Source organism: Rosa chinensis, chromosome 4 (genome assembly GCF_002994745.2).
Source record: "Rosa chinensis cultivar Old Blush chromosome 4, RchiOBHm-V2, whole genome shotgun sequence".
Lineage (NCBI taxonomy): Eukaryota > Viridiplantae > Streptophyta > Magnoliopsida > Rosales > Rosaceae > Rosa > Rosa chinensis.
This window is the reverse complement of record NC_037091.1, coordinates 46,576,563-46,719,381: the sequence shown is the minus strand read 5'-3', so window position 1 is coordinate 46,719,381 and position 142,819 is coordinate 46,576,563. Positions and strand designations below refer to the sequence as shown.

The 142,819-nt window shown below is 37.1% G+C and overlaps 10 protein-coding genes, 3 long non-coding RNA genes, 1 other non-coding gene and 2 pseudogenes across 26 annotated transcripts in view; 9 read left to right on the top strand and 7 right to left on the bottom strand.

The window, feature by feature from the left end:
* Window positions 1-4,798: 4,798 nt before the first annotated feature.
* On the top strand, window positions 4,799-5,785 carry LOC112199423. The gene has a single exon (XM_024340445.1). It carries the CDS (start codon window positions 4,799-4,801, stop codon window positions 5,783-5,785), a length of 987 nt encoding a protein of 328 aa, XP_024196213.1.
* Window positions 5,786-6,334: 549 nt separating this feature from the next.
* On the top strand, window positions 6,335-7,400 carry LOC112196338 (annotated as a pseudogene).
* A 4,703-nt stretch (window positions 7,401-12,103) lies between these two features.
* LOC121052558 lies at window positions 12,104-13,728 on the bottom strand. Its single transcript, XR_005809461.1, has 2 exons — window positions 13,667-13,728; window positions 12,104-12,586 (listed from the first exon to the last, which is right to left on the bottom strand). It is a non-coding gene; the product is annotated as an uncharacterized LOC121052558 (long non-coding RNA).
* A 4,197-nt stretch (window positions 13,729-17,925) lies between these two features.
* Window positions 17,926-21,770, bottom strand: LOC112196677 (annotated as a pseudogene).
* Window positions 21,771-27,037: 5,267 nt separating this feature from the next.
* LOC112196675 lies at window positions 27,038-30,097 on the top strand. 2 transcript variants are annotated; one of them, XM_040518142.1, is made up of 5 exons: window positions 27,038-27,483; window positions 28,387-28,419; window positions 28,536-28,667; window positions 28,848-28,898; window positions 28,988-30,097. In XM_040518142.1, exons 1-5 carry the CDS (start codon window positions 27,441-27,443, stop codon window positions 29,056-29,058), a joined length of 330 nt encoding a protein of 109 aa, XP_040374076.1. In that variant the 5' UTR covers window positions 27,038-27,440; the 3' UTR covers window positions 29,059-30,097. The 2 variants fall into 2 exon arrangements, with proteins under 2 accessions (XP_040374076.1, XP_024192847.1); XM_024337079.2 differs by having other exon boundaries at window positions 27,287-27,483; window positions 28,536-28,691.
* Window positions 30,098-37,113: 7,016 nt separating this feature from the next.
* Window positions 37,114-39,108, top strand: LOC112196676. Its single transcript, XR_002935314.2, has 6 exons — window positions 37,114-37,442; window positions 37,780-37,846; window positions 37,960-38,336; window positions 38,622-38,710; window positions 38,798-38,911; window positions 39,013-39,108. It is a non-coding gene; the product is annotated as an uncharacterized LOC112196676 (long non-coding RNA).
* Window positions 39,109-40,109: 1,001 nt separating this feature from the next.
* Window positions 40,110-43,373, bottom strand: LOC112196674. Of its 2 annotated transcripts, none has more exons than XM_040517478.1 (9): window positions 43,030-43,373; window positions 42,829-42,920; window positions 42,556-42,728; window positions 42,316-42,409; window positions 42,005-42,115; window positions 41,823-41,912; window positions 41,429-41,514; window positions 41,084-41,148; window positions 40,110-40,627 (listed from the first exon to the last, which is right to left on the bottom strand). In XM_040517478.1, the coding sequence occupies exons 1-9, from the start codon at window positions 43,232-43,234 to the stop codon at window positions 40,521-40,523; spliced, it is 1,023 nt and encodes a 340-aa protein (XP_040373412.1). In that variant the 5' UTR covers window positions 43,235-43,373; the 3' UTR covers window positions 40,110-40,520. The 2 variants fall into 2 exon arrangements, with proteins under 2 accessions (XP_040373412.1, XP_024192845.1); XM_024337077.2 differs by having other exon boundaries at window positions 42,829-42,932; window positions 43,030-43,364.
* A 10,742-nt stretch (window positions 43,374-54,115) lies between these two features.
* Window positions 54,116-58,443, top strand: LOC112200747 (probable serine/threonine-protein kinase At1g54610). Its single transcript, XM_024341754.2, has 7 exons — window positions 54,116-54,762; window positions 55,086-55,370; window positions 55,490-55,807; window positions 56,007-56,234; window positions 56,403-56,503; window positions 56,919-57,036; window positions 57,846-58,443. Exons 1-7 carry the CDS (start codon window positions 54,415-54,417, stop codon window positions 58,140-58,142), a joined length of 1,695 nt encoding a protein of 564 aa, XP_024197522.1. The 5' UTR covers window positions 54,116-54,414; the 3' UTR covers window positions 58,143-58,443.
* Window positions 58,444-60,592: 2,149 nt separating this feature from the next.
* LOC121052943 lies at window positions 60,593-62,887 on the bottom strand. Of its 2 annotated transcripts, XR_005810327.1 has the most exons (3): window positions 62,292-62,887; window positions 61,436-61,754; window positions 60,593-61,306 (listed from the first exon to the last, which is right to left on the bottom strand). It is a non-coding gene; the product is annotated as an uncharacterized LOC121052943 (long non-coding RNA). The 2 variants fall into 2 exon arrangements; XR_005810326.1 differs by having other exon boundaries at window positions 61,436-62,877.
* LOC112201226 lies at window positions 62,417-62,511 on the top strand. Its single transcript, XR_002936680.1, has one exon. It is a non-coding gene; the product is annotated as a U11 spliceosomal RNA (small nuclear RNA).
* A 1,186-nt stretch (window positions 62,888-64,073) lies between the features above and the next one.
* Window positions 64,074-66,539, top strand: LOC112200763 (inactive beta-amylase 9). Its single transcript, XM_024341772.2, has 3 exons — window positions 64,074-64,445; window positions 64,905-65,387; window positions 65,490-66,539. Exons 1-3 carry the CDS (start codon window positions 64,221-64,223, stop codon window positions 66,372-66,374), a joined length of 1,593 nt encoding a protein of 530 aa, XP_024197540.1. The 5' UTR covers window positions 64,074-64,220; the 3' UTR covers window positions 66,375-66,539.
* A 1,804-nt stretch (window positions 66,540-68,343) lies between these two features.
* On the bottom strand, window positions 68,344-71,375 carry LOC112200764 (tubby-like F-box protein 3). Of its 3 annotated transcripts, none has more exons than XM_024341775.2 (6): window positions 70,887-71,375; window positions 70,251-70,338; window positions 69,891-70,020; window positions 69,629-69,808; window positions 68,954-69,450; window positions 68,344-68,701 (listed from the first exon to the last, which is right to left on the bottom strand). In XM_024341775.2, the coding sequence occupies exons 1-5, from the start codon at window positions 71,193-71,195 to the stop codon at window positions 68,967-68,969; spliced, it is 1,191 nt and encodes a 396-aa protein (XP_024197543.1). In that variant the 5' UTR covers window positions 71,196-71,375; the 3' UTR covers window positions 68,344-68,701; window positions 68,954-68,966. The 3 variants fall into 3 exon arrangements, with proteins under 3 accessions (XP_024197543.1, XP_024197542.1, XP_024197544.1); XM_024341774.2 differs by having other exon boundaries at window positions 68,344-68,707; window positions 70,887-71,374; XM_024341776.2 differs by having other exon boundaries at window positions 68,344-68,707; window positions 68,954-69,435; window positions 70,887-71,373.
* An 8,786-nt stretch (window positions 71,376-80,161) lies between these two features.
* On the top strand, window positions 80,162-81,428 carry LOC112199422. The gene is made up of 2 exons (XM_024340444.1): window positions 80,162-81,303; window positions 81,365-81,428. Exons 1-2 carry the CDS (start codon window positions 80,162-80,164, stop codon window positions 81,426-81,428), a joined length of 1,206 nt encoding a protein of 401 aa, XP_024196212.1.
* Window positions 81,429-87,667: 6,239 nt separating this feature from the next.
* On the bottom strand, window positions 87,668-94,110 carry LOC112201017. Of its 5 annotated transcripts, none has more exons than XM_040519266.1 (12): window positions 93,806-94,110; window positions 93,358-93,574; window positions 93,104-93,190; window positions 92,753-92,799; window positions 92,375-92,432; window positions 91,421-91,534; window positions 91,021-91,140; window positions 89,858-89,969; window positions 89,367-89,455; window positions 88,410-88,531; window positions 88,103-88,316; window positions 87,668-87,963 (listed from the first exon to the last, which is right to left on the bottom strand). In XM_040519266.1, the coding sequence occupies exons 2-12, from the start codon at window positions 93,437-93,439 to the stop codon at window positions 87,911-87,913; spliced, it is 1,098 nt and encodes a 365-aa protein (XP_040375200.1). In that variant the 5' UTR covers window positions 93,440-93,574; window positions 93,806-94,110; the 3' UTR covers window positions 87,668-87,910. The 5 variants fall into 5 exon arrangements, with proteins under 5 accessions (XP_040375200.1, XP_024197796.1, XP_024197795.1 ...); XM_024342028.2 differs by having other exon boundaries at window positions 91,036-91,140; window positions 93,358-93,505; XM_024342027.2 differs by having other exon boundaries at window positions 93,358-93,505; window positions 93,806-94,109.
* Window positions 94,111-133,247: 39,137 nt separating this feature from the next.
* On the top strand, window positions 133,248-138,700 carry LOC112198552 (sodium/hydrogen exchanger 2). 3 transcript variants are annotated; one of them, XM_024339699.2, is made up of 15 exons: window positions 133,248-133,680; window positions 133,977-134,252; window positions 134,350-134,468; window positions 134,692-134,789; window positions 135,573-135,632; window positions 135,744-135,790; window positions 135,868-136,062; window positions 136,185-136,231; window positions 136,723-136,789; window positions 136,884-136,984; window positions 137,083-137,184; window positions 137,323-137,461; window positions 137,537-137,599; window positions 137,937-138,020; window positions 138,114-138,443. In XM_024339699.2, the coding sequence occupies exons 2-15, from the start codon at window positions 134,076-134,078 to the stop codon at window positions 138,441-138,443; spliced, it is 1,629 nt and encodes a 542-aa protein (XP_024195467.1). In that variant the 5' UTR covers window positions 133,248-133,680; window positions 133,977-134,075. The 3 variants fall into 3 exon arrangements, with proteins under 3 accessions (XP_024195467.1, XP_024195468.1, XP_024195470.1); XM_024339700.2 differs by having other exon boundaries at window positions 133,963-134,252; XM_024339702.2 differs by lacking the exon at window positions 133,248-133,680 and having other exon boundaries at window positions 134,076-134,252; window positions 138,114-138,700.
* A 2,843-nt stretch (window positions 138,701-141,543) lies between these two features.
* LOC112196246 (vesicle-associated protein 2-2) overlaps window positions 141,544-142,819 on the bottom strand; it is a 4,997-nt gene continuing 3,721 nt past the window's right edge. For both annotated transcript variants that reach the window (XM_024336565.2, XM_024336566.2), the window contains 2 exons: window positions 142,000-142,077; window positions 141,544-141,862 (listed from right to left, as the gene is read on the bottom strand). In XM_024336565.2, coding sequence (XP_024192333.1) covers window positions 141,749-141,862; window positions 142,000-142,077 — 192 coding nt within the window. In that variant the 3' untranslated portion in view covers window positions 141,544-141,748. The remainder of the gene's footprint in view (window positions 141,863-141,999; window positions 142,078-142,819) is intronic.

The window sequence follows — 142,819 nt, the reverse complement described above, 5'->3', positions numbered from 1 at the left end:
ATTTTATTTGTTACTTTTCCAATGTGGGATCTTTCCTCTCCAACATAATACGCACCAACAATCATCGAACCTTGCTCAATTCTGCAAATATCCCTCTGAATCTGGAATATACGAGGAGCATTCCCCAAAGAGAACCTTTCACGCAAATCTTCCCAAATGGCATAAGGAGTATTGCATGAAAGAACAGAGTCGGCCAACTCTGGTTCAAGTGAGTTGAGGATCCAAGAGTGTTCCATGTTGTTACAACATTGCCAGAGGGCATGCTCATCAAGCTTCAAAGATGCATCAGGTTCCTTATTCTGTAGGTAATGAAACCTGTCTTGTTCTTGGCACTCAGAGAGATTCTCATGGCACGACACCAAGACTGATAATTATTGCCATTCAATCTTTTTGAAACAAGCAGACCAGGGTGGTCTGAATGATGAAGGAACAATGGATTGGCAGAAGCATCAGAAGAAGTTCCACCAGAACTGGAGGAAATAATTTCGTCGTTCTCAGTCATGGTGTTGAAAGAGGACGAAGAAGAAAAAAGAAAGAACTAGGATCTTCATCCCGCTCTGATACCATATAGAGAGAATAATCTAGGCGGAATAAGTAATTGTATTAATTTGTATGACTTATATACAGAGCACCTACGTACCAACTTGTACAACTAAGGTTCTCCAACAAATCAGGGGACCAATAAGGAATGACAACTAATACAATTACAATTGAATGTAAATTGATACAGAACATCTCAACAGATCAATCCTAATTATATACCAAGAGACACTATCAATCTAATTGAATGTCAAGATATACTTTCCAACAGTGAGAATTGATGTTTGAAGTCATCCCATACCTGATGTGCGGTTTTTGCATGAATAACTTGGCTAGATCTGGTTCCACTGAGTTAGCAAGCCATGACAAAATCATACTATTGCATTGATTCTAGAGAATATATTCAGCTGGTTGTTCTGTTTCTGAAGGAGGCTTAATAGAACCATTGATGGAGCCAACTTTATTCTTGACTGTGAGGGCATGAAGTACGGATTTACTCTGGTCTGAATAAGTGGCACCGTTTAGTTTTGATGGAACGAGTACATGGCCAGGGTGATCTGATGGATGAATGTAATATGGATTTGATGTATTCATGATGTTGCTGCTTGAAGGTTTGTCTTTTTCTGGCACGTTGGTGTTGTCTTTACTTGTCATGGTAGTTGCGTTGAGGGCTTGCTAGGTTTCGAGAAAATAAGGAATCATGCACCAGGATGGTGCTATGATACCATGTAAAGAAATGGCTGAATAAAGGTTTGGGAAAAAAATATAAACAGTACTCCAACTATAGCCCATTTTAAATTTTCATACCTAACTTTTCAAAACTATCATATTGGTACCCCAAATAGCCAGCCCGACCCAACATTCGTATCTTCCGTCCATGACGGCGTTAACTATCATGGCACGTGCTAATTTTAGATGGGTATTTTGGTCATTTCCTTATCTATCTCCTCCACCAAAGTAGAGTTGCAGATCCCATTTCCCTCCTCCGTCGCCTCTTTCATCTCCTATTCTCTCTCTTTCATTCCACAAGGTCATCAGCCTCCGAGCTGCAACCAAAATTGCTTCCAACAATGGCATTTGCAAGCTCAAGCCCAACGCCAAAGCCACCAAAGAGGAATACAATTTCGAAAAAATGGAGGATCTCAAAGCCAAGAACAGAGCTTTCATGGAGGCTTTTACTAGCCAAGCTCTTCACCGGAATCAATTCCATTAAAGCAGCTTATGTGGAGCTCCAAATGGCACAAGACCCATAAATTGAAGCTTTACTAATTAATGTACCCATCTCTCCCCTTAACATGTGCATGCGTCTTCATCTTGATCATCAAATCCTAACTAGATGGCCCCAGATTCTACCTAGCTATTCCCTTCACAATCAAGAACCCCACTTCTTAATTGTAGGAATCAAATCACTAAAATCCTGCAAAATTGAAAGCAAAACAAGATTTCAACAACCCAAACCAACATCATTCATTCCCACAGCATAATGAACCTAACGTAAGCTATGTTTTTATCCAATTTTTGAATAAAAGATTTGGGAAAGAACTCATAACAATCCAACTGAAGAACCCACTTGGATTTGCATGTCCACAAGTCTAAAGGGAAGAAGAGCAGGACTCCAATTGCATTTACCATTCTACCAGATTTCTTTGACCAACAAAAAAATCAACCAGATTTCATGAATATGGTCACCGGGAAATCAAGCTACCCAGATCATTGCAGCAGCTGAAGGCCTTCGATGACTCCGAAGCTGGTGTCAAAGGCGTGTTGAGGTGATCGACCAAGTCCGGAGGCCACAGAGAGCTATGGGTTCTTCCAGGTGGTGAAACATGGGATGCCCAAGAGAATGATAGAGGGCGGCTTCCAGCTTCAAGGGTAGCAGCTTCAACATGTTCAAGAGCAAACCTTCTCAATACAAAGGGACGGTTTTACCCATCCAAATATGCCACGTGTCATGATAGTTAACGTTGTCATGGACGGCAGGTACGAATGTTAGGTCGGGCTGGCTATTTTAGGTATTAATGTGATAGTTTTGAAAAGTTGGGTATGAAAATTTAGAATGGGTCATAGTTGGAGTACTGTTTATATTTTTTTCTCTAAAGGTTTTGATATGTATTCAACGTTAATCTATGGGGAGTGAAATTTGCAATCCCCTTTTTGTAAACCACACTCCCTTTTTCTCTATTCCAAAAATAACCCTTAACTCTCTCTCTCTCTCTCTCTCTCTCTCTCAACTTGAGCTATCCACACCTGAAATAGTTGCTGGCCGTGCAGAAGATAGATTGCAGATGATGTAAACAGCGGCGTCGAAACTGGAAAGGGACACAAGAAATCATGATGATAACAACCAATTGAAACAACGATTTCCTCACTAATTCCATTTCATATTGGGGATGCTGGAATATAGCCCGTCTTCGGTCTCAATTTGACTGCAGGGAAGATCGCCGTGCACAGATCCAGAAGCACTCGTCCCAATTGAAGCTGAAAACGATGAATTATACTTGGATTTGAATCTGCTCGCGGATGTGTCTTCGAAAATGGCCCGCCCGAAGAAGGTTGAAACAACGTCGCTGAAGAAAGAGGTCAGAGATTTCGATTGGGCGGTCAACGAATTGAAGGTGCTGGTTGTAGAATCGGGCAAGGAAGCTGTGAATCTCAACTTATCCAAAGAAGAAGAAGAGGAACTTAAGCTAACTTGGCCACCAGAAATCAAGAATCTCAGAAGCCTCAATGTTCAAGCTTATCTATCATTGTCTTTTCTTTTCTTTTTTGGTTACAACTTATCTATCATCGATTTTCTCTTTATGTATTCCATTTCTAATAAAAACTTGAATAATTTCAAGTGGGTTTTGCTCAATTTCATCTGGGTTCTGTGATCTTTTACAACTCTTATTTTGGTTGTAATCAGCTAAGAGCTTTCAGCTATGGCATCTAGCTTAGGAGGCTTTCATACAAAATATAGCAAATCTTAGTATTATCATAGTAGAGAATCCGAGTTCTTAAAGATGATCTGGGAAGAGAGAGAAGATGATAGAGAAAGAGGAGCTCTAGTTGTCCTGTGAAAGTGAGTGTGAAGAGCAATGGGTCACAAGGAAAATATAAGAAGAGCATAGGGGCAATTTGGGAAGTTTAACAAACAAAACAGAAAATGGGAGTGTAGTTTACAAAAAGGTTCTATACAGCATATATACAAGTGCAGCATTCAATTGAATTGCTCCTACATCTGAGGACTGAGGCCTTAAAGCCGTGATCCACTTTTAGTGGGATTCTATCAAATCTAACTAAAAAGAAGATAAAGCACAGTTACAAAATAATTCTCAATAGTTGAAGGGGCTTACATACAATGAGTGCTTTTTGTAGGGTGATGAGGTTCATTAGAGCAAGTTCACCCGTAGTCAAGAAATGTCAAGGTCGAAAAGTCAAGAATTCGACCAGTCAAGTTACTGTTCACTGCCATTAGACATGGGTTTCCACCTGTTTTTTTTCTTGACCAGTCAAGACTATTCATTATTTTATTTTTTCTCTTACCGTTACAACCCTATATATACATTTAATTGCACCACCGTTGGATCTGAACATTAATTGAAAACAACGGCCCAGATTAAAGGACCGTTGATTTCAAATTTCTGCTCCCCCACCGGCTACCTTCCACGCATCCTATCTTCTGTCCCACTGCTGGCGCTACGCGACAAACGAGTCAGTCCACGCAGTACCCATTTTTGCGGCGCTCCCTCATTCGTGCGTCGCCTCAAGGCTGCCTCCTGAGGCAGCCGCCTCAGGCCACCGGCTCCCGGGGGCCTCTGGAGTTTGGAATTTCTGTATATAAGTTAAAGATAATATATATATTACAGTTTGTTGCCATAAGCATGTGGCTGCGTGTTGCTCCAGCGAAAGGGAAGTAAGGCTCTATCCTTGGCCACCAAGGTTCGAGTCATGTGCTGCTCCACTTCTCTCTTGAATTTTTTTCAATCAATTAAGGGAATTAAGTGGCAGTGTGGGGCCCAGCAGGCAGCAGCTTCCCTTTCAGGTTTTTTTTTTTTTTCATTCAATCCCTTAAGCTTGGACCCGTGGCCCAGCCTCATTTTTTATTTTTTATTTTTCCTTTCCTTTTCCATATAAACTTTTCCTTTCCTTCTTCTATATGAATAACTATTCTTTTCCTTCTCCTTATGGAAAACTAACCCAAATTAAACCCTATATATTGATTGTGTATGCATAGAAAATTTCCCACATCAAACAAGATCGATTATTTATTGTTAAGATGCTTCCCATTAGAAAACACAAGTCTGGAGCTCAGAAGAGAAAAGAAAAGGAACGACAAGAAGCATTAACTCAATCTCTAGCTGGATTACTTGATAAGTATTTTGGGGGAAACAAAAAAGCAGAAACGTCAGTTCAAAATGTGGTGAATGATCAGGAAGATGAGCATAATAATGAACAACATGATGAACCCATGAATGCTCATGAGAATCATGGTGAAGAAGAAAGAGAGCATATGATTGACACTGAGAATGAAGATCAACTCATGGATGAGGAAGGTAATGATAGTATGGATCAAGATGTCCCAAATGCAGATTTCAATGAGCAAATTAACTTTCCTTTGAATGTTGATGACCCAGGTAATTGGGATAAGATTGACTACAATATCAGAGACTTTTTGGTTGAAAGAGGTCCTCAAAGAGACCATGATTACAATTTTCCCAAAGATAGTAGAGGCAGACATTTTTCTTCAGAACATTTCTTTCGATATTTACCAAATGGCGAGAAGCAAGACCGAAATTGGCTAGTGTATTCAGAGTCTCTAGATAGAATATTTTGCTTTTGTTGCAAGTTGTTTAAGAAGGATGAGCAGAAAATTAATTTGGGCAACATAGCTGGTGTAGGATACAAAGATTGGAAGAACCTTGGTCGCAGGCTTAAGGGTCATGAAACAAGTAATGTGCATGCTTATTGTATGAGTAGATGGATTGAATTGAAAAAGAGACTACAAAAGAATCAGACAATTGATAAAAGCTGGCAAGAACAGATTACGAAAGAGAAAGAGCATTGGAGACAAGTATTACTCAGGATAATTGCTGTTGTCAAAAGACTTGCAAAAAATAATTTGGCATTTCGTGGAGATAGTGAGAAGCTTTATGTGGAGAATAATGGAATTTTTTTGCAAATGATTGAGATGCTTGCTGAATTTGATCTAACAATGCAAGAGCATGTTCGACGCATTCAAAGTCATGAGACACACTACCATTAACTCAGTCACAGAATTCAAAATGAAATGATACAAATGTTAGCAAGTGAGATAAAACAATCAATTGTTACAAGTATCAAAGAAGCAAAATACTTTTCCATTATTGTGGATTGCACTCCCGATGTAAGTCATGAAGAGCAAATGTCTCTTATAGTACGGTGTGTGGATGTTTCTTCAAAGCCTATAGTGGTAGAAGAGTTCTGGCTAGAATTCTTGAAAGTAGATGATACATCAGGTCTTGGCCTTTTTACTGAGATTATAAATGCATTGAGCACTCTTCAACTTGATATTGATGATATAAGAGGACAAGGATATGACAATGGAGCTAATATGAAAGGAAAACACAAAGGTGTTCAAAAAAGGCTACTTGAAGTAAATCCTAAGGCATTCTACACTCCATGTGGTTGTCATAGTCTCAATCTTGCACTTTGTGATATGGCAAATTGTTGTCCCAAAGCTATGTCTTTTTTTGGAGTGATTCAAAGGATATATTCATTGTTTTCATCATCTGCAAAGCGATGGCAAGTTTTCAAAGATTTCGTGGATGGTCTTACAGTTAAGCCGTTGTCACAAACACGTTGGGAGAGTCATGTTGAAAGTGTTAAACCCATAAGATTTCAAGCTCGTAAAATAAGAGATGCTTTAATTCATTTGGCAAAAGTTAGTGAAGATCCGAAGACAAAGAGTGAAGCCGAGTCGTTAGCAATATTTGAAATGGAGAACTTTGAATTCTTGCTTGGCATGGTTATTTGGTACAAGTTATTATTTGCTATCAATACTGTTAGCAAAATTCTTCAAACTGAAGACATGCATATTGATTTTGCCATCATAGAACTAAAGAAACTTATTTCTTCTCTTGAGAATTTTAGAGAAATTGGGTTTGATGAGGCCATGATTGACGCTAAGAAGATTGCGAATGAAATGGAGATTGAAGCTGTATTTCGTGAAAAGCGAGTCATTCGGAGAAAGAGACAATTTGATGAGAGTGCTAGTGAAGAAGTGACACAATCAGCTGAAGAATCATTCCGAGTTAATTACTTCACATATATAGTTGATCAAGCTCTTTCTTCACTTAGAACTCGGTTTGAACAGTTTCAGAAATATGAAGAACTTTTTGGGTTCTTATTCAATGTAGAGAAGTTGAAGTGTTCAGATAATGATAGCTTGAAGAAGTATTGTGCTAATCTTAAAACTTCTTTGACACATGGCGGGATCTCTGACATTAATGGGGAAGAACTATATTTAGAATTGAAACATCTAAAAGACACTTTACCAGAGGAGGCAAAAAGGGCAATTGAAGTGTTGAATTATTTAAAAGAGATGGAGAGTTGTTATCCAAATGCCTGGATTGCTTATAGAATTTTGTTGACTATACCGGTCACAGTTGCTTCTGCAGAAAGAAGTTTCTCAAAGTTGAAATTGATCAAATCTTATCTTCGGTCAACCATGTCACAAGAAAGATTAAACGGTTTATCTATGCTATCTATTGAAAAAAATATGGGAGATAAACTTGATTATGACAACATTATTTGTACTTTCGCAGCTAAAAATGCGAGAAGAGCAAGGTTTTAGTGATGCTTTGTAAATTTAAAGGCGTGATGGCCTAGCCTCCCACTGGGTTCCAGCCATCAAAAACAAAATTTATATTTAACTAATTTTGTAATTCGGAATTTTATGCAAGATGTATTGTTATTGATTTCATATTTACTTTTATTCAAAATACATGATTTTATACTGTTATTTGGCACAATATATATATATATATATATATATATATATATTGACACCCACACACACAATAGGAGGCCACATTTTAATTCTTCGCCTCAGGCCGTTAGAATCTCAGGACCGGCCCTGCGTCGCCTGCACGCAAGCCTTATCCGCATCTCTCTCTTTAATTCGCCGTTGACGTCACCCATGTGGCCTGCTGGGCCTTGCTGGCAGCTGGGCAAGAAATTTCAAAAAATTAGTCAAGCCCTTGCCCTTTTTTTTGTCCTTGGTCAAGCAAAGCCAAACTTTGGCTGGTCAGAGTTGGGCTGGTGGAAGATGAAAATTCCTTCAACTGGGCAACACATCATCAATTCTGAGCTGGTGCCCAGTCAAGTAGAGACCGGTGGACTTGCTCTTAGTGAATGAGGTACTGACTGACTGGGATGGCATGAGAAATCTTCTCGATTTTCGGTTTTAATGCGTCATTTTTTTTTTTTTTTTTTGAGAATGTTAATCCACCATTTTTTACTTTCCGACCAAATGTTTAAATCTTGCATTAAGGTGAAATTTAATGCTGTAACCATGATGGTATTATGTTGATGAGTGTCCCAGTTGAAATGCAACACCAAAATGCTTCATCCAATGATTCATGCAAGATATTACTACTATTGCATGGTGTTGATTAGTGCCCCAGCAGTGAGACGCATACTATATATTCTCGCTTCACCTCATTCAGTGTATGGATGTTAAGGTTCAAAAGATTTCAGAATCTGAAAATGTACTTGGCTAGCTTTAAAGGAGAGGATGAGTTGAACTAAGGAACAAGGATACGGAAATTTATAATTTAAGCATAAGAAGAAACACAAAGTGAGCAGGATGATGAGAATGATGCTGGTCCATTGTTCAGTTCTAAGGTTTCTATATATGTTAGAGTCAATCGTTGTCATTAGCAAAAATAATGCGGGCATTTCTCCATAAGCTCTCAAGCAATAAAGGAGGCATTTCTTCATGAGTAGTAACTTATAATGATCCCAGATGCAGATATAAGATCACACTACCATGGATGTGAAATTGTGAATGTACATTTTTAGTGCTGTGTGGTTAACTATTGAAGTGTCCTTGGTTCAACACTTCAACCTACAGATATAAGAACTATAACTAATTAGTTTGCCTTAGCAACTTATCCCATATATTTTCAGAAAGTATCATGTGACGTATCCTCATGCTTCATACTTTGTATGTTATCAAGTATTAGGATTAGATTGTATGCGCAACAGTTGCTTGCAGAATAAGTACTCAGATCCATGTGTATAGATCCATGTATCTGCTTCTTTGCTCAATCAGTAGATCCTGTTATTTTCACCGTGACTCTTGCGTGACTAGTCTAGTTAGTGGCCTCTGATGAACCAAACTAAGTAGTATGAGCTTTTAATCTAAAGTAAATTGGTAAATTCAAAAAGCATCATTCAGGCCTGGTCCAAGTTCTAGTAATTCTGATTAAGCTAATTTCCTGTCACTCATCATTGTTATGTAGTAAGTCATTTTTTTAGGTGTTGGTCTGCTTATTAACTGATTGATCTCATTGTATTATTGTGTCATATTATAGGAACTTGAAGTGGACTGTTTCATTTGAGTTGTGGATTCAGTAACAAAATGCCATGGCGGTGACGATGCTGTTGGTGATGATGATATGAAATCCGCTGATATATTGGTTTCTACATTTAGACTATATTGTAGTGCGAAAATGTATCTATTAATTCCTCCAAATGTTAGTTTTACCTGCCAATTAATCATGTATTTGTAGCGAGTAATGTGTGACAGATGCTGCATGCTTGTATGTTAACTAATTTTCGGAATAAATTGTATGACTAAATTTGCTTGCAAAACTATATGTGAATATTGAGCCATGTAACTCTATCTTGGCTCAATCCTCAGAAGTTGTACTTAGCCTCATCCATGTTTTTGGTGACCAGAATTTTCTAGCTGATTCTCTTGCGGGTATAGGATCTAGATTCTACTATGATTGTATGCACTCATTCTCGTGGGCTGCTCGTATTCAAGTTCTAGAAACCAAACTGACCATACAGCTGGGGGAGTTAAATTTTTATTCTGTCTAATTAGTATGGTCAGTTGGGTTTCCGGGATTTTAGCCCTCATCTGCATGTACCAAAAGAAAGAGAGTTCAGTGATTGGTTTTGTTCTATCTTACTTTTCCTTATTTGCTGGTGTTGATACTTGGAAATGGCTTTTCTTCAGGCAGTTCTCATACTTTGGGTAGTCATTCATAGCAAGATTCCTACTGATGTCACAACTGATCCAATTGCCCTCACTGCAAACTTCACATCGAGTCCCTTGATAACTTTTTCAGGAGGTGCATGTGCTACTTGTTTCAAAATATGGAACTCTATGGGGTGTGACTTCTCCTTAATTCAATCTTTGTCTTATCTTCAAAGATTGATTACTAACAAAGACAGCCAGTTGTAATGGTACTATCTGTGCTGGGGCTGTAATTACAGATTCTAATGGGCCCTGGTTCAAATGATTTATAGCAAATAGTGGGATAAAATTGGTTTGGATCCTGAGCTTTGGGGACTCTTCTTGAATTGGAGTTTTATTCAAATGGATTAGTTTACTTAATTCTTTCTAAGGTTTGTAATAGGCATCCCTTTTGTTGTATTCTGAATTCTTGCAAGCTTCCAAGGGATGTATTTCGAAGTTGTAGCATGGTCCATGTATTTTGTGGGTAGCGTTCTGATTCTCTTGCTGGTATAGGATCTACCCTGGCCATGTGTATAGAAGCAAGTTTTAGAGATTATGGCTCTCATATTTAAGTTTTAGAAATTATGGCTGCTTATGCCCCTGGTATGGTACCAGTTAAATTGTACGTGTTCTTTCCTACTGTAGTCATAGTTGGTTTTCTGGACTTTTTATCCTCATCAGTACCAAAAGAGAGTTCATGGATTGGCATATTCAATTCGAATAGTCCACCGTCTCTGGGATCTGGTGTTCAAGTGTGAACTTCATTAAGCATGTGGATTAGTTGGTTCTTTTTTTTTTTCTTTTTTCTTTTTTTGAGGGGAATGAATAAACTTCATTGAGGGGATTAGTTGGTTCTTAATATATTGGTCTGGAAGCAATGTAAGGTGTCATTATCATGTAGAGAAGACCAGGAACATCATATACAAGCTATAAGGTAAGTATTAAACATAAAGATTTACAAACAGATTTACAAGGAACTAAACGTAGCTAGCCAGTAGACTTTTCCTCCAAGATTAGAATCAAATAGAAGATTTGGACTTGATCTGCAAGGCACGAAGATTCTGTTCATCATGTCATGCTTGACGCCAGGTTTAGCCCGTCAACTAAGCCAGAAAAGTTTGTCATGCTTTTGAAAGCCAAGTTTAGCCCATCAACTAAGAAAAGTTGAATACAAATATTAGTTGAAGCAAGTTTTTGAAGACCAAGAAAGTTCAAACTTGAGGGGCAAACCTCTTGGTTCCCGCAGGATCAACCATTTTAGATTTAAGATTTACTAATATTACCATGGAAGGGGTTTCCTCAATAGATGTTATCTCTAATCTGGAGTTCACATCCAAAATTAATTGGCCAGCAATGGATGGAGTGACCCAAACCCTTATAAACTACAATGTTACATTTTTCCCATGTGGGATTTATACTCTCAACACGCGCCCGCACATGTAGCGAATTTTCAAGCGATACATATGTTTATATTGGGTGACGTGGAGCCCAGGAGTGGCCCAAATTCTTATAAACTCATACTCTCAACATACGATTGGTTCTCTTAGTTTTTTTTTTTTTTTTTTTTTTTGAGGAGAAAAGGAATTGCAACAAGAAACCCCTTGGACAACCAAGGTTAACAGAATCTAGAAGCAGGGTAGACGAGGCCGCATCTGGAATGGAACCGAACCAAATCTTGGGATTAGAAAGATTATGACCCATCGAAGTGATGGCATCTGCAATGAAATTGGCCTCGAGGAAGATATGGGAGAAGGAAATGACCTCAAATTTCGTAGCAAGCCAGATTATGTCAGAGATCAAAGATCTGATTCTCCAAGGCGTGGCACAAGCTCGGTTAATACAGTTGATGATAAGAAGTGAGTCACCCTCAACTTGAATTCTTTTGATGTTTTGACAAAGAGCCTGGATGAGACCATCTTTAGGCTACGTTTGGTATGGCTGTATTTTTCAGAAAAGCTGGCTTCTGCTTATTTCTGAGAATAAGTGGTTGAAAAGCAAAGCAGCTGAGTGTTTGGTAAACTGGCTTCTTATAAGTGCTGTCAATGGCAAAAGTAGTGGCAAAGTGTTTGGTAAACTCAAATTGGCTTGTGCTTTTTGTTTGTGGGATGACCAATTTGGACATGAAAAATTATATTGCCTTGATTGTTTGGTAATATGTAGTTCAAGTTTAATTAAATAGAAAGTTATTTTGAGGATCTTACTCTTTTGAATACCTCAAGTCTTGCTAAATCTCATTATTCTTATGAACTGATGAAACACAATATCTATGAAATATACTCTGCCAGTAACTATGTACTCAAATCTATTTCTGCAATCTGCATCATGTAATCAAATCTATCAGACTATCAGTCATACTAAGCTCATTTCTATCTATGAATGGGAGCTCAGTAGAGCTTTTACAAACATAATTTCTCAACATTTACTTGCAGAATTGCAATATCCACTTGAATTACAACAGACACACCTATACTTCTCAAATCAACTAATTGGTCACCATATAGTTATGATGGCCAAAAACAAGTTTACCCAGGCCACGAATTTCTCAAATCAACTCATTGACAATCTTTACCCATGTACTAGCCCAGCCAACATCAATGCTCCACATGATTGTTTTGGAATTGTATGTACAATGATCGGAATGAAGTGAAAGTTATCAAACAAGGAGATCTGAATGTATAAAATATGGTAATTGGCTCCTTACTTCTTAGCTGAGTTATTGAGGTTCCAACTGATGAGTAGCATTGCAAAATACATGGCCTCCAAGGAAAATAATAGATGGAAGAATCCATACTTGTAAGGGATGTCATCTTCATGTTGAACTTCATTATGCCGAAACTGCATACCATAGGAAGAACTTTTTAGTATTTGTTATGTAACAGGAATCAAAATTGAGTCTCTTTTTTAGCATTCAGTAATGAAAATCCTTGAATATTCTAGACTCACTCTCATGTCCACAAGTAGTTTCTACTTCTTCTTTTTTGTTTCATATCTTCTTTTGGGTCTAACAGTATTGAAGAATCACATAAACCAAGCCATACTGAACCAAATACTAAACTTGGTGACAGGAAAATTATGTTTGTCAATGGAATTTGAGCATGGTGAACGAATGTGAAGGTACAAACTAGGAAGATTCAAAATCAGTCCAATCTCTTCCAATCAACCAAACTAGGAAGGAAGGTATAAAAACAGAGAAAAAAAATGAATTTTTACTGTTATGGCATTTCAAATACCAACTGCAGCAGCTCCTATTGGTATTCCAGTTCCAAGAACTCCAATTGATTTTCCTAACAACACAAATTTGAATAGCAAAAGGCACATGCACTACTGACTCATATGATAAGCTTTTCCAGTCCCTCATTCAAAGTAATAATGCAACCAAAATAAGCAAGTCAAACAAAATATATTTAACTCCGTAAAATCTAGCATGAACAAGTTAGTAAAGCACCACTTAGAATAATCTTCACTACATCATTGAACTACAAATTGAATACAGACAAACGCACACAGAGATATTAGCAGATAGCCTAACATGTGTATGGAACAGTAGGAATGCACATTTGATCCTAAACCCTAAACAGAGTTGCCTCATTCCAAGTTCCGAAGAGAGCATGCAACAGAAATCAAAATTAATTCTACTTAAAAATGCAAAATCATGAAACTTGACTAAAATTACATCTACTCATTTCCAATTACATACTGAAATATCAATACTATCTCCAACATATAGCATTATCCACCACACCACTTACTGAGCAACAATCAATCAACTATAGCATAAAAGATTTTAAATACCAGAGTTTACCCAGATTGCAAACCAAAGCTTGCCCAGATTTTAAATTCGTCTTCATTCTTCACATAAAGAAATCTAAAGTAAAACATACAATCCTAAATCAGAAAGTAGCATAACTAGCTTACCCAAATTGCAAACCAATCCAATCTCTTCCAAGCAACCAAAGTCGGAAACATTGCAAACCTGAAAGGGCGCGCAGGAAGAGAAAAAGGAAACCCTGAGATTCAAAATCAGTCCAATCTCTACCAAGCAACCAAACTAGGAAAGAAGCTACAAAAACAGAGAAAAAGACAATTGCTAAACTGCAAATCAAATCATGATTGGTCATTCATCCTGAATATATGGTATTGAAGCTAAATAGAGAAAATAAAACTTTCACTGCTGTCGTAAAATTCAGCTAGTTCATGAACAAACCCAAACCCAATTAGCTAAATACAGAAAAATCAAACTAGCAGTTAGCTCATGAACAAGCCCAATTGGTCCCAACCCAAACCCAAAACACCAGCAGCGAGCTATACAGCCGACCAGAAATTGGAGGCCGGCCTTGGAGGCAAATTTGGTGGCTTTGGATTGCCTCTGCAATTAGATTTGAAGAGGTCTGCGATCGCGAGGACCTGGACCGAAGGCCGTCTGTAATTTCTTCAAGAATGCACATGAAAATAATTTCTTATTACTAAAGTATGTCTCTTATTACACAAGAAAAATTCATCACAACTCCGAGACCTTGTAACATACTTATTACATGATTTACATCAAATTCAAACCATACTAAAAGTATGAAACAATAGAGCATCAAATTCAAATTAGCAGTTAGCTCAGAAAAATGCCTGGATCAATAGCAGCGACATATAGCAACAACTCCACGTCGCGGTTGGGGGGAAAACAAAGTCACAACCACAAGAGCTACAACAATCACCACGAGCACAGTAGCGAGGTTAAGAAGACCTTCGTCATTGCCTCCCGAACAGCATATCTTCCCCATTAGTATGTCACCAACACAAGCTTGAAGTTGAATATGAACTATGAAGTCAAATTGCAAAAGCTTCAAGCTTTGTGCAAGTATGAGATCCAAAATTCAGAATTGCTAGTTATATACACTGCAATTACAAAGTCAACTTGACTTTAATTCAAATACTTAATTTTTATTGGAGTACTGACTTGCCTCTGATAAAAGTCCACACTGGTCCCGGCTAAAGTCGTATAAAAACTTGACTGCTACAGAAAGTGAGAAAATTGTCTTTCCTCAACTTTCCCTGTTTTTACAACATAAGAAGACCTAAAGATCGTAAATCAACATTTCTTGTAATAAAAACAATCTCTGCTCCTTCATATGTAAGAATGTTGAACTAAAAATTCTTTTTACTGGGAAAAAGAAAAGGGCTATTAGCAAGTGGTAAATAATAAAATCAAAGAAAAAGAGCGTTCATTCAAACTTAAATGGATGATTAAAGAAAAACTAGTACAAGATACTTGAGTTAAATCTCAAAACCCTTGTTCACCTGGACTCATAGAATACCAAAAAACACAATATTTCACCTAAGAGAATTTTCCTCTTTAACACTTTTCTCTCTGTCGCTCTCACTGTCAATCTGTCATGCACAAACCACAAGCTCTTTCTATGCTTGTCAGATGCTTGGTGGAAGCTTCCCATCTTGTGAATAATGTGGACTAGCAAACAAAGACCAAACTAGTCTTCATGAAATTAAAAGAATACCCCACTATTTAAATTTCTTGTCAACTACTACATATTTTGTGGACATCATCCTCTCTGACCAAACAAGATGGGAAGCTTCCCATCTTGTGAATAACGTGGAGTAGCAAACAAAGACCAAACTAGTCTTCATGAAATTAAAAGAATACCCCAATATTTAAATTTTTCATCAACTGTGAATTGCATTTTCTAGTAGCAGCTACATATTTTGTGGACATCATCCTCTCCAAAGAACATGATGTCTATATATAAAGTTTAAATCATTTATAACCATAAAAACTAATGTCTACTAAGAGAAATACATCAGCTCCAAAATGAAAATCAATGTCCCATTAAACGGAACCAAGCGTGGGGCTGAGCCTCCCAGCTTAGCTGGGTTCCAAACCCTTTAAAAAAAAAAATTTAAAAAAAAAAAAAAAAAAAAAAAAACAGGACATTGAATTACTATATATGTTGGAATCAATGTGCCACAAACTAGTGGACATCGCGTTTTAGATAGAGATCGATGTCCAGTATAAGTATTGTCATAGATGAAGACAAGAAAACCGATGTTACGAAAATCCACGGACATCGTTTTTTTTCATGATTCGATAATAATACTAGGTACTGGACATCATTATTTTACCCGAACTGATGTACTATAGATAATTGACATCGTTTTTTCTCGAGAATCTAATGTTAATGTAAGTAAATATATCGGTTCATACAATATTAAACTATGTATACTGATTCTAAAATCATGGGATATGAGGCAAGTTACAGGTCAAAATCATGAACAACAAGAAAATTTCATGGGAACCATTGTGCGAAACAGTATCAGTCATCATTTCTTAAATGAATAACGATGTTAAAATGTATGGATGTGCTGTAGGATCTATATTTCTTTAAGCATTAAAGGCAATAAAATGAGGGTTTAACAATAGTTAAACATACAAGTTTGTTATAATTTAAATGCATTTACATCGATTTATAATGGGTAACCGATGTCTATACTGATACTGAACATCGGCTAAAAACCGATGTCTGGATTTTTTGTATCTTTCTCATCACCCACAATGACATCAGTCGTGATTTTGTTTCTGATCGGTTTTTAGCCGATTTCTGATGGCATTATACTTGTAGTGTGATCATTCAACATGCTACCACCATTATTAGCCTACAAGAATTAAAACATTCACATACATATTTCACCTTGCCAATTTACTCATGTATGCACTGCATGAAATATGCAATTTTCTACACCATGTCAATTGTTAAACATAATTGCCACATTAATACTTGTGAGTCATTACTTCTTTTTGCATAAGAATGAACACTAATCTCAATGAGTATAGTTTTTATTTTGCCTATTTGCTACCATAGCTTATAGGCTCGTTTTTATTAAGTGAGTATTGAATGTATAATGAGTGGTCTATACCTATGTACCATCGTGGTACCCCCACATCCTCTTGTCTATACAATGGCAGTGAAGGGGTATGTAATAGTCATTCTAGCCTGAATATTGACAATCATTGGATTGATTTTCTGTGATCGATCTCACCAAATCTTGAAGCATTCATATGTTGGACAGTCCAATATTGTTTCAATTATCTATATCAACCATGAGATTCTGAATCAACGATTCTGTGTTCTCATAATAGGTATGAACTTGTCAGCCAACAGGTTGATACATATATATGTTGCTTAATATCATAACCTTGCTCATCCAAAGCCTACAAATGGGATAAGTAGGGTCGTTATACCTGTACAGTTTATCATCTGTCTTTAGGCCGGGCTTGTTTCGGGTTGTTTCTTAAAGACCTAAAAACGCTATTCAAATTTGAACAAAACTCTTTCGTAGTAGAAATTGCCTAAGCATTCAGAATATGTAGGACATTAGTGTTTATCAGCAATAGATTTCCTTTCTGATTCATTTTGGACGAATTGATGCTAGTAACTGAAGTTTTATCGAGTGTTGATGATGTCATACAAGTCCATATAACTAAATTCCAATCATTCTGCAGGTGTCATTTGATGCATATTATAACAAAGTTCTGTATGAAGTTAAAAAAAAAATTAATAATAATAATAATAATGTGAACTGTCTCTTTAAAGATATACAGCAGAAAATCTTTCTTTTTTTCTTTGATTGAAAATGAAGTTGTGGACTTGTTTGCAAGGGTGGCCAATCAAAGCATCTAGCTCACTGTAGAGTGTAGACTAAATTCAATTGGCAAAAAACAAATGTTTTGCAGGTTTGGTAATTTGATAGAATAAACAACTTTATGGAGTTGATCCTGATGAAGAACCACATATTTCTCGGAACCATGGATTCTGTATCAAATGTATAGAGTACATCTACCAGACTACGTATAATATATATCTACCTAGACTACTTCTTTGACATCATTCCTTAGCTCTACTTCGGATCCAATATTTAAGAATTCGTCTTACCTGTTAGGAGAAATCAACAAATTTAGATAGGGTAATTTTGTATCAAAGGTATTGATTGGAAAAACCAGACCTGAATCCAAGGATGATTTTGTAAACAAATTGGTTCTCTATAGACAGAAAAGTCACCAAAAAGAGTTAAACCCTAGATAACATGTCATGCATCAACTAAAATCGTGTTCAAAATTTTCTTTAGTGGTGGTGATGAGTCTTTGGCAGTGATCACTTTGATGGAATTTGAGTATAAATTTCCCTGCATATTGAAAAGAACAAGCACGTCCTACTGTGCGAGAATGTTGGAGAGATAAGTTGGCTAGCAAATTTCTCTAAAACCAAAGGAAAAGAGCGTTCGTTCAAACTTAAATGATACAAGTACGAGAAATCTTTATATCACCACCTTCAAGAAAGGATCATGTCTACACTGAACTGCAACTTGCATTGAATAATGGTTATTTTATAAAGATTCCCAAAATCTCCGTCAACTCAGAATCCACTATTAATCATTTTAGAACGTGGAACATAATTTCTGCATAAAGCAGGTGGGATACATCTTATGTGACAGCAAAGTAAACACAGAAAGAGAAAAAGGAAAGAATCACTCATGGGGGAGAGAGAATTTGAGACCAAAGATATGTAAGCTGCCAGTACAAAGATACATGAAGTTAAATGTTCAAACCAGCCACTCAGTTTCCGTGGAGGCTGGTTGAAGAGGTTCAGAATTGTCAGTTCTCTACAGAAGTCCAGACCATTGCAGCAAGTATCTCCAAAATATGCAAACAAACTTTACATGCTCATCTCCATCACCAATATTCCTTGGGATATCTTAACCAATACTTCCCGCACAATGCAGATAGAGGTTACCATCTGTTCAGAGACTCTCAAGGAATTGAGAGAAACTGGGGTATTTTGGTTCCCACCCTATTTCTGCACAAGTTGTTGAGTTGTTTAATCGCTTACCCAATGGATCAGTAGTTCCTGCATAAACAACATCACCATGTATGAGTTTCAAACTATTGCATAGTTGGAACTCAGAAAAATTAAGTACTAAAGAACTTCAAACTTTTGTAGTCTTGAGAAAAAGTATTGGCACTGATTATAAAGCTAAGTTTCGCATATATAAACAAACAGTGTGGGTGGGTAGACAAAAATTGAGGGAAGATAAGTGAAATGGAGTTCGAAAGTTCCTCCTTTATAGAGGGAAATGGAAAGAAGAGACACTTTGGACCCTTGGTTTGTCTTCTAACCCACTTTTATTTTATCTCCATTTGATGACCTTATTTAAATTTGTTCTCTGTCCATGTTAAGCGAAAGTCTAAAAATGCTTTCTTTTCTTCCATATCTTTTCTCTTCTGTCCTTCTCAAACTAAGATTGCTTAATAAGCTGGAAAGAATTGAATCTCCTTCAAATATCTATATGGAATACTACTAAGAAGCTTACCTGTAAAGCTCTCAAACATTTTGGTAAATTTCCCACTTTTATTAACCAAGTCCATCACTTCTTTCCTGCAAAGACATTGAAAAGGCCACAGATACTTTAGGTTATCAAATGGATGAGTGTAAATAAGAATCACAGTGTCAATATCAGGGCTATACATATACATACGGGCACACAACCAAAATGCAGAACAAACACAAAAGAAATCTTCTGAAGAGTTCTAAAATCATATCCCTCTACATGTACACACAGGCACACAAGCATATGCTTATCATGTTCACAGTATGCTTAAGTCAAAACGACCAACAGTTTTGAAGGGCATCGAATAATGTAAAGACTAGAACCTGGACAATGGAATAATGGATGATTGTCACAACCCAAGAGAATCCGGTTACGTAATCGCTTCCTTAAGATTGCAACAGATAGGGAAGCTGCATCCTGTCCAAAAGGATGTAAGTTTTTAATCAGCCACATTAATAATACAGATACAGAGACACTGAAACAATAAATATATAACTGACAATGTCGAGATATAAAGCCATCTAGATCAAACAGAAAAGTTATTCCAAATATTAAGAAAAAAGAAAAGCCAAACTGAACAGATTAATATTCAAGCCAATAATCTAGAAATGTATTATAAAACATGAGAGAAAATATATACTAGAAATGTATTATAAAACATGAGAGAAAATAATACATTTTAGTAAAACTAGATTGAATAATCTATCAGAAGCAAAAGTACAACAGGATGATATTATCACCTCATAATGTATGGGATTCAGAACGTGATCTGGATTTGCTTCTACAGTCCCCTTCAATAACCAATAAACATGGGCACCTCTATCTGCTTTGTAGACATAGTTAAGGTCACGTTCAAATAGAACAAGTAATATTCCAGTAATGTATAAATATTCTTTCAAAATTCATCTTCTATAAAGGATATGTAAAGCCCTGCCAATCTAAGAACAACACCACCAAACTCCAGCACTACTTTTTATGCATTAAGGACGTCGACGTCCTGGGGCTCCTTCCTTTTGGCACTACTGGAGTGTCCTGCAAAGAAAGAATGTGGACACTATGATAAACAAAACAATTCTTAACCAAAGGCAGATAACCATTCTCCATATCACTAGAGCAACTTGGCGACATTAATTTAAAAGATAAAACCCAAAGGACGTGTGCACAAGGAAGGCTCTCTAAGTCATTATAAAGAGAAAAAAACGAGTTGGTACCTGCAAAAATATGTGTCTACCTCATCACATGGACTGTTGTCATTGCAATCATACGGTGCAGAGCTTGATGTAAACAAGAAAGAACCTTCACCATTCCAGTTCAATGCAGCCACTCTACTTATTCAAAAATCCACAAACAACCATTATCACCATCACAAGTTAACCTACCATACACAGTCCAGATGATTAACTAACAAACAACCATTACAAACCATCAGCTCCAAGGATACATTTCAATTCAATTAACTCGAAAAACAATTCACAGACTCACCGAACATCATCGGGATAATCGGAGGTTCTAGATGGTGGGAGCACGGAAAATGACATTAGGAAACTTATGGTCCATTTTGATTCCCTTTAAACATGGATTAATACCCACCTTGATCAACTCCTCATGGTGATCAACGGTCACTGTTTACCCGTATATTTCACAACCCGGATGCTCCTGTCAAAACTCGATTGCTTAACCACTACAAAATTGAACTACTTTGTCACTAACACTAATCAAAATGTAGACAAAGATAAGTACAATACCTGCCGCCATTTCTCTGCAACTAATCGCCCAAGTACTCCCGGCCCAACAATCAACAGGTCATTGGCTCCCACCATTCCAGCAAAGCCTGCACCTTTCTTGGATTGGGGTGGTGGCCATGGAAGGAGAGAAGGTGGTTCTGAATTGGGAATATTTGAAGGGAAGAGAGAATTGGGAAATGCCCAGAAAGTCCTAGAAGACAAGTTCAATACACTGCAATTAAGTTGAAGCAAGTTCTTGAAGACCAAGAAAGTTATATACACTGCAATTACAAAGTCAACCTGACTTCAATTCCAATACTTAATCTGTATTATAGTACTGCAGACTTGCCTCTGATAGGGTCATACCCTGGTCACTGCTAAAGTAATATAAAAACTTGACAAGTTGACTACTGCAGAACTGTCTTTCCTCAACTTTCCCTGTTCTTTCCCACGTTAGTGGAATGATGTACTGACTGACTGGGGTGGCATGAGATTTATTGCTCCATTTTTTACTTTGCAACCAAAGGTTTAAATCTTGTTGAGGTGAAATTTAATGCGGTAACCATGATAGTTTGATTTCGATGAGTGCCCAGTTGAAATTCAACACCAAAGGTCCAAAATGCTTCACCCAATGATTCATGTTAGATGTTCATACTATTGCATGGTGTTGCGGAGTGCCCCAGTGAGCTAGACGCATACTTTATATTCTCGCTTTACCACATTCAGTGTGTGGATGTTAAGAGTTTTATGTTAGATTCAATCGTTGTCATCAGCAAAAGGAATGCAGGCATTTCTCCATAGGGTCTCAAGCAACAAATTAAGGAGGCATTTCTTCATGAGTTGTAACTTATAATGATCCCAGACACAGATATAAGATCACACTACGTACCATGGATGTGAATGTACATTTTTAGCGCTGGTGGTTAAATATTATTGAAGTGTCCTTGGTTCAACCCTTCAACTTACAGATATAAGAACTCCAACTAATTAGTTTGCCCTAGCAACTTATCATATATATGTTTGCAGAAAGTATGGTGTGACGTATCCTCATGCTTCATACTTTGTATGTTAACAAGTATTAATTAGGATTCGATTGTATGGGCAACAGTTGCACGCAGAAGTACTCAGATCCGTGTAACTGCTTCTCTGCTCAATCAGTAGATCCTGTTATTTTCGCCCTGACTCTTGCGTGACTAGTCTAGTTAGCGGCCTCGGATGAACCAAACTAAATAGTTGTGAGCTTGAATCTATAGTAATGGCTTTCCGCCAATGTTCATTGCAAGAAAATATGCTATGGTCAATTAAAATGGTGTTCAGTCCTTGTGTACACATGCTAGTTTATATGGAGGAAGAAGCTGATTTTGATGATGATTTCCATTTTCCTTTCAATCCTAGTAAAATGATTATTAATGCTGTCAAGAAATGCTGGTCTTCCAATTTTCTCATGGTGGATCAGTCTAGAAAGGTCACTCTTAGTTGGTGCTGGAGTAAGCCTTCTGAAAATTTCTACAAACTAAATGTTGATGGTGCTGGTGGAGTGTTGAGGGATCATACTGGCACCTGGGTTTCTGGTTTCATTGCAAACTAGGATGTGGTTCTGTACTGCAAGCAGAAGCTTGGTGTTTTCTCATAGGCCTGGAAATGCCTAACTCTAACCATCGTCATCACATTTTGGTTGGAAGTGACTGAGGTTTTAGTTACTTTAATCATCCAGGTGTGGATGACTTGCATACCTCACAAACTATATATCATCAACTATTGCCTGTTTTTTCAAAGGTAATTTCTGAGTTGTGAGATCAAGCATGTGTATGGAGAAGTCAACCAGGTCGCTGATGTTCTCTACGTCTGGTTGGGATGCTGAGTTTGGAGTGGAACAACCTCCTCCACAAGTTGTCACTGGTGTGTTGAATGACTTGTGTGAAAGTCCTAGGTTTAGGACTGTAATTTCTGAGATGTAATTGTGTTTTCTTGTTTTGGGCATCCATATACCCAAAAAATAGAAAATCTGCTGATTGATTATTCTTTGTACAGAGTCTTGCCAAACCACATCCTGTATGCATAACAGCATAAGTAACTTCGATTTCAAGCTATATGGCTTTTGCATGAAAATGTAAGTGGCTTTGTCTCCAGTAGTTGGGGGCATCTTGACTAAAGGTGCTGAGTTTACTACTGATATGAAACTTATAAAAGGGAAGTGTTTGCAAGCATTTTTAAGAGGAGTCTTGCAAGATTTTGAGGAATCGAGAAGTCTCTCTGCAAGCGTTAGTCTTTTCTTAAATAATTTGGAGATTGAATTGACTGCTCAATATAACATTGCCCTGCAACAGGAAAAGCTTTTATGGTTGCAGAGAAGAATGCTACAGAAATAGTGAAATACAAAGGTCCTTTCACCTTTCAGGTCCCAACCACTGCAAGGAGAATGAGGAATAAGCTTGAAGGCCTTAATGATGAGAATCAGATTTGATGTACTGATAAGAATAATGAAGAACGTTGATGTCTCTGACCTTTAGCAGCTGATCTCTGGAGGTGTGGGAACTAGCCTATGCGACACTCTCCCTAATCAATAGAGCTTTCTGGAAGAAGTATATTTGGAAATACTTATTGCAAGCATGCATGGCTTCAGTCAAGTACAAAGTTATTCTTAATGGTGAGAAACTTGTTCGTATTTCTGAAGAGGGGCCTTCTGTGTCACACTTGTTCTTTACAGATGTTCTATTGAGCAAGCTTCTATCATGAGGTCTGCTGTCAATTCATATTATCAAGCGCTGATGGATAATTTCAGTTGTACTTAGCCTCATCCATGTTTTTGGTGAGCAGAATTTTTATAGCAGATTCTGTTGCTGGTATAGGATCTAGATTCTACTATATCTGTATGTACTCATTCTCTTCAGGATGTTCATATTCAACTTCTAAAAACCCAACTGACCATACAGCTGGGAGAGTTTAGTTTCATTCCATCTTAGTATGGTCAGTTGCATTTCTGGGAATTTAGCCCTCATCTGCATGTACCAAATGAAAGCGAGTTTAGTGATTGATTTTCTTCTATCTTACTCTTCCTTATTTGCTGGTGTTGATACTTGGAAATGGCACTTTTTCAGGCAATTCTCATACCTACTTTGGGTAGTCATGGCAAGATTCCTACTGATGTCACAGAAGAAGGCTTACAACTGATCCTATATGCCCTCACTGCAAACTTCATATTGAGTGTCCCTTGATCACTTTTTCAGATGGTGCATGTGCTACTTGTTTAAAAATATGGAAATCTATGGGGTGTGACTTCACCTTAATCTCAATCTGTCTTAACTTCAAAGACTGGTTAAAGTCCAAGGAACTCTACTGGCTAAATCTTTGCACCCCATGGTTTCTTATTTTCTCTGTCACTCCTTGGTTTATTTGGGAATGGCATTGCAAGGAGGTGTTTTGTTCTCATTTTAACCTTCCTCAGTTTGCATTTGGCATTGATGGTTTAATGAAAATTCTGCCGCCTTCTTTAAACTGCAAATAACTCTCTTCTGTTTATATTGGCATTGCATCCTGCTGCGCGGTTGGTGTTTTTGAGCCCACTATCGAAGGCAGCCGCATGTAATGGTTACTATCTGTGCCGGGGCTGTAATTATAGATTCTATTGGGGACTGATTCAAATGATTTACAGCAATTAGTGGGATAATATTGGTTTTGGATCCTGAGCTATGGGGGACTCTTCTAGAATTGGAGTGTTATTCAAATGGATTAGTTGACTTGATTCTTTTGAGGTTTGTGATAGGCCTCCCTCTTATTGTTTTCTGAATTCTTGCAAGCTTCTGATGGATATATTTTGAAGTTGTAGCATGGACCAAGTATTTTGTGAGCACAATTGCTTAACGTACTGATTCTCTTGCTGGCCATATGTATAGAAGCAAGTTTTAGAGATTATGGCTCTCATATTTAAGTTTTAGAAATTATGGCTGCTTATGCTAGTGTAGTCAGTCGGTTTTCTGGACTTTTTATCCTCATCAGTACTAAAAGAAAGCGAGTTCATGGATTGGTATATCCAATTCGAATAGTCCACCATCTCTGGTCTCTGGTGTTCAAGTGGGAACTATTAAGCATGTGGGTTAGTTGGTACTTATTATATTGGTCTTGAATACTGACTCTTAATGTCATGTCCTTTCTGTTAGGTGTCATTATCATGTAGAGAAGACCAGGAACAATGAATGACTTATGAGACTAGAGATATGTTTTTCGCTTTTCCTAATAACAAATTGAGCATCCAGACTTGTCATGCTTTTGAAAGCTAAGTTCTGCCTGTCAACTAAGAAAATTACAATACAATTATTAGTTGAAGCAAGTTTTTGAAGACCAAGAAAGTTCAAACTTGAGGGGCAAACTTCTTGGTTCCCACAGGATCAACTGAGATTTAAGATATACTAATCCCATGGAAACTTGGAAAGGGCACCCTCAACAGATCTTTTGTCTTTTGCACCCCCTCTCTTTTCCAGCAATTAACATCTCAGATTCATGAAGAACCATTGAAACCACTTATTATGGAATAATATCACATGACATTACTTGTATGTTTTCGGTTTACGATTGGTTCTCCTAGTTTGCCAATCCATTTGTTCACTAAGAAAACCAAAATTTACTGAGATCGGTGAAGGGGTTGGAATGTTGGATAGTAAGGAAAGAAACTTCAGAATGCACTTGAAAACAATTTCTTATAAGAGTCTCTTATTACATAAGAAAAAAAACATCACAACTCCGAGACCTTGTAAATTGAACATATTACATGATTTACATCAAATTCAAACAAAAAAAAAAAAAAATACTAAAGTATGAAATAATAGGGCAACGGTGTTGATGTTTAAAGAAAAATGCCTGGATCAATAGCAGCGATATATAGCAACAACTCCTCCACGTCGCGGCTGAGGGGAAAATACAGTCATAACAACAAGAGCTATGACAATCATCACAAGCACAGCCGTGAGGTTAAGACCGCCTTCATCATCGTCTCCCGAACAGCACAACTTCCCCATTAGTATGTCACCAACACAAGCTTGAAGTTGTATATGAACTATGAAGTCAAATAGCAGAAGCTGCAAGCTTTGTGCAAGTATGAGATCCAAGATTCAGAATTGCCTAGTTATATACACTGCAATTACAAAGTCAACTTGACTTCAATTCCAATACCTAATTTACTATATACTAAAGATGAGTTCACTGTTCATAAGGCAACAGTGCGGAACAGTGCCTGGGGCTAGAAAAGACGGTTCTGCCCTCCTTTGAGATAGTGAATTCAGTTGGACTATTGTATCATGGCCGCTATTATTGATGGTAGTGCCACTCAGAGCCTTGCCATGTGATAAGAGGCTCTTCCCTTTTTTGTGCTGCCTTTCTACTTGGGATTCTATTAGGAATTGTTTGATTATTGGAGCACAAAATTTCATTTTTTCAATTATAATTTTTTTCCCTTCTTTTCTGGTATTGATTTATTAATGTGCCTTTCTACTATTAGGAACTGTTTGAAATTGTTGTTTAGTTTGTATGAGTTGTTTAAAATCATGGTTTTGATTGAGTTTTGTGTTTCTAAATTTGGTCTATTTTGTATATTACCATGTAGGTCAAAGTAATTTGGGTTGCGTTTGAATTAGTATCTATATATTTGTATGGATGTGTTCTATGGAATGAGTTTCTATATATTTGTGTTATGTTGTGTATATATATCTATTTAGCAATCTGCAAGTAATGATTTGATTGTTTGCAGATTGTTCCTATTTGGTATTGGTTTTTTTCTAATATTAAGATGATATAGCTTTTTATGCCTTGAGTTGATTTTGTAGTTTTGAAATAAAATTTGTGTTGTGATGCATATGTCAGTAAGGAGAAGAAATATTGGTTTTGAGGTCTTGCATATAATTTGATTCACAGCTGAAGGGTTTTATGGGAAGTTGCTAGAGATTAAAGACGTGGCTTCTTAATAGGTGTAAAATTTGCAATAGTTGGTTTTCATGAATTGATCATTACGTACAGAACTATGCATAATTTTTTTTTTTTTTGCCCCCCCTTTTTGTTCTTGCTATATAAACTTTGTGTTTAGATTAATTTTATAAGTTTTATTTGTTCCTCTTTTGCAGGTTCTATGCAAAAAAGTGTTGCTGTCATTTTTTTGCCACTGTTTGTTTGTCTATTAATCAATACTGCCTCAGTCTACTATTGTTATTCAGGTAGAAAATCTAAAGTTTATTGGATAATATTGAATAACTGTGGTAATATTGAATTTTCTGACTACTGTTGTTTTCTTATGTAGACTCTACGAACAGTTTGGCGTTTAATTTTTCAAGTGGTTTCAGTTCAAGTATGTAATTTGAAAAAAGCGTCAATGTTTGTTTGTCATTTTGTAAATTATCTTTAAACATTATTTATTTGTTCAGTTTGTGTTTCATTGTACTAAAACTGTGGGTCATTTGAATGCAGTAATGGCAGCAAAGAGTGGAAAAACAAAAATGAGGAGAGTTTTATGAGATGATGATGCAGAACGTCAGTATGCTCGGGAACAGACAGAGAAAATACCTAATGATCAAGCTTTCACTGCTGTTTCTCATATGGACACTGATTGTGAAATTATATCTATAAAGCGAAGACAGGGTAAGTAAAAGTGTATTGATAAGAAATTTTAGTTTTGTTGTATTATTAATTTATTATAAAGTAAATTTTAGTCATGAGAGCATTAGTAAGTTTGGTTTATTTTGCATTTCAATTGCACAGTTGTCATTACCTTTTGATTCTTGCTGCTTTCTCTTGAGGTGTCAAATTAATTACTTACATTGCATTTCATGGTGCATTATGTTTGGTTAATTGATTATGTTTTGTACATTGAGTTTTGTTTTTTTTTTAATAGGAATATAAAATGGAAATAAAGTTGAGAAAACTAACTGCTCTATTGTACTTTATTTTCAGATTTTTAAGTTAGTTCTATAGGTGATGTCTCATTTTGCTCCTGTTGAACAAATCTTATTATCAGAATGATCTGCCTCTTTTGGTTCTAATTATATAGAGTTTCTACTTAAGCTATCGATTTTCTGTACAGAATAACAGAAACTTGGGATCTATGTTGTTGAGAGCCAATTAGTTTTTAACATATAACTGTAATTTGGTAAAATGCAATCAATATCTGTTTCATGGAAAAAAGGTTATTCATTTCTTTAATATCCGTTTCATTGTATGAAAACAGTAGCTTCTTTACTCTTTATTATGATTTTGCTTTGATGCGCATAAAAATTATATTTTCATTTTGCTTTTTATTTTTTTATTTTTTTCAGTCACATTCTGTTCTTGATCAATAAGACTGAAAAACTGTTGTAACTCAGTTAAGGTTATTGTATCTTCTTCTTATAACATGTATGCTTGCTGTTTGGTTGCTTTTGTGTAGCAAGTGTATTGTTCAGAAAGTTTTCTCATCATTTTGTTTTATAGAATATGAGTATTTTCAGTTTTTTTTATTATTGATTAATGATAAAAGTTTTGCTGTTGTTTCTGATTTAAACACAGATTGTCAAAGAAGATCGAAAAGATTGAAAGGGGGTAAGTGTATGTTATCAGCTTTATAATATTGATACAAATGACTAATTTTTGTGAAATATGTTTTCTACTTATAGATTTAAAAATAGTTGACAATGTTGCTGAAATTATATTTACAGCTTCTCAGCCTGTGATCATAGAACAAAACCAGAGTTTGCAGAGCAATGATGAGAACGTCAATACATTTGACTATGATCAAGGAGATCCTAGCATGATTGTAAATGAGACTCTATTTACTCATCGAAGCTCAAGTACTGACAATACAACTACAATGGTTAATTAACTAGGATTATATTGAATTGTTCTTCTTGATAATAGTACCTTTTTTTTTTAATTTGTAAAAATTCCTGAAACTAAAAATATTACTATTTTTATATAATAGTTGTATAATTGTTTTGCTAATGAATAATTTGATTTATTTTGAACAACAGGTGAATGTTCACATTCAATTGGTCAAGCATCGTATCAAATAACTAAACAAGGTTATTTTTTTAACTTTATTTATTATGTTTTAATAATTACTAATTTCGGCAATCATTTGACAAAGCAAAAAAAAAAATTATGTTGACAGGATTGATTGTCAAATATGAAGATTCAGAAGATAATACTTACAAATGTGATTGTTGCGGTGCATATTTCTAGATTGGAGAAGCGATAAAACAATCGTCTGCAAATGCACAATTGATATATACAAATTGTTGTAAAAAAGGACAAGTAAAGCTTCCGCAACCTAGACCAACTCCTAATTTTTTGAAAACATTATTAGAAAGCAAAGTTTTTAAAGAAAATATCAGAGTTTATAATTCAATGTTTTCTTTTACGTCAATGGGAGCAACAATTGATCGAAAAATAAATGTTGGATCAGGTCCTTACATATTCAAAATTAGTGGTCAAGTACATCATTTAATGGGTTCCATATTACCTTCTGAAGGTGAATCTCCTAAATATGCTCAATTATATACATACGATACAAAAAATGAGATTTCAAATCGTATTAATGCTATTGATCCTACTCATATTAATCAAAATATTAAGCTAGAAATTGTTGAAGGACTTATTAAAATGTTTGATGAAATTAATGAATTAGTAAAAGAATTTCGCACAATGAGAGATAAATTTGAAAATCAATCGATCTTTGCCTTCGTTTAGTATGGATATACTTAATTGTCAATCTACTGATGGTAAACAATATGAGAAACCAATTAGCGAAGATATTGGTGGTTTAATTGTTGGTGACATTGGGGAACACAACTCAAACAAAGATATAATCATTGAATCAAATGATGGATCTTTACGACGAGTTTCTAAAATACATCCAAAATATATGTCACTACAGTATCCAATTCTTTTTCCATATGGTGAAGACGGATATACACCAAATTTACGGATGGAACAAATTGGAACAAATCATAAACAAAAAAGAGAAAAGATGTCAATGCGAAGTTATATTGCTTATCAAATTCAAGATAGAAATTATGAAGCAAATACTTTATTGCAGAGTGGACGATTATTTCAACAATATTTAGTAGATTCTTACGCAACTGTTGAGGAAGATCGTTTAGATTGGATTAGAAGAAATCAAAAAAATATTAGAAGTGAAATTTGCAAAGACATTTGTACTGCAGTTTTAGCTTGAATTAATAAAGGTCATGAGTTAGGACAAAAAATTATTTTGCCAAGCTCTCATACTGGAAGCCCTAGAAATATGATTAATAATTATCAAGATGCTATGGCAATCTATAGACAATATGACAATCCTGATTTATTCATAACTTTTACCTGCAATGTGAAGTGGGTGGAAATATTAAGATATTTTGAAAAAAAATCCCAACTGTAAAGCTGAAGATAGACCTGATATAATTTCACGAATTTTTAAAATAAAATTGCAAAGTATGATTGCTTATATCAAATCTGGAGAACCTTTTGGACAAATTGAAGCAAATGTTTGCACAATAGAATTTCAAAAAAGAGGACTCCCTCATGCCCATATGTTATTTTGGTTGAAAAGAAATTACAAATGTTATACAGCAACTGATATAGATTCTATTATCTTAGCAGAATTGCCAGACAAGAATACGAATCCAGAATTTTTTGAAATCGCTAGTCAATTTATGATTCATGGGCCTTGCGGACAAATAAACTCGAAATCTCCTTGCATGCGAGATGGAAAATGTTCCAAATTTTTTCCAAAACCATATAATACAAATACTATGTGTGAAGTAAATTCACCTCCAACTTACAGACGTCATGATGACCATAGAAAATTTGTGATTAAAAACGGTATACATATTGGTAATAATTTTGTTGTGCCTTATAATTCAAATTTATTATTAAAGTATAATGCTCATATTAATGTTGAATCATGCTCTCAACCTATGTTAATTAAATATTTATTTAAATATATCAATAAAGGACCAGATCGAGCTCGAATTTTATTCAATGATGAAATTCAAACTTATCTTAATTGTCGTTATTTAACTCCTCATGAATCTGTATGGAGATTATTTGAATATCCAATTCATCATCGACATCCTGTTGTTCAACATTTAAAGATTCACCTACCTTCAGAACAAAATATTATTTTTAACGAGTTTGAATCTCTTGAATCAGTTATCAAATATAGAGGTACAGAATATACTATGTTTACTGGATGGTTTAAAGCAAATGAAACTTATCCTAAAGCACGTCAATTAACTTACACAGAATTTCCAACTAAATTTGTTTGGCATAATGACAAAAAAATTGGGCACCAAGAAAACAATATCAAACTATTGGTCGACTAAGATATATACCTCCTGCATCAGGTGAATTATATTTTATGAGATTGTTATTAAATGTTCAAAAAGGTTGTCGAAATTTTGATTCAATAAAAATAATTAATGGTATTGTACACTCTTCTTATCAAGAAGCATGTCAATCTTTAGGTTTATTGGGTGATGATAAAGAATGGATTGAAGTATTAATAGATTCCTCATACGTAGCAACAGCTTCTGAAATACGACAACTTTTTGTTACAATAATCTTATTATGTGATGTTGCAAATCCTCAAATGATATTCGATTTATATTGGATAAGTATGTCTGATGATATCTTACATAGAGCTAGAAATGAAATTGGAAATCCAAATTTAATGTTACCTGACCCAGAATTAAAAAATAGGCTGCTATTTGAACTAGAACAAATATTCAATCTATCATCAACTTCTTTAAAAGATCATCAACTACCAATGCCTGATACAAATAGAATGTTACAATTAGATAATAGATTATTAAGAGAAGAGTTAGATTATAATTGTTTTGAATTAAAACATCAGCATGCAAATATGGTCGCTCAATTGAATACATGTCAAAAAATTGTCTACAATGAAGTGATCAAAGCAATTGAAGAAAAAACAAGCAATACTTTTTTTGTTCATGGTCATGGAGGAACTGGCAAAACTTTTTTATGGCATGCAATAATAAGCAAATTAAGATCCGAAGGAAAAATTGTTTTGGTTGTTGCTTCATCTGGAATCGCTTCAATATTACTTCCAAATGGTAGAACTGCACATTCTAGATTTAAAATATCTCTTACAGTAAATAATTTGTCAATATGTCCAATAAAACAAGGTACTCACCTTGCAAAATTAAATTATAAAACAGAATTAATTGTTTGGAACGAAGCTCCAATGTGCCACAAATATTGTTTTGAAGCATTAGATAAATCTTTACGTGATATTCTATCTGATACAAACAATACACAAGCTGATAAACCATTTGGCGGTAAACCTATTTTATTGGGAGGCGATTTTAGACAAATTTTACCTGTTATATCAAGAGAAACTAAAGAGCAAATAATTGAAGCCTCATTAAACCACTCATATTTGTGGCAATCATTTAAAATATTTCATTTAACAGAAAATATGAGATTATCAAGACCAAATCTTACTGATCAAGATAAAGAAAATATTTCAGATTTTGCAAACTGGTTATTACAAATCGGAGAGGGTAAAATACATTCAATTAATTATGAAAATGATAGAGATACATCTTGGATTGAAATTCCAAATGATATACTTATTTGTTCTTATACAAATCCAATAGAAGCAATTTTTTTGACAACTTATTCAAATTTTAACACAAATTACAATAAATTTGATTATTTAAAAGAACGAGCAATAATAACACCACGAAATACTGTAGTACGTGATATAAATGATTATGCTATAAATCTATTACCAGGTAACGTAACAACTTATCTTAGTTCAAACACTATTTCATCAAATTCTAAAAGCAATGAAAATATTGATCTTTTGTATCCCATAGAATTTTTGAATAAACTTGAATTCACCAGATTACCATCCCATAAATTGACATTAAAAATCGGAATGTCAATCATGTTGTTAAGAAATTTAAATCAAGTATCTGGTTTATGTAATGGTACAAGATTGATAGTGACAAATTTATTTGATCGATTAATAGAGGCTAAAATATTAACAGGAAATAATACAGGTAAAAAAAAATTTATACCTAGAATTGTTCTTACAGCAACTAAAAATAAATGGCCATTTATTTTTCAAAGACGTCAATTTCCAGTTAGACCATGTTATGCTATGACAATTAATAAAAACCAACGTCAATCATTAAATCAAGTCAGTATATATTTGCCTAAACCCGTTTTTACTCACGGACAGTTTTATGTTGCGCTTTCAAGAGTTACATCAATAAATGGTTTAAAAATTTTGATAAACAATAGCAATGATATACCAAACAAATATACCAAAAATATAGTGTACAAAGATGTTTTGCAAGGTTTAGACATTTGAACATATATTGTATTATATATTGATGGAAGTATGAATAATTTTGTTACTATAGTTTTTTACTTGAAATACAAAAAACAAATATTTTTGTACACTTATAAATATTTGAAAGTGGTCACTAAAATAAATATTTGAAAATATATGTGAAGTTCTATCAGTTTCAATCGATCTAAATGTGGACCCAATGCATATGAAACAAATGATTGCAACTAGAAGAAGATGATGATTGCATTTGGAAGAAGATGAAAGCATAGTGAATTTGCAGTTGACCAAAAGCTTAATGTAAGTAACGTTGTTTACTTCAGATAGAATAGTTCAAATTTGAGGGAATGAGTGAATGACCTTTAGAATTACAACCTTGCACTCATCGTTTGCCGATTTACACGTTGCCATTGATTGTGATATATAAGGAAAGTGGTTGATTCTTTCCATCTTCGAGAAGCCACTATCACCATCTTCGGTGAAGAATCAATAATCGATTCAAGGCCGGTGTTCGACCTCTCCAATCTCCGACTGTTTCGTCTCTTCTTCTTTGGAACGGAGGAAGAAGCCGTGAAGAAATCAAGTAATTGATTGTTGGTGAATACTTCCAATACTCAGGTAAGCTATCTCAATTTCCTGATAATTGATTGTTGAGGTTCTTCAAAAGTGAATCTTTAATTTCCCAACTGGCACTACTAGAAAATTGGCTACTAGCCACCCCCTTATTAGACACACTTTTGTAACAGTATCATTTGACAGAGCAAATGACACCCTTTGTTATTTTCTGTTTCATTTGTCTAATGGATACACGTAACCGTAACAAATCAAAATATTGGGACTTATTAGATACTAAATATCAGTATGTATCTAAGAAAAGATAATAGTAAATGAAATAAAAATATATAAAATTAATAGACCACACCCTTATCTGTATGTTTTGTTTGCACACTGTTATTATAACGGTGACTTTCAATTTCTCCCACTGAAATCCGTATCAATATTTTTATCTAATATACATTTTTTTATTAGAAACATATTTATTATGCTGTTATTTACTTTAAATAGGTAAATATATTTTATTTGACCAAAAAAAAAGAAGATAAATATATTCTATCTAAATCCAAAAGATATATATCAGAGACATTTTTGATCGTGTAAGTCCTTTGGTTGGCCCTTATACACTTTAAAAGCAGGGCATATATTGTTTACTTCGAAATGGTTTCAATCAACGGATGGTGTTCCCCTCTTTTAAGAATTTCAAATAATAGTTAGTTTTCCCTGATAAGTTTGGTACGAAAGTTTCCTGGCTTCATGGAGAGGAGCAACTACAGATTAATTTTTAGGTCTGATGAATTCTGGGCAATTGCCTCCTAAAAATCAATTCAGTTATGTTGTATATGTGGGCCATAGAAAGATATATGAAAGAATGAGCCGCATCTCATGCAATCATATATATATATATATATATATATATATATATATATATATATATATATATATAAGAAATATTTATCAAAGATATTTTCTGTATAAATGAAAAAAAGAAGAAGAGAGAGATGTATAATTGTTTTAGGTTTCTTACTCTAGATAAGGATAGTGGGTTTTTGGTTTCTCAACTCGAGATAAGGATATTGGGTTATTTAATCTCTTTCTTTTGCACGAATTTTCTCTCTACAATTAGGGTTCTTCTCTCAAGCACTCAATGAGCTATCTGTGATTACTCTTGAAGTTGAATTGGAAAGTCTAATTTGCTGCAATCTTCTTCATCACCAGGTATTAGAACCATTTAAATCCAATCTTGATTCTTTTGAGATATAAGCAATACTCCTAATTGATCTTGACCGAATTATTTTCTACAGATTAGACTGAGCTTTAGCAGCATCAAATCGGCATGTGTGGTCATCCATGGTTGATTGGCTTCTTTGTGATTATGATTTCCTACTTTCTTTTCTATTTCATACTTTGTGACCTTATGAGTTGGTCGACTTCTTTCTCATTTTGATCTTTTTCTATAGGCCATGACAATGGGTGGATAGTTGAGCAAGAAAATGGCTGGAAAAAGAGAAAGAGAGATGCAAACATAAATGGAGAAAGAAAGAATTGCCGGAAAAAGAGAGGATTTTGTCGCCGGAATCGGGCAGTTGAATATGACCATAATTAAGTAAAAAAGAAATAATTGACTTAAAAAAATAATAATAATATTAAGTAAAAAAGAAATAATTGACTTCGAAAGAAAGAAAAAAGAAATAAAAATTAATACTGTATAAATGAAAATATATAGATAATAAAAAATATTTTATATTTTGATAAATATACAAATAAAAAAATAAAAACATTAAAAAAAAAGTACAAATGAGGAGTGAAAAAAAAATTAACGCAAAATAATAAAATAGAAAAAAAAAGAGATACTGAAGTCCTAAGCGTGACTTTTGGTTAGTGGAACCTGCTATAGAGAATACTCATTTTCATTCCGTGGCTGCACCGTACCTAATGAGTTTTAGATACCCTTATTCGTATTATTTAAAGCAAAAGATACAGAAAAAATTCTGTATTCTATGAGGCCTTTTCTAGTAGTGTGGTCTATAAAAATTTCATGGTTTCTGAAGTAGTCGTGGTGGTTTCTGAATTTCAGTGTTGAATTGATGTGTGTATACATATATGGATTTAATCATGATTATATAGAAATAATGAAATTGCATTTTCTCTTTCTGTTTTGTCGTGAAGAGGTTTTTATTGTCAATGGTAAATCTAGGATGGTCTTGGTCGACTGGGTTTTCTAGATAGCTAAATTAAAAGTCTGTTGTCTTTATAATTAGGAAAGGTCTGGATTTGTCGAATTTGCTACTTGGGAATTCGTTGATTGCCATGTTTGGAAAGATTGGTTCGTTGGAATATGCTTTTCGGAGTGTTTTTGACTATGAAGGAGGCGGATGTCATTTCTTGAAACACTTTGATTTGGGGTTGTCATAGATCAGGGTATGAAGAATTGGCCATACATCAGTTTGTTATTATGAGAGGCACTGAGCATTCCGCTGAAGATTTACAATATCAATTGTGATGAATGTTTGTTGTAAGTTGCTTGATTTGGAAAGGGCTAAGCAAATTATTGCTTTCAGCTTCAAGGTGGGATTTTTTTCTAATAGCATTGTATCAAGTGCTGCTATTGACATGTTTTCCAAATGCAACTGATTGGAGGATACGGTCCGGCTTTTTTCAGAACTAAACTAGTGGGATTCAGCTATTTGCAATTCCATGATTTTGTGCTATGCAAGGCATAATTGTGTGGAGAATACTGTGCTGCTTTTTGTGTTGACCTTGACAAAGAATCTCAGACCAACTAAGTTTACTCTTAGCAGTGTACTGAGCAGTATGTCCACTTTTCTTCCAGTTGAGCAGGGTTTTCAAATCCAATCTTGGGTTTTAAAGTTAGGCTTCAAGTAAGATGCTATTGTCCATTGTTCACTCAATCTGTGCACAAAGGGTAGATAATTTTGGAGCTTCTGCAAATTGAAAGAGGAAAAACACAATATTACAACAAATTGATAGAGGTACAAACCTGTGTTTTCTTTTGCCTTTTACAACTAGGTAATCGCTGCATGATAGCCATTGTGTTTCTTATTCTTCTGTCTGCTGTTGTTAAAGGTTGAAAGTAAAGAGCTAGGTTGCTTCTCACTGGTTAGTTAGTACGTCGTTCCTTGCTTATCATGGATGGTGGACGAACCAATTTTAAGTGTGTTCTTTATATACACATACACATACCTATACTAACTGTTTCTCTATTTTAACTGCAACCTGCACGGCAAGGCACTGGCTATACTTGAAAAAGATCAGTGTATCAAATAAGTTAAACAAAACCATGGTATAAACTTAGATCTACAAAAAAGAAGAAGAGAGATTTAGATACTAAACAACATTTCTTTACAATGTTTATAGCTGTATTTTTGCTATTCCTTTGTGGACCATTTCTTTGTTCTAAGTTCACAATATGTTTTCGACTTTAAATAACATACATAGGCTTAATGGTGAATTTATCTACTTCGGATGTTTTCTGAAATCAACTTTACTATGCTGAATTTATAGGCTCTAATTTGCTGGTTTTCTCTTAGGTTGCTAATAAGTTGCTTCATCATGCAGAGCTACTGTTTATGAACTTAAGCTCCTGATCACATCAATTTGCTGTAGAAAACTACCTTCCAAAAGCCTTACTTGAAATCAAGAGTGTGGATGTGTTTTAATTATCATTGTGAGTACCTTGCTTCTGTGTACGTATCTCCAACCTATACAAGGTTTAATTATTATTCAAATTGCATGAATGCAGAGTATTGCTTTTTGATAAGAAAGTCTTTATTGATTCTTAATATTGAATACATCCATCTGCCTCACATGAAGAATCTGTGGGACTATGACTTTCCATTTTGTTCATATATATGTAACTTAAATTTGGTCAAAGTCATGTATAGATTGAATTTGTGGGACTTTAGCTGCTTCGTTGTTTTTTTTCAAAACCTCATTTGCTGTAATATTCTGTCTCTTTTTAAGTCAATGAATTGTAATATTTATTAGTTTTTTGCTGGTTATAGGTACATGAATTCCTGCAGGAAGCACTGTGTTCTACATAATGTTACAATTCTCTCTGTTCTCTTCAAGGTTAGCGATGATTGTTATCCAAAATTTTCTTTTGAATGATACATCCTTATATTTGTTGCAATACAGTCGATAAGTAGATTATCATTCTGATTGAAAGAAGTAAGATTTTTCAGAATTGGAAACCAAGTGGTATTACTCATTTCTGCAATTGAAGTCCTTGAATCACATCTCAATTGTCTGCAGGTTACCCAAAAAAGCCCTCGATTATCTACCAAAATGTTATTGACTGCTTTCCCATGGGAGGCCTGACTTCCTAGAATTCAATGGTGCATAGATGATAGTTAGCATTCCCATTCTTTCAAGCTATTAATAATTATGGTTTATTCTTTCATCTTGATGTAATATCTAAGTTCTTGGCTTTGTCAACCACATGTATGTAGGTTGTTTAACTATGGCATCGGCATTCATTTCCTTCACGCTAGAGACCCTGAGAAGCTGCCCCAGATCAACTACATTAACCCCAAAGATAACCACATGCATTTCTTTCCAGGTCTCTCTTTTGTTTTCCTTTAAAATACTTTGGAATTGTTTTAGTACTTTTATCTGCATAGTTGTCTAAGAATACTAAATGATAAGATTTGAATTTCTATAAGTATGTTGTACAATTTGGGAGTGTTGCTGGTTCAAATAGTTCAACCCTTTCTATGATGGTTTGGATTTATTGAACATGGAATTTGGATTAATACCTATTAGTTTTGGCAAGAGTAATTTTCTCTTTTTTGATTTCTAAGAAATTCTCATTAATACCTATGTGATTGGTTTTATGCCTTTGCAGCATTGTTCTTTTACATGGGCCTCCAGGCACTTGAAAAACTTCTTTATGTAAAGCATTGCCTCATAAGCAACCATCTGATTCAACCCCAGGTTTGAAGATGTATCACTTTTGTCTCTGTTAAAATGATCTGTCAGTATATTTGTGGACTGCCAGACTCATTGTTTTATGCTTTTCAGGTGCCCAAGTCCTAATTGCTTGCACTCAATGCATATTCTCTATTCAGCAAATCTTTCTATTTTGAAACACATATTTGACAAAGAACTCTAAGAATTGCAGCTTTTGGCTTTGCGGTTAGTTGGTTTGGACGTTTGATGTCACTTGATATGTATATTCTATCTACAAATGGACGAACTTCTAACCTTTCCCTTATTGTTGTATGATTCTGTTACAGATTTCAAGCATATCTGCCATTCCGATAATCACCGTCGGCCTCAATTCCAAAATAACATCAACTTTTGTAATATGTAAATAACTAAATGATTATTGTTCCCTACACTATGATTATTGTATAGCGTGGGAAGATTGTAATTTGTTTACAGGATTGTGCATTCGTTTGTTTTGTAGATTTCTGTTCTAACCAACATCTCAATTGTAATTTCAATACCCAATATGTGAAGTAGCAGTGAAAGTAAATAAAACTGTCATGTCAGCTGTAATGATATTAAGTAAAAAAAACAAAGTATCAACCCCGCAGCAGCGCGCAGGCATTCTACCTAGTATGTACTATAGTCGCTGAGCCCCGCAGCAATGCAGGAGAAAGGGATACATGGTCAAAAACGACATTTCAACCCAATGAATGGCAGCCTGCAATTTTGAGAAAAAATAAGGATAAAAAAGACTTTTCTGCCAGTCTGATATTCTCCTTAAACAGTAGGGACAAAAGAGTCTTTTCTACGCCCTCCTGTGAACAGTGTAACAGTAAACCCATGCTTAATATATAGTATAATTAGAGTACTTACTTGCCTCTGATAGGTTCATGCCCTGGTCACTGCTGAAGTAATATTAACAACTTGACTATAACAAGTTGACTAGTGCAGAAAACTGCCTTTCCTCAACTTTCCCTGTTTTTACCACATAAGAAGACCTAAAGACCATAGTAAATCAACATTTCTTGTAATAAAAACAATCTCTGCTCGTTCATTGTAGTTTTATCTCGAACTGGTATGTAAGAATGCAGAAGAGATGGGGTGTTTCATCTCCAACTGGATATAAAATAATGGAGAAGAGAAGGACCGGTGCTAGGATTTACTGTCTAAACCGACAGCTTTTTTTTTTAGCAAAAAATTCATTTTACTGGGAAAAGAAAGGGTTAGCAAGCGGTAAATAATAAAACCAAAGGAAAAGAGCGTTCGTTGAAACTTATTTATTAAAATAAGATAAATCTTTACACACCACCTTCAAGAAAGGATCACGTCTCCACTGACCTGCTACTTGCATATATTAATTTTTTCAGTCAGTAATGGTTATTTTATAAAGATTCCCAAAATCTCCGACAAATCACAATCCACTATTATTCTATTAATCATTCTAGAAGATGAAACATAATTTCTGCATAAGCAGGTGGATACATCTTATGTAACAGCAAAGTAAACACAGAGAGAAAAAAATAGAATCTATATAAGCTGGGGGAGATAGAGAATTTGGGACCAATGATATATAAGCTGCCTGTACAAAGATACATGAAGTTAAATCACTTGAATGTTCAAACCAGCCAATAAGTTTCCATGGAGGCTGGTTGAATAGGTTCAGAATTGTTAGTTCTCTACAGATGTGCAAACCATTGCAGCAAGTATCTCCACAATATGCAAACAAACTTTACATGCTCAGCTCCATCGCAAATATTCCTTGGGCTATCTTAACCAATATTTCCCGCACAATGCAGATAGAGGTAACATTAGTTCAGAGACTCTCAAGGAATTGAGAGAAACTGGGGTATTTTGGTTCCCACCCTATTTCTGCACGAGTTTTTGAGTTGTTTAATCGCTTTCCCAAGGGATCAGTAGTTCCTGCATAAACAACATCACAATGTATGAGTTTCAAACTATTGCATAGTCTGAAATCTGAACTCAGAAACAATAAGTACTAAAGAACTTCAAACTTTTGTAGTCTTCACAAAAAGTAGTGGCACTGATCATAAAGCTAAGTTTCGCATATATAAACAAACAATGTGCGTGGGTGGAGAAAAATTGAGGGAAGATAAGAAAATGGAGCCCTAAATTTTCCCCTTTATAGAGGGAAATGGAAAGAAGAGACTTTGGACCCTTATTTTGTCTTCTAAAACTCTTTTATTCTATCTCCATTTTGATGACCGTATTAAAATTTGTTCTCTCTCCATGTTAAGTGAAAGTCTAACATGCTTTCTTTTCGTCCATATCTTTTCTCTTCTGTCCCTCTCAAACTAAGATTGCTTAACAAGCGGGAAAGAATTGAATATCTATATGGGATACTACTAAGAAGCTTACCTGTAAAGCTCTCAAACACTTTGGTAAATTTCCCACTTTTATTAACCAAGTCCATCACTTCTTTCCTGCAGAAACATTGAAAAGGCCACAGATGCTTGCTTTAGATTATCGAACAGATAAGTGTAAATAAGAATCACAATGTCAATATTTAGCAATACATATACACACAGGCACACAACCGAAACGCAGAAAAAAATAAAAAGAAAATCCTCTGAAAAGCTTTAAAATCATATCCCTACACATATACACACAGGGACAGAAGCATATGCTTATCCTGTTCACAGTATGCTGAAGTCAACATGACCAACAGTTTTGAAGGGCATCGAACAGTGTAAAGATTAGAACCTGGACAATGGATGATTGTCACAACCCAAGAGAATCCGGTTACGTAATTGCTTCTTTAAGATTGCAACAGATAGGGAAGCTGCATCCTGTCCAAAGGGATTTAGGTTTTTGATCAGCCACATTAATAACACAGATACAGAGACACTGAAACAATAAATATATTGCTGACAATGTAGAGATATAAAGCCATCTAGATCAATGATATGAAACTCAGAGAATAGTAATTCTGAATATTAAGAGAAAGAAAAGCCAAAACTGAACAGATTAATATTCAAGCCTGGAAGATATACTAGAAATGTATTATAAAACAAACATGAGAAAAAACAATACATAGTAGTGGCACTACATTGAATAATTTATCAGTAGCCAAAGTACAACAGGATGATGTTAACACCTCGTAATGTATGAGATTCAGAACGTGATCTGGATTTGTGTCTACAGTCCCCTTCGATAACCAATAAACATGGGCACCTCTATCTGCTTTGTAAACATAGTTAAGGTCACTTTGAAATAGAACAAGTAACTTTCCAGTAATGTATAAATATTCTCTCAGAATTCCAATTCCATAAAGGATATGTAAAGCCCTGCCAATCTAAGAACAACACCACCAAACTCCAGCACCACTTTTTCTGCATTAAGAAGGACATCGGTCCTGGGGCTCCTTCCTATTGGCACTACTGGAGTATCCTGCAAAGAAAGAATATGGACACTATGATAAACAAAACAATTCTTAACCGAAGGCAGATAACCATCTCTCCATATCACTCCAGCAACTTGGCAACATTAATTTAAAAATTCTAACCCAAAGGACGTGTGCACAAGGATGGCTCTCTAAGTCATTATAAAGAGAAAATAAAGAGATGGTACCAGCAGAAATATGTGTCTACCTCATCACATGGACTGTTGTCATTGCAATCATACGGTGCAGAGCTTGATGTAAATAAGAAAGAACCTTCACCATTCCAGTTCAATGCAGCCACTCTACTTATCCAAAAAACCAAAAACAACCATTACCAACATCACAAGTTAACTACCATACATAGTCCGAATGATTAACTAACAAACAACATTACCAACCATCACCTCCAAGCATACATTTGAACTCGAAAAACAATTCACAGACTCACCGAACATCACCGGGATAATCCGAGGTTCTAGATGGTGGAGCACAGAAAATGACATTAGGAAACTTAAGGTCCGTTTTGGTCCCCTTCAAGCATGGATTGATACCCACCTTGATCAACTCCTCATGGTGATCAACGGTGACTGTTTGCCCATATATTTCACAACCCGGATGCTCCTGTAAAAACTCAATTGCTTAACCACTACAAAATTGAACTAAATTTCACTACTTTGTCACTTAACAATAATCAAAATGTAGACAAAGATAAGTACAATACCTGCCGCCATTTCTCTGCAACCAATCGCCCAAGTACTCCCGGCCCAACAATCAACAGGTCATCGGCTCCCACAATCCCGGAAAAGCCTGCACCTTTTTTTTCATCTACCCTTTCACCAACCAAGCCATCAAACGTTGCGCAATAAAAATGTAAACTTTGTTAACAAAATTAACCAAGTAGCCATAAAGAGAGGAACTTTACCAATGGCGGGCGATGATGATGATGAAGAAGAAGCAGAGACTTGGATTGGGGTGGTGGCCATGGAGGGAGAGAAGGTGGTTCTGAATTGGGAATATTTGAGGGAGGAGAAAGGGGAAGAGGGATTTGGGAAATGCCCAGAAAGTCCTTGAGTTCTAGTGATGGGAGTGGTGAGACCAATGAAGCTAGCAATAGCAATGGTGGCCATTCTCCTCGAGCTGTGTTGATATGACTTGATGGTGAAACTGAGGAGTTGGTAAACGAGACGGGTTGTCGGACTGGTTATGGGGGCTTTCTCACAGCCAATGAGGATGGTTTACGTGGGCAGAGTGTGGATGATCATGGCCCTTTTTTGGGGAGACTTTGAATCTGACGGTTGAGAAGGCCTCTGTTCGTGTCATCTGGGTTGGGGGAATGGATTAGTTGGCCTCATCCTAATAAGAGAGTCAGAACACCATCTCTGTTCGGAAACGATGACGTCGGTACTTCTTGTTCATTCATGGTGTTTGCCTAGTTATTTGGTTTGTTCATTTATACCTCATGACAAGGCTAGTCCTAAGATTTGAAAGACTGAGATGAGTGGCAAAAATGGTGTTAAAATTGAACAATTTTTAGGTTCACCCCTAGAATGAATGAGCAAATTCACTTTCTCTTGCGATTAACGCATAATAACTTTATAATTTTCTAATTTAACCATTCATGTTGTATAACGTAATATAAAGATTAGCTCTGTAAAAAATCAATCAAATTGAAGACCTTTTAGTTGTTCATTGCTATGAAATACATGAACGGTTTATTATAGTAGTAGTAAGTGTTGTTAAAACCATCCATTTGTTTGATTCAATTAGATAACTAAACGATTTCTGATTCGATTGATTTTTTACAGAGATGATGTTTAAAGGATAATTTAAGATATAGACCATTGGATTATAAATTGATTAAGTAAAAATATGTTAATCGACAATGGGGGTGAATATGCTCATTCACCCTAGAGGTGAACCTAAGAATTGTTCGTTAAATACGCGCAAGGCCTAACTCTGCGCTATCCGTGCGGACACACTTCAACGACCATGCGGTCTATTAAATATTATTATGTCATTTTTTTGTTTTTCTTTTAATTTTCCGTTACAGGGAAATTGACCAAAATAGCCACAACATACTATATCAAATCTGGATCTGGTTCATGACTCTGAGGGAGAGAGAGAGAGAGAGAGAGAGAGAGAGAGAGAGAGAGAGAGAGATAGATTATTCAACTATTGTGGTTTCTGCTAGAAGATTAGGATCAGAGGTCTCGGAGGTCAAGATATGGTGGTGAGCTAGGTCAGCAACGTCATTGTAAATTACTGTGATAAAGAGAAAAACTTCTCAACTTTTTGAAGAACCCAGTGATCAATTGTAAGAATTTGAGGTATAAAGATTTCTTTTTGAATTGATTTGTTCTGCATGTTGATTTTCTTGCTAATAGGTAGAGTAATTGTCTCAAACACCTCAAGAGGGAGTCATCTTGAGAGATTCTTAGACCCCTTCATGATTTTATAGCCTGACTGAGTTAGAAATTCTTTATTATTGACTTGCAAATAATAATTATTGTTGATGTAACTGGTTTAGAGAACTGAGATTTTGCTTGGGTACTTTTTGTTTGCTTTTTTGTTTCAAAATTTTTTAAGATATTTATTAATCACATTTCATTTGTTCTGTTTGTTTCATTTGGGATGTTAGTATAAGTTACAAATTATTTGATGGTCAGTAGCATTATTTGCTATTGACGGTCAATAGAGTTGTTTTTTATTGGAACACAATGCATGTTATGGGCTTTTCAGCTGATTTAAGAATCCTAGTTTGTTATTTTGTTTCAACAAGATTTTATGATATTTTATTTCACCTTCATTTTGCTCTGTTTGGTTTGGGGTGTAGCTTACACATTTATTATTGACAATCAATAATATTATTTGCTCTTGACAATCAGTAGCATTAGTTATCTTAGGATGGTAATACATGTTTATAGGTTTTTGTAGCTACTATACTTGTCTTACTTGTTATCTTGCTTCATATTTATATGATATTTTCTGGTCACAGTGCTATTTTGCTATAAATATTTGGTTTTGGGTGTCAGCAACAATTACTCTACATTATTGACGGTCAGTATTATTTTTTATTACTGAGGATCAGTACCATTTTCATACTGATAGTTTGCTATTGAGAATATGCAACCTTATTTCTCAAAAGCTAGCAATACACATGTACTAATTTTGTTTGGTTATTTTGTTTAAGTGACTTGGATCTTAAATCCTGCCTTCTTCCTCCAAGAGACACCTATTTTTCATTATGAGAATATGATAGTACCTACAGCTTACAATTGAGTTAAATCACCATAACCCAAAACCCATAAACTCTTTTACACCCACGCTCACAGAATTTCCCAAGAACACTCTCACTCAAGAGATATACTAACTCTTATACCGCGATTTTCTCGCTCTCTCTCTCTCTCTCTCACCTTACGCTCTGCTAGGGTTAGGGTTTTTGTGATTGAATTGTGGGGCGAGCTCTCTCATCTCATGGCCGCTGCTATTGCTTCCATGACTGCTAAACTTGCAACAAGGTTGTCGCTTAAGGACTGCGAAGAGCCTGTGGATCTAGGCAATCTTCGAATTCCGGGAAAAGAATTTTTGGCTAGGAACTTTTACCTAGTTGGGGGCCTAAATAGTAGTCGGGCGGTGACTCTGGATTCTTTCCGCAATGCTATCCGCTCCATGTGGAGGCTCACGGGGACAGTGGAGGTGCAACCCCGTGCAGACCGCTTCTTGTTTACGTTCACTCTTGAACGTGATATTGCGAGGGTGAAGAAGGGTGGACCATGGGGTTTCCAGCGTGCCATGGTGCTGCTCAACGATTATGACGGTTTCTCGGATCTATCTGCAGTCAAATTGGACTTTGTGTGGATCTGGGTGGAAGTGCAAGGTCTGCCTCCAGGCATTTTGACTGAACCAACCATTAAACTGGTTAGAGAAACCATTGGTGAGGTGCTACAGGTGGATAGGACGGGGAACTGCACGAGTGTGTCTAGTTCTTCCCATCAATGAGCCGGTTCGCCTGACTCGTAGGGTTCGGGTTTCCCCAGTGGATGTTCTAACCCTACAGTTTAGGTATGAAAGGTTGCTTGGGCGGTGCAGACAATGTTCCATGCTTAATCATGGGGGGGGGGGGGGGGGGGGGGGGAGATGTCCTTTAGAGACGGAGGAAGATGCGACTTTGGCTGAGGGTTTTGTTCGGTCTCAGTTGGCGAGTCATTTTCTTCCCACATTGGTTTTTAGAGCTAATGCCCAAACAACTGTTCATCTTACGCTGCTTTCTGCTATCAAAGCCCCTAATCTGCTGAAAAAGAGGACGGTGCAAATCCGGACTTTATCGGAAGGAGTGGAGGCGCCCATCTCGAAGGGTACCTCTGCTACTCCCCAACTTGTTGGAGTGCAAAGACCAAGGGAAGAAGAGTTACCGGCTGAGGGTAAGAGAGCGAAGCATAATCTGGCTTTAGTTCTGATGGGTCTTCAACCAGAAAACCTTGGGTTTGATGTTTCTTCTGAGGGCTTGGTTGAAGTACCTGTTTCCTCGGCCCCAAAGGTGTATAAGAAGAGAGGCAGGCCCCGTGGGAAGAGAAATACTCCTAGGCCTTCCCCGGCGACCTCTGCTTGTGCTGGCTCTGACTCAGGAATGTCGGTTTCTTCTGAAGGAGGACCTGGAGGTCTCCAGATGGTGGTGGCATCGGAGCTAGAGTCTGTTTCCTATTCTGGCTAGGAATAGGTGGTCTACAACTCTTGAGTAATAGCATTTCTATTGGTTGTTTGCGTCGTACACCAAGATGGTCTTAGGTGACAAGGATGGTCAAGGCAGGGATTCTACTTCAGGTTTGTAGGCTATCAGTTACAAGTTTTCTTTTGCTTGTCTTTTAGGCTTTAGTTTTTTGGTTACTTGCAATAAGAATGGTTATGTAGACTTTGTTTGTTTTCCTTCAGTTATTAGTCGCATTTAGCTGAGCAGGTATTGTGTAATTTGGGGATCTATTGATATACCAAGCTTGACCAAGTGTGGTCGTATGATTTTATATCAATGGATTCGTTCCGTTACCCTAAAAAAAAAGTGACTTGGATCTTTTGGAACCACACTTTCGTTTTAGTTATTGACCGTAATTGCGAATATTATTGACAGTCTGTTATATTGATTTTCAGGTGATAATGCAACAAGTATTCTAATGAAACCAAATGTAGAAGCTCTTGTGCAATAGAGAATGAATGCTCTTCAGTTACTTCTTGAGCACCACGTACTTTGATTGGATAGTTGTTTGGCCTGTGTGCCTCTCTTCTTTGGCTTTGTTTGCCATGGTGGTTTTGTATGTCTTGGTTTGTGTTGTATCGAATCAAATTTTAATTTAATTAAAATTAAAAAAAAAAAAGTGGTTATAGGGACTATCAATATTACTAGATGAAGTGAAGAGCATTTTGTGGTATTGTACATGCAAAAACATGAGAGAGAGAGAGAGAGAGAGAGAGAGAGAGAGAGAGGAGACAGAACGAGGCAAAAATCAAGCGGTGACAATTATGTAATTTACATTAGTTTTTTAGATAATTGAAAAACCTGTTATCCTGTAAGAGCAGACTGTTAATGTCGTCAGCATTAATTTGTCCGCACATGACTTTAATTGATATATTCACCGCATGGATCTTTGACTGAGACTAATAACCTTATTGGTAAAATGACTCTAAAATTTACTGATGCGTCTTTAGTATTTATGGATATTTAGCTAATAGAAACAATCAAAAAGACGACGGAAAAATTCATTGACGAGATAAATATATAAAATGGAGCGGTGGAAATTAATGGCTTCCAAAATTTTGTAGCTGAGATAGTTACTTCTTTCTCTAGTTTGTAGTCAAATTAGTGAGAGAGTTGTGATGCAATGCTTTGAGAATAGTCTCGTTTGAAACTTTAAATGAAGAGAAACAATATCGAGACATATTACAACTGGACATTTCAGCAACCAATAATGTTCACATGCTCAGTAATTGACCAAAAAAATTATGTGATAGGACCCACCCCAAATTTCACATGCAATCAGAGGTGGTCCTGTGGGGCTCACTTTATAGATAACTTTACCAAAAATTCGGCAGAGTCACCCTTAAAATGGACTACCCAAAACTTGTAAAAACACATTCACACTTCTAAACAACCCTCCAAAAACTCCTGGAGCCACCCTGCTCCCAAAACTGAACAATTCCACAACATCTTCCAATTCACAAGTACAAATCCCAACTTCATAACATTCAACCCACAGATTATCAGAGCAATTCTAGAATAAAAAGTAAATAAGCACAACATGGATAAAATGGATATGAGGAAGTTGTGTTGTTGACTATGCCTCAACTCCATGTACGCTCAACCTCAACTAACCTAGCCTGCAAACTGGGCATTTGAAACCGAATGGCCCAAGGGAAAAGTTTTGAAAACACGTTAGTGTGAGTGGACAAAACAAATAATCAAGACAATTTAAATAGAGCAAACTTGAATACTTTCCCACTTATTTAAATTTATAAACCTCGATGCATGCAACGTTTATAAAACATATTTCTTTAAACTCTGAAATCTGGTGAAAACATACTAGCCCCGCTGGTTAAGAGAAATCGGACTAGCCCCGCTAATCAAGTAACAACAGAGTATGGGGAAGAAGTCATCACCATACAAGTAAGGGAGCCTCCCAGGCTCTGGTCGGAGTGTCCCACACTCTTGAGCATCTCATGCTCTGCTCAACTCACCCATAGACATAGAGGAAGTGGGGAGGAGTACTAATAGGCTAGCTAGCAATAAAATAATACGATCCAGGTATGGTGGGTTAAAATCATACGAAAACTGGAAAACCATTAAAGCTTCCCCAAATCTCACGAGAAAAAAATAATATATATCACCGACGTGACGCCGCACGCCAAAATATTCTCGAATTCATAAACCAATATGCGAGATTAAAGTAAATCCATGAATCCCAATGAAAATCTCATTTTCAAATATCCTTTGGGAAACTCAAAATCGATGAATGAAAACAATATTTAATTCCGAAAATCACCTCGGAAAATAATTCGTCGAAAATCAACATGAATCATAAACCAAAATGATAATTGAGATAAATCATAATCTTCGTAAATCAACAATGCAAGCAAATCCATGAGATATCTCGAAATTAATTTTCCAAAAGCAAATTATGGCAAAATGATAAAATGATAAACAAATAAGTAAATCATTATTTCGGAAAAATAATCGCATGCATCAATTCTTAAAAACAAAAGTCCACTCACAGTATTATTTAGGCGATCACGCATACGAATTTCTTCGTACGTCAAGCAATAGCTCGGTACGTCGTCCTGTACATAATTATATTCCGTGCATAATCCAAAATCAATCCTCTTAAGTCAACATCTCCATTTCCTTCTCTGATTCAACCCAAACTTTACCACTAACACCATTTCATTAATTTACAAGTTCTAGGGCAGATTAGAAAGAAATCCAAAAGTCGGATTCTCGTAAATCAATAATTGAAATCCTAAATCTTGGGAAAATAAAAATCGATTCAAAATTTCTCCAATCTTCACCAAATTCACATATATAAGCACTAGATCAAATATAAAATTTAACTAGCTAAAAACTGAAGCCAAAAACATGCCGTACACACCTCCACGCGCCACCCACAGTGGTGGCGCTTCCTAAATCTTCGGAAATTAAAAATTGATTCAAAACTTCTCCAATTTTCACCAAATTCACATATATAAGCACTAGATCAAATATAAAATTTAACTAGCTAAAAACTGAAGCCAAAAACATGCCGTACATGCCTCCACGCGCCGTCAGCCGCCATCTCCGATAGCCACCAAATTTTGGCACCAACAACTACTCAACAAGTCTAACACTTTTCTCAACTACAATAAATTCCAATTTTACCTTGAAGAGCTCAAAATTGGCCGGTGAAAATTTCCCAAAAATTTTCAAACCCTAGGATCAGGTTTTCCTTCGATTCACTCTCCACACCACAAATTGAAGCTAGAAGCTTAAGGAGAAATGGTTCATGGCTCGAGGCACTTCTACTATACCTGGTTTTAGGGCCGAAGATGGCTGGAATTGGAAGAAGTGGCCGGAAAACATGAACTGCTACAGTGATCGAATTTGACTTCGATATGTAGTTTTCCGGCCAAATCGCCGTGAACCACCACTATAGGCGTATGCGGGAGGAAGAGGCGGTCCTAGAATGATCGGTGGCATGCCGTCAGGTAGCTGGAATCGGAAGATATGCCGGAAAAACCAAGAAAAAAGAAACCGGGGAGAGAGAGAGCTCGGGGAATAGAGAGAGAGCTCGGGGAATAGAGAGAGTTACCGAGTGGGTAAGGAAACCTACCACAATAACTTTCCATTTATATAGAAACTTATCATAAACAATAACTTTGCTAATTTCATCCATAGCTTTCGCATACGAACTCCGATTTTTACGTACCACATATGCACGGACTCGGTTTAACGTCCTCTATGACTTTCCAGAAGAAAATTTTCTCAAATTTTGACCTGAACAAAAAGTCAACATTTAGGGCCACTAAAAGTATCGAAACAAAGTAAAAAGTGAAAGTAATTGTTGTTTACCGTCCAAATGACTAGTAAACCGGTAGATTGAGATACGGGACGTAACATTACGTTCAACCACCTTTGTGATGGAGGGAAGAATTATTATTATTATTTTAGAAGAAATGAGAACACTTTCATTATTCCGGCCAACAAAGTTACAAAGGAATCGCCACGTGTGTGGCCTAGATAAAATGAGTACCTAAACGTAATCATGTACTGACAAACAAAGCACGCTCAAACGGTAGGGAAAAGAGTAGGGAAATATTCAAAATAAGCCACAGTTGGATCCATCCTAAACTATGGAAATCCCTTTAGGCTTTGGCTATGGTTTGTGGTTCTCATGTCCTCTACTTCTGGAGAGTTCTTAATGGTATGTTTGATAGGGGGCAAAAGTTGTGGGCGGCTACGACCATGAAGATTGGGGTGATGGGTTTGTCCTTTGGATGTCGTATCCGGAAGAAGTCTCAAATGCGGTGGACTAGCTGGGGTCGGTCGGTTTCTAGCAGTGTGAGGTCGAACACATTGGTGGCTTGGTGTGTAGTGGTGGTGATCAGCGTGGTGGTGGCGCCTCATCCGAATTGTTCCGAATTGTTTTATTTTGATGATGCGCTTTTTGGGTATGTCGAAAGAAGTAGAGGGATGACGGTGGTTGGTCTTATGGTGACAACTAGAGGTGGCAAATGGGCCTCTAAGCACGGGCCCGGCACGGCTCAAGCCCGTTAGTGGCCCGGCACGACCCGAGCACGTTATAATAACGGGTCGGGCTAGGCCTAAGAATATTGGCCCATTGGCCCGGCCCGGCACGGCCCAAGCACGACATATTGTGGGCCGGCCCGTTACAAACACAAAATTTCATTTTGTTTTTAAAAATATTAAAAAACTATAATGATGAGATTTGAATATGAGACATTTTTATTTAAAATCTCATGACAATTCCACCAATGCTTTCTTTTATATTGTCAAAATAATGAAACAAAACATTATATCCTTGTTTTGACATAAGTATTTTTTCTAAATATTAAATATATGTTTATTAATAAAGACTAATCTCATAATAATACAACTATAGAATGAAGGAAAGAATAATAGATATTAAATCTTCATTATATTAATAAAGATTAATCTCACAATAATATACTAAAAACAATATATTTTGAGTTTTTTTTTTCTTTCTTTCTTATAGTGGAATATAAAAAATTATTAGAAATCTAATCTAAAAAAGCTAAGATTAAGAAAAACGTTGTAGAACTTAATTTATTTTAATTTTCTAAATAGTTAAATAAAATTAATTTTTATTTGTTCAAATTAAGATTTTAAAATCGTGCTTTATAGTGGGTAGGCACGAGCACGGCCCGTTATTGACCCAGCACGAGCACGGCCCGACAAGATATGGGCTCGGGCCATGGGCTTGGCCGGACTTAATGTTTAAGTAAATGGATCGGCACGAGCCCGACACGAAGCACGACTAGGTCCGCTGGCCCGGCCCGGCCCGTTTGCCACCTCTAGTGACAACTTTCTATGAGGATGCCAATACTATGGTTTAACTTAGGGTTTTGGCTAGTTAAGCCTCTTGGGCTTCCAATTAGGAGGCGGACCCCGAGTATGGATGGTGATGGTGGACATGGCAGTTCTGGGTCCAAAAGTTTTATTTTATTTTAATTTAATTTTGATCATTCAACCTTCTTTCTTTGAGAGAATGGCTAGCAAAGAATGCAGAAGTTTCGCTATCAATTTTTTTTGTCATCTTTGGCGCTTTTAGGTTTGTTTGTATGGGTTTAGTCCAAAATGATGGGTGTGATGTCTAGTATACCTTATGTATGGGTGTGCTTGGTATTGTACTCTTAAGTCATAACTTTTTTTTATTATCTTTTAGGAGCGGGTAATTATTATATTGTTTGCTGAATTACATAATGGATGACTTTTTCAACTAAAAAAAAAAAATTAATGTATTAGAAAAAAGTCTAGATGGTGTGACTGCGTAAGAAAATTTTGCTGAGTCATAGTTAGATCTAACTCTAATGGTGAAAATAATTATTTTTTATCATTAAATCTAGATCTAAAGATGATTGAGTATAATTTCATCATCCAATTACTAAACAAGTGAATAACCGGAATAGGACTCAGTACCTACCATAAACAACTTTATATCCTTTGAAATGGAATTTGTTATACTGATCGATAAGGCTACATCTCTCTCTCTCTATCACACACACACAATATGTGGGCGACAAATTGATTATGAATTAAATCCATAATACTGCCTTGTAGCATATACTTGTTCTTTTGTTGCTTAATAACAAATGATGGACATAATAATGACTCATGCAGCACCCACATTTCCATGCAAAAGGGTATCAAGTGTCTGTCAAAGAAGTGAATGTGCAACAGTCCAAACTATAGAAGGTATTGATGTTGATTATAAATACCGATAAGGAAAAATTATTACCTTGAATCTTCATGTCTATAATTATTTAGTTTAGTAGTATAAGCCGTTTTTTATAAGCAATCAGTTGTTATATTACATAAATAATATAAGTAAATAAAAACTTTACAGTAGTCTATGAGTCTTTTTTTTTTTTTGGACAAAAGACATCATTTCAAGCATAAATATTTAGTCAACCATTAATAATGTTCTTATACAATTTTTCATATTGTAAATTGGCATCAAATATACAAGTAACTATCCATTAAATATAGGTGGTCCAAAATCCAAATTGTTGAATCCCAATTGGGTCCTAAAATCAAAGACATAAAATGCACGAGGACAAACTTCACAGATTTACTAGAATCAAGAAGACTAGTGAGCTTTTTGGACCCTAGCTTTCTTCATCGGCTCCCTCTCCCAAACAATTTAGCACCGGGTACTCATAATTCTAGTGATTAAATCATGAAAGGCATGCATACTACCACATGGTAGTGATGCTACGATTCCATCCCGCAAGTGTCAATTCAATTTAAATTCTATTTCTTTATTTTTTAAACATTTTTTTAGTTATAATTTAACCTGCAATTTAATTTCGTTCATAAAATTTATCGGTTTTCAATTTCAAAGAGATGAGTCTCTTACCTCAAACACAGATTCTGTTTGACCAATGCAAAAAAGAACAACATCCATTTATGTTCTGACGAAGAAGAAAATAGTTGACAAATGGAAAGACACGGTTTCTCCCCCCCACCACATCCAATCCGAACACCACCGCTGCTTCACATGACATTCTCCGACGTGGCCGCCGCCCATTCGCCAAAACCCAACTCCAGTCCCTGCCAAACACACAGCCAAGCCCAATCATCCAGTAGTCACAGTCACAGTCACAGACACACACACAGAGAAGAAAGAGAAAAAAGAGTCAAAATTCACAGAAAGAAAAAGAAACACCCCAAAAATTTCCTATCATTCTCTTTGAAACTCAGAAGAAAAAGGGAAGTAAAAAAAAAAACAGAAACACCCATTATTTTTAACTGTAGTGATAGTTGCAGTGGTGGGAAGTAGTAGCTGTAGCAAAGCTCGAGTCTTTTTTTTTTTTTTGGAGTGATGCCCACAAATTGTGGCTTCAGAAATCATTGCTGTTGTTCACTTTTGTCTCCAAAAAGCCAAGCCCCTCTTCTTCCTCTTCATCAAAAGCCCCATTCTTTCTTTGAGCTTCATTCTTACTTACTAGGGTTTTGGTTTTCTTCTCCTCCTCCTGCTCTGCTACGCTGACAATGCAGCCGCAAATGGAGAAGACTCGTCGATGACTGATGGGCTGCGTTTTCGGCAAAGACGCGGCGGCGGCTGCGGCGGCGGCGGTGGAGAAGGAGGTCGGGGAGGGTAGGGTTTCGAAGAAGGCGGCGGCGGAGGTGAGCGGCAGCAGCGGCGGAGAGGTGAGTGAGGAGGTGAGGAATGGGGAGGAGGGGGAGAGGAGGACGAGGCCGAAAGGCGAGCGGCGGCGATCTTCGAGGCCGAATCCGAGGAACAGTAATCCGCCGAAGCATTTGCAGGGGGAGCAGGTCGCCGCCGGGTGGCCGTCGTGGCTCTCCGCCGTCGCCGGCGAGGCTATTAATGGCTGGACGCCGCGCCGCGCCGACACGTTCGAGAAGCTCGATAAGGTGATGATGCTTTTGCTTTGCTTTGCTTTGCTTTGTTCTTGTGTAGAAATGTAATGCTTTTGGTGATTTTTTTTGGTGCTTCTTCTTGACTTGGTTGAGAGAATGTGAGGGAGGCATAAATGGAATGTGTGAGGTTAGAATAGGGATGCAAAAGTTGGGAGTCTTTTTCTGTGTTTAAGATTTGGTTTTCTAACTATAGCAATTTAGTCAAATTGGGTAAGATTCAGATATGAAAATGCATTGCTTCCGACTTTTGAGTAGAGATTCTTCAGTTATTTCTTTTATCAAGTTTAGTTCTGATTGTGCTTGTGAATCCTGATCAGATTGGGCAAGGTACATACAGTAATGTGTACAAAGCTAGGGATACTTTGACGGGGAAGATTGTTGCGCTAAAGAAGGTTCGGTTTGATAATTTGGAGCCTGAGAGTGTAAAGTTCATGGCCAGAGAGATTCTCATCCTACGACGTTTGGATCATCCGAATGTTATAAAGTTGGAAGGTTTAGTCACGTCGAGGATGTCATGTAGTTTGTACCTTGTATTTGAATATATGGAGCATGATTTGGCTGGACTTGCTGCAAGCCCTGCAATCAAGTTCACAGAGCCTCAGGTACGGCAAAACTCACTTTTCGTGGTTTCATTGTGTTCATATGACATAGTTATCTAAAAACTTTACCTTTCGCCGGAAAAGTGAGCCAGTTTTCATTATTTGTTATGGAAATATGGCAGGTTAAATGCTATATGCACCAGTTATTATCGGGTCTTGAACACTGTCACAACCGCAATGTGCTTCATCGTGACATTAAAGGGTCCAATCTTCTTATTGACAATGGTGGAATCTTAAAGATTGCTGATTTTGGATTGGCTTCGTTCTTTGATCCTAATCACAAGCAACCAATGACTAGTAGAGTAGTTACTCTATGGTATCGACCCCCAGAGCTTCTCCTTGGTGCCACTGATTATGGTGTAGGTGTGGACCTCTGGAGTGCTGGCTGCATTTTAGCTGAGTTGTTGGCTGGGAAGCCAATCATGCCTGGTCGCACAGAAGTGAGTTCTTAAAACTTCTGCTTATTCACTCAGTTTCCTTTTCTGCAGTGTGTTCGATTTGTCACTCGCAAATTCTTTGGTCAGGCAATGCTAAATGCTTCTATATATATGGATCTATAATTCTTGGTGTTTCTGAGTAGGTTTATGTTTACAGAATAGATGTTTCCAGTCCTGTTAATCCGTCTCTTGCTTGAAATAGGTGGAGCAGTTACACAAGATATTCAAGTTATGTGGCTCCCCTTCGGAAGAATATTGGAAAAAGTCAAAGTTGCCACATGCAACCATTTTTAAACCTCAGCAATCATACAAAAGATGCATTGCAGAAACCTTTAAAGACTTTCCACCATCGTCATTGCCACTGATTGACACCCTCCTTTCAATTGATCCAGCTCAACGTCAGACTGCCACTGCTGCATTGAGGAATGAAGTGAGATTTTATTTCCACTATATTGTTCCTGTTATGACAGTTTCTGATGTTAATATAATAGTTTATCATACAAACTCTTCTTTCTACTTTATTTTTATTTTTTATTTTTTATATTCTTCCAATTTGTATATTTTGAATTATGTTGTGTAATGGCAATGTCTTTTGCAGTTTTTCACAACCAAACCTTATGCTTGTGATCCTTCTAGCCTCCCAAAATATCCACCCAGCAAAGAAATGGATGCTAAGCTACGGGATGAAGAAGCTAGAAGGTTGATGACTGCCATTAATCACTTGTTGTTCATCTGATTAAAGTTAGATTCACACGTCACACCTTCCATGAATATGAACTGTTACTGTTTATTTAGCTCCCATTGCATAAGCTTAATATGTAGAGAATCGTCTGAACTAAAATTGCAGTACCTTGAGTTTCCGCATATACTGTTGTTTTAAAGCTCTTGGTTTGCATATTTTATATGGTTAAATTTTGAGATTTATCATCTCAGTGATGTTATTGTTTTCACCTTCTTTTTTATTTTTATTTTATTTTTTTAATCAGGTAGTTAATCTTTTATTAGTTGTCAGTCATTTCCATTACCTATTGTTTTGATTGACCTCCCTCCAAATAAATAGAATGAATTAGATTGAGAGCTGAAATCCAACCTAAAATGAGTTTCATGATTGCAGATTGAGAGCTGCTGGAAAATCTAATGCAGATGGTGTAAGGAGATCTCGGCCACGTGATCGAGCTGTTAGGGGAATTCCTGTTCCGGAAGCCAATGCTGAGCTTCAAGCCAATCTTGATGTATGTCATTCGAGCTGCAGCCTTAATCAACTGATTGTTTTATTAGGTTTAAGAGTTCACATAAATGGTAGCCATGTTAGTCTTTATAATCGAATTAAGTTCATGAGCAGTAATTCTTTTCAACGGTAGCTCATCTATTCTATTATTAACAAGTAAAAAATGTCAATGTTAAAATGGCTGGAAGGAACCCTTGCCATTATTATTGACTAGGTAAAATTAGGAGTTCAGCCAAAGAGTACATGGATATCCATGTACAGCACTGCTGTATTCATATCCACTTGTGGTGCTAACCTACGTGGGGAGATAAGCTTTTATTTGCCTCCCCTCACGGGAAAACACTATGCACAGACACAAAGGCTCTGTTTGGGGTTGCGTTTAGATCAAGACTTAGAAGTGCTTTTCGAGTTGCAGAAGCACTATGAAAAAATCTGCTTTTAACAAAACTGCTTCCAGTGGAAATGCTATGCAACAACAGAACTTCTAGTGAAGCAATCCAAAATGGAGCCAAAATACTTCCAAAAGCGCACAAACACACATACACACATCTCTTAGCTTATCATCTCATTGATGGTTTTGGGTTGCAAATAAGATTTAGGCTTCTGATCTCAGTAAGGGATGGCATGCTTGCATAAATTATAGAACACTTTTGGTTGAGTCACAGAATGCAGGGCTAACATTGACTTCGTTCTTATGCCATATATGAGCCTTGCAATGCATGCTTTCTACTTTCATACTTGAAAACTAAAATCATTAGTTATTAACCAGCTCTTGGTGGATTTTCTTAATCTGAGTGTTTTCCTTTATTACAGAGGCGGCGTCTAATAACACATGCAAATGCAAAGAGCAAGAGCGAGAAGTTTCCTCCTCCACACCAAGATGGAACACTTGGCTATACTTTAGGTTCTTCAAATCACATTGATCCTGTTTTCGATCCCCCTGATGTTCCATTCAGTTCCACAAACTTCTCATATTCAAAAGAATCCATTCAAACTTGGTCTGGCCCCTTAATAGACCCTGCCGGAGTAGGGGCTCCAAGGAGAAAGAAACACTTATCAGGACAAATTCATTCACAGTCAAAGACCTCAAAAAGAGACCCAAAGAGATAAGGGTTCTGCTCGGATCACGTAGAGAAATGGCATTCAGAACAACTTTCTGTGATGTCGTGAAACAATCTATGAGGCTGCAAATGCTGCCAATTGATTCCGAACCGGGAAAGCCATTCAAATTGCATGGAGAGGTGATACATCTTTATATATCTTGTATTCAGTTTTCTTGTTTCGTTTCTAATATTTTTGTATAAGAGGCTTCTTTATATTGTATATTTTGTTTTTCATATTTATCTCTCTGCCTTTAAACACACTATTTTTAGTTCATTGTAATACTAATAAATTACCTTGGGAACTCCAATCTTGGTTTCAGTTCTTTCTCCAATTTTGTTATGCCGCAAGATCCGAGCTACATATTCCAGACTTGGCAAAAGAACTATTAAATTCGTCTGTCAGAGATTCTGGTTTTGGTTCTTATATTAGATAAAGTGTTTCCTAGTTCTTAAGGTGAAACATATACAATGACTGATCTATCCATCCCTTTACAGTGTTCTACAGCATATTCCTTGTGTTCAGCTAACTGCAGTTCTACAGCATATTCCTTGTGTTCAGCTGCAGTTCTAAATGTTCACCTAACTAATGTGGTTGAGAGAGGACATGTTTTTCTCAAGGGGCATGTATGTTCAACAAAGCAATAACAAGATGTCAAGCATTTTGACAAAGAAAATATTAAAGCCATGAATGCCATGATTGTCTAAGATTCTAAGAACATGACCATTTTGGACAGCACATTTTTCATTCTTTTTTATCTTAAAAAAAGTTGCATATGTCCATCTATTTCCCTTTTACCTTTTTACCTTGACCATTTCCATGAGTAGTTGGCCTGCTCCTCTTAGGCGGTCCGGAGACATCCATTTCAACCATCACTTCCTTAATTGCATAAATACCCTGCTGTGTCTGCAAAATGATTACTCTCCCTCATTTAATTTTTCCAAAATGATTTTTATTAGTCCATAGTCCAAAAGAGAGTTTCGATCTGTAGTCCCCAGTTTTGAGGTGGATCCAAGAAGTTTTGTGCGATGGAATGCCTATGCTTAGCCGGAGGCTGAAAGTTTTGTAGTGCTCAAGATTATTGGAACATCGAAGTTGGGAGCCCTTAGAATAGTTAAAGTAGCATGCTCCCTCGTTATCGCCTGGTTATAACGGTTTCCGACGTCAGAGTTTAATCCAGGTTGTTTGACAGTAAAAAAACAGCATAACTATGTCACCTGGTCATTGGCACCACCATCACCATACTTATTTATAATGATTCTTGGGGAGAAGACTTATATCTCAACGACTATGGCAGGACTAAATCGCCCCGCCTTCGTAATGCATGTTAACTACTGCCCTGATCCATATTACAAGAGAACAATGGAAATGCAAAAGGCAAAACTGACGATGTGACAAATGTTGGGACACCATTATTTTCAATACTAGGAACTGTATTCTTGTCTCATCTCCAAAAAGTCTTGCAACACCGCCCTTTGAAGAGATGGAAATATGAATTATGAATCAAGAAGCTAAACCAAATGGAGATGATTTTACCAAAAAAAAAACCAATGGAGATGATTCCTTGACATAATGCACCCACCCGCTCTAGGAGGAATAAAAAGACGGTGACAATGGGGACATAATATAATATAATTCATGCAGATCACAATTCAAAGCATGAAAGCATCCTAACATGTGCCCATAACAATTATAATGGATGAGGTTTCATTTTGGAAATTGATTGCCTTGAATGTTGGTGTGCATAGTTTGCTGAATGAGATGTCCAACTTAAAATCATGTCAACCAAGCATTATTTCTTTACCAAGCTTATTTCGTTCTCTCTTTTTTTTACCTGAATTGTGGCCATGATTCTAAGCAGTAAGAATTCAGGGTATACATGTATGCTGATTGCTAATTTACGGCGGTATTGTACTGTAGTAGAATGTATTTACCTCATGCTTAGGGTTAGAGTTCAAATTTCTACTACAATACTTTATAGTACGTTGAGAAGGATAACTAGAAGCCGAATGAAGTTTACCGAACATTGATTATGGTCTGGTTCACATCCTCGTCATATTAATTAGTTCTGTTTTCCTTGTAGAATAAGATCTTAGTTATTCACGTTTTCAGTTAATAGTTAACCTGAAATGTTGTATGAACGTAATCAAACCCAAAGTGAATCACATTAGTTCTATTTTTCTTTTAGAATTAGAGCAACAATTTAGTCATTCACGTTTTCAGTTAATAGCTAAACGTACTCATAACTTGGATGAATACTAATAAGACACGATTTCGACCTTTCAAAAAAAAAAAAAAAGACACGATTTCGGATCAGCATGAAATGTATGGACGTAATCAAAACCAAAGTGAATCACGTTAGTTCTATTTTCCTTCTAAAATTAGAGCAAGAATTTTCAGTTAATAGCTAAACATAATCATAAACTTAGATGAATACTAATGATACATGATTTCGGATCAGCATGAAAGTGTCAAATCTTTCTTTCCTGAAAGAATTCCTTGATTGGTCTAAGCTAATTAAGCTTAAGGTTTTGGGGAGTTTGAGTTGAACAAGACTCAAGCAAGTGGTTCAATCAGATTTCCTGAAGTTGGCATCTATAGAGATGGGCTACCCAAGTTTGCCGATTTCCCCCCCTCCGATAATTGCTTCCTATTCTATTTGTACACGCAAAGAATAAAGAAATTTGAGAAAAACCAATACATTTATTGGCACCTTTTGATTTCCATTATTTTAGAGCTAATACTATTTTGAAGTCTTTTCTATTAAACCTAATATCTGTAAGCTATCGATATCTCAAGTTCTCAGAAACAGCTCCTGAATTATTGTCTATAAGCTATCGATATCTCAAGTTTCCAAACTATCAAAATACACATCATTATGACAGCTTCAGCATCTCGATCGGTTTGTAAAGTATTCAAACACTACTTCAACTATGTAATGTGCTAGATACTTTACCGAAGTTTGTGTAATATTCATCGGGGCCATAGCTATTGACCTTATCCCGTCAGTGCTGGAAGCCTGAAACCACCCTCGATCAAGGCTATCAAGGTTCATATGCCCGCCACTTCAGAGTGAACTTAGCTATATATACTTAATGTTTCTGTTGGTGTCTCCGGGATTTGTCCAACATAATGCTATACCCGTTGGCAGGTACCAAGATAATTCCGTGACCCTGTCAAAGGAAATACACAATGTCAAGGGTATAAACTGTAACAGACGGTTTATGCCTCTCCGATGCTTAAGTAAGGTTATGTGTATAATTTGACAGAGTAATAGTATAGAGAAAGAAGTTATTACGTACCCATATGAAGGTGGTTGAGTTTGGCTTATATACTCATGGGAAAGAGATTTCCCATTTCTTCGACGTGGGATGCAGGTCCACAGGTTGCAGGCTAATATAGGCTTCTGGTGTGTACTTTGACTAGCCCTACTGGGTGGAGTAGAGACCTGTATCACCCGATGTGCCAACCATGGTGAGCACCGTCCAGTTGGGTGTCATTCCCGACCCATGGTCTGGCCTCTTAGGTGATCTTGCGGGGTTCTGGTGTAGTATAAAACCTTGTGACAGTGAAGTATTTTCTGGTATGTACACTTGATATCCTAGTTGAGATCAACGAACTCTTACCAAGACAAGGTGGTTCAGTAAACCTATGAACTCTTACTCGCTTATTATTGAAAAATGAAAGATATAATTAACCCCATAAATAAAGTAGCCGTTAATTGTCATGTTTAGGTAGTTTAATAGTTTCATTATTCCTTCTTACGAAAACAAAGGCTTCGTTACAACTTTTTTAAATCTTGAAACAACTAGCTAGATCGATCAACATGCTTTAGTAATCTCCAAAATAATACCATTATTTGAAAGAGAAGTAGGAATAATGCCATGAAGAGCTTGAGAAGCATGAGCAAAAGTACCAAATTAAATATGCTCGGAACAGGATCCCCAAAGAGTCTAAAAGCGTAGAAACTGACCCACTTTCGTAATAAGAACCTCTGAAATTGTAGAGGTAGAAGCTAGCCTTCAAGATCACTTGTAATCGAGCCTTTCAAGCTAGCGTAGATGAATTTTTCAAAGTTCATTATTGTTTTCGTGACTTCAAGATGAAATCAAGATGTTTTGAATAAACGTAGTGCAATGTGAAAAATGCACAACATACCTTGAGGAATACAAGATCGATCCATGCAAGTAGCCCAAAGGAAAAAAAAGCCTAATTAGGTCATTTTGCGCTCTTTTTCTTTCTTGCAAAACAAACAAATACCAAGCGATAATATTACTCAGCCAAAAAAGGGTCGGTTGGCTAAATATGCCACGCTCACCCTTGATTGGTAAGCGCAGTATGGATATCAAGACATATGGCCGACACAATTTTCCTATCGAAAACAAACAAAACCATGCAATAATATATGTTACTCAGCCAAAAAGACGATGATGATTCCAGATTCCTATTCCTCTCGAAATTTTCCTATCGACAAAGCCATCTCTTCAGGTTTGAGCACTGTGGGTCATGTGGACCTGCACTGGCCAATCAAGCTATCCAAGGCAGAGAGAGAAAAAACACTGATTTTTCGGATCGGAAGATACAACCAAAAACTGAGGTTTCGCCTAACCTGGACATGACTCAGCACACAGACATCGCTTTCGGATTATTTACCACGTCAGAGTTAGTTCAGACCCATCCAAAGCTCTATTCTTGTATCCAATCATTGTGTTTCTGATTCAAAACAATACGACCAAAAGGTCGTATGTGGTCTGTGGAAGTTGGCATGAGGTGGCTTCTTATAATTCCACACTGACTCCACGTCCTCCTTTCTCTAATCTCAAATCTCAAATCTCCATGTCCACAAATATATAAAAGATGTCACTGTTAAACAGCCGCCACAGTTATTAAATTCCTAATTAGTAAGGTATTGGAGTCGGATTAGGCAAAAAAACCTGAGTGCTTAGTTTTGATTTTATCACTTTATGGATATATAGTCTCCGTTATCCAATGTTGACTAGTATCCAACTCCAAATCACATATCCCAAAGTCAAGTTTAATCACCTCAAAAATTATTTGGTAAAAAAATGACTGAATTACGATGTTAAATTTATTTAACCAGCATTCAACAATGCATTTGAAGATATTTGAATTGGGAAGTTATGTTTATCTTTAAACTTTAAAAAGTAAAAGCAAATTGTACTATAGTATGAAACTTCTAATCCACATTTGGGTGCTTCAAACGATATTTTTTTGTTGTTTCTATAAAATTTAAACTAGAGGCATTGTTTGTGCACTTCGCCATAAAGATTTGTAATGCCTGTTTGTAAATAGGCGGGGCGTCAATTTCAATTATGTTTTCAATGTGACTAATATAACACTCAATAAATGTGACCTACATGAGATCGAGTATAATTACTCTCATTACTTATAAACCAAATCGAGTTAATCAAAAAATTATCCAAATAGTGAGGATGATGTCAGGCAACATTATAAATTCTGACATGAAACGACACCATTCATACAACGGATATAACAGAAAAAAACAAAAACCACCTCCCAACTATTTATTTCAATACGAATGGTAAGATTTTGACTCGAGACCTAACAATAAAAATCTTTTCTCAGTGAATAATTATAGTTATGGATAAGAGGCAAGTCTAAGTCTAAATGAGACAACACAAAATCTAGTTATAAACAACACAGCCTCCTATTAACAATCAATCGAGTCATCAAAGATACCCTTTGCTTTTAAGAATGAGTCATCAAAGACGCCTAAATAAAATTTGGATAAGGAAATTCACGATCACAAAACCCACTGTTTGGCTCTTAGAAAAATCAAAATTGTCAGTCGATACGTGGCGGGTTGTTTTGGACCCTCCACTTTGTTCTATATTCGCGCGTAAAAGCGCGTCCCCGGCCCTCAATCGTTTTCTATATAAAACCCTTCCTCTCCTCCCCCATTTTACCTCAAGCTCTTCAAAACTCATCTTCTCCTCTTCTCACAAAGCTCTCAAATTTTCTTTCAAAAACAAGAAGCAAATTCTGGGTTTGGGTTTTCTTACTTAATTGGGTTCTGGGTTGTGTAAAGTTTCGAGCTTTTGGGAAATGGAGGTTTCTGTGGTTCGAAGCTCTCAGGTGAAGATCGGAAGGGCTGAATTGGGGCGCAGGGAGTTGGGGTTTTGTAAATTGAGTGGTAATTTGAGGACCCAGATAAGCTTTGGTCAAAACACGAGCTGGAAAAATGGCCGGCTTCAGTTTACTCTCAGGGCTGTTCAGTCTGAATCGGTTCGACCCGTTAAAGCTTCGGGTCCTTCCAAAAGATCCAATTCGGTAACGACTCCTTCTTTTGTTCTAGTTATAATTATATTTAGAGACAGTAGTAGCAACTTGCAAGTAGAAAACGGAAGGAAATGAAAAGCATGCGAATTGTGACCGTTCAGTTTATGTTTGAAGTTGTTTTCTGTGAGATTTTGATGAATCTGATTGTCATAAAAATAAAACCCAATTGATACATGAAAGAATTAAAAGGGGTTTTGAAAAACAAGAAGATTTTGATGTTTGGTAAGTTGTTAATTCTAGAAGCTCTTTTAGAATCTGTTTTTTTTTTTTTTTTTAGGGGCTAATTTCATGCTTTGAGTTTGTAAACACCTTATCTATAGAATTCATCCTCTGTATTTTGTTAAATATGTACAGCTGCAAAGCACTTAGTTAAATTTAGCCAGTTTGTTTCTAGGCTTAGTTACTTGTCTTGACTGAGACTGACTCGGTTTTCTTGCTTGGTCTTTTCAGAATGACGGGTTAAGACTATTTGTTGGGTTGCCCCTGGATGCAGTTTCAGACTGCAATTCAGTGAAGCATGCCCGAGCAATTGCGGTTGGACTAGTGGCTCTGAAGCTATTGGGAGTGACAGGCGTGGAGCTTCCTGTCTGGTGGGGAATTGTTGAGAAAGAAGCCATGGGGAAGTATGAGTGGTCAGCCTACCATTCTCTAGCAGAGATGGTTCAGAAAGCCGGTCTTGAGCTTCATGTGTCACTCTGCTTCCACGCTTCTAAACAACCGAAGATCTCACTCCCCGATTGGGTGTCTTGCTTAGGGGAGTCCCAACCTGGTATGTTTTTCAAAGACAGGTCAGGGCAGCAGTTCAAGGAGTGTTTATCACTGGCTGTTGATGAGCTTCCTGTTCTTAATGGAAAGACTCCGATTCAAGTTTACCATGATTTCTGCGAAAGCTTTAAAGCTTCGTTCTCGCCTTTCCTTGGTTCCACAATCACGGTAAGCATTCCTGAGTTTTTGAAGTCTAAAATGAAACAATAGTCATCTCAGGTTTAGCATGCGTACTGAACGTTCAATAATTCCTGTTTTGCTAAATTTCAGGGCGTCTCAGTGAGCCTAGGACCAGATGGTGAGCTTCGGTATCCTTCTCATCACCAGTCAGTCAAACGTAGCAAAATTCCCGGGGTTGGCGAATTCCAATGTTTTGATGAAAACATGCTCAGTGCTCTTAAACAACATGCTGAGGCAACCGGAAATCCTTTATGGGGTCTTGGCGGTCCCCATGATGCTCCGAGCTATGACCAGTCACCGGACTCAAACACTTTCTTCAAGGACCATGGGGGATCATGGGAGTCACCATATGGTGATTTCTTCCTGTCCTGGTACTCAAACCAGCTAATCTCTCATGGAGATCGGATCCTTTCCCTTGCTTCTTCAACTTTTGGTGACACAGAAGTCACAGTATATGGCAAAGTCCCTCTAATGCACTCTTGGTACAAAACAAGGTCTCACCCATCCGAGTTGACATCTGGGTTTTATAATACATCTTCTCGAGATGGTTATGAAGCAGTTGCAGATATGTTTGCAACAAACTCCTGCAAAATGATATTGCCGGGACTGGACTTATCAGACGTACATCAACTACATGAATCCCGTTCTAGTCCCGAGTCATTACTATCACAAATTAGAACAGCGTGCAAAAAGCACGGAATTGAAATTTCTGGTCAAAACTCATCAATTTCGGGAGCTCCAGGAGGCTTTCAACAGATAAAGAAGAACTTGTTAGGAGAGAATAAAATAGACTTGTTCACTTACCAGAGAATGGGAGCTTATTTCTTCTCACCTGAGCATTTTCCTTCATTTTCTGGATTTGTCCGAAGCCTTAATCAAGTGGAATTGCAGTCAGATGATCTAGCTTCTGACGAAGAAGCTACTGAATCTATTCATGTCAACTCAGAATCAGGAATCCACATGCAAGCCGCTTAGTATGAATTAGAATTGTACTCGTGTAAATATAAACTTGTGTTCTGTACTTGTATCTGAAGTGTGTGGTAAAATTGTATAAGCCTTGGCATACAAGAATTGTACGCTGAACCAAATACTTTGGTCATTCGAGAATCGAGATGTTTAAACTTGCCCCTATTTTCTTAAGTGATTGATCAATATTCTTAACCAGCAATCTTGTGATCATGCGCTGAACCAAGAGACTGGTCATTTGAGATATTTAAGCTTGCCCTTTCTCAAGTGCTTGAAGCCTTGAACTACCTTGTATGCTTTATTCAGAAAGAGTTTTTCTTCTCCGGATATTATTTCAAGTACATAAACAACTGTCAAAAAGAAGGAACTAAATCTGACCCTGGGGTTATCAAAACTCGTGAAGTAGTAGCATACAGGTCAAAGAGCATGCAAAGTGTGCCCTTGGGTTAGTTGAAAGTGCGTAAGGAAGGCCAGGAAACTAGTTTAACACCTTCAAATGAAACCCAAGATTAAGTTTTGAAGAAAAATCATATGGGGAAGCAACCTAGTTAAAAGCCAAGTACTCGTCCAGAAAGCTTGTAATATATTATATGCCTTTGGGTTTTGCATATATAATGTACATCAGCATCTCATAACCCAGCACTCCAAACAAGTTCATGGGGCGGATCCACTTGAGAGGCTGGTTGGGCTACAGCCTAACCCAAAATCCTTAGAATATTTTACTTACTATTAGTGTTAGTCACCATGAATGTAGGTTTGGTTTAGTTGGCAGGTTACATTGTTGTTTTGCTTCTTCCGCCACTGGAGGCGAGCTGCATCATATGACAAAATGTGAAGCAAGGAGGAAGGCGGGTTTCAACAGCCTTGTTGCTTTGTCTGCTGGACCAAGTCCACCTAATTAATATGGCGGAAAGATACTGTGAACCATCGGTGCTACTGCTCAGTCCACCAAAGAGTGGGGTTTTGATAGATCGATGTAATCAGATGAGTACCATTACAAAAGACTGCCGTGAATGGCTAATGCTTCTGCTGCGGTAGAAGAGTTGGCATGCAGAACTTTGCAGAACCAGCTAGGAGATGGCAAGAAGAGTCACGAGCCAAAGCAGCAATAAGGTTACCACATCCAAGGGAGGAGGTACACCAAGCTGTGTCAGTATTAATCTTGATCAAGCCTACCGGAGGAGGAATCAAATCGGAAGGGAGGGAGCTTAGCGTTTAAGACACTGAACAGTGCAGGATTTAGACTGAAGATGGAAATAAAATCCTTGAGCAGCAAGGAATGCTTTGGAAGCTACCAGAGAGGGATTAGGCTCTGGATGGTCGAACGCTCGAAGACAACGTTTTTCCAGAAGTGTCAAAAACATAAATTTCACTTGACAAAGCATCCATCGGGATCAGTCCCAGACTCGGTTACAACCTTTCAAATATCCAAACAAGCAAACTACTCGAGAGGATAGAGTGAACTAAGCAGAACCAGTCCGGAGCAAGTAAAGAAGATATGCTCGAGATGTTGAGAGCAGAGAGGGCAGATATCACATCAGGTCTTCGCACCATGAGAAATATCTGAACAATTCAAGGTTCAGTGGAGTTGGGGTTGGTACTAGAAGTGGAAGCTTTGCTATCTAGCAGCAAGCTTCTTGGCTTTTTTCTTCGCTATTTGGTTTCATGTTAGCATTTGCTTTTCCTTGGTTAACTGAAGTTGAAGAGCAGAATTTCTCTGTTGTTGTGCTTTGATGTAGCTTCTGGTATTTGTAACGGTAAAACTAGCGTCTTTGGAAGATTGACTAAAAGACAGTAATGCATCATCTATCTCTTATATATATATATATATATATATATATATATATATATATATATATATATATATATCGATGTGCTATTTACTAAAAGGAAAAGAAGAAAAATACAAGCAAGAGAATAGGACTATTGAAATATTTTGGAAAATTTCATCAACTGCAGTTAGGGCGAAGTCAGATTGAGCCAGCATCCTCATTGAGAAAATGAACAAGTAGGAATTCATTTGATGATTAAACAACCTATAATACTCTGACTAAAACCAACTGAAATTTGATATGGCGTCAAATAGCAAAACAATAGCATGCTTTTATAGGAACACTCGCTATATACATTAACAAATGAAATATACATATGGGGATGACAAAGAACCAAAGCTCTCCAACATTCGGTTCCAGTGGTCTTTCCATGACTTGAACAAAGTCATGATCCCGGAAGGTTTGAAGCTTCTGACCATGCCCTCTGCATAAGAAGTCCAGTAGCAATCACCTTCCGAAAACAGTCTCATTGACTTCAATCTCCTAAATGATTTTCAAACCTTGCTGCTCCTAGACCAGTAGGAAAATATAGGATTCATCATAATCATGTAAAGAGATATTGACGTGTACACCACCATCACCAAGTAAATTTACTTATACATCAAAGCAGAAATATCAACATACAGATTCTGGAACTGTTCATGACATTTAGTAATAATAGTGCTCATTTATGTCAACTCAACAATTTCTTCTGTTCACTACTTCTGATTACTTAGATTCAGGAATAATTAACTTCCAAAAGACTAAATATCATACCTGTTGAGATGTATTATTCACAAGCGATCTTGGTGTCAAAGCTGCTGAGGCAGATTGAAAATGCCTGGAATGCTGATATTGGGTACCTGTAATCCATGGTAAACAAATCCTTGCCCACTTTCCCAAATTGGAGGACAATCTTCTCGTGCTCTGGCCCAGCCGGTCCATTTTCAGGAGAAACCACCAACTGAAAGTTTTTCACTGAAGCAACTGTTACTCGTCCATGAAAGTTTAAACACCAACACTGGAGTTGTTCATGCCACCTTGGAGCTTTGTTTCTTAACACGATCACCCCATCTTTTGGTTTGGCCGAAGGCCCTAGGAAACTTTCCATGCGAGTTGATTTCGAACGGAAAAATGGAAGGGACGGAAAGAACTCGGCAGTACTACTTGAAAACTCTGCCTGTGTGGGTGCTACACCTCCAGGTTGAATCGCAGAGGCAGGAATGCCATCCATGGTGCATTGCATTCTCCTTGGACCCCTGCTTGTACGAACTCTGAATTTTTTAATTTCTTCAGTTAATTGTAAAAGCAAATACACCCCATCTACCATACCGAAAAGAATATTTGTTGTGACGATTGTGAAAAAGCAACCGTCCATGCAGATAGAACTAAAAAGATTACTCTTATAAGTTCATTTCCAAAGGTAACTTGTCGTGCAAAGAGAAGTGTTACCTGGAACCCAACATATTTAGTTCATATGAAATGTGAGCCACTGGATAGTTGCCAGCAGGGACCCTAGGTGAAACTTGTTTCAAATTCACTAGCCTAGTGGATCGACTTTTTGTAAACTTGGCTCCCACATCAGTTGGCTGCCCATCAAAGATCGTGAACTTGGTTCCTAAAAAATTTGACCTTGAGGAAGAAAAAGGGAAAATGAGTTAAACAGGACCTCATAGGGCAAAAACACAAAAAAAATGTATATCCAATGGTATACCTCAGTTTTCCAATATAGTTGCTGCTGCCCTTTGACATTTCATCACCATTTAGTGAGATAATATAGTCTGTGCAGGTGGGGCGTTTATACTTGCGAGCAGCAAGTAGGAACTTTCCCTCATCAGTTAATGCTGCCATGGACACAAGACAGATAATAAGTTAAAATCAATACAGCTCAAAAGAAAGCAAGAGAGTAGGACCACTATATACAGAAAGTGACAGCATTATCTTGATAGCACAATCAATACCTAAACGACCTAAGGAGATGGAAAGGCCAGATCTTTCAAAAACAACCAAAAAGCTACCTATTATTCACAATGCACTACAATGATGCTTTTGTTTTCGATTAGCAAATGCTCACCATGGGTCAAACCGAGGTAAAGATAATATGTCTGGGTCGAGCGGTTCCTTTTTATAAAGCACCGTAGCAGTTCATCCCTTGGACCAGGCTGCAACCACCAACATCAAAATTCATAAACAACACAAAAACTTGAAAAAACCAGAGATTTTCCAGTCAGAGATTATCACTCAAAAACGTAGTTTCAAGCTCAGAACAAGATTCCGAATTCCCTTCCCTGTACTATTAATCCAATTCACACTACTACCCATACGGAACCTAATAACTTGGCTAAGAAACACTATCTTGAACTCTTGATCATAGAAGGCGAAAACCAAATGGGAATTATCACAGATAAAAGCTGTCTATTGAAATGGGCAAGCAAGTTCCTTAGTAAAGATTACAAATTTAAACTAAAAGCATCCTAACCAAGCAAGAACCACTACAACCCCATCATTTTGTGTAAATTGCAATGCAGTGAGATCAAAACACACACTTGTACTACTTCCAAACAGATTCACAAGGCACCCAAATACAACGAAATCAATACCAAATCGAATTTATAATGACCTCAATCAACTATTAAAAAAAATTAAAAATCTTTTTCATCATAGAATGATTTCCATAGCGATTGAAACCAAACAAAGAGAAAACCAGGACCTGCTTGACGGAGATGGGAAAGGTGAGCTTTCCGGAGAGCTCAGGCGATTTAACGATCTCTTTCGTCAGCAGCCTCCAGCTCCGGCAGACTCCGGCGCAGGCGACGACGCTCTTCCGCGGCGGCCAGGCGGCCTCAGAAGCCTCAATTCTCATCAAAACCTCCCTGAGAAGCTCCTGAGGCATCTGTGCCCAGCAGCTCTGCTTCACCGAGTCGCCCACCTCCGGCGCCGCCGCCGCCGCCGACCGGTCCTGAACCACCCGCTGCGACCGGGAAAACCTCATGTCCTGGATTAAGCTCCGTATTGACATCTCTCTCTCTCTCTCTCTCTCTCTCTCTCTCTCTCTCTTCAATTCAATCAAAAACACAAAAAAGTTTGAAAATTTAAGAAGAAGTTTATCCTTTTGGGTTTTTGGGAAATTTAACAAGAAGATGAAGAAGAAGAAGAAGAAGGAAGAGTGAGGGAGTAGTAGAAAGAATATATTGTCTCTTTCCTCTTTTCTTTCCTTTCCTTTCCTTTCCTTTCATTTCACAACAAACAAAAGCATGTTACTTTATTTACTGTTTACCAAAAGTGGTGGTTGAAAAGTGAAAACACTGCTAAATATACATGAAAAATAATAATAAAATAAAAGACAATTTGCTTTTAAAGCAGCCAGAATCAAATCTGCAGAATTAAAAAATAAAAAACGTGATTTTATTTTGATTTTTTTCTTTGTCTGAATACAATAATGTTCATTTGGTCAGTTACTGGCTAATAATTATTTTTAAGTTGAGTTATTTTATATTTCACCATTAGATTTACGTTTAACGGTGATTGAATATAATTGTCATGTTCGATTACTGATTAGGTGAACGCCACTGGACCTGAATAAGCTGATTTAGTCAACTTTTTCATCTTTTTTTCATAGAACAAGTTATCATACAGGTGACTTAGGGTGATAATTGAAGCAAATGCATGTATATTCTATAATGTGAGATTAAATATTAATAATTTTTTTAGCTTAAAAAAATGTACCATTTGACATGGAAATATGGTATAGAACTCCTTGTATTGGGAGTTTAGTGGTAGGTAGGGGTTTCACAATCTAATAACAATTCCCGAATCTAACCCAAAAATTCAATCGAATATGGTTGGTTAATGCATTATGTATGGGATTGATCTTTTAATTAGCATATCCAACACGAATTTCAGTTCATGGTATATTATTTTTGTCTTAATTAAAAATTCTATAGATGAGTTCATTTTTTATTCAAAAAAAATCTATAGATGAGATTAGTCGGTATAGACATTTAATAGTAAGTAAATTGTTATTACGAATTATGCTCTCGACTTTGTTCTCTCTGTTTCTCTCAAGCTACCGCTAGTAAATTCCTTAAGTTTTTGCTAGTAGCAGTTTCTTCTTTAATTCTCAGGGCAAGTACTTGAGGTAGTGACCTACTTTGGTGGGTGCTGGAGGAACTGGTAGATTACTTGGTGCACTACATAACACATCGTCTGGGATAAGAAAAGAGATGAAGTCCTTGTATGAGCAGATCTATATCCTCAAAGTAAGACGTGTTTTGGAGGGAAGTGTCAGCATTTCATAAATGGTTCAACCTGACATCGATCCACAGACTTGGAGATATTTAATCCTACTAAGAAGAGCTTGTGGATGAAGTAATGCTCGTACAATTCGGGATTGTATTTGGATATTTCATTTGAAAATGCCAAGTACCATGAATGGCAAAAAAGATTGCAAGGTTGATCGATATCTCATCTCATAAGATTTTAGACTAAAAGAAATCAACCCTTCAAAAGAATAGGAATCACTCGTTTGATGCAAAACAACAAACACAATTTCTGGCTAAACTAATGCCCCAAGTTTGAGAACCAAAACCAATACAAGAGAGAGTACCTAAGCAATAGGACATCTATTCACTAAGTGACAATAGAGCATGAAGGTTCTTTTTTTAATTTTATTTTTATCCTAATTAAGTCTAAATTTGCCACTTTTTGACCAATATCTTATGGTCCTAATCCTATAATCCTAATCCTATATCAATTATTAATGATGCCGCTGGTGTTTTCTGAAAATCCAATCCAATCCAAAATGCAAGAAATTATAAAAAACAACATCAAATCAAATTAGTATTACATGTTGTTAGTAAGGTCCTTTCACACATGGGCAAAGTCTTCCTAGTCTCAATCGATGGACCGACGGAGCCACGGAGGAGGAGAAAATTTGCCGTCTAATTAAGGGCATCTTTAACAGTTGTTGACCTTCACTTCCGGTTAGGTAAGTCCGTAACGGCAATCCAAAATTACGAAAAGCGGCCTTCCTGTCCGTCTGTTTATGTCATATACGAAGGCGTATATTCCCTTATCCTCTCCATTCTTGTCTCCACTGCAGAGTTTATATGAAGCTCCATGTTCAATACGATGATAAGTATGACGATCTTTGTTTTTAGTAGAAAATGATTATCTGCTTCGTGGGCTCTTTGGTGTAGTTCTAGTAGACAAGAAAGGTTTATAGTTCTAGTTGTTCCAAAAAGATGGAGCAGCTGCACGTTCACTTGAGATTCCAGATTCGAATTCCTCATTCTACAATATGAGGAATTCATGAGTTAAGTTTTGTGATTATGATAATTGCTATTTGAGAGATGAGGCAAAAAAAGAGTGTCATCTTTTAGGGTTTAGGATAGTTTTAGGGTTTAGTTAGACAAAAGTGTTGAATAACTATATTTTCGATATACAAAAATTAGAATTCAAAGTTCAAACTCACTAGCTAGGTGTGGGAATATAAAATAAAAGATAAGTAAACAAAAGTCTAGGACAACTATATTTTCGATATAAGCAGTAGATCAATATATACCAACAAAAGTACGAACGAATCCAGACTTGCTCGGTGCGAGTACCCCAAGTGAAAATTCTGTCTAGAATCTACAGAAGGCAGTGAGTGTCCCACTCCAATAATCATGTTCTATCTGTTCTTTTCCTCTCTCGCATACTTAGACGGCAAGCATGCTACAAAGACTATGAGGATGATGCCAATTGCCAAAGTCCAAATGAAAGCAAGTTTAGCACAAAACACATGATTTAACTTGGTTAAAGTAATAAGGTAGAGGAAAGCTTTCTCACCTGTAGTCACATTGCCACCTATAAAATGGTTTAAGATAAGACGTACGTTTTGGCCTGACGGCAAAACCTGATCAAGAACAGAATTGACCTGGCTCACTCACTGCCTCCGGAACTTTGAAAAGGGATGAGGTTTTAGTATTTAGTTCTGTTCCCAAAAGCAACATGAAAGCCACAACCAACAATGATTATTATTGCTGCAACAACTCAAAACCTTCCAGCTTTTCCATTCATTTGCTTCACAAAAAGTGAAAGCACATACTCAATTGGTAAGGATTAGGAAAGTGATGCTTTGAAATATTTATAATGGCACTGTTTCTAAAGGAAGATGAGTGCCAGCCTTACTAATCACATGAACAATATGATATTCCCAGGCATCCCACACCTACACCAGCCTTGACTCATCTTTAACTCCCATTGAGATTTCTGAGGAAAATAAAATGCATAAAAGCTATACCTATAAAGTTATAATCTATAAAGACTACTCAATGAAGATTTGTAACTCTTGTTTTTTTTAAAAAAAAATTTAAAAAAAAAAAAAAGAGGAAAGGAAAGCATCTATGTAAAGAGACCCAATAATAAGATATCAATAACAGCTCCTAGGACATTCCCTACTTCATGATATGCAGACAAGCTTTCACTCCTAGAGTGACTCTGTTATGTGCATAGCGTTTAGGGTTTAGGAGTGCACAGTACTTGTCACAATGCAATGCACAGTTTTGCATTGACAAATATTTTAATTGAAAAGAGAGAGCAAATTGTTCATTGAAAATAAAAGACTAGGATATATAGGCATTCCTAGCACACTAACAAGAAGCTGTCCAAGTCTATTGCTTTCAAACATTAGTTTTGTGCGGCTTGCTGTCACACATTAGTCTCGTGCCATTGTCTCATTGCATGAATGCTAAAAGAAAGTTGGAAACCTACCAGGTCCTATACAGAACTCCCACTTAATTTCACATTGAATTGGAGCAATATGTCCCCATCTATACCAACTTTGGATAGCCACAAGAGAAAATGATGTAGTTTCTAGCAGATACTTGCATACTGGAGGAGTTGCTAATGACCCATGACATCAAATAACATACATGATTGACATCACATATTTGTCTAAATAAGAAATCAATCTATCTCAAATCCTAATTGATTGTTTATTGGTATTGTTGCCAATGCAATCACTAGTTCACTACTACTATTTATATTATCATTACCATTTCTACTACTACCACCAATTAGTAATAATACATAATCAGAAAAGCAAAAGCAATATTGCTACCCATGAGTATTAGACTTATTAAGTTGTTATTGTTATTACTCCCACCCCCTTGAGGTGTTACACAACCTAACAGATACTAATAACAAAACCCTTATCATAATCTAAAAACCAGGTATAAACCTGGGGAAAGAGGCAACGTGAATGTTGTTGTATTGAACTCTTCTCTCTTTTCTCCATGTATGAAATCTAGTATCACAGATAGGAATTATAGCAAAATGAAAAATGTAAACAAAAAACATGCACGGAACAAAGATAAGTCATATTTACAATAAGCCGGAGTTACATATCTTCTGACAGAATGCAATCAATGCATATCTAAACTATGGATTGATAATAATGCAGAAGCCTAGAATGGATCCTGAATGATATATGGGAATAAGTTTACCACAATATTCCAAAGTACGAGAACTTGGAATAATTAGTTTTTGTCTCTATTTAGTATCTACACAAATGGAAGAATCCTCATATGGTACCTGGACTATTGTCTAATGCACATTTTGGTACCTAAACTTTCAAAACTACTCTGATGGTACTTGAACTATTGCTCCGTTTCTCCATATGGTACTTCCATCCAATCTGCCGTTAACTTTGCCTACGTGGCTCATTCTTATAAGATGACATTCATCTCCCAAAAAAAAAAAATTTAATAGGCAAAGTTAACAGCAGATTGGATAGAAGTACCATATAGAGAAACGGAGCAATAGTTCAGGTACTATGAGGGTAGTTTTGAAAGTTTAGGTACCAAAATGTGCATTGGACCATAATTCAGGTATCATTTAAAATTTTCCCCTTACACAAATCCAAACAGCTTTTGATTTCCACCCTCTCCCAACCAGCCAAAATTCAAACAACTTTTGTTAGTTATCACGTTATGGATTATGTCATTGGTTTTGCAGGACAATCTCTGGGGACCATGCAACAACGAAGGGGCAGATTTTTTGTTGTATGAGAGTCATGTAGGAATTTTTAGGTCAGGAAAGGCCTTACCATATTCATGAGTTTAGATGTTAGGATTCTGCATTCTAGGATTTTGACGGGTAGCTTAATTGGCATGCAAAAGTTATCTATGTAAATCCCCTGTAATTTTATTACCTTGGCTAAACTGAGGTTATTTGATGCCAGATATTATGTTATTTATTCAATATCAAGAATAAGATTTTTTAGACATATTTCCACAATCCTAAGTTTACCAAGGAATATTCTACTTAGGAAGAGAGCTTGTATTTTCGTTAAGGGATAAAACCTAAAGCAGAAACGTCTTCTCTCTTTGAGAAAACCCTAAGGAGGCGGCTTCAAGACCTGTGAGCATTCTCGTCCGGCGGCGGCTCTAGCCTAGGCTGGCCTCTTGGCTTCGCCGAAGCCACATGGCTTTGCTACCAGGCGGGATTTGATTGATTGCCTATGTAGCTCTTGGGATGGAGTGGTTTGAATGAAGGTTTTTGCAGGGTTTGTTCTTGGGATTCCGGTGGTTGTCTTGCTGCTCCGGTAGCCGTGTTGCCGGGGACCAGAGGACTTGTTTTGACAGCGTCGGCTTGTGGTTTCGATTGAGGCAAAGGCCGTGTGTTGTTGGGTCGAGCAATCCGGTGTGGAGCATCATAGAGGTGTGCGGGATGGATTGTGGCGGCGTGCGATGTTGGTCGTGACGGCGTCAAGGCGGTGGTGCATCAGGGCTTCTGGTACGGCAGTGGTTGTCGGGTCAAGTCAAGGCTGCCTTGATGGGCCTTGGTTGGGTCACCCCTCTCTGGGCTGTGTTTTTGGGCTTCTATGGTGGGCTGGGGTTTTGCCCTAGGCTCATCCCTATGTTTTTAGTTTGTGTTCTAAAAAACGGCCGCCCAGGCCGCCTAGGCGCTGGGCGGCGAGAGGCCGAGGCGAGTAATAGGTAATCGGCAGCATTAGGAGGAGAGAGATTAGGCGGCTTGGGAGCCCGCCTGAGCGGTTTGGGCGGTTCGGGGGTCTCGGCGGTTTTCCTGTTTTCAGCAAACCTAAACCTAAATGAGACCGCAGCTTTCGATCCCAATTCCCAAATCATTCGATCCCAAAATCAGGCCGCAGCTCTGCTTCACTCCTCCACTGCAGCTCTTCTCCACGCTTCCACCGCAGCTCCCCGAGCCACCGCAGCTCACCCAAGCCATCGCAGCTCCCCCCGAGCCACCGTAGCTTCTATCGGTCACCGAAGCTCCATTGCGCCTCTGCTCCACCACCTCAAACTTCCTCTGCTCCGTAAGTTCTTATCTTTAATCTCAGAAATTGTGTTTTGCTCCGGAATTTGATTGATGAAAGAAAAAAGTGAAAGTTTGATTGTTTTGGAAGAGAAGTGAAAGAAAAGTTTGAAAATTTGATTGGTTTATATGGTAGAACCGTAGAAGAATGTGTGGAGTAGCTGATTTGAGCTGGGCTAAGCTCAATTTTACAGTTTCAGAAGATTGATGTAACTGGGTAACTAGGTTTGAATGTTTTGTATTCATTGTTCTGTATTCTAAAAACTAGAAAAGTGATAATCTGGGATTCTGGGTAACTGGATTTGAATGTTCGTTACTCTGCTAGTCTCATATGGGAATTGTAATATATTTTGATATGTGAATTGTAAGAGCTGAAGTTTTAATCTTCCTTTTCAAGCACACACCGTCTTTTTTTTTTTTTGGCTAATTGAAGCACCGTATTCATATGGGAACCCGGAACCATTTAAGTCGTTGTTGTGAATATGAAGGGATTTCATATCAGGCTATTATTTTGTGCTGTAGCTAATTGTTAGTGAAGAGATTTCATATATTGCTATATGCTCAACTAGGGGACTCCACTGACTGTGACTTTGCGAATTTCAATTTGGGGGCTCACTATGATAATATTGCTTCTAAATCTGTTTGTTTATTATTTGTTTTATTGTTTTTGTTTTATTTATTTCATTGTTTGTTTATTAATAGGGTAAAATATGATGGCATCTTCCCAAGGATCTAATGCTACTAATGAAGTGGATAGCCATTTAGGCTTGCAATTGTTTTATCACTTTAGTCTTTAACTCTTTATGTATGCTTATTTAGGAATTAGGAGTTAGGACTCTCTTAAAATTTGAATATTCTAAATTTCTAGGTGCAATTTTATTACTCTTTGAGTCTTTGAATATTTTTAATTACATAAATAAAAGCTATAAAAATAAAATTAAAAAATACAAAACCGCCTAGGCGCCGCCTGGGCGCTCCTCCCCAGCCCACCGCCCGACTAGCGCCTAGCGATTTTTCGAACCTTGCTAATTACAATAAATTCCTTATTTTTAGGAAGCAAAGCATCGGTGTGCACTTTATGCATCTCTAGCGCCTTTAGAATAATACCAAAGGAGGGTATTCGCTACCTCTACGTATTTGATTGTATAATGAGTATGACTATATGTATGTACCACTTGTGGGTACTACCACTAGCTTCTTATCTGTCTATGCCCTTAAATGACAGCAGAAAGGTATGTAACGGCCTATACATTTTTTCCTAATTCAAAAAAAAAAAAAATTCTACTTAGTGAACTAAGTCAAAGTTAACTTCAAATGGGCATGCTTCCTGAGTACTTCTGAGTTCTGATACAATAGATGTTACTAGTAAATTGACCTGCGTGTTGTTGCAGGTTTGTTTTTTTTGTTTTTCAAGCTTCATATGTAATAGATAAATACTCGCAACATCACGCGGGTCAATAATAGATCAACAACAATAATAGAGTTGTTATATCCCATTTATTGTTGATCTAAAAAATATAGGCGCTACTTAGAATATGATTTGTTTTGTTGTTAATAATCTATGAAGCATGGATATGGCAAAATGGCTTCGTATCCCGTATCAATCCGGGATACGGGTATGATACACGCGGATACGCGGATCCAGATTTGGGTACGGCCTGGATATGTGCGTATCCTAATCAGATACGTATATATGTAAATCAACTGGATACGCGGGGGTAATCTTGACTTTTTACCATTAAAAAAAAAACAAAAACAAAAAACATAAAACACTACAGATCACGATCGAGACCTACCTTCACTCTCAGCGCCGCTTTGGTCGTTCACTCGCTCCTCTTCTCCTCTCCTTCGCAAGTTGCAGCTAAGATCAATCAGGCTTCTCATTGATCCGCTTCTTCGATCAATCAGGTTTTCTCCTCTTCTTCGATCAATCAGGTTTTCTCCTCTTCTTCGATCTGCTTGGAGCTTCAGTTAGACTGCTTCCGGTACGTTCTCTGTTCTCTTCTTCTTACTTCTTATTTCTTAGTTGCTTCTTAGTTCTTACCCATATGAACTTGATTGCTTCTTACCCATATGAACTTGATTGCTTCTTCCCCATGTGATGCTTTCAATCGTTGTACTGATAGTAAGGGTCTGATGGTTTCTGATGCTTTCAATTGTTGTACAGATCAGTAAGGGTCTCATGGAGTTATGGGTTAATCTTTCTGTTTTTTTTTTTTTTTTTTTTTTCCGACTAGAAGGGTCTGATGGTGTTATGGGCTTGATGATAAAAGGATAAGGATATGGGTTTTATACTTTTATGGTTTGATTATTTTATAGCTTGATTGTTCAATTTAATTGTAGATAATGTTGTCGATATGCCTAATGCCTTAAAGAAGTGTTTTGTGGATTGTGAAATATGTATGAGAAACATTCATTAGTTGTTGAGTTGTTACCACTTGCCACTCATTCCGTAACATCACTAACATGTTAGGAAGAGGATAAGTACAACATGATAGTTGCAATGGTCAGTAAAACCTCACCCAAAAAACATGTTACTTGCTGCCTCTAAATGCCATAACATTTAAGTAAACAAGATTGCAACATTTACGATTCATTGCATTATGGCATTATGTGATTATGCTAATTTGTGAATTGTGATAAATTGTGTATTTTTCAGGAACCATGAGTGATGGAGGAACACCTCCTATTAGTTCTAGTGCCGGGTATGTTAATGCCGGTACTAGTAGTGGAGCTGCTGATGCTGAAAATGAGATCATAGATGATAAAGCACCGTTGTGGAAATTTGTGAAGAAGATTCAAAAAGGGCAAGGTAGAGGAGGTTGGAAGTGGCAGTGCAATTTCTGCAAATTGTACTCTTATACTAGAGTTCGTAGTCATTTATTGAAAGAAGGAACAGCGGGGGTGGCAATTTGCACTAAGGTTACTCCTCATGCCTTTACTGCAATGACCAAGTTGGCAAGAGAATCCAAGGAGAGATTAATAAATGCAGCTCCTCGACATGTTCCTCTACCATCATCACAACAGCAAGGAGGGAGTTCCTCTACTAGTAGCTATGGGATGAGTTATCATGCTGGTTCTGTTGAAAAGGCCTTCCAAAACTCAGCTAGGGAGCAATGTGATGGTGAGGTTGCAAGGATGTACTACACCGGTGGCTTATCTTTCAACCAAGCTAGAAATCCACACTATCGAAACTCCTACATTCGTGCTTCTACCCTTCCAGGCTATATTCTACCAGGCTACAATGCTTTAAGGACCACACTTCTTGCAAAAGAAAGGAAAAATATTGAGCATCATTTGAAGCCAATCAAGAAAACATGGAAAGATAAAGGTGTGAGTCTTTGTAGTGATGGTTGGTCTGATGCACAAAGAAGACCATTGATTAATGTGATAGCCACTTGTGAGAGTGGTCCGATGATGTTGAAGGCTATAAACTGTCAAGGGGAATTCAAGGATCATGCGATGATTGCATACTTGATTATAGATTCCATTAAAGAAGTGGGTTGGGAAAATGTAGTGCAAGTGATCACCGACAATGCTCTTGTTTGTTCCAAGGCCAGTGATAGCAAGTATCCTACTATTTTTTGGACAACATGTGTAGTGCATACTTTGAATCTTGCTGTCAAGAATATTTGCACACCTTCATTACTTTCAAGCAATGCGGATGTGTTTGATGCATGTTGTTGGATACAGCCAGTTTCTGAGGATGTTATGTTCATCAAGAACTTCATTATGAATCATGGAATGAGATTAGTCATGTTTAATGACCATTGCAATTTGAAGTTGCTTTCGGTTGCTCCCACAAGGTTTGCATCAACGTTAATCATGCTAAAGAGGTTTAGGCAAATTAAAAATGGTTTGCAACAGATGGTCATCAGTCCAAAGTGGGATGATTACAAAAAAGATGATGTTAGGAAGGCAGCTTCTGTGAAGGAGAAATTATTAGATGAGTTGCTATGGGATGACATTGATTACATCATTTCTTTTACTGAGCCTATCTATGAGATGATTAGGAAAGCAGACACTGATCGGCCTTCTCTTCATTTAGTGTATGAATGGTGGGATAGTATGATTGAGCAAGTGAAGAAGGCTATCTTAGGAAAGAAAGGAAGCAGCCTCATCAAGAGTCTCCATTTTGGGATGCGGTGTATAAGGTTCTAATGGCTCGTTGGTCCAAGAGCAACACTTCTCTCAATTGCTTGGCACATTCATTGAATCCGAAGTAAGTATAACATGTGTTTCTCTTTTTGCTTGTTTGTTTAATCTTTCATAAATTATAATGTGAATTAAACTTATTCTTATTTTATATCTAGGTATTATAGTTCGGAATGGCTTAGTGAAGATACTAATCGGGTTGCTCCCCACAAAGATTTAGAGATTACAAGGGAGAGGAAAAATTGTATCCTTAGATACTTTGCCAATGAAGATGATCGAAGGAAAGTTAACATAGAATTTGCTAATTTTTCTATGTGTATGCAAGAGTTTGGAAGTGGAGATGCTATGAAGGATAGGTTTATTATGCAGACTATAACATGGTGGGCTGTCCATGGAGCTTCGGCTCCATCTCTCCAAGCCATAGCCTTCAAGGTTCTAGCCTTCAAGGTTCTAGCCTTCTAGGTCAACCTTGTTCTTCTTCATGTTGTGAAAGAAATTGGAGTACTTACAATTTCATTCACTCTGTGAGGAGGAACAAGATAACACCACAAAGAGCGGAAGATTTGGTGTTTGTGCATACCAATCTTCGCCTTTTAGCTAGGAGAAGCCCAAGTTACAATGAAAGTGCAACTCAAATGTGGGATGTTGGAGGTGATGAGTTTGATTCTCTGGAAGAGTCTAATGTTGGAAGGCTTGAGATTGCTAACCTTTCACTTGATGAACCACAATTAGAGGGGGTTTTGTTTAATGTTGATGATGAAGATGAAGACCTTGAGGATGTTGTCCAAGTTGAATGAAGTTGATAGTTTAATTAAGTTGTGTTAACCTTTTGTTTGAACCTTTAGATTGATAATGTTTGATTGTAATAAACTAGTACTTTGTTTATGTTTCATAATTTTTTTTTTCTAATTATATATATATATATATATATTTAATTGACGTATCCTTCGCGTGCCCGGATCCAATTACATTTAAGATTTGCCGTATCCACGGATCCGACCGTACCGTATCCGGATACTCGTACTCGTATCGGTGCTTCTTAGTTAATAATTGATCAACAATAAATGGGATACAACAACAACAACAAACTTTTTCCATGATTTATAGAAATTTACAAATACAAAACAGAATTGTTCTCCCTTATAAAATTAAAAAAAAAAGTTATGGCAGAATTGTAATTTGAGTCAAAAGACGGAGTAAAACAGTCACTTCATTTTGTAAACAGTGATGAACAGTGTTAGGAGCTTTAGTATATTTAGAATTCCTAGATCATTTGATAGTGGTAGCAGCTCGGCTGCTATCCTACAAGAGCATGAGAAGTCAAAGGAGGCGTAGAGTCAGAACATAAATGTAAAAAGCTTTCGCACAAATCACTGGCAATGTCAAAAAGTTCAACTAATGGACACACAAATGTTAAAAAAAAATCTTTGATATTAACCTATTTAAGAGACCCAACGAAATGGACATCCCGAGCTAGCTAGTCAAAGTGAAAAGTAAGTTTAAAAAAAACAAACTTACAATACAGAATCTAAAAATTGTCTTTCATTACTTCCTCTTTAAAATTAAGCAGCCAAGAATTAAGCGTTTTATACAATCTTTTTTACAGAAAAGCAACCGAGACAGTAACAATAAAATTATAATAATAATAACAATAGAACTGTAAACTGCAGCATAGGTATTACAAATTGCAATGCAAAAACACGATCGATCAAAATACACAAGAATGTAGAGATGTAATATTTCAAATGAATCCCAAATATTTAAAACAAATAAGCTGGAGAAGAAGAGTTGTGAGATTTGAACACTACTATAATCTAAAATAGCCAGATTACAAACTTGGTAAGATTTACTTACAGCACAAAGCAACCAAGCAGTTGGGCATTAAGCAGGTGACATCACCAGACTCTTGTTCAGGGTCGTCCAGTAACTCAAAGATGTGGCTGGAATCCTCACTGTAGTCCACCAGTGATTTGACGGAGAAGGATGTTGAACCATCATCTGTAAGACTAAAATGGACATTATCATTTAGTTCAATGAGGCATACTTGTCATTTACTTGCAGAGTAGGCGATGGGAAATCTAGTGACTTAAAAATTACTTACTCATTATGTATCAAAATGCTTAAGGCAGGGAATCTGAAATAACTTGGTTATCAAACTAAATGTAAATGACATACACCTAAGAATATATATGTGATTCTGTACTGAATAGCTTCCTTTATGGGAGGAGGCTAAACCCCAGACAGAATCATATATAAACCTGGTCCCTGCAATCTCATCAACACCAGACATTCATATACTCGCCCCATAGAGAGATTAGATAGTGAGAAGTGCAGAAGACAAGTGTTGGAGATCAATGGCCTCTTGGGTTTGCTGACTCTTCAAGAACACTTTACTCATTCATGTTGCTGCAAATATGTTCATGTACTTTGTGCTTATACAATTGTATCTCTGTACCTTGTGTGTTGATTCTTTGTAATAACAGTATTACAGATTACATCATCACCATCAAAAAGTAACTCAAATGTTCAAACAAAAAGACGCATCATCCCAATCCATGCTTCTCAGTTTCATGTGATAAGAAACAGCCCTTGGCGAAGCGGACTCGTCGACTCCTAGATGACCAAAACTATACATGAGTGGTGCATCATAACGCATGTCCCAGCCCCTAGTTGAAATGGTAAGTAGAAAGCTCGGATTTGCTCAATTGAAGAATCATCTGGTTGCCAACATGGTTGCAGCGGATTTCGTGGGTAAACATTATCCTATGACCACCACCATCCACCACCAAAGCCTCCCACGTCGGAAAGGGAGAGGATCACCTAAGCACATAGAAGGGATTGCCTTCCAATTGCGAAACTCAGCGTCAAAACAATATACTTGAGTTTTTGGGACTGAGACCAAGAACTTGGTGCCCCCCACAACTGCACAAGAAAGTAATTGGGATCCTACTCGCCCCATAAATCCTCTTTTTTAAAAGGAGGAGGCTGAATAGGGAGCCAACGTTTGTCTTTCTTCTTGAGTACCTTAGTGGTATAGTTAGGAAACTCTTCATCCTAGCTGAGAGCATAGAGATCCCCGGCCAGCTCAACCAGTAGGAGTCAGAGTCGTTGTTGTTGTCATCTGATAAGGACGACAACTCCCTATCCTCAGAGTGTGACGAGTCCTGTACGCCGGTGAAGATAATTTGGGAACGTAGACGATGCAATCCATATGTAAGGGAAGATGAGGCCCCCTTCAATTTGACCACTTCGTGCAGACTTTGTTGTAACTTAATACTGCGTTTTAGTAGTAAACCGTTCAAAGTGATGGGAGTGGATGCGATAACCTGGACGGATAGGGACCTCTAGTTCCTCCACTGTACATATCATCGATCATCACCCTTCACCTTCTCTGATGGTTTTTCACCGTGACTTCTAATCTTCTATATGATGCGACTGCCGAAGGCGCAGTTATTGTTATACAGCCCTAGATAATGTACATAATGGTGAGCCCTAGACCGCTCTACGAGGATCTATGTACTGAGGCTAGAGGTCAAGGTTTTATGTCCCCCTCTATGCACTCTTCTAATCTTAATATAATAACTAATAAGTCAGGGGTGGGGATGAGCCTCCCATCTACAAATTACAAACAGAAGCACCTTAGGGCATTTGAAACCTAGCAGATCTAGAAGTAAAGCATTAGAAGAAGGGATAAGCAGGGAACGCTCCCAAATTTGAATTCCTACATCATAATTAATGCAGATCATGATGGAACTGCAGGCTGAAATTGAGACCTACATTCAAAAGTAGGGGTTATTTTCTGACACTGAATGAGTTGAATCATCCGGAAGTAATTCTTGAAACCTATAATCTGTGTAAAGGTTTCTTGGAGAGCAGAAAAGACTTCAAGCCAATGAAATGTGGTGCAGAGAAAGGTTTCTGCTGGGAGCTACCATTTGGAGAAATTTGCTTCCACAATGTGTACATGGACTATATTAAGCAAAGAATTTGTCTTGAATTTATAGATCTTAATTATTTTGGTTTTCAGCTGTTCGTGCTCCTGGTGAGTATGATACTCTCTTTGAAGAGTTAAACCACAAATATCCCTACGTACCCTACGCTGGAAGCCCAGCTTACCATTGATACTTTGAATATGTCAGTGGCGACTGAAGTAGGGAAGCCACACATTCCACAAGGATATGATTGAAGAGATAGTCTCTCGACCCCCTGCCAAGTCTCTGTGTCTATTCAGGTGCGTATCAAAGTCCATGGCTCCATCTCACTACCAAAGCACACTTCATTGAAACTCACCTCAACCACTAACCTTTGCTATATTCAACCTCTGCACAGGAGAGTCCTTGAGAGTACCCCGTTTCCCTGTCTCAAGCCTTCCCCATGATTCAAATATATATTTTCTCAAAGCACACTTTCGGCTATAACTATCAAGGAATACAAGCTCCTCACAATTAATTGACGCGTTGTGTTTGCCTTTTCATTTGAAAGCCAATGCATGGAAAAGGGTTCAAGACTTGCCTTGTATCTATTTAATAGAGATCCGGGACGCCTCTGAACTCAGCAATCCACGGGTTATGTAAGGACCCTGGTGGTCACCATGTCATTGCTGCTCTTGATTTAGCAGAGAAGTTCTCGGAATTTCCCCACCTGAACCTATCATAGATTTCCAGGAATATAAAACTGGCGTTTAAAGAGGGTGTCTCTGTTTCGAGGGCAAAGGTTATTGGCAGTGCTCGTTTTGGGTTATGGAAGATTATGGTGTGAAGGAATCTTGGAGTAGGATTTTAATAACTACTGATCCGCAAGGAAGTAATAGTGGCCTGGCCACTATGGTACTGGAACGATACCAAGGTATTACTCTAAAAAAATCAATTGGAAACACTTGTAGGCAACCTGAAGAATGGAAGTTGTAAAGATTCTTGGCAAGTGGTGGCCTTCCCATGGTTTTCGATTCTGATTTGTATGTGGAGAGCGTAGTCTCTCACTCCACATTTTTTGAAGAAGAAATGCCCGTGTAATCATGTTAAATCAAGTTTATCTGTATAGGGTTTTCTACTACTAGTGCTTGACTTTTGAACTTTTTGTAACGAACTTGGCAATTGAATCTGTTCCCTTGTGTGAGATGTAGACCTTCACTTCTAAAAGCATAAAATTGGTTATGTAAGTTAATGCCATATAGGCAAGCTTTTTGAAAATTGAAATCCTATTTTACCAGTGTGTGAGTAAGCCTCTAATGTGCTATCAAGCAAAATGACATTATATGAACAGAATCCTTACCACGCGGAAAACTTTTCGTTAATAAAAGGCAGAGCTCAGTTTACCAGTGGATTTACTATCCCCTTCTGTTCAGCAACACCAGACATAGTAGATATTTCAGTGAAAAATAGAGCAACCTGCTCAATTAAAGTAGAAGACCAAGATATTTAGACATTCCTAGCACACTAACAAGAAGCTGTCCAAGTCTAATAATGTCACACATTAGTCGTGTGCCACTCTCATTGCATGAATGCTAATGTGACTCCCACTTCAGCAACACGTCCCCATATAACATCATAAACAACTTTGGATGCTGTGATGCAGTTTCGAGGATATAGTTGCATACTTGAGGAGTTGCTAATGACCCATGACATCAAAGCAACATACAAGATTGACACCATTTGTTTATCTAATCAAGAAATCAATCTAAACCTCACATACTAATCAATTATTTATTGGAATTGTTGCTGATGCAATCACTACCCACTTTATATTATTTCTAGTTTTCTTCTACTACTACTACCAATAGTAATAATAAATAATAAGAAAAGTGAAAACAATATTGCTAACGTGACTATTATCATTATTGCTATTACTTGGGTCTTGAGATGTTGCACAACCTAACAGATACTCATAACAAAACCCTTATCGTAACTGGAAAACTAGTTAACATGGGGTAAAGGCAATGTGCATGTTGCTGCTCTTAAGCATTAAACTTTTCTCTCTTTTCTCCATGTAATAGATCCAGTATCACATATAGGAAATATAGCAAAATGAAAAATGTAAACAAAAAATGCAAGGAACAAATAAAAGTCGTATTTACAAAAAATCAGATCTACATATCTTCTGACAGCAATTCATATCTAAACATAGGTATGGATTGACAATAATGCAGAGGCCTAGGATTTCAACGATTTTCTCAGTCAATATCAAAAAAGAATCCTACCTTCTAAACTCACGTATTTGGCTAAGTAACACCTTCCCAAAGCTAAAAATTTCCTACAACTCCTATACAACAGGAACTCTGCCATTTCGCTGTTGCATGGTTCCCAACGATTGTCCTGCAAAATCAATGACATGATCCATAACATGATTTGACTATCAAGTTACAAAATCATCAGGAAAAATACTAATCTACACTGACAAATGAAATACTGAAAAATGAAACATTACAAATTTAACAAAGAAATAGTGAAATACCTGAGCTACCCGCAAAAGAATAAGGTTTTGAAAGAAGTTTGGTTCTTGTCAAACCAACACCTGCAGCCTGAGGCCTCGGAACATTATCAATGGGAAACTGGTTTGATAGGTCACCAGCAGGAAGGGAGCCTATTGATTTCTCCAAGCAATCTTCTGAATTTTGTGCGAGAATTTGATCAGGTGTTCGTATAGAAGGCAAAGACTGTTCGTCCCTCTGTTATCATAAAAGTAATGACAGCAACAAAAATTAGCTGTTCCTCAATAAAAGTTTACAGTTCAATCAACGCCTTTATATGTTCAAGCTCACCATGACAGTGCAAAGCTCCTTATTTGATGCCACTGCCTCAGAGTACAGATGACAAAGTGCTGTACGGAGCCGATTACTTCTTTGAGAGTAATATACTTTAGTAGCAAGGGGAACAGGACAGTCTGATTAATACAAACTCATTTGTCAGCTACCGTTGAACAGAGAACAGACAGTAGGTAGATAATAGGAAAAGAAGGATCATGAGAATAATCTTTTCCAAGCAGTTCACTTAAATTCAAAACATTTATTAGATAGTTCATACAAGATCTCTTTTTTTTAATATTGGTATGCTGAAGTAGAAACATGGAGAAAGTTGCACATTGATGAATACAAGTTTAATTGGCACTCTTGCCCATACTTCTTATATGTAAAAGCAGAACCATTAGGTGTTTCACTTCCAGAAATGGTTCCTTTTGGAGTATCCCTATCTGCACACATGTAATATATGTATCTACACCTGAAAACACCTTCAATTTTACAGCTCCAGAATCTATCGAGTTCTATACTAAAGGCAACAATCATCAACATTTAAGAACATCTTTGCAAATTATATTAGTGATAGCAAGTCAAAATAGAAAGTAAAAAGAAAAAGAAAAATCCACCTATTGTTCCTTCTAATTTTTTTCTTCCCACTATTCAGCTGGGTGGGAGGGTGGAAATCAAAGCTGTTCGAATTTGTGTAAATAGAGCCCTAAACCAACTATTCCAAGTTCTCATACTTTGAAAACTGTGGTAAACTCATTCCCAATTAATGAGGGTAGCTTTGCATGCAAAGTTATCTTTGTAAATCCCCTATAATTTCACCTTAGCTGGACTGGCAACAACTAAGAATATTGATACCCGATATTTGTTACTTATTTCATTAATAAGAATCAATATTTTTCAGACATATTTCCATAAGCCTAATTCTACTAAGAAATATTCTACTTAGGAAACTAAGTCAGAATTTAGCCTCACATGGACATGCTTCCTGAGTACTTTTGAGTTCTGATACAATAGATGTTGTTCCCAGATCATCTGATAGTGGTGGCTGCTCACTTGCTATCCTATAAGAAGGTGAAAAAAGGATTTCAAGTCTACCAGTCATAAAAGCATGGGAAGCCAAAGGAGGCATAGATTCACACATAAATGAAAACTATCACATTATCCAGCACCCATTATCTGAAAATTCTTTCTACCTCACTAAAGGATAAATGCATGAATCCACTAGAAGTACATTTTTCTAAATTACCCATAAACACAGAGTTCAAGTACTCTCTCCCTTGAAAGAGAAAGTGAAAATTGACAGTACAGTATTTGGCTGTGCATAATATCAGAGCAGTTAAGAGAACCAAAGAACCAACTAAATGACAGAGCCAGGGCAGTAGTATGCAATATATTGCTCAACATAAGGTACTCATATAATCAAAATTCACATTAATGAACTGCCATAAGATTAAAAATCTTACATTTTAAATCGTTTTGTTGGAGGATGCAGCAGACTTGTTGAGTAACTGGTATTTTCAGGGGTAACTCCTGATCCATCCATCATATAGGTTGTTTCTACAGATGCCGAGTTCCCTATATCAAATGGTAGATGAATGAAGAAAGTTCAATACAGATTGAGCAGTATACAAAATCTATTCGCTTACTGCAGGTCTTTTCCAAAAAAAAAATTCTTTGGAAAAAAAAATAGAGAGAGTATAAACCTTTACCCAGAACTAAAAAAGAAAAGAAAAAAACATTGTTACCCGAGGATGTAAGAGACTGAAAATTCGGTAAAGAGAGAAGAAACCAACTTAAAAGTGCTACCATCACTTTGCTAATGATATCAAGAAGGCCTAAACTGCAAGGAAAATCTTTAGATTCACACAATCTTCTATATGTCACTGTTTCGCATAGAAGAGATAGTTTCGTTTTGAAAACAACTCAGATTGAACTTTGACATTGAACGCTACTCACATTATACAGCTCATATCACTGATCAAATATGTCCCTAATCTTGTGTAATGAAGCACAACATGTAGGCACCCGCTACATGTTTCCTTTAAGAAATAATATAATCCTTTTCATCAATTGCTTGTTAAACAGGACTAAGTATGAGCTAGAACCAAGAAAACTGACAATCCAGAAGACTTGCAAGAACGACAGGCCATCCAGATGACACAAACAGGAACAACGAACCAAAAAGAAGTTGCACTATGATAAGATAATTGAAAAACTAAAGCATCATCTATTACATTTTTTGGTTTCATTTTTAAATAAAAGGGAAAGATGAATAAAGGAGGGAGAAAAAGAGAAATGAGAAAGATGAAAAGAATAGGGGAGAAAAAATGAAACATACAACTAAAAACTAATTAAAATTAAGGAGTTTTAAATTTAAATTATAAACCATCTATACATTTTGTTTCCTATATCACTGATCTCTGCCATTTCTCTATCCAATTTCTTCTTTTTTTTTCCTGTAATCGAAACCAATAACAAAACCAGCCCCTAGTTGCAACTTGCAGACAAATTGGAGTAGCTTATTAAAACAAAACAGCTATTTAACACAAACAGAAATTTACATCAGGTAAGGAAACATATAAAATTGATGTATAGCAGTAAGATTGTAAGAGTGAGAAAGAGTTACCCTTTGCGCCCATACCACAAGAAGAATTCATTCCTATTTTCCCATCCAACTGAGGCTGAGACACAGCAATATCATCTGCAGATTCAGACCTTTGTAGCTCTCTAACTGACGTTGCCTGGTCTAAGAAATGTTAAGAACTATCAAATTGTCATATCAAGTAAACAAACCTATTGTCTGGCATATAACTCATAACAAACTACCTTTAAGATGATACTGACAAAACACTCACAAAATTGTTCAAAAATAATGAGTATCTTAAACTCTCTCAAACCACTTGGAGAACCTAACCAACTTGGCTCAAATAGAAAAAGCATTGTGAAAATGAAGGTGTGAGATCAGTAGAAATGCATTAAGTGCCAGGAAAACACTAAATTTACTGTTGAAGTTACTATAAGGATACGAGCATATGCAGTTAATAACTTTTTCTTCTCCTTCCTTGGAGGCTTCCTTTGCCCAATACTTCCATCAAGCTCCAAATTAGTTTCCTGCGTAGAATTTAATGACCTGCAAAGTACTGAAATTAAATTGATCTCAGCATACAACCAGACCAAAGTGCATATAAAAATCTGTAGGAAGCAACCTATCAGAAGAAAGAAAGAAAAAACTATATGCTGACAAACAAACATGGTTAAGGACATTGCTGTGATTAAAATATCCTGATTAGCATTGCTTGCAACTAATCATATACAAGACATATGATCAATGAATGCCAGAAGAGAACCCATAATATAGACCATTAATTCACATCAATTAGGTTGCTAGTGGAACAAATTGGATGTTTTCCTAAAAGAAGCAGTTGTGAAATCTCAGGTAAAACCTAAAATGATACAGGCAGCTATCATAGTTGGAAAATCTCTTGGAACCATACCAGGGGGCATGGGATCAAACCCAGCTACTCACTAGGTTAGTAGGTTATGAGGGGATTTATAGGACCGGGGGGGTGTGGGGAGGGGGAGGTACTTCTTGTTTTATAGCCCATATGTTCAATGAGCGACTAAGAGATGAATGACTGAAAAAATCAATAAATCATAAACACAAGATTGATCTCTGATAATATTTTACGAACTCGAGTATCAACAGCAAAATAAAGCCAAATTTTTCTAACTTATTGTGTGTTCCCGATGAGTGAGGCATTTGAAATTTTTTATTTTCAATTTTCCTTGGGGTGCACTCTTGCATGACCGTCTATGGCTGCTTAAAAGTATCATATGCAAGAACAATGGGCCAACACAGGTACACACGCCAACACAGGTACACACGCAGGAAATGGGGAAATAAAAGGAAGCGTATATAGATACAAATAAAAAGAGTTAAGTACCGCAATAAAAAATGGACGATGGAGAAACCTACAAACCTGAATGGGCTGCATATTGGCTAGCCTTCACTGGTTTTTTACAAGCATTGCAACAAACCTTCACAGTGACAATTGAAAAAAAAAAGAAAAAAAAAAGTAAGTTACAGTGTACAAGCAGATCAGAGAACATGGAGACTCTAAGTCTCAATTAGATAAACAAAGCAGTGGGGTCCTGCAGGCACCAGTTATCTTCTTGCTCAAACATAGATAAACCATTCAACATTGAAGAAGACAAATTATCATATCTAACATGCAGACGTCCTTATAAATCACCACAAATCACATGCAAAGTTTCTTGAAGATTCAACTATGCAAATTCAATGCATAAAAGACCACAGACAGAGAAAGAAGCAACAACTTAAGAGATTTTGTGCTTACCAAGAGCAAAGTATCAGCCATCGGCTCCAAATCAAACACATGCATATCTGCAGACCCAAATGGAAGTCATCAAGAGTGTATGAAACTACGAGCTCTGAAAAGCTTCAGTGAAACTAAAAAATGTTACAAAGGAGTCATGAACACCAAGATGCAAAATTTTCATTTTTCTAGACATTCCTACTTCAGTCAAGGCAGCACATGCATATACACTACCATATCATTAATCGGTAGTAGTTGCACAATACTCGTGCTACCGCCCACAACATCCACTACACATCCATTGAATTTAGTACCATACATGTGAATACAGAATAGTAGGTTTTTATGCATAATGAAGGAATTTAAAATTACCTTCTTCGTCAAGCAAATTTGCATCATTTGCCTCAATTAACTGTCTACAAATCAAATGAGCCGCAAATTTCTGATGTGGAGCTTCTTCTGTCCAGAGGAGTAAATAACAAATAAAAACAATCAAAAGAAAGCCAGTCAGATAAACCAATGGTCTAACAACGTATAGACAGACCTCAAGTGAGGAAACAAAAAAAAACCGACACAATGCACAACACTACATGCCTCCCAAGATGCCTCGGAAATTGTCACTGTACCTGCAAGGCTATGTGACACACTCCCACCTGCAAGAACCCTTGCCATGACCGCCATCCTCCCACTTCCAACCGAGCAAACCATCGAGACTTGTTGCACCACTCAACGGTACTAACTTCCAGTGCCGCCGAACTAGTCCATGCACAAATCCTACAAGCATTACCATATTATAGTAAACAACAGCTCTGCCTCGAGAGTTTACAGCAAGCATATCTACATCTATGTAACAGTAAAAGAATGTCTAACATTTAGCTGCAATTCAAACACATAATCCGAACCCGATTTCAATCAAGAAAAAGAAAAACCTTTTGAACTCACGAAATTCATAACCATGTGGAAAACGCAATAATGTGTAATAATCCAAAACCCTAACCAAAAATGCAGAAGCTAAGCTATACAGTACACGCCTGATCAACCGCTCCAAATAATTCAAATTCAAATGAAGCTCACCTAAGTCCGCTCCCGAATTACCAAACCCGCAACGAAGCCGGAGCATCCAAATCAAGCGAGAATCGCAGAGCTCGGAGCAATGTCCGTGGAGTACCGAAGCGGCTGTCTGAATGTGCTTCGGCAACGGCGAATTGGGCCGAATTGGGAAACCCTAGAATGGAGATGGAGAGGGAATTTTTTTTAATTTTTTGGTTTGGTTGGAAAATAGGAATGGGGGATTTTGGTGTATCTGAATTTGTGTGGGTTTCTCCTCCGGGAGGAGAAGAGAAGAGAAGGAAGGAGAGGTGGCAAAGATACAAGTGGTTTCGCCGCGCGTATCCATTTTTATTAATATACCAGCGCGTGCTTTACACCGCAATGCATTCAAAACATTTTCTAATCGGATAAATTGTTCCTTTTAGTGTCACCCATGGATTGGAAACTTGCTCAAAAAAGCAACAGAGTTAAAAAGAGTAGATGTCACTAGTAGTCATCAATATTCGTGTCATTTGACATTTTGATTCGCAATATTTTAAAACTATATCACATTGGTACCTCAAGATTAATTCCTGATATATTTTTAGTAGTCTCTATTAATAATACAGGTGGATTAATTGAGATACCCATATAAACAAGCAACCCTAGAGTTGAGACGAGAGAGCGGCGGAGGCAATCTATCGGTCTAGCAGCAGTGCGGCGTCTCATCGCTAATCCGTGGGGCGCCGACACGTTTCTAAGGCGTGTTAGGGATCGACGTTTAGCGTTTGGCAAATAGAGGCTGAGTGGGTCAGCGTTGTGGTCTTTGTGCAGATTGAGCATCAACGAGTTTATACAGATCGAGCGTTAGTGAATTTATGCAAACTGAGCGCGTCAACGTTTTTGGGTAGGTCGAAAACATTAGTCTTTTTCCGCCTGGTCTTTACAGGCTTAGCTTGAACGTGGTGGTCGTTGAGTCGAAGAGGCACCAAGGTCGTCTAGTTTTGGCAGTTATCTAATCGACAAGAGATGGTGTGGTGGAAAGGTAGGCCACTGGGGGACCCGATGCTGGCGGCAGTGGCGATGGCCTGGCAAAGAGTTTAGGCTTCTACTTACTTAGCTCGAGCTTGGGCTTGGGCTTGGGCATGGGCCTTTGGGCCTGGGCTTAAGTCGAGTCAAAAGATTTCAAAGAATAGCACGAAGACCAACCTGTTGCCAAGATTGTTAGCTGCTATATTTTAATTTTTGCTATTAGACAATTGGATGCAAGTCTCTTTTAGGTATGGGTAATCTCTATAAGCTTTTTTAAGATGTTTCTATTTCTTATTTTTACCACATTTGTGTGCCAGTAAATTAAACTAGATAAATGATTTTTCTTTAGGAAGCGAGGTTGTTCTTGCTTAGTTAGGCTTACTTTATGCGAGCATCCTTTTAGATTTTAATGAGTTTAATATTGGCTTAGAGTATTTTTAGCAATGCTAGCTATTTTTTAGTCAAATTTTAGCCAAAGTAGCTAAAAAGTCATTTTGGCTAACCACTTTAGAAATACGTTTGCATCAGTACTCTCTATTTTAGCTAGTTTTGGATTTATATTATTTTTTAAATGAATATTAAATAGTTTAAATGTATTTATAAATTACATAAGAGAAGGGAAGGAAAGGTAGCGTGGCAAAGCTACAAGGGGGGAAAGGCCTCTCTCAATTGGCTTCGCGCGTATCAATCCTTGTTAATACACCAGCACGTGCTTTACACCGCAATGCATTCAAAACTAGGGGTGTAAATGAGCCGAGCTGAGCCGGAGTGAATACCCAGGGTGATCATGTTCGGCTCATTTGTTTTTTATCGAGCTCAAGCTGGGTTAAAACTTGATTTTTTTTTTCTATGCTCAAGCTCGGCTTGGCTCGGCTCGATTTATTAGACAAGATCGAGCTTAAATAGACTCGGCTGGGTTCATTTGACTTTAAATTTGAAAATTAAAAAAGGAAGAAAGAAAATTTAAAATAATAATCCAAAACTAACCATCACACAAATCCCTTTTTGTAAAAGTAAAATGAGAATTGAAATTGGTCTACTCAGTTCATTTCATAGTCCCTTTATAGAGGGAGAGAATTACAATGGAAATATCAATTACAATGATGACATTAAATACTTATTGATCCGTAATCCTTACTGATTGATGGTAATCGCTAATTTCTTGATTTCCTCTCCGTCAATCACTTTGACGAAGGCACATAATGTGTTTTTCCTTTAACACTTTTAACTTTATTGTAATATATTTTACTTAAAATCTTAGATTCTCTTCTAATTGAAAAGGAATGTAATAAAAAGAATTAAAGATTTGAGATCAGAAAAATTATATTTTTATTTATACTATAAATTTTCATGAGTCGAGTTTTAACAAACGTCGAGCTTTAACAAACTCGAGCTACTCATGAGCTAGACGAGTTGAATATATCCTGTTCAAGCTCGGCTCGTTTTTTTGTCGACCTAATATTGAGCTCATACTTGGCTCATTTATTTTACGAACACGAGCCGAACCAGCTAAAATCGATCCGAACACGAGCTGTATCAAGCCTATTACAGCCTTATTCAAAACATTTCTGACCGGGTATATTTTTCTTTTACAGTCACCCATGGACTGAAAACTTACTCAAAAAAGCAACAAAGTTAAAAAAAAGTAGATGCCACAAACAGTTTTTGAAGTTTGGGCCATTCGACACTTTAATTCTTAATATTTTAAAGCTATTACATTTGTTCCTCAAGAGTAATTCTCGACATACTTTTAGTAGTCTCCGTTAATAACACAGGTGGACCTCCATCTTTTTTCAATTATTATTAGATTTTGCCAACTCATATGAAAAGACAAATAAAGACAAAGAAATATTAAAAAAAAAACTCTTTTTACCTCCCGCATTAATATAAGTTACCTCATAAGAATATATGAAAATTGGGTACAAATGTGAAATATGTTGAAAAATGAAGATTACACCGTTTTGAAAATAGTACTTTTAGGAAAACAGATTTTGTCTTTGACTACAGTGGAAGGAGACTGCCTCGGGTGCGAAAGAAACAACAGAGTTAATTAGGAAAAGATCAGAATTTTACGAAGGGGAGAAAAATCGCTCGAGTAATGAGAGCTAAAGAAAGCTTTTCTGAAAGTGGAGGTAATTGGAGACAAAAATCTTTATCTTTGATTGACTTGCTGGTAGTGGTGGGTGAAAAAGTCTACAACATTGTGAACAAATATTACCATCATTATTAGCTTGACACTTTTAATAAGAGTTGTTTTTTTTTTTTTTTGAAATGGAGCTGGTGTGGCTACCCTCAAGCCTTGACACTTTTAATAGGAGTTGCTTCGTTATGGGAATGAAGAAGCAACTCAGTCATTCTCAAATCATCAACGGACTCTAAACTATTGAAAAATGTTACTTTTACAGTAATTTTAAAGAATATATACAATAAAGCTTTCACAAAATATTGACTGAACTTGAATAAAGCAGAGATATCCTTACGGCAAAAACTTAGTCTAACATGAGTTTTAATTTAAGATCGATACTATTAATATTTTGAGATGCTTTTTTATACACTAAAAAGTCTAAAATCAAGTGTTCAACTTAACCCTGCAAGATGTAGTCGTCAGTAGTAAAGAATAAGCAAGGATCGCTCGATGCAAGAGATTGAGGGTAACAAATTTCACATAGAAAGAAAACAAAACAAAACTAAACACACAAAACAAATAACTTAATCTAATTCTAAACTAAATAAAAATGTCAAAGAAGTAGAAAAGGAAAAGAAAGATGGCGAGACAGAAAAGGGAATAGAAGAGTACGTTGCAATCCTAGAATGAAACTAATTTGGGGTTTTGAAGATTCAAACGTAAAAATGAAGAAAATAGATTTTAATAATGTTTTGAAATTAGATGGAGAAAGGTTAGAGACTCAGAAATTAAGACAAATTTATTATCCTAGTTTCAATTACTAAGTCGTGAAAAATGTTTCAATCAAGAACAAACCATGACCACATTCATAAGTTCTTATTACTTTCCTAAATTACTTAAGCAAGAAGAACGCACCATTACTAAGTCTTTAGAACAAACAATCAAGTTACAGAACGCTATCTTATCAACAATTTATTCTAAGCATTAATCACATATGAAAGTTTGATCGAAACAAGAATCCAACTAGTGTGGAACTCCTGCCTAGCATGCAACTCTCATTATTTGATTTCGTCTATTGTCCTATAGAGTTTGCTACCTATGAAATAAGCATTATTAACCATTTAGGAGATTAAAATACATATTTCTAGCGTCACTCACATGCTCATAATATTCTATGTGTACATCATAAAACATAAACATGCAAGAGTTATCCATCAAACGAAATCAAATAATCAATTTTCAGAACAATGTTTAAGGAAACGAAATTGCAGAGAGAGTGAAGAGAGAAATTGTTGTGTCTTTCATTGATAATAGGAGCCTATATGTATTAAGGTTCTAAAAAACGCTAGGCACTATTGAAAATGCCGTAAGCAAGTTGACAAAGGTAGAGTCCTGGAGGGATCATATAGTAAGGCTATATGTTGGAACGTAATTCATATACATATTTATGCCCTAAAACATGGAAATTATTTGTTCTAAAGTCCAATTTAATGTTGACTAATTCAATTTCATTATTTCCCTAATTTTGTACTTTTACTTAACCTTTGTGTTTATTTATATATATTTATTATGTTTTCCTTATCATGCTAGGAAATGATGGAGAAGGATGGAAATAAAAAGTCAACCTTAGCACATTTTCTTACTCCGGGTAGGAGAAAGCAAGCTAGACAAGGAAGGAGAATCGGCAGCCTAATCAAACAAACTCCAAATGAGTTAAACATTTTCAGATCCATTCTAGACATACTAAGGATCATTTCTTATGAAAGAGTTCAAGAGTTACTTCGGAGTGGAAGGCCTTCAAAAGATTGGTCCAAGTTTCTGACTAAAAGATGAAAACGGCAAAACCGTACATGTACTAATTCCGGCAGCATTTCCGGCAAAACTACGGTGAAATAAATTCTGAAATTTTATCACCATGATCTACACTTATCGGGGAACATTTGGTATGAAGAAGTTGAAGACTTATTCCAAAGTCTCAATGAAGATTCAATTGAATGAAGCTTCGGAAGCAGAAAATGATTCCTAGTTGATCAAATAAGGGTAACTTGACCGAAAATCCATTTTGGACGGATTTTTGTGCATTTTTGGAAGGGTTATGTTGCTGCAATTCTCAAAGAGAGTTCTAGAAGAATCCTACAAGATTATAATAAGATTAATCCATCATATTATCATTTGGATAATAAGCATGGTGCATAGGGTTCTCTCCATCTTTGTCATTGACTTTGGTGACCCAAAACCACCCAAACACTCTTCAATTTCATTATTCTCATGCACAATAAAGAGATCTAGTTGCTCCTCTCTTCTCCTAAGTCATCTTTTTCTACTCTACACTCTAATAGTTCATCATTACTGATAAGAGCATAGTTATGCGATGTTAATAGCGTTAATCTCCATACTTTCTTTGTTAGTTTAGTGTATTTTCTGGTTATTTACTTTGTTTATTTGTTTTATAGATATCTTGGAGTAAAGAAGAAGAAAAGAAGTAAAAGAGGGATTGAAAAGCAAAATCGGGAAATCTGCCTGTGCAGATCAGTTAACTTCGACAGAGCACTGAGACCATCTCAGAACGATCCAGAGAATGATCTTTATATTGATGGATAGCCTCGGATGTCTAGTTTCCAAATCTTTTTACGGCTCATCAATATCATTTTTCTAGAAGAAGTTATGGCCGATTTAGTACAAGAAGGTTAGGCTGCGCGTGAATCTGAGGTTGGACGGGAATTTATATTTCGAGGCCCAAATCACACCAAGAAGCTCGAGGACGAGTTTGTGCTTCATATTCCAACTCATGATGGACAAATGGCACGATGTGAATGGTTAGAATAAGTCATCAAGTCCAAGAGCCAAGAGGAAAACTCCACCTAAGCACGTGAACCCTAAATTCTTTTAGGTTTTGGATTTCCTAACCTCTAAGCATATAAAAGGAGATCAATCTGCAGCAGCTCGCTCTCTCTTCTTCTTCCTCCCTTTTTCATTATTTTGTGTTTTTGATTCCAATTATGTGTAACTAAATTTCCAGTAGTTAGGGGGCAGTTGAAGCCCCTAGACATGATCCATAACATGCTTTGACATTTAATTTGTTTTCCAATTAATAAAGTTGAGGTTTTGTTTACCGATTTCTCATTGATGAATTCTATGTTTGTATGCTTTGGAGGCCTACTTAGTATGCATGCTAGGGTTCTAATACTTTGATTGTTTGATGCCTGGATCAATAGTTGGATTCCTCAAATTGTCTAGAGAAGTAATTGGTAGTTTTCACTAGCAAGTAAACAAAACCCTAGGTTTAGCAAGGCTCTAAGTTATTTGCGATGCCTAGTGATTGCTCAAACTCTTTTCAATCTTAATGATCTCTGCATGTTTAATCTAATAAGCGTACCTTTAGGTTGCATTGCTTGGGAATAGTCTAGGTGTAGAGCACTTCCTGCCTAGCGTACAAAGTAAGAAAGAGTAATAGGTTGTGTTCAAGCGTACCGAGCCAATCTGAGTGTCTTCAACTAAGTTAATTGGTAGTTGATTGGACAAAGTGTATTGTGTGTGATTGTTGGGGGTGGATACTTCCTTCCTAGCTAGTTTCATCATCTTGATATCAACCAATCTCAAATCTGTTCCAGTTTCGTTTTTCTTTCTGTTATCTGTTTTGACGTATTTTATTCTCATAATAAACGAACTCCAAAAATTCCTAAATTTTGTGTGCTGGACGCCTTGTGTGTCTAGTACGTCTCTGTAAATTTTCATATTTTTCTGGGTTGTTTTGGTTAGGATTTTAGTTTGTTTTTCGACTGCTGTTCAGTAGGAACTGCAGTCACGTTTTGTGACTTTTGTTGAAGCTTTTAGTTTAACTTAATCCTCTGCGGGAGACCCTTATTTCCCTATATTACAATTGACATATTTGCAGGAGAATAAGGAAAATCAATAGCTTATAAATTTAGCTATCAATTACTTCCCTCTTTTTTTACTCCATCTCTTCCATACCTTTTTCCCTTGTTTTTAGGATCTATTACCACTCTTATGCTCCACCTCCATGCTTCTTACAATGCTTGAGCTACTCCTTTTGCATTCATTCATCATTTTACTCCTCTCTCTCTCTTCTCTATATAAGCATCCATTCATCACACTCTTAAGGCATCACCCAAACCACTCCATTACATCTTTTTTTCTCTATATTCTCTACACAATCCACTATCATCTCTTCCATAAAACCTCCATCATCACTATCATCTCCTCCATAAAACCTCCATCACCACCACCATATATTCATAACCTCCACTATCAACACAACCAAATTCATCATCTTTTCCATCTATCCATTCTGTTTCATATACATAAGGCTTCACAATTCCACCATTTCACTACTTGATTATTTCTACATCTCATATTCCATCATCAATCTTTGAAGAAGAAGGAGAGGAGTCTATCATCACCACCATGAAAAAACTTCCATGAGTTCATCTACACCATCCCCAATTTGATCATCACTAGTCACTTCTCTATCCCTACTTTTTAGTTTGATGTTCATAAACATGTTTGATTATACGCATTTTTATACGCGTAATTGCACTCTAAATACTAGAATTAAGCTAATCCTCAAGTTAATTCATATGTAATAATTCATTTTATTTATTTTATAAGAAATAAACGGAGTCAAAGATATTAGAAGAAAATAATGCGAAATCGGAATAAATAATAGAGAAATGAAGAAAAGAAAATGACGAATTAATTAATGTTGGTTTATTTAATTAATCAAACCATGATTAATTAATCATGTCAGCCACAGCCATATTCACGTGTTAATTAAACAATGGTTGTTCAATTAATTTGGGCCAATTAAGGCAAAAACGTGGCAGACCCATTATGCTTACTTCTTCTCTTATTTTTTTTCCGCGCAGCTCACACACCTTACAATTATCTTTTCCTCTTTGCAGTCTCTCCCAGCCACGTGGCCCTTATCTCACCCAGTACTTATATATATCGACCGTCTCATCTTAGATAGACACACAGCGCCGCAAGGAGCCAAGGATACGCACCAGAAAACTACCAAAACAGAGGCAGCCCCTTTGGACTGCTCTCTCTCTTCCTTCTCCTCCATTTTTCCTCTTTTCTTTAGTTTTATTTTAGGAATTTCAAGGATTTACTCACCCAAAGCTTCAAAGATTCATCAAAGGCATCTCCTCTACAAGATTCAAGACTTGGGTAATTGTGGGAGTTGTAATTCAAGACTAGTCATGCTAGCTTTTTAGCTATTTGTGATTTATTCTTGTTTTCTCCTACACTTCTATACTCTTTTCCCTTTGAATTTTGTATCTTTGATGTTCATAATTATGGGTTGTGAGTAATTTCCTTGTTGGGGGTTAGGGTTGTGTCCCTAACCCAAATTTTATGTAAAAGATATTTAATTTAATGTAATGATGCAACTTTCATATGATGGATGTTTATATCAATTATTGTTGGGTTGAAATGCATGTCTAGGAGCCTAGTCAACTCTAGGGTGTGTATTTTGAGTATGTCTAGGACGGAGTTAGAGGTTTGACCCCCTCTAATTCCTAAGCTAGAAACCTTCAATTTCGTATTCGAGTGGTTATAAGCATGGTGATTTACACCCGTTGCGTGATTGCGCGGGCTGGTCGCTTAGTAGTCTAATTCCTCGATCTCTACGCCTCTTGATGTGAATTATTGACCCTTGAACCGGCTCTAATTCATGTCAAGTGAGTTCCTACGGCCCTTAAACCGGAGTAGGAATACTATGAAAGGGAATTTCGATCCTTGAGCCTTGAACGGCCTTGGATATGACTACCGCCAAAGTAGGGATTTGCATCTACATTATATTAGCTTTTGACACATAGAATTTGGGTGAAGGAACCTCCCTAACACCCGACATTCCCATTTATTTGGTTACACTTTTATTAATTTATTTTCATTTTTATTAATTGCTTTACATTTCATTACATTTTGTTAATCTAAAATCATCTCTCAAAATATTGAACTCCAACTCATTGTAAATATTCATCACTAGGCTCTTAGTTTTGATTAGGCTTTGGTGAAAATCAAAGCCGAGCATTGCTAAGACTTGGTGCCTTAGAGGCTTAGATTAACATTTTTATTTATTTTCTTTTTCTTTTCTTTGTTTGCTAAGTGTCTTTATTTCCGATTACCCAAGGATTGTGGGTTAGCCACTAATCCCCGTGGTACGATAAACTTTGGACATAATATTTCCCTATCTTGACAATGATACGTATGCTTGTGTAAATGTGCATCAAGTCAATGGCGCCGTTGCCGGGGATTAGGGTTCAATAGCCTTAATCCCTTGGTGAATCGGTTCTTTAGGTCACATTAGCATATTTTTGTTTCTTTATAAAAAAAAAAAAAAATTAGTTGTTTAGTTTGTTTGCTTACTCTTTAATTTTATAATTTCTAATTTTTTTGGTTACTAATCTTACTTTTGGGAACTCATAGATAGGTGCATATTTCTTATCATATTGAGTTATGGATCAATGGAGCTATGGATGGGAAAACCCAAGGGGATATGAGCAAGAAAGTTTCTATGGTGGTGGTCATCATGTGTGGAATTCTCATGCGATCGGTTCTATGTCTTCTTGCAATGAAACTTGTGCTTTGTGTAATTCTCCGTGGCATTCATCTTTTGAGTGCTCTTTGAGATTTGAATGCCCAAATTTTATGCAAGAGTGTGAGTACAAGATGGACATGTATCAAGAGACATTTGTACCCGACGCATATCCACAAGATGAAGCTTATGAGCCTAGGAAGGAATTCGTTGAAGGACTACTAGCTCAATTGCAAGCCTCCCACGATCTTTTACAAGCCTCTCAAGTTAGGATTTCACAAGAGACCATGGTGTCCGAAGGATATCCTCATAAGCAAGCGTATGAGTCTAGGAAGCCTTCTCTTGAAGAATTGCTAGCTCAATTGCACGCGTCCCAAGCTCGATTGCAAGCTTCTCAAGAAATACTTATACATACCAATGAGCAACTTGAGACTAGTCTTACACAAGAGCCTCCCTTCACCATTTATGAGCATGAATCTTTCTTTAACCAAGTGGAGCCTATTTCAAGAGAAGAAGTGTATATCGAGCATCTTGAGCAAGAATCCTTTATGCAAGTTGAAAATGATGACAGTGATGTTGATGTACAAGAAATTGAACTTGGTTATGAAAGTTTCAATGCAAGTGAGGTGAGAGACTACACTTCGGAGGAATGGGTGCAATATTGGAAATCTAATCTTCCAGATAGAGGAGAGATATTTGAAGATGATTCCGAAGAAGATGATGTCTTGTCTAGTGAGGAGGATGCGGAGCTTGAATTTATACACCATAATCCCTGTTCATCGAGGAGGATGCGGAGCTTCAAGTCATATACCATAATCATTTATTCATTGAGGTCAATGTTCCCAAAGAGGAAGAGAGTCCTTCAATACTTTGTGATGGTCAAGAAATTGAAGAGCCAAGGACTTTCTCTCTTCCCACATCCATGGAGATCCATCATGAGCTTCCCAAGGTGGATTGTAGAATATTGAGCACTTATGTTATCCATGAGAAGGTGGAGATTAAGGTACTTTTACCACTCAATCCACCATTAAGTGGCCAATGTTTCTACAATGAGGTGATGGATTGGAAAGGAAATGGAGCACTTGCACTCACCCTTTCCCATCACTCTCAAGAGCTTCTATCACCTATTGTTCCTATGAGCATCATTTCTACACCACTTGAGAAGGAGAAGGCAAGGAGATTGATTCATAGAAGAAAAATCGAGAAGAATGGGAAGATTAAGAAGCTACACTTTTGGCCACCAATTGGAGTATTCTTATGTAGCTCTTGGTCTTGTCTCTATGATATATCAATGAGTCCCTTAGCCCCAAACAATAGGGTGGTCGCACTTGAGAAGTATCCACCTTGACAAGATCATGTTCTATATGGACCGGCAATGAAGTCCTTAAACAAAGCGCTCGCTAGGGAGGCAATCCTAGCACATCATCGGTAGTATTTATTTCTTTGTTAGCTTATATTTGTGGCAAATAAAGCATTTTGGTCATTTTTGGAAGGATGGGAGGTGTTCGGAGTTGGAAGTGCGAAGAAAGAATGCATTCTGCAGTGAGCAGTTTCTGTCCAGAAATTTCAGTTTACTTTTGGTAACTAAGGTTTCAGATCTACATTCTATTTTGAGTTAAATTTTTCTGGAACTATTCTTCTATATGTCTACTGTCTTGTGCCAAAATTGAACCACTTTCAGTCACTGGAGCTCTATTCATTTAATGGTCAATGCATGAAGTTCATAACAGAGACAGCTACTGTAGAGTGACTTTGGGAAGCTACACCTTCTACATCCCACGCAATTTGGAGCTAAAATTTTTCAGAGATGTATCTTCATATGTCCTCTATATGCAGAAGAAACATGTTTTTATTTGAACCTTCGTAGCTTTAGATATAGTGTTCCAAGTAACAGAGGCCAGAAACAGGGCACAGCAGAAACTGCAGAACAGATTTGTGAGTTTAGAGGCCAACAATTTTTGATTCAGAACTTATATTTCAGTGAAATTACTATCAGGTAGTCTTATGAGTATAGTTTCATATCCCATTGGTCTCACCCTCTTTGCACCTCTGGAGCTTCAAATATTGCAGTTTTGGTGACTGAGGGTCAGCAGAAGACTCCATGACAGATTGGTAACTTTGACCAGCTTTAGTTTTCATCTCAGTTGGAGATAGGTGGCTCACTTTATATTGATAAAAATATCTCTGAGTCTACTTTCCAATTCAAGTGGTATCACTTAATTACCTCTTTCTGAGTTTAAGATATGGGCATTTGAGGACATAAAGGTCATTGCTAGAAGTTTTCTGCACTCACTAGTTTTGTTCACTTGGGTTGATTGGACTTCTTTGCACTTTCATTTCATCTTTGGATGCCATTATAGGGCTGTTGTGAGGTGTGTTGGAGGTGGCCAAGACCATGAGCTTAATGGAGGACCCTTGTCCTTATTCGTTGAAGTAGGCTACTTGTGACGCATTGCTCCTTGGACACTATATATTTCTCAATGGAGTCGATCTTTCATGACACCTAGAGCTATTATGGAGCATACATTGAGGAAGTCAAGGCCTTGTGCCTTGAGGTTGGTGTCTCTTATTGGTCTTCTCCAAAGGTCATGAGCAATGGAGGGTCGACAAAGGGGGTTTTCCGTAACTTTTCTCCACATTTAGTTTAGTATATTTGTGTAGGTTTTTCTTGTGCCTTCGCCCGGACTTTACTCTCATTCCTAATTCTGACTTGGATTTAGCTTTCGAGCTCACTTGACAACATTGAGGACAATGTTGGTTTTAAGTGTGGGGGTGAGGGCTTGGGCGCCCTTAAAAAAAAAAAGAAAAAAAAAAAGATAGCTATTTGTAATTAGAAGTTAGTGGTTAATGGCTTTTCCAACCCCAATGACGAGACATAGACTTAACTTGTTATGATTGTGGATAGATTAAGCATGATCTAGGACTTTGAATTTGTTTTGTGATTGAGTGTATATGTGATCTATGCTTGATTATATGTGTGTACATAGCCTATGTTAGGTTCGTTCATCATAGTTAGAGAAGCATATAGATTATTCGATTAACTTGCATGCCTTATTTGTGAGCTTTTGTGCCTATATCTATAGTGTATGCATCGTTCATTTACTTATTCTTTCATGTGTGTACAATTTCATGACATTGCGTATCTAGAACTTGCTTGAGACCTCTCGAGGCTACTTTTAGCTTGTGACATGATAGAAAGGATTGAGACATTAGGACTATATACCACCATGGCCAAAGAAGCATATGCCCAAAGATATTTACCACTAGATTGCCACTTTGAGCCTATTTATATATTTAGCCTTGTTATTCATTTGCACCACAAATCCCTACCTAGCCTAAACACTTTTATCCTACCCTTCTGTAGTAGTTGGTGAAGCGATTCGAGAGAATGACTTTATGTTTGAGTGCTTCCAAAGAAAAGAAAGGTCAAAAGTGTGAGGTTACAAAAGAATAAGTGTGGGGGTGAGTGATCTATTTAGAAAATAAAGTTCTCAATCAAGAAAAAAAAAAAGTAGAAGAAGAAGAAGAAGAAATTGTGAAAATAAAAAGAAAGTTCAAGGAAAAGAAAAGTAGAAAATAAAAAAAAAGTTGTGTGAAGAAAGAAAAAAAAAGAAAGTATTACGTAGTATAGTGTGGGTTGTATATTGCGTTTTAGAGTGAGTGATTTAGCATTCGAAAGAAAAAGTCTTAAATCTCTACAAGAGAGAATCGCTTCATGGGCTTATATGGACTTTGTTTTTTCCTATCCTTCATTTCATATAGCCACTCGCCCTTAGCCCCATTACAACAAAATAAAAGACCTCTTAATCTTGAATGTTGTAGGTTACCTAGCGGAGATGAGATCGAAGAGCAAGCATATGGCGGCGCGTGTTATGAAATTACTTTTGAGTGAAATACATATAGCCCCTAAACACTTGAGCAGTAATATTTAGTGAACCTATGTGAGTTTAGCGGATTATGTTGGGTCTTCTATATGTCTATTTGATTTTGGTGGATTGATTTGACACATGGTCAACACATGCATATACTTGAGCATTTCTCACATGTGCATCTTAATTGCCTTACAAATTCATAATTCCTATGTTATGCTTTGTCGACCTCATGATCATTTACATAATTAGTTCTCCGAGGGTTATGGTTAGAAATGCTAATACTACACTATATTTATGTTTGAGTTGGTAGATTCTCGGATTATGTTTCATTTAGTTTGCTTGGGGACAAGCAAAGTTCAAGTGTGGGGGTGTGATTATACGCATTTTTATACGCGTAATTGCACTCTAAATATTAGAATTAAGCTAATCCTCAAGTTAATTAATATGTAATTAATTCATTTTATTTATTTTGTAAGAAATAAACGGAGTCAAAGATATTAGAAGAAAATAATGCGAAATCGGAGTAAATAATAGAGAAATGAAGAAAAGAAAATGATGAATTAATTAATATTGGTTTATTTAATTAATCAAACCATGATTAATTAATCATGTCAGCCACAGCCATATTCACGTGTTAATTAAACAATAGTTGTTCAATTAATTTGAGCCAATTAAGGCAAAAACGTGGCAGACCCATTATGCTTACTTCTTCCCTTATTTTTTTTCCGCGCAGCTCACACACCTTGCAATTATCTTTTCCTCCTTGCAGTCTCTCCCAGCCACGCGGCCCTTATCTCACCCTTGGTTCTCACTGTCGCAACACAGACCAAGTACTCATATATATCGACCGTCTCATCTTAGATAGACACACAGCGCCGCAAGGAGCCAAGGATACGCACCAGAAAACTACCAAAACAGAGGCAGCCCCTTTGGGCTGCTCTCTCTCTTCCTTCTCCTCCATTTTTCTTCTTTTCTTTAGTTTTATTTTAGGAATTTCAAGGATTTACTCACCCAAAGCTTCAAAGATTCATCAAAGGCATCTCCTCTACAAGATTCAAGACTTGGGTAATTGTGGGAGTTACAATTCAAGACTAGTCATGCTAGCTTTTTAGCTATTTGTGATTATTCTTGTTTTCTCCTACACTTCTATACTCTTTTCCCTTTGAATTTTGTGTCTTTGATGTTCATATATAATTATGGGTTGTGAGTAATTTCCTTGTTGGGGGTTAGGGTTGTGTCCCTAACCCAAATTTTGTGTAAAAGATGTTTAATTTAATGTAATAATGCAATTTTCATATGATGGATGTTTATATCAATTATTGTTGGGTTGAAATGCATGTCTAGGAGCCTAGTCAACTCTAGGGTGTGTATTTTGAGTATGTCTAGGACGGAGTTAGAGGTTTGACCCCCTCTAATTCCTAAGCTAGAAACCTTCAATTTCGTATTTGAGGGGTTATAAGCATGGTGATTTACACCCGTTGCGTGATTGCGCGGGCGGGTCACTTAGTAGTCTAATTCCTCGATCTCTACACCACTTGATGTGAATTAGTGACCTTTGAACCGGCTCTAATTCATGTCAAGTGAGTTCCTACGGCCCTTGAACCGGAGTAGAAATACTATGAAAGGGAATTTCGGTCCTTGAGCCTTGAACGGCCTTGGATACGACTACCGCCAAAGTAGGGATTTACATCTACATTATATTAGCTTCCGACACATAGAATTTGGGTGAAGGAACCTCCCTAACACTCGACATTCCCATTTATTTGGTTACACTTTTATTAATTTATTTTCATTTTTATTAATTGCTTTACATTTTATTAATCTAAAATCATCTCTCAAAATATTGAACTCCAACTCATTGTAAATATTCATCACTAGGCTCTTAGTTTTGATTAGGTTTTGGTGAAAATCAAAGTCGAGCATTTCTAAGGCTTGGTGCCTTAGATTAACATTTTTATTTATTTTCTTTTTCTTTTTGTTGTTTGCTAAGTGTCTTTATTTCCGATTACCCATGGATTGTGGGTTAGCCACTAATCCCCGTGGTACGCTAAACTTTGGGCATAATATTTCCTTATCTTGACAATGATACGTACGCTTGCGTAAATGCGTATCAAGTCAATGTTGAAGCTTATGTATTTTATTATGAGTCAGTAGTTAGTTTGTTGGGGCTAGGGTTGAAAGCCCTAGCCAATCTTGAATGACTTTGATGTAAATATTATGTTTGATGCACTTTTCTTAGCACCTTAACATGCTAGTTCAAGAGTTGAATGTTTATGCTTAAACTTAATCAATTTGGTATGAATATTTGCCATGATATGAGAAATAATTAAGGCTTGATTAACCTTGGTTGTTTGAAGTATATGATAACATATCATATGTGCATGTTAGGGTTGTGAACTACAATCACTTAGAAATAAGCGTGGTTGGTTTGCATAATTTCTTCATCTCCAAGCTTTATGCACTTAGGTAAATGCATTAGATACCTAACCGGATTGAAATGCATGACTTAAGTAGTTAAGTACTACACCCGAGAGGGATTGCTTAATATCATCAAAGGAGCATGTCCCTTGTCATACCCGAGAGGGATGCAAGGAGAGAAATTGGCTAATTAAAATGGCATCATTCATTATAGAAGCATCATTGTTTACAAGAAAGGCTAGAGGTGAAATCTTAAGTCCTAACTCTCATCCATTTTATTACATCTAATTTAGTTTAGGGTAGTTTACATTTCAAGTATTCATTTAGCTATTTCCGAATCAAATCATCTCCAAAACCAAAATCAAAACACTACCCCATCTTGCATATAATCACCATGAACTTTGGTTCACTTGTGAGCCCTTGTTTGTAACTTCTACATTTGCATATTCATCTAGTATCCTCAAGGTTTTCCGTAGCTAGAGTGGGTTTTCCAATCCCTTGGGTACGATATCCCCTACACTATAACTTGACCCTTATACTTGAGGGTGGTTATTTGACTAACACTATATGTAAGCCAAGATAAGACTGCTAGGGACAGGTTTGCAAGAGTATAGTCCCGGCGGGCCCACATAAGTAATGAGTAGAGAATGCAAATAAATCAAGGTAAGGGTTGCTATCAGTATTGCTCCGTTAATTTTTCCGTTATATAAACCCTTTTTTTTTTGCTACAATATCAAGTATATTTTCTTCCAACCAATTATGAAAAATTGAGAAGTTTGAAGAGGAATCATTGGGAGAAGTGACTAAAATGAGATTTTGATAAAATTATCACAAAAATATCATATATTGAACTGAGATTTTAGCAGAGGATTTAGCAAAGTGACTAAAGCGATTGACAAAATAATAGATGAGTGATCAAAGTGATATATTTGAAAATTGAGTGACCAAACTGTTGAATGAATCATAGTTGAGTGACCATTTATGGAACTCTCTCTTTTAAAAAATAAAAAATTCAAGACCATCCACACCCACCCAAACCTTATATGTTAACATTGCAGAGCAAGCCCATCGGCAATGTTCTTGCCATGGCTCCGACAAGAAATTCCCCAGAAAGCAAAAAATATTGACTTGCATGCTTCCACCGGTGTTTTCCTAACCCAAGATTTCTAACCTAAGGCACGAGCTGTGTGCAAAACAAACCCAAGAACAACCTAGGTCGCTAGGAATCCAACATGGCCCAAGACAAATTGTTTTCCACGTCAGCAACGAAAGGGGAGGGATGAAGTCCGGACCGTTGGTTTTGGTTAGTTATGAGACCCCATGGTAAACAATTATACTCACGGTAATAGAACGGTAAGAAAAAAAATTCTAAAAAATTATAAAAAAAATTCCCTATAAACTTGTCGTTTGTTTTAGCTCCACATAGTTCCACAAATTTTTAGTGTCTCTTTTCCTTCACCTAAAAAAAATTTAAAAAAAATTAAAAAGAAGGAAAAAACATTTGGTGAGATAAAAGGCATTGCAGATGTGACACATACACACACACACACACTGAATCGCTTCGACTTTCCCAAAAGCCCACCCCTCCTTTCCGGTTCTGGATTTTTCACGTCGTTTCAGTCGTCTCCATGGAATCCGATCCTGAAATGCCATCGTCCTCGAAGAAATTGAAATCCGTGGCCACGGGGGCAGTGACTGATGGCCTTGTTCAACAGAGCGGGCACCAGGTCTCGCCCCCGCCAAGCAAGAACGAGGAGGGTCGCAACGTTCTCTTCAGGGCGCCAGTCGATCTCTACGATCTTCTCATGAGTGAAGATCCTGCAATCAAGCAAGTGGTGAGTTGGGCGTCCGAAACCCCAAATGAGAGTCGGTTCGTGATTCATAGCCGTTCTTCTTTGTGCAACCACACAACTCCAAGCTTCTTCCAAAGTTTTGCCCGATATGTGAGTCTGTACATTAGGGTTTCTTCTTCTTATTCTTACATCTTAATATCTTATTAGGGTTTGTTCAATTGGATATGTGAATTAATTTTTGTTATCTTATCTGATTAGGGTTTTGTGCGAGATGAGGGGGCTGGGAAAGACACCTATTACCACAGTGATGGGTTGTTCCTGCATGGAAGACCTGAACTCCTGCAAAATATCCACCAGAAGAAACCTCCAATGACTTAGAAAGAGCAAGTCTTGTATGAGAAGAAGAACCTTCAGTGACCTGCACAAAATTAGTACTCAATTTAAAACTCTATCAATGTAGTAAGAATAAGTAGGGATCGTTCTCAACCGGGGATTAGGGCCTTATTAATTCTTGAAAAATAAAACGTTAGACAAAACAAAACTATATATTATATACATTACTTACGTAAATTACACTTAGGGGATTTTTGGATTTTTATTTTCTAATTTAACAACTAATTTATATACATGTGGCACATCAAAACACAGAATCAAGTAGAGAATTATGAATGGAACAAATTTAGATATAGTTAACTACTACTAACACGTTGGCAAGTTTTCAACCATCAAATTACGAATCAAAATATGTCATAGCATAGAATCAACAAAGAACAAAGATGAACGCATACAAAGTTTTTTTTACTCCCCTTAATTAAATTAACTAGATGAATGCACTATAGTTAACCTTATTAAGCATGCAATCACTAGTGGTAGCTAATCACTAACAAGAACATAATCAATGTATTAAGCACATTGGAAGTTTGATCAATTCAAGCCAAGAACACAAGTTAGAATGCTAATCAAGCAGGCAAGACTCATTGTTAATTTACCTAAGTAATTATAAGTTTTCCACTTTAATAATCAAGACCTAAAACACTAGCATCTTAATATGGATTCAGTTACATGTTTATCAATCAAAGTATACATCCAAAGATCAATTAACACATAAAATATGGGATTCAAGCTCGAAATTAACAATCATGCAAACATATGTTGAAATCGCAATTTTCATATTTAAAACTTAAAACCTAAAACATGCTTCATAGTATTCGAAAACTACATATCTAAAATCAACACTTCATCTACCATAGACATCGCAAATCATTGAACAATAAAACAAAACCCGAAATCAAATAGAAAACCGAAGTTGTTTTACAAAGTTCCAAAACAGAAAACATAAAATAGGGTTTCATGGTTACACTTTTTGATCTTCAAAAATGCAAGAAGCTTCAAAAGGTGGTGGAATGGATGAAAATCACGGCAAGGATGCTTGAATGGAGAGGATGAATGCTCACGACCTTGAACTTTGGATGTTATGAAGATTGCCGAAACTTTGGAGGAGAAGGAGAAGTGTTTGTGACTTTTGATTCTAAATTTTTGTGGTGTGTAGAATGTCTTCACAAACCCCCATATATATAGTGCATGGCTAGGGTAGAGAATCAAGGTCGAAATCTACCTTGTGACATCATTCAACAAATGAAAATATTCCTTGAGAATTGGAGAACAAGTCACATTTACCTTTTCTGAAATCTTCCATGAATCTTCCTTCAAAATGGTCTTGATTCAACTCATATGGAATCAGGAAACATGAATTAATATTTATTCCTTTTATTTTCTGTTCCACAAATCCATAGAAATCCAAAACTATCCCAAATTGGTTTTGCCGAAATTCTTTTTTATTTTCCTTTTAATCCTCACGGCAAAAATCAATGTTAATGGGCCATGGACTCCTCCAAGACGTCAAGAATGATCTAGAGACTCATGTGCAAGTCACATGCTTCAATCTTTGGGTCAGGCTTCTTCAATTGGGTCAATTTGAAAGCCCACTTCATATATGTCAAAATTCTTGTGCATTCTAGAACATTCTTGAACTATCTTGAGTCATCTTCAAGCCACAGCATCTCCTAGTCGTCTCAGGTCTCCTAGCAGCATCAGAACTCCTAGTGTGATCATGTTTCCTAGTCCAGCCGAGATTCCTCCATTTCTCATTTCCGAGCAGCATTTTTCTGAGCTCACTCCTAGTTGACTTAGGATTCCTATTTCAACTGGGATTCCTTTTCCTGGTATAATTGGGAAAACTTCATTTCTCTATTTCTTTGTCATTTCTGCACTCTTTACTCCTTGGCTTGCATTTCCAGACTCAAAAGTACCTAAAAACAAAAACTAAGTTAGAAATAATATTGTTAAGGAAATAACTAAGTAAAATGTAGAGAGAAATGCCTTAAAAATATAGTAAATATTAGTCTCATCATTCAGCATGAGCTCATCAAGATCAGAATCAAGTGTGAGGCTATCGATGTGCTACTCTCGAGGGTTCCACGTGACAACTTTGTTGACATACCTGACTCTCAGTCTTGTTCTGGACAGACAGAGGCAATCAAATCCGAATTGCAGTAGATTCACACCTATTTGGACATATTTTCAGGTACATTTGCTCCCTAGTTGCTAGAGTGGGATAGTAGTTACAAAGTACAGAGACTGTCTCTCCTGAATTTTGAACTAGAAATAGATTTCAACCAACACTAGATACCACGGTCTCGGATCAACTTCTTAGTTTATCTTTTGGACTTCAGGTCATGTCAATTCAAAAGTAATTGGGATGTGATTCACATAATAGAAATTGCTGCTGGCCCTATTGGTCAACTATACACTATTAGTCTACTACTGTTAAAATAAACTTGCAATCGGTAAGAGTTCTTTATCCCACTTGGTTCAGTTGTGTACTTGAGAAAAATAAATAAATAAATAAATAAACAATGGTGTATTACTGCCTCGACAGCACCGCAGTGCACATCAGCCTCCTCACCTACTCACCCGCACATCCCGCTCACACGTTGCACTTGTAGCCTCGCTTCATCACGCCTGCATCAACACGCGAGTGATTCAAGTTTTCAAACAAGTAAGTATTTAAGATTAAAGTTCCTTCTTTTTTGTTTTTAAATTTCTTTCTTTTCATCAGGGATTTGCAACCTCCCTTCTCCTCCATCCCACCTTTCTATAACATGGGTTCGACTATTAAAACGGAATCGTGGGGATTCATGCTACATACGAACTAAGAGTAGTCGTAAACTTTGGACTATAGGCTTTGGCATGACCGTTTGGGACACCCAGGTCGTGATATGATGCTCCGTATACTAAAGACTTCACACGGACATCCATTCTTCAAAACGAAAAGAAGCCAAAACCGAAAATCGGTCCAAGGAAAAACCCCTGCGTCTCACGGCGCCTTATCTATGCAAGTCCGGCGCCCAAAACAGATAGACATCAATCCTTAGTTTTTTTTTTCTTGCCATATGCTTCTCAACATGCACAGAAAGAATCTTAATAATAGCTTATATCCAGTCGATACATTTTACTCGCTGAATGCAATCAAAACTTGAAATTTTGCATATGAATGATTTATACCACTCAAACAATTTGAACATGGTAATTTGTAAACAGGCCTTTGTACTTGTTTCGCTCCCAATTTATCTTACTGGGAAACAAAAATTTATCTTACTGGGAAACAAAATTCTCTCGGTTATTTATTTATTTATTTTCAGCTTTTTGGGTTAGCCACCTTTGAAACGTATTGCGAACAATCACATATTTCTACTAGAAACCAAACAAGTACTGCTCAACACTTCATCACATGGATGGAACCATTTGTTGACAGAAACTTGGATTCAAAACCATCATCAAGTATATTCATTCAACATGGCTTTGGCATCTATACCAAGTTTCCTTTCTTACATTTTTTTTTTTTTTTTTTTTTATCATTTCCACTTTTTCCTGGTTAGGCCCTATACCTCTTGAATTAAGGTCATCGAGAAGACTCCGTACAAGCAGAACCTCAGATTAAGGCCATCTAGGACACCCCGTACTAAGTGGATTTCTGATTGGGTTTTGGGTCTTTCTCCCTAGGGAGGCACAATCCCTACTTAATTATCCGCTCGAATCCACGAGCCCCAATTGGGTTTAAGGTCTTTCACCTAAGGGAGACACAATCTCTACTTAATTTTTCCTGGGCCTAACCAGATTCAATTCACTAACACTTTTGTAGATTCACATGTCAGACGTCATCCATTATCTTTAATTTTTCTTTCAATAAACCACTATGATTTGAAAATTTCAAACCCATCCATAGCCAAGAAGCTCTTGCAACTCTTAATTGAACGATGCACTAATAGATCCTTTCTTATCAGAGTTTTGTTCTAAAAGGTCTCCTTAGAACTTGTATGAGAAGGATTTCAGCAGAGCTGCAGTTCTTCTATAACAACTAGCTAGGATCTACTTTTTTTATTAATCAAAGATCAGCATTTTATCTTTGTGCTTTCACATCAAAGAATTTTTTTAAAGATGAAGAGATGTCAAAGGGCCTTCTTACTTCCCAAACTAATAAAGATTTTTTTATTTATTTTATACGAAGATGTTAAAATGAAAAGTTCGACAACATAATATATAGATATTGAGTGCTCTAAAGCTAACCAACTAGCTTCTTAATATATGACAACTAATAACCCCGAGTTTTTTCAATATATTGCTGAATATGGTTTTGTAAAAGATAAGACCCATATGAAAAACACATACTACCATAAAGTGAGACAATTTGTTTGAGGACGAAAAGATCTTGTCAAACAAATTCACATTAAAAAACCACAAAAGTCACAGAAGGCACAAGCCACTTCTGTCAAGAAGATTATCCAACACGAGCTATGTAAAATCAGAGTCAAGTCTCAGGCCATTAGTGCCTCACAATTCATTCCACCTATGCTGGAACGTTCTAACATACTTAATGTTGATTCTTGTAGTTGAGACATGGAAAGCCATCAAATATGAATTAAAGGAGCTGCATGCCAATATAGATATGATTTCAGCCTTTCACAGTATACCACTTAACGACAAGATTTTTTTTTTTTTTAAGAAGACGACAAGACATATATATATCTATGAAAATAAGCAAAAGTGGAGGCTAGAAGAAAGGACAATGAGGAGTCTTGCAGTTGCAATTAAGAACAGAAAGATTGGCTCCAACTGAACGCTGTCACAGAGAAGGATATTCAAAAGTAGTCTTCTAGTTTTTGTATTCGCATGTACGTTATTATCAGCATTTTTCTTGAAGAATCTTTTATATATATTTGGTTGCAAGAGTGTAAAGCAAATTAGTGAATCTTTTTTTGAGTAGAATGATGTCAACCCTTTATTGAAACTTGAACGAATTACAGAATACTGCTATAGCAGCTTGTAAAAAAGTAGGTGCAGAAAAGAAAAAGGCTCTTGCTGTAGAAGCTTGGCATAATCAGCAAGAAGGTGAGCAACCAAATTAGTACCCCTCCTCGTATGATTAATCTTGACGTTTGGAAACAACTCCATCATCTCCCCAATATCATCATACAATCTTCTCAACACAGAAGTATTCGAAGTAGTGTGCGAAGAAACTTGCCTTTGCACCAACAAAGAGTCTGTCTCAAGGAGCACCGACATCATGTTGTGTTGAAAGACAAATTCAATGCAGCATGGCACGACAATGCTTCTGCATGTTTAGCAGATAGCAGGTTCTGAAGTGGAGTAGCTCCTGCCGCTAACATGGTATCCGCAAAGTCACGAATAACAAAACCTAAACCACCATTTCGTGTTGTAGCATGGTAAGAACCATCTATATTAAATTTGAGCATCCCAAGAGGAGGACAAACCCATTTATCCACTCTAGATCTCTGACTAGCACCCCCAACCTTCCCATTATGAAACCGAAATTCTACTAACCTCGAAGTATCACTTAGAGCAACATCATAGGCATTAGAATGTTTTTGTTCCCATACTCTGTTGTTTCTCTCTTTCCACACACTCCGCAACAAGTACATATAAGCTCCTCAAAATCTTGTTTCTGTAAATGTGTAGCACAAAAAGCCAACCATCCTACTGTATCCAAGCCAACAGTTTGCACATCCGAGGCGACCACATGCACCCTGCTATTAGATTGCAGCACATGTTTTGTAAATGAACATTGACTACACAAATGAAGCCTAGACTCTGCTTCAACATCACACAATACACAAATTTGATTGTCCAAAACCAAATGTTTAGAAGCAAGACTTTCCTTCGAAGGTAGAATATTATTGCATATACGCCAAATAAAAACCTTGGCAGTACTAGGCACCACTCCCTTCCAAACTTTCTGCCAGAAATCACTTGAAACATCAACAGTACTAGGCCTTCTAGAAGGAGAATTCACAACAGAGTGACGATAAGCAGTTTTAACAGAAAAACTCCCATCGCCTTCCAACCTCCACACACACCTATCAACCACCTCTCTAGTGCTTAAAGGTATGCTTAGAATAGCCTCCGCCTCCATAATAGAGAATAATTCTCTAACTCTATCTTCATTCCAAGTAGAGTGATCAAGAAGTAATGCACTAACCTGAAGAGAGGTATTTACCACTGGAACAAGGGCAGCCGAGGTGTAATTTGGAATTCCTGGAACCCATGGGTCCAGCCACACCCTAACCTACCTACCATTCCCTATCTGCCAATAACAACCTTGTGATATCAACTCCCTTGTCGAGAGAATGCTCCTCCATGAAAACGAGGGAGAAGCATGGGGTTCCGCTGTCCAAAAAGTACCTGTAGGGAAGTATTTTGCCTTGTAGATTTGAGCAATCAATGAAGACGGATTAGTGATGATTCGCCAAGCCTGTTTTGCTAACATCGCCGAATTAAACTCAGCTAGACTCTGAAACCCCAATCCACCTTCTTCCTTTGGATTGCATACAGCATCCCAAGACTTCCAATGAATCTTCCGTTTATCTAAGGTATTACCCCACCAGAACCTTGCACACATCTGCTCCAAATCCTCGCAAAAGCCTTTTGTGGGTTGAAAAACACTCATCGCATACGTAGGTAAAGCTTGAGCCACCACCCTTATCAAGATGTCTTTACCAGCTTCACTCAATAACTTGCCTTGCCAATTCTCCAACTTCTTGGCCAACTTATCTTTTATATATTGGAATGTTGCCGTCTTTTTCTGGCCTACATAAGTCGGAAGGCCTAGATATTTCTCGTGTGATTCCACCACCTCTACCCCTAAGAGACTAGAAATCCCCTCCTGCATATATTCAGGAACATTCTTGCTAAATACAACTAAACTTTTACTAAAATCCACCACCTGTCCTGAAGCCCTGCCATATGTTTCAATCACTTCCTGTATCTGATAACAATCCTCCAGGCTAGCATTAGCATACAACATGCTATCATCAGCAAAAAGTAGGTGATTAACAGAAGGTGCGCCATCACATAACTCAATCCCAGATAGTAGACCCGCCCTTTGCTTTTGCTGTAGCAATGCCGAAAATCCTTCAATCCCAATGAGAAACAGATAAGGAGAAAGGGCATCTCCTTGTCTCAATCTCCTTGAGGGAATGACATAACCTCTAGGTTTCCCATGAACCAGAAAATAATATCTTACTATAGTAACACAAAGCATAACCATATCGATCCAGCCCTGTGCAAAACCAAACCGATCCATAGCCTTCCTAAGAAACAACCACTCCATACGATCATATGCCTTACTAAGGTCCAATTTCAAGGCCATAAAACCCTCTGAACCGTCCCTTTTGTTATGGACAAAATGAGCCAGCTCATTTGCTACCAGAATATTATCAGTGATCAATCTCCCTGGAACAAATGCACTCTGAAAAGGTGATATCACAGAAGGTGAAATACTCTTCAATCTATTAGCAATGGCTTTCGAGCACAGCTTATAGATAACATTGCATAAAGCAATAGGTCTGAGATTAGACATCCTCTCCGGATTGTTCACCTTTGGAATTAGGCAAATATGTGTAAAATTAATTTGCTTCAAAAACTGACCCATGTGTAGGAAAGATTAAACAGCCTCAATGATCTCTTCACCAATTGTTTCCCAATAATGTTGGAAAAATAAGGGAGGCATCCCATCTGGTCCCGGTGATTTTGTAGGGTACATTTGAAAAAGAGCACATTTTATTTCCTCACCTGAATATGGTAAACACAGCTGATCATTCATCTCTTGAGATACACAAGGTTGTATTGCCTTAAGAGTAGTCTCCATAGCCTCAAGATCTAACTCTGAAGCCGTGAACATTTTAGTAAAATAAGATGAGACAATTCTTTCCACATCAGCATCATCTTCACACCAATTACCATCCTCATCAAACAAACCCTGAATTAAATTTTTCCGCTTTCTATTCACTGCCTTACGGTGGAAGAAACTGGTATTGCGATCTCTCTCCTTTAGCCATTGCACCTTAGATCTTTGTTTCCAGAAACTTTCTTCTTGAGAAAGCAAGGTTTGCAAGCGACCCATCAAAGACTATTTTTCAACTTGAACATCCTTGGTCATCTGTACATCCTTCAACTCCTCGAGTCTTGCCCGCACACCCAACATAGATTGCTGTCTCACCCGAAAAGCATTCTTTTGCCCTTTATCAAGCACCATTCTTGTGTGCATGATTTTCTTCGTAACCACATACATCAGCACCCCAGTAACATCTGTCTGCCAAGTCTCCTTTACCATGGAATCACATTCAGGGTATTGAAGCCAAAAAGCTTCAAACTTGAATCAATGGAATCTCATCTGTTTTGGAATTGGAACCGTGCTTGCACGTAACAGTATACGGATGTAATCAAAGTCACTTGGAGGAAGGTGAATTACTTTCACATACCCAAAAATATCAAACCATGAAGGAGTACAGACAGCCCGGTCAAGACGAAGTTTGGTTTCAGAATTCCACCATGTTGTCTTAGAACCCTGAAAACCTAAAGCCAACAAATCTCCATAACCCAGCGCCTCCCGAAACGCTCTCATTTGTCTCTCTACCCTAGTTGGACCATCAAACTTTTCACCATTGTTGAGGATCTTGTTAAAGTCTCCTATAACCACCCAGGGTAGTGAATCAAGGTCTAAGAGATCTCTCAAAAGCCTCCAAGAACGATCTCTTTCAACTGTTCCGGAGTACCCATAGAAACCAGTTAATCTCCACGATGGAGTTCCTGGATTGCCTACCACCACAGCATCCATATGATGTGCAGACGTCGTTCCCAGTCTGATATTCACATCATCATTCCAAAAAAGCCCTAACCCTCCATATTGGCCTTCGCTCAATACCGCCTCTGCATGCATAAAACCTAACGCTCTGTGCAAAGCATCGAAGTCACCCTGACTGTTGATTTTAGTTTCACACAAAAAAATGATTTGGGGTCGATTTTGGGAGATTAGATCCTTCAAAGCCCTAGTAGTAGTGTCATTGCAGATCCTTCTACAATTCTAACTCAAAATATCCATATCCATGGTAGATCGTTGCTTGCTTTCTAAGCCCTAGAACGCAAGAGCGTCTAGGTCAGAAATTATAGGTTAAGACTGCAGAGGTTGATGTTCCTCAAATTAGTGAATCTTATAAGTACTTTATATGTGGGAAAAAAAAAAACTTATTATGCCGCCTAATATCATTTGGTCAAGTAGCGTTAATTTTTCCTTTATAAGTAGGAGGTTCTGAGTTCAACTCATGGACAAGTAATTATTATGTAGTCCTAGTTGTTATGTAATAAAAATAAAAATAAAACTAGTTATGATGCCTTAGTACATATTTGAACTTGCAATGCATTAATGTATTCTCTTTATGATTTTCTTAGCACATAATTTTTTTTTAGTATAAACTACAAAACAACTTGAATAAAATAGAGGCACACAACTAAACAAACTAAGTACTCAAACTTATAGCTGCTATGAGTGTAATAGTATCATTACATGAAAAAAAAAATGTTATTAGTGTTCAAGTAAATCCAGAATATGTGTCTGGCCCGGCCCAAACTCTAGGTTACTTGACCTAGTTGTAATAGGGTTTAGAATTAGAGATATTCTCGGAGATATTCATAGATATCTGATTAATTGTACGATTATCTTTCCTTGTACAACTCTGATTCTATGTCTTGTAATCCTCTAAATAAAGAGGTCCCTATTATCAATGAGAACATACAACAATTCTCTCCCAATTTTGGTTTTCCTTAAACACGTTATCAGCATGACGCCCTAACCCTAAAACCTAATAGCCAAAACCCTAAATCCGAATACAAAACCTTCAAAAACCCTTTTGGCCCTCATCGCACATCTTGAAGCCCTCCTTCCCAGGAGTCCAGAACAGGCGGCGCCACCTCAAGAACCGGCCGGAAACCTACCGAACCGATCACCGGAAGCTCCAAATTCCCCGCAGCAAATATTCCACCGGTTCACCACCTTCAATACCTCCAATTGCTACCAAATTTTTCCACAAGTAGCGTCTCGATCCCAGAATCCGAGAACTGGAAAAACTTTCCCCGGAACCGACCTAAAAAGTTCTGAACCGGCCACCTGAGCGTCAGCACTCTTGAACCGGCAGATGCAGAAAAGAAAAGAAGAAGAAAGAAGTAGCCCAGCCCTAAAGGAAGAAGTCAAACCCCAGCCCAAAGGTCAAAACCCAGCCCACTGCTAGAGGCCCACTGACATCAGCCTGCCAAGTCAGCAGACAGACCACATTGCCACGTCAGCACCAGGCCACGTCAGCATCAGTGCCACGTCAGCCCTCCGGTAAACGCCGGTCAACTACTTTTCCGGCCAAATTTCCCGGCAACCTATTTCAAGGTATTTTTAACTAAAAGTTCCCCTTTTTGAAGTTTTTATTTAATTTCTCTTCTTTTTCTTGGGGACTTGCAAACTCCCTTCTTCTACCCCCCTTTCTTCATCATAGGGGAGACCAAATTAAGCCGAACTGTGGGGGTTCATGCTCACTCCAGTCTTGGAGCTTGTTGAGATCTCCAAACTTAGAGTTTATAGAGAATTTATGATCGATCACTTATGTCATTGTTTCGATCTAATCCAATACCTCTTGGAATTGAATTTCTTGGAAGCGATTACGCTCAGAAATTCCTAATTTCTTGGAAACGATTACGCTAAAAAAATTTATATGTTTTCGTGGTAGCTTTTTCCACTCCGAAACTAACTCTTTTCCTTGTTCTCTTTCAGGATGAGTAACCTGAACAAATTGGACTTTGCTCCATTGGGAACAACTGGCTCTGGATATCATAGGTGGGTTCGTGATGTCCGCTAGCAGCTCAAGGCTGATGGAATCCTGAATACGATTCTCGAGCCTAGCCAGGACGTGCTAACTGTTGAGCAAGCTCAAGCTTTGGAAGCAAATAGAGCAGCCTTAGAGGCAAATAAGGCGAAAGTCATCATCGTAATGACTTGTCATATGGATGATTCGCTCCAGTACGAGTGTATGAATGAAGAAGACCCTAGAAGGCTGTGGGTCTCACTCAAAGAAAGATTTGGCAATGTCCGTGACTCCCTGCTTCCTGACCTAGAAGCGAGATGGCATAGCCTCCGCTTCTGTGATTTCAAGTATGTTCTTGACTATAACTCATAAGCATTTCGCATTAAATCCTTAATTGAATTCTGTGGTAAAGAGATCACAGATGCAGTGTTGATTGAGAAGACTCTCTCTACCTTCCCCGTCTCTGCATTGATGGTTGCTAAGAACTATCGAATCGATGTTACTGCAGAACGGATCATAAGGTTTCATGAGTTTATTGGAGTTATGAATGTCGCTGAAAAGCATGACAACATCCTTGTGAAGAACTATAATTCGAGATTCGTAGAAACAGAGCTTATTCCAAAATCCAATTATAGTCGCGCCCCTAAGAGTGGGCGCTAAGAGTGAAACCCTAATCTTAGGGATACTTCTGTATGTTCTGGTCCATATGATCGCTCTACTTGGGAAGGTAACTTCCAAAATAGGCGAACACGGAACGGAAGAGGTCAACGTGGAAAGAGAGAGGGAGGCAACGCCTTTGGCCATGTTGGTGGTGCAACCAACACTAAGAGCCATCTAAATGACGCTTTCAAAGTGCCTCAATCAATGGAGTCTGAGCGAAGAGATGTATGTTCTCGATGTGGAGTGTCCGGTCATTGGGCACACATTTGTAGAGCTCGTGAAGAAATTGTCACCGCCTACAAAGCATATTGTGAAACAAGAAAAGCTCACTATGGGGAACAAGAAAATCAAGAAGATGATCTAGAGTGAAGGGTTGAAGACTACAAATCTGGCTGGGATCAATAGATCTCCAATTCTGTTTAAGTCTTTATTTTTCCAAGATATGTCATAGGCAATTGCCACATACTTTGTAGTAAATGCCATTGGTTTAGTTTTTCTTCACATAGGCTCATCCAAAATGAGTATGATGTCTAGGAAAATTTTGAGATAAGTGGTACTTAAGCGAGCTTTGCTCCACCGACATCTCTCTACTCACCTGGTCATACTTATTTTGGAATTACCGAAAGAAGTCAAACACTACCTTTGTTTTGCATTATTAGCTAGCATTTGGATTAGATTATCCTAATGGTTAAGAGACAATGATGTACTCCGTTGGCTTATAAATAAAATTTTGAGTTCTTTTCATTATGACTCCATTTTGATTATGAGCATATTATTTTGTGACTACGATGGCTATGCCATCAGTATTAATTCAAGGACATGGAATAGTCCAAGTTCCCCTTGCCAAATGGCACCTTGATTACTGTCACAGAAAGTCTCTACGCTCCTAGGGCAAATCGCACCTATGAATAGCCAACGGATTTCATGCGATAACACATGTAGAGAATGGAAATGAGTTCCTTTGCAATGCCTTTAACGATTGCGAACAAAGGCGCATCTTAGAGAAGTTTATGTGTCTCTTTATTGGATTCTATGTCACTATTCGAGCTATTAAATCCAATAAAGTGATGAGAGAAGATCTTTTGGATTTAGACACATATTAGCTTTGTCACGATAGGATAGGTCACCCTAGTCATGATATGATGATCCATCTACTAAAGACTTCACATGGACATCTTTTCTCTCAAGCGAAACGAAGCATGAATCAAAAGTTGATTCCCGGACTAAGTGTGACCGCCGCTGCTGCCTCTGACACCGCCACCGTCCACCACTAGCCTAGAGCTGGCACAGTCCCTATCCATGATGCCATGGATAGCGTTCATCATGGTGATGGCACCCAAGGTGATACTGCAATCACTAACTTTGCTTCAAATAGCGTCTCAGACGCTTAGGCCCAACCAAAATCCTCATTGGTTGCTTCTAAGGCCTCTGGCTCTTTTTACAAAGCTCGTTCCTTAGGGAAATTAGGACTGAGACCGTCCTATGAAAGGATATGAAAATACTCATTCTGTTCTTACATAGAATTCATGGGGATTCTATGGACTAATTCAACCAACTTGCGGGCATTTAAATATTTCATGATGTTGGTTGACACAAACACGCTGGTCACGTATTGTGTCATTGTCCACTTGTAATGCTGCTTATGCTACACTCCTAGCAAATATCATATGACAACAGGCTCACTCCCCGAATCATCCTATTTAGTCAATTGGATTTGACTACGCTAGAGAGTTTACATCGAAGACTTTTGATGGTTATTGCAATGGGACTGATGTTGGACATCATATTCTCATGAACACATCCAAATGGTCTTGTGGAAACGACTACGATGGTAGTCAGGACATTGGTAATGTGCACCAATCTCCTTATATCCGCTTAGGGTGATGCAATATCGCATGCAGCTATGCTAATTCGTCTATGACTCACTGCCACTCAATCTACCTCTGCGTTACAGCTAGTGACTGGGTATAAGTATTTCGTACTTACGTATATTTGAGTGCGCCACTTATGTGCCAATTGCGCTGCCACAACGCTCTATGATGGGTCCTTACAGACGAATAGGCAACTACGTTGGATTTGAGACACCAACAATCGTCCGCCACTTAATGCCCTTTCAAGGCGATCTCCTTACCGCTAGATTTGCGAGTTGTCACTTTGATGAGACAATCTTCCCGTCGTTAGGGGGAGATAAGAACACAGATGTTCAGCAAGAACGACAGGAATTGTCGTGGCCTGTCCCCACTATGTCTCACCTCGATCCCCATTAAAGTGACGAGATCACACACATCTGCTGCAAATATGCCTGCAAGGAAAGACGCCCCTACTAGAGGACGTAGCGCCACCCTACACGGAGGTAGGTATGGCGCCAACGCCAAAGAGTGTGACACTCTGGCGTTATAGGCCATGACCCCAGCTAGGATGTGTAGGAGGCCCGTGGGTTCGAAGGGTACTTTGGCACATTCCAATCCTTTGATCCTCAAGACTCAAAATCCGTCTCATGAGAATCTTCCAGATTATGGTTATCATTGGGGGACGCCTCAACATAAGAACATATTCATGAGAATATAGAGCTCTATGAAAATTACACTAGTGTACATGAGACGTGGGATAGAAACTCCATCATAATTGATGATGTAGTTGTGCATGAGTTTGTTGAGTCCGATGATATCGAACCACGCTCCGTTGATGAATGAATGTCAATGTAGAGAAATTTGGCCTAAATGGAAAGATGTGATCCAGGTTAAGTTGAATTCTCTAACGAATAAGAAGGTTTTTGAGCCAGTGATGTCAACACCTCTTAACATAAAACCTATTGACTAATGGGTCTTCGTTAGAAAGTGTGATGAGAAAAAGATATGGCAATCTCGCCTTATGGCGCAAGACTTCTCAAAAAACACCTTGAAATCGACTATGATGAGATATATTCTCTCGTAATGGATGTCATTGCACTCTACTACCCTGTCAGTTTGGTAGTTTCCAAATAACTGAACATGCAGCTTACGAATATGGTCACTACGGATCTCTATGGGGATCTAGATACGGAATATACATGAAGGTTCATGGTGCACTTCATTTACCCAAGTCAAGTGGCTCTAGACCACGGAGCGCATTTGCAATAAGATTGAAACGCTCACTAAAGTGACTACTTGATTAGGAAGGGATATGCCCGCGCGTTTCCATAACAAGTTTCAGATTCTATCGCGGTTCATGTTGGACATGATCGTCATTAGAAGCCCTTAAAAAGTTAAGGGAAACCACTGAACACTTGAAATCCGAGTTTGAGATGAAGGATTTTGGGAGAACATGATTATGTCTCAATTTGGAACTGGAGCATCGTGTTGATAGATGCTTAGGCATTTTGACAAGGTCAAAGCCTCCAAGCACCCCCATGATAGTCCGTAGTTTTGATCCTGAAAAGGATCCTCTTCGCCCAAAGGATGATGATGAAGATGTGCTAGAGGCAGGAGTGCCTTACTTGATTACAATAGGCACATTATTGTACTAAGATCAATGCACAAGACCGGACATCTCATTTGCAGTGAACTTGTTAGCTAAGGTATAACTCTGCGCCAACGCGACGCCATTGGATTGGTGTAAAAAATATCTTTCAATACTAGAGATGTACGAATGATATGGGCATGCTTTATCCCTATAGAGAGATGATGGATTCGGACCCATCACACACCTGGAACGCCGCCAACTACTAGTACAAAAATTAAAGCAGAGGACGGCTAAAAACTGTCGTCTGATACGGAGCTGACGGTCGTATATCTTGTTGTCGTCTGATGAAACATGATTTAGAGAACTGTCATCTGAAGAACTCGGCATCCATGTCGACAAGCTGTCGATAGCATTAACTTTTGTGTGAACGTTACTCAGACAATGGGCAACTTAAAAACCCGTTGTGTGATTGTGATTCAAAAGTCCTTTTTTTTATAACCGTTGTGTGACTGTTATTCACACAACAATTTTTTCATAGCATCCATGATTTGTTTTGCATTCAGACGACAGTTTTAATTTTGAGGCTATTGTAAATATTGTGTACATATGACAGTTTTGTGTAGTTATTGTTGTACTAAAAGAATGATTCAACGCATTATATATGCTGGAAGCGGAATCAAAAATGACCAAATTACAGTAACTAATCAATATATAGAAGAAATTGTTATAATCCACATCATGCACCAAAATGGATTGTGCAAAGGTAATCTTTTATCCACAAAAGAAGTACATCTAATAGTAATCTCCTAGCAATATACATCCAAAAATTTACATAAAAGAGTAGCTTTGCAAGCTTTGCTACTCTCATGGCCTCATTGGAGTCTAGCTTTGGAAGCTTCCAAGCACAAATTTTGTAGGAGCTTTTTGCTCTTTCTGTAAGACCTTTTTTGCACTTGCTTTCATTTACTTTGCTCTTTGTGCCATGAGAATCTGTAATATCAACACAGGAAAACTAAAGTTAGCTTAATAAGCTAATATCCAATATGCAAGATAGATAAGAAATTGAACATATAGTCAACAGAACATGCAAGTAGACAACAATAAGGCATTAAACCTCAACCAATAGTAATAGATAGTCCTCTGTCTAAGGTAATACAAAACTGATGCTATATAAAACATGAAGCATCAATAAACCAAATTTCTTCCAAGTATAAAAGAAATTTATACTATTCTGGTCCTAAGCATATCTATACGCAAACATAAACACCTATATTATACTACATATATATGTTATATATATTATTAGAGCGTAGAGAACTATATATAGAAATCTCTGCCAATATCAAATTCACTACAGCATGTACTCTAGAGATAGGATTCTCTGACAGAAATTTAGATTGGAAGTTTGGGCCATGTCTACCTCAAGCAATCTACTATGAACTGTCGCACAATAGGATGGTTGCAATTGAATGTGTTACCACACCCTGAATAATTATATAACTCTCCCTGCAAAGGGAAAAAAAGGACAATATATTTAGTTTGCATATATGTACAAAGACAATTGAACCAGATAAGATCAAGCAGGAAAAGTTAAATAGAATCTTTATCAATTCACAACTTAAACTGCGCTCTTCTCATCTTTTCTTCAAATTTAGTCAAATAGTGAAATATAGTTCAGAGCTATACCTTAGGTGCGAGCATGTAATAGACACGGTTGTCAGCACCTCTAAAAGACAAAATGGGACCATTTTCATTCCCTTCAGCTGTGTGATTGAAAACAACATCCATGATCACCTGGTTTAATAGAACTGATTTTGAAAATTATGAAGACAGAAGATATCAATCAAGAATTTTGGAATCATAGTAGTATTAGCTGTCACCTCAATTCCAAGTCTATGTGCTTCTTTAACAAGGAACTTGACTTCATTTATTGCATCACGGCCACAATTACGCGTGCCAGCAGATGAATATCTTATCATTAGTGAAAAGTAACTGACAGTTGAATATCCCTAAAAATTTTCCCTGGGAACAAATGAAAACAAGTTAATACAAGATGCTGGAATGTTGTGTTGCAGTTTATAAGATATTAAAACAATGAAAAAGTTGGTCTGCAATTTGGGCTGCTTTATAGCAGAGTACCTATACAATTTTTCTTAAAATCACCAATGGGATTATTCTACTCGAGGAAGTTAAGTTCTATGGGATCTGAACTGTTAGCTTTGTTTTAATTTTGTACGAAGAGTCTCTGTTATTCATAAAAAGAAAAGGAAAGAAAACTATGTAGATAGAAAACTACTAACTTTTATATGTGGTCCATATTCTAAATAAATTTAGTAGTGCCAATTGGAATTCCCTGTATAAATAAATGCATGCAAGATTCTTGTATAAGACCTGACTTTATTGGAGAGTCTTGGACTCTTGGTATTATTTCAGCCCCTTTTTTAAAAAAAAAAACAATCAAAATTGCAATTAATGAAATTTAAATTGATGGAATTGTAGCTTGCATCATTTTAAATTTATAATTATCTCATCTAAATGCACTGTAAGCGTGAATTGATGAGTCATGAGAAATTTAAATATTTGATCACCCTAAATTCTCATCTGCTCCAACTAGAGAGAAAGAACTAATATTCATACTATAACACCAAGCGGTTACATACGCTATGAGTCAAATGAAACCCAAACTCTAATAATAATATTTGCCCTTATTTTTGAATTATTAATTAATAAATAATTGATTCCAAGAGTCACAATACTTCCTCAAAACCACCTTCACGAATAACTTATCCTCATACTGCTCTATGTCCAATAAGAGCATCTTTAGCAATGCTAGCCATTTTTAAGTCAAATTTTAGCTAAAGTAGTTACTAAGTCATTTTAGTTAGCCACTTTAGAATGCTCTATATTTTAGCTAGTTTTAAATTTATATTATTTTTTAAATGAATATTAAATAGTTTAAATGTATTTATAAATTACATAAAATAACTTAAAATGAATGTTTTAAATTATAGAGAGCCTCATTCCGCTTTCTATATTTAGGAGCGAGATAGCTAAAAGTTATAATAGAGAGTCACTTAGGAGTCTGGTGCAGCTGATAAAATAGATAAAAAGCTAAACATGCTCTTTAAAATCGCTAAGGAGCCACAATAGAGAGTCTGCTAAAGATGCTCTAACCACGAGACCATGTGTAGGGCGCATTTTTCAAGTATATTGACCATAAGAAAATACCAAGAATAACCCAATAGTCCTCACAATAATATCGTGACAATGACATAGCAACAAGACCCAGACCTAGACTCCTAAATTTCAGCTCAACAGAGTACAAATTTATATTTCACCTAAGGCAAAGGCCTACAACAAAAAATTACGCAAAAATCAAAAAAGATCGTCAGGATCCTTAATCATCGCCCAAATAATCGACTCTAGCTTACGGTGGTAATTGCCATGAACATGGGGGGGGATGACAATATTGATATTGGAACCCCACCCTTCAACTTTGATGTAGCCATGTTGAATGAAAACAACCGCCGGCAAGGCACCATCCACGGCGGCCACTATCCACCCACCCAGACCCCATATGTTGCAGCAACTCAACACCTAGGCATCTTCCATCACTTCCCTTAATCCCTTCTGATCGGTTCCGGCCGGATCTGGTCCGTAACCCCGATCCCCTCCACTTTCCACCAATTTTTTTTATGTAATGTTGAAGTATATTTAACGAAACTGATTGATTTGACAAAATATTCCATGTCATGCACTTAATCTCTTCTGAGTCCTAAAAACAACGTAAATGTCAGATTTTAAACACACCATGCATGCTCTACTAGAAATGCACAATTAGAGAGGAAACATGATCCAGCATTATGCCACTATGGGAAGACCAGATATCCATGCATGCGAGAGAGCATCAATAGTTCAATTATATTGGAAGGCAAACTCAGTGAGCTATAGGTGGCTTGGAAAATTTGGTGAAAGGGACTCAAAGGATACTGTACCGTATATGAATATCTCTTTAAAGGTGTCGGCATTGACCTAAGCAGCAATTATGGTTTTCAATTCCAAACTCAGAAGAGGTCGGCATCATAAAGCAGCACCACCACCATTCACCAAGGCACCAATAGTGGTGCTCGTTTATTTATACTGCAAAAGTGCAAACAGTACCCCATCGATCATATATTATCAATCTATTCTGATGGTGACCGTACGAAGCTGGTGTTCACCAGGACTGTGGCTAGTGAACGTGGGAAACCAGTTTGGTGCTGCTGGCTCGTTGTCTTTGTGGGGAGCATGGTTGGCCCCCATGTGTGCTCATATGAGATTCAAAAGAGGGTCTTGATAATAAGTATTTCCTTGCTATTTTGAGAATTTAATAATTAAAGAATTAAGCATCTTTAATTATTAGTGTGTGTCCGGAAATTAATTACCACATTGATCTAATTGATTAGCGTGATACAAAGATGCATTATGGATATATGCATCCATTTGCTTTATAATAAAAATTTATGGACAAGGGCTCAATCTAGAATGTTTGAATGCAAAGGCTAGCGTTGACTTACAACTTACCATCAAGTTCCGTTGTTCCCGGCCAATTAGAATAATTTTTCGTTAGGTTTAAAATTCCAAATTTGACAGTACTTTAAATTGATGAAAAAATTATTTTCAAAAAAAAAAAAAAATTGACGAAAAAATTTAGGTTTCCGATAAAATATTTGGCATGCTGCATATTATGTGAGATCATAATCGAGGGTGTATTCTTAGGGGTTGTGCACTTTGTGTTGAGCATGTTTCCGACTTACGACAAGTTAATTGGGGTGGACATCAATTTATCATTAATCAAGGTCTTTCTTCGATTTGTTTTGAGTCAGATGCTTTAAACCTTCTAATAGCCGTTGATGGACTTATAACTTATTCCATGTCTGGAAAGGTATGAGAATAAATATGACAATTGTGTAGTTAATTACCACATCAATACCATGTATACAAAAGTACTAAACTTTGAGTATCCTATTTAGTTTCAAATTATAAGTATTATTACACATTTGAAGCCACATAAACAACTTTGAGTTTCATTAATAAAGACTTGAGGCAGCCGTACCGGCTCTTCTTAAAAAAAAAATATAAAAAAATAATAAAACATCCTTTGAGTCACTCTAACCTATGGGGATAATTAAGTCATCTAGTGGATTACAGTGGCTTCATGTAAATCTACTAGTGTTTCAATCTTATTTCAGTACTCATACTTGGATTGCAATGGTTTCCAAAGTCTAATTGTTTGTATAAACTAGGGCTGTTCCTCGGTCGGTTCGAATCGGTTATAGGTATTACCAACTTCAAAACCAAAGCTTTCGGTTTTAACACTGAGCTACCAATTACCAACCAAAATTTTCGGTTTTTAATTATTTCTACCAAATTCGGTATTTCAGTTTTCGGTATTACCAACTTTAGAACAACTAATTCTTTATAATATAAATTAGAATGAATAAAACTAGGTTTTTAAATTTTATAGTCATAAACGTTGTATTCATCTACTAATTATAGCTTTCTTTTGTATATATGACATCAAGTTTTAGCAATTTTCACTAAAACTAGGTTATTTAACCATCTTTGACTAGGTTACTTAAAATACATGTACTATTAATGTAGTATATATATGTAGTAATATTCATACTATTATAAAAGTTTTTATGTTTATTTCTTAATATACATGTATGTGTATTGAAAACTGTAGTATATAAATATAATATTTAGATAATCGGTAGATTCGGTATTTACCAAAACCAAACAAACTTTTTCGGTAACTTTCGATTTCGGTTTTATCGGTCTCAGTTACCAAAAAGTCGGTTTACCAAACCTAAAACATCGGTTGGTATTCGATCGGTTTGGTAATTACCAAATCAAGTGGCAGCCCTAATATAAACACAATTGAGTTTTTATTTTAAAGTCCTCACTACAGTTGGCCGTCTCTCTATACAAACTTCTTTAATGGATCATTTATAAACTTTTGATTAATAGAAAACAAAGAAACGTAGGAAGAAATAGCTAGCCATCCTTTTTTTATCAAATATACCTAAGCCATCTTCTTCTTGCATTTCTAATACGTTTCATGGTGGATTTGTTCTCAGAATGCCTAAACGTACGTAATCTTATTTAATCCCTCAAAATATCCAGAAAAACATGCTTAAACGTCCTTTGAAGTCGATAAACTTGTTTAACTTGACAGTTAACACCTAGCTCGATGCCTACGCCCGTGCTTACGTTTCTGCATTTTCGAATTTGACTTGCGGGCAAAGCAGAAGCATATTTTGCTTTTACTTTCACTTTCACTAGTCACCGAAACAAAGCCAAAAGCTTTCCACGAGGAATAGGAATATATAATAAATCTTTGCGGATTCCTTCACTGGAGGAAGACGACACAATCATCGCAGTGATCCAACACAAAACATTTCTGTGCTTTAATATTCCAACCTCATCAACCCCTCGGAAACCCACCGCTAAAATCCAACTTCATCATCGCCGACCATCTGTCACCACGACCGACCCAATCAACGGTCACTTTGTCTCCATTTTCAAACTCCCTCCTCATACAAACCCCCTATATATATATATAGAAACCTCTTCCCTCAGCTTTGGTGCATAACTGTCCAAAACTCCAGAGTCCAAGGGAAACTTTAAACCCTCTTTCTCGCTCACTGAAATTTCCTGAAACTTGACAAGTTTTGAAACCCAGATCCCAAGTTGGGTCAGTTTGCTTCAAGTTTCTTGTTTTCCATATTCAAGTTGGAAACTTTGAACTAATTAAAGACTCGAGCTTTGTGTTTGGTGAGTGACTCATTCACTTTTGGTTTCTTCATTTTCAAGCTTTATGCCTTTATTTTGAATTGTTTAATCTTCAGAAGTTAAAGTTTCTCAAAAGTCACTCTCTGTTCTGCTCACAAGAAAATTGAAAGGAAAGAAAAAACACAGAAGAACATTCCTTCAGACTCTGTTTTGTATTAATTGAGAGATATTTCCATTGAAATATCTAGCTAGTTTGACAAACTCTTCCTTTTTGATTAATGTTGTGGTCCAAAATTGATAAAAGATCTCATTTTTCACATAAAGTTTCAATTTTTCAGCTCGAAAACGATTCCTTTAAAGATTCGACGCCATCTTGGACTTACCGGTCTGAGTTTGGTGGAATTTCTAGAAGCATCTGTAACTTGAATCCAGCAACAATGGCGTTGGATTTGAGCTCAATGGCATCGGAATCGGTGGGAATGTTGAACACTTCCGATCATACTTCGGTTGTGTCCATGAACCTGTTTGTGGCGCTGCTCTGTGCTTGTATATTGCTTGGACATTTGCTGGAGGAGAGTAGATGGATGAATGAGTCCATTACGGCCCTTGCGATTGTGAGTGAGCTTAATTTGTTATATGTGATTGGTGTGTGAATGTTGATGTTTGTGTTTGATGGAGAATTGGAATTGACTTTGTGAGTTTTGGTGGCAGGGATTGTGCACTGGGATTGTTATATTGCTGACCACAAAAGGGAAAAGCTCTCATTTGTTAGTGTTTAGTGAAGATCTTTTCTTCATCTATCTCCTTCCTCCTATCATTTTCAATGCCGGGTATGTTTTGTTTGGCTTTTCAAAATGTAGTTCTTAGCTGAATCTTTACATCAAGTTCACTTAGCTGTTTATGGGTTTATCTAGTGCTGAGTAAGTGAGTAGGTGGTTCTCTACTCCTGTAGTCCTTTATCACTATTTGTATAAGGAGTTTAGATTTGAGAATTTTGTTTACTATGTCTGCAGTATATTATGATTGATCTTTTTTTTTCCCCATTACTATCAGGTTCCAAGTGAAGAAGAAGCAATTTTTTCGTAACTTCATGACAATCATGATGTTTGGGGCTATTGGCACTCTCATATCCTTTGCCACCATATCCTTAGGTAATCCTAAAAACTTGAGGATTTTCTCTCTGTAGAACTAGGCTCGTCTTGTTAAGTTTGAAAACGTGAGGCATTTCAATTGCATCTTGTCTTGAACTTCTTGGGAGGCATTAAGTCATTTAAGACCTGAGCAGGACTGCCTCTGCAGTGAAACTAATTGTGAAAAAGCTTATTATTTACTTGTTTCTAAGTGCTGATATGTGTATTAACTTTTTGTCAGGTGATGTCTCTCTAGATCTAGGTTTATACTCTATAGTCTAAACATGTTATAGGAGGATGTCAATAATGTTAAGATTTTCTCCTTGGATATTCCAATCATTCAGAATTGATGGGGAATCCAGCTTATGTAAGCAGTTCAGTCATCAGAAAGTCACAGAGCTCACTTCAGAAGAGTACATTTTTTTTTTGGGAGTCATAAATTCACTTCATAGAGAATTTCTATTTTATTAATTAGCTGAAAATCTGGCAAATTAAAACAGTGTGAATCAGTCATTCATTTTCCAACAGAATGAAGTTAAAACACAGAGTTATGGTGACCTGAAACAGATGAATGGATGTCTAGTGCTTGTTCTTTTGTGTACCATATCCATTTGAAAACACCAACTGCCTGTGCATGTGACACTGACCTGTATTAGCAGCTTTATTAAACAGCTGTCCCGGTGATTTATATGCTTGCATCCATTTTAGCTTGTGATACATAAGAACTATTTGAATAAGTTTGTTTCTCTTTTCTCACGATGACAGTTACTTGGTTTTGATAGATTCTTTTACATTTTGACTTAGGTGCTATGCACTTTTTCCTCAAGTTCAGCATTGGTGACCTCAACATCGGAGATTATCTCGGTATACTCAGTTTGCCTCTTTTTTTATTTCAAATTCTTGCTATTTTCATTCAGTTTCTTCCTACTTTATTCAACTACTTCCTACTTAACGTTTTATACCTTGATTTTGCAGCACTTGGAGCAATATTTTCTGCAACCGATTCTGTTTGCACCTTGCAGGTATGCCTAGTCTTGTGCAAATATGGCTCTCTAGCTTCAATAACAGCATATAGAATAAACCCAAATTGTCAATGCAGGTGCTTAATCAAGATGAGACACCTTTGTTATACAGTCTGGTTTTTGGGGAAGGTGTAGTCAATGATGCTACATCAGTCGTGCTTTTCAATGCAATCCAGAGCTTTGACCTCTCCCACATCAATACAAGCACTGTTATGCAGTTTATTGGAAACTTTTTATATCTATTTGCTACAAGTACAATGCTGGGAGTTGTAGTAAGTCTCTCTCTCTCTCTCTCTCTCTCTCTCTCTCAACCCCCCTTCTGAACATTTATATGTGTGGTTCCTTGTTACTGCATGTATGACCCTTCTTTCTTTGTTTCTCCAATTTGTTGCAGGCTGGACTACTTAGTGCATATGTAATTAGAAAGCTCTATTTTGGCAGGTTAGTAAAATGTAGTATTTTGCTGGTATTTTACTTTTAATATCTTGACTTTGTTGAGGTAAATGTCAATGAGAGGTATTAACCAACTGCTGATTTTCTGATACATCACCGGTTATATTTATACCCTATCATAGATGATTACCAGACACCAGTGGGAAGATATTTCTATAATTATAACAGAAACAAACTGAAAATGTAATGACAATAATAATGCACCACTTGTTAGCTTTTAGCTGGACTTTTATGAGAAAAGGAGCACATGGACTTTGATGTAGATCAGTATAGAATTATTACTAACCTACTGGGGCAAGAGAACTAAAATATTCTCTCTCTCCCCCATTGCACATGATGTGCTGCTTAATTTGTGGCATGCACTTTCCTTTTCCTGTTCTTTTTCTTATGTAACAACCTTGAGTTTGTTTTACTTTGTAATTTTAGTGTTCTTTTGGTTAGTGCTCTTATTACCTCTTTCTTTAATGTGAAATAATCAGACACTCAACTGATCGTGAAGTTGCTCTTATGATCCTCATGGCTTACCTTTCATACATGCTAGCTGAAGTAAGATTCCACAAATTATGCATGATCTCTTTTCCTTTTTGATCTTGCTCTAAATGAGGTCTAACCATAAACATTAATTTGATCTATTTTGCAGCTGTTTTATTTAAGTGCCATTCTCACCGTGTTCTTTTGTGGAATTGTTATGTCTCACTACACATGGCATAATGTGACCGAAAGTTCAAGAGTGACAACTAAGTATGTTAAATCCCTTACTTGATTCATGAACCTCTGATATCCTTGCTCGTATAACTGTCATCTTACTGATGTTTCTATTTCTCTTACCAACTATGCAGGCATGCTTTTGCCACTCTATCATTTGTTGCTGAGATTTTTATCTTTCTTTACGTTGGTATGGATGCCTTAGACATTGACAAGTGGAGATTTGTGAGCGATAGGTAAATATGCTTACTGCCTAAAATGGAGATTGGCCTCCTTCCAAAATCATTCCTTCCTGTACTTGTGTATTGCAAGATAAGTGTTACTTTTTCTTGATTAATAGGCTTATTTTGTTTTGCATTATTTCTTGTTTTCAGCCCGGGAAAATCCTTAGCAGTGAGTTCAATACTCTTGGGACTGGTTATGGTTGGAAGAGCAGCCTTCGTTTTCCCCTTATCTTTCTTATCCAACTTGACCAAGAAATCTCCACAAGACAAGATCCATTTGAAACAACAAGTAGGAGTTTCACCATTTATGTGTTTTCATATATGATGATGTATTACATGTCTTCATAGGTTTCCTGGTTTTCAGGTTACAATTTGGTGGGCTGGTCTTATGCGTGGCGCTGTTTCTATGGCACTTGCTTATAATCAGGTAAAATGTTGAAGAATATCCTCTGTAGCCTAGGATATTGAATAAATTGACATACGTTGTACTATTTGGAAAATTCACGACAATGTGCGAAAGCTAGAAAGCCAGAGTAGATATCTATATAGTTATGTCTTAGCTGAAGAAAAAAATTCCATTGTTGTGTACTAGTGTACCGGCTTTTGAACTGTCTATGCTCTTTTTTGTTGGTACAAAGAGATCGGACAGCTCAAAGCCTGGAAACATGTTCTGGCACAGCTAGCTAATCATTGATATTTTGTTTTCAAGAAGCCAGAAGTAAGTAATTATAGTTCCTGAGCTCTGAATTGTTGTGCATATGCAGTTTACTAGGTCTGGCCATACTGACCTGCGCGCAAATGCATACATGATCACCAGCACTATCACAGTTGTTCTTTTCAGCACAGTGGTAAGATACCAATGGCTCCAAAACTGGATCTCATTTGAATGCATATATATGTATATACTGTTTTTACTCTATATTATGCTTTTGTTCATGCAGGTGTTTGGTTTGATGACTAAACCCCTAGTGAGGATCTTGCTTCCTACATCAAAACACTTCGCTAGTATGACATCTTCTGAACCTTCTAGTCCTAAATCCTTCATTGTGCCACTGCTCACCAACGGGCAAGATTCAGAGGCCAACATCAGGTCCGCGGACATACCCCGCCCTACTAGTTTAAGAATGCTTCTAAGCACTCCGTCTCACACTGTCCACCATTATTGGCGAAAATTTGACAATGCCTTCATGAGGCCTGTTTTTGGCGGGCGGGGTTTTGTACCCTTCGTTCCAGGATCACCTGTTGAACAAAATGGTCATCAATGGAATTGAGAATGAGTTTATGTTACATACACATAAAGCACTAATTGTATAGGATTCATAGGTTGCGGCTTGACGTCGGCTTTCAGTGTGCATTTGTTTTTGAAAAGGCAGTGTGCATTTGTTTATAAATAGGAGATTTTGAAGTGAGTGGTGAGCGGTAACAACACTAGAGAGGGGATGAGCTGTTGTAACCTGTGGTGATTCAATGATTTTCGTGTATACATAGTTTGCTGATAAAGTAAATTCCATGACAGTTTACATTTGTAGGTTATATTGGGTGTCTTAGGTTATTTTAAGAAACTGGTAGAGTATTACAAAGGAGCCAATCAAATAAATGATTTGTCAAATTAAAACACAGTATTATACTTACATACACCACGTGTATGCCCAATAAATACAAGGATGCTAAACTTAAAGAATAGAGAGCACGAATGTATAAACTTAAAGCATCTGGCCGTCAACCAGGATAAGTGGTTCACTGGATGCACTAGGTCTCATCACGCCCGATCACGGGAACGTTCAAGCAGTGGCAGAGCTGCACCAAAGCTTGAGGTGGCCTTGGCACCCCCCAGTCTATACAATTATATGTTATATATTGTATGATTAACATAAGCAGGAAATATTTCTTATTTAATTGTGCTTATATGGCCCCCTCAAACTATTTTGGTAACTAAAATAGTATCAATAAATTCTATTAAATTACTCTTCTTTTTGGCTTTGCTCTCCCCGTACACAAAAAGGGTCCTTTGCTTTTCAATAGATTAACCACATAATTGACCATAAATAAGATTAACCGCATAATAAACCTTAAATAATTAAAACCATAGACTGTGAAATAGATCCATAAATAAGATCAACATCTAGAGGAAGAAGACTAGAATGAATGGCTAGGTACTCATAGTAGACTAATGATAAAACTCAATTAGAAAAATTATCTAGGATAGTATTTCTTCAATTTTATCACAAACAACAACTTGTATTTTATTTCTACTTCTCTATATAGGTATGATCAATTAATCTTATGCTTTATATTTCGGCCCCTCCAACCCTGAAATCCTGGCTCCGCCTCTACGTTCAAGATGTGGAACCCTCACATCCTGCATTCGAACGTTGGGTTGGTTATTTAGTGTTATTTACTGAATTATAAATGTGGTTAGAGGAGGGGGTGCAATGCCCTGTTGGCTGTCCGGGAACCCAACAGATTAATTTTTGAGTTTAGGAAGCCTTTGGGATACCGCGAACAATCCGAAAGGAATGTGCCAAAAAAAAAAAGCACTTGGACGTCTAACAAGGTTCTTAAGTAGATCAAATTCAATGTAACTATTAAATATGAATGATATGCATAATCCATGAAATTCACTCATTTGGTAAAATGGTCAAATCATAATCCATGCAAATTCAATTCTCGAATGAATTCGGTTTGTGTGAAAGATAAACGGTGCCATAGTAGCTAAAGAAGACAATCAATGTGATTGTAATGCGAGTTAGAGACTTGCTATTTTGGAATTAAGAAAGAACAATATTTTGAAATAATTAATTTCATATTATAAAAGTTACAAAGTTCCGGTAGATCGTTGATCCAACAAATTTTTGTACATGCTCATCATCCAACTATCCAAGTCCTTATCTTCAAGATAAATGGTTCTTGCCGAGACCCATATGACCTAGGACCTCACAATGGCTCCGTAACGATTCAATATGTGTCTGATAAAATTATTACCTAAAAAAAAAAAAAAGGGGTTTTTTCGCAGCTAACGCATAAGGAAGATGAAAAGTGAGAGGATGTTAGAGACACAGGAGGTGAGGATTTCATGCCACATGCCGACGAGGCAAAAAAACTTGAAGGTGGAGAAGCCCATGGAGGTAAGGGGAAGGAAGATGAGATATTATAGATTGCCCACATTCGTCGTAGGGCTGCAGATACTAGCAAGACTACGCTTGCTCCCCTCCACTCCTATAGTGGGGGAAAGCTCATTGACGTTTATCCTGATGAAGAGACTGGTAGTGATTAGTGATTAGTTGGTAGTAATTGGTTGCAATCTAATTAATGTCTCTTTGAAGATACACAGCAGAGGATCTTTTTTTTCTTTTGTGATTGAAAATGAAGTTGTGGACTTGTAGTTTGCAAGGGTGGCCAATCAAAGCATCTAGCTCACTGCAGAGTGTGGACTAAAATTCAATTGGCAACAAACAAATGTTTTGCAGGTTTGGTAGTTAGATAGAACAAACCACTTTATGGAGTTGATCCTGATGAAGAAACTGGTATTAATTAGTTGATATTTATATTCTCTTTCCTTCTCCCTATTTGTTTCATTCAGATTGAACTAGTCTTCAGTTTTTCTTTGTAAGATCACTTGCGCTCTAACTGTATTTTATGGAGTTGGTTAGGTTGAATAAAAATGCTTGTGTTTCTGACAGTGCCCATTGGTTAACTTCGTTGTTCATGAATGATACATTATCTATGGATTAATGAATCTTGCATATTATATAGCTCATTGAGATGGTGGTCTTAATTCTTCATAGGGTGAACACTATGACTCATGATTCAAAAGTTCATGTTTAGCCAATCATCGGTGGACAGAATCCCTTCTGACGAGCATCATCACTGAAAAGAAAGATCACTACCACATTTTGAAGCTACAATATGCAATAGTAGAGCTTCTTTTATGTCAAGCTAGGTTGTACAATAAACTTAAGATGCAATTATATGCCTTGTGAATATTGGTTCTTTTCCATATTGGGTCACCATGATAACAAAGATCCTTTTGGGTTGACACTAAATGGAACATCCTTAAAAGATTTAATCTTGAATGAAATCAATTCAACTTCAATATTTATCTTGTTCTCTATTAGAAGTAGATTTCTAGTTGTTCGTGCTCATAGAAGTTCTTCTAATAATCAAGCAGCCATCTACAGATTTTGTAAGGGAATTTTTTGATCATACTGCTTACCAAAATGATCGGAAATCTCTTACATAATGAACGTAACCATTAAAAGAAATTTAAATGGTGTGCTTGAAGATGAGTTAGCAACCGAGATCTCACCGCGGGAGTTATTGGTATGTTTTGAATTGCAAACAGAATTCCATGATGTTGCTGAACTAGTTAGATGAACACCAACAAATGACATATTATTTTATTTTGATTGAAAGATGAGCTCTCCTTACATGCAGAATTTAGATGGTCCATATATTTATACATATATTAGTGATGACATAGAACATCTTCTGGGGTCATAGACATGCAAGAAGATCCTTCTGGTCATGAAAGAAAAATGATCTCATTTACTGTATCTGGACAGAATTATACTTTTCTCTAAGGATGGGCAAAGTATCCGATTGCTATACTGATAAGAGCAACCAGAAAAACATAAAGAACAGGGAACCCAACCATAATTCTTCTTGCATTGTTCTTCTTCCTCAACAACTCCTACAAATAGGAAAGCAGACATTAATCTTTTAGCCCACAGCAGAAAAGTTAACATGACCGAGGGTGAAGACATAAGCAACAAACCATCTTTGCTTTTGTTTCTATGAGAAAAGAATTCTAGGAGGGTAAAGACTCACCAATTCCTGTTTTAGCATATTCTTCTCTTGAGTGGTCATGCTCTTCTCTTCTGTTAGCTTAAAGATGGTAAGATCAGCCTGCGAAGAACATGACAAATATTAGATAACTATCTTCCTTGCCATTTTCAAGGAGGGGATCCAATCTTCAAAAATGTTAACAATACAAAGAGTAAGAGAAATTGAAAGACAGGTGAAATGGGAGAAGAATTTGATGAAAAGCAATGAGGCATTTAGTTGTGCAGATTTCAGGAGGAAAGAGATACTTTGTGGCCTGCTGTCATTAGAACTAAACTCGGGCATCAAGGTTTCAAGCAAATGGCTGGGATGGGAATAATTCAAGCCCATTGAAACTTGAAAATATAGCAAGGCATCAATCCATTTTCTGCTTGCTGCAAATTTGTGGTGGGTAATAGGGAAATGGTGAGGTATTGGGAAAAGAGATGGGTTGGTGAGACAGCTTTTCGTCATTCATTTCTATGTTTATGAACAACCCCCTCCATTCCTCAATTCTTCCCCTTCTGTAGTATGGAAATGTAAAGTTTGTCCTAAAGTCAGGTGCTAGCTTGGGTTATCAGACATGGAAAGCTCAAAACCTGTGACATGGTTCAAATTCCCCAAAGAAAAGACCTGCAGTTTGTACCTTCCCTCATGGGGTCTGTAGTATGTAACAATGGAAATGAGCATGAGGTGTGATCTTAACAATGTTCGGCTCATTAGCTCAATAGAAAGGGAAGGCTAATTGAGTTGGAAAAATCCAAGGAATTTTTTGGCCTTCTTGCATGATAGATGCAAGTACTGGGGGGAAGCGCTGTAATGGGTG

Coding starts and splice junctions, on each gene's coding strand:
- LOC112200764 (XM_024341775.2), bottom strand. CDS start 71,195: ATGTCAATACGGAGCTTAATCCAGGACATGAGGTTTTCCCGGTCGCAG. Junction 70,339..70,886: donor TTCCCATCTCCGTCAAGCAG/GTCCTGGTTTTC, acceptor TGGTGGTTGCAG/CCTGGTCCAAGGGATGAACT. Junction 70,021..70,250: donor TTACCTCGGTTTGACCCATG/GTGAGCATTTGC, acceptor TGTCCATGGCAG/CATTAACTGATGAGGGAAAG.
- LOC112200763 (XM_024341772.2), top strand. CDS start 64,221: ATGGAGGTTTCTGTGGTTCGAAGCTCTCAGGTGAAGATCGGAAGGGCT. Junction 64,446..64,904: donor CTTCCAAAAGATCCAATTCG/GTAACGACTCCT, acceptor TGGTCTTTTCAG/AATGACGGGTTAAGACTATT. Junction 65,388..65,489: donor TCCTTGGTTCCACAATCACG/GTAAGCATTCCT, acceptor GCTAAATTTCAG/GGCGTCTCAGTGAGCCTAGG.
- LOC112199422 (XM_024340444.1), top strand. CDS start 80,162: ATGAGTGATGGAGGAACACCTCCTATTAGTTCTAGTGCCGGGTATGTT. Junction 81,304..81,364: donor CTTTCGGTTGCTCCCACAAG/GTTTGCATCAAC, acceptor GGTTTGCAACAG/ATGGTCATCAGTCCAAAGTG.
- LOC112200747 (XM_024341754.2), top strand. CDS start 54,415: ATGGGCTGCGTTTTCGGCAAAGACGCGGCGGCGGCTGCGGCGGCGGCG. Junction 56,504..56,918: donor CGGGATGAAGAAGCTAGAAG/GTTGATGACTGC, acceptor TCATGATTGCAG/ATTGAGAGCTGCTGGAAAAT. Junction 57,037..57,845: donor AGCTTCAAGCCAATCTTGAT/GTATGTCATTCG, acceptor CCTTTATTACAG/AGGCGGCGTCTAATAACACA.
- LOC112196674 (XM_024337077.2), bottom strand. CDS start 43,234: ATGGCCACCATTGCTATTGCTAGCTTCATTGGTCTCACCACTCCCATC. Junction 42,933..43,029: donor ATCATCATCGCCCGCCATTG/GTAAAGTTCCTC, acceptor GTGAAAGGGTAG/ATGAAAAAAAAGGTGCAGGC. Junction 41,515..41,822: donor TGAATCTCATACATTACGAG/GTGTTAACATCA, acceptor CCCTTTGGACAG/GATGCAGCTTCCCTATCTGT.
- LOC112201017 (XM_040519266.1), bottom strand. CDS start 93,439: ATGGTTTGCTCGGTTGGAAGTGGGAGGATGGCGGTCATGGCAAGGGTT. Junction 92,800..93,103: donor AAATTTGCTTGACGAAGAAG/GTAATTTTAAAT, acceptor TTGGGTCTGCAG/ATATGCATGTGTTTGATTTG. Junction 89,456..89,857: donor CCAACAAAACGATTTAAAAT/GTAAGATTTTTA, acceptor ACCTTCTTATAG/GATAGCAAGTGAGCAGCCAC.
- LOC112198552 (XM_024339702.2), top strand. CDS start 134,076: ATGGCGTTGGATTTGAGCTCAATGGCATCGGAATCGGTGGGAATGTTG. Junction 134,253..134,349: donor CCATTACGGCCCTTGCGATT/GTGAGTGAGCTT, acceptor TTTTGGTGGCAG/GGATTGTGCACTGGGATTGT. Junction 138,021..138,113: donor TTGTTCTTTTCAGCACAGTG/GTAAGATACCAA, acceptor TTGTTCATGCAG/GTGTTTGGTTTGATGACTAA.
- LOC112196675 (XM_024337079.2), top strand. CDS start 27,441: ATGGACACTGATTGTGAAATTATATCTATAAAGCGAAGACAGG. Junction 28,420..28,535: donor ATCGAAAAGATTGAAAGGGG/GTAAGTGTATGT, acceptor TTATATTTACAG/CTTCTCAGCCTGTGATCATA. Junction 28,899..28,987: donor GTATCAAATAACTAAACAAG/GTTATTTTTTTA, acceptor TTATGTTGACAG/GATTGATTGTCAAATATGAA.
- LOC112199423 (XM_024340445.1), top strand. CDS start 4,799: ATGCTTCCCATTAGAAAACACAAGTCTGGAGCTCAGAAGAGAAAAGAA.